The sequence below is a fragment of the Palaemon carinicauda genome, unplaced genomic scaffold (genome assembly GCF_036898095.1).
Source record: "Palaemon carinicauda isolate YSFRI2023 unplaced genomic scaffold, ASM3689809v2 scaffold148, whole genome shotgun sequence".
Classification (NCBI taxonomy): Eukaryota; Metazoa; Arthropoda; class Malacostraca; order Decapoda; family Palaemonidae; genus Palaemon; species Palaemon carinicauda.
This window is the reverse complement of record NW_027169014.1, coordinates 107,501-242,500: the sequence shown is the minus strand read 5'-3', so window position 1 is coordinate 242,500 and position 135,000 is coordinate 107,501. Positions and strand designations below refer to the sequence as shown.

Sequence of the window (135,000 nt, the reverse complement as noted above, 5' to 3'; positions counted from 1 at the left end):
TACAAGGGAAATGTTTGATATAAAAATACGATTCCCTTTTTGTATAAACATTTGTCTTAAATTGTATTTTTACTTATTTTCAAAATGATTTCATAAATTCAAATATTAATGGCTGTTCAGAACCATGTATTACATATTACTTGCCTTTTGACTTTAATCTACCCACACCTTTTGAAACTGTATTCATACATTTCTCAGTAATAGATCAAACTTTTATCATTTACTTTATTTTGGTCTCTATTTGCACATCAATGCTAAAGCACCTTAGTTGTCATTCGAATTCACTTGATACTCACTGTTGTCAGTTTTCATCAATTATAGCTTCTCTCAATTCCTTTCATTTTCAAGCAAATTCATTTGATCTTAAATATCCGCATTCATTGTACCTAAATTGAGAATCACTACTCTTTCTAAATTCTTGTACCCAATCTGAGAACCACTACTCTTTTCAAATCCTCCCTACAACAACCTGACTGGTGACCAACAGAGAGAGTGAGAACTGTGCATATTGATGCCACTCCGACGACTGCGTTCACCAATGACCTACCGACTGGACTGTTGAGTTCAACTGTTGGGACCTTCATCAACGATGGAACAACTTCAGAATACGTGACTCTGGTGCATGGCACAACTCAGTCTGGACAGTATAAACAAGTTACATTGACATCATCCCGCGTTTTCTATGCGGTTCCTTCTCGACTGATAGGTGCCCAGCCTCTAGGATTTATATCTTCTGAGGTTCAGACACAATTTAACAATGCAGCCAAGACGCTCTTCACCAACAACTACGTACGGACACACATTGATGGGACTTACGTAGAACTTGTTAACACGGTGACAGATATTCATTCGCCTGTATCCTCCTCTCCAACAGCTGCCTTCAGCTTCCCAGTCCATGGAACCTTTAGTGAAACAACTGGAAATCAAAATGCGAAGTTGGAAGTAAGCTTAATAGATGGTGCCTTGAGTCCTCAACCTGTTGAGAACAAAGTCGTAACACTCATGGGTACGAAAGGACTTTTTATCAAGGACGGAAACTTCCAACCGACGACCTACAACGTCTTCACCGGATCGTACGTCAACGATCACCGAACATACCTATTCTTCTTTGGGAACACAGCGCTGCCTGAAATTTCCGAGACCCATGGTGAGATTCATGCTACCCAGGCATTACCTAAAGAAGTTGTCTTGAAGAAGGGTGGTGACCAAACGAAAATCTTAGTGGATATGGAAAAAGACTTAGAAGTTATAATGCCTTCCAAGCGCCAAACTATTGAATCGACTGTAGCACCAGATATGTTAATGGGTGAAGGTCTTATCAATGGCCACCATATGGAAGGTGTTTTCATCGAGAGCTCTGAGGGTTTTGAGATGCAAGGAGCAAAGAGTGAAAGCTTAGAGACAAGCATGGTTACTATAACTATTGGTCGACCAAACTCTCACACTCGAGCAGTGAAAGCTACCGCTGTATCTGAGCCAGAAGAGGTTACAGTTTTGAGTATGGAAGAGAAGATTAACCTAATGAATGAAAAGGATAACGAAATAGATGGGTCTATCCAGCTTGCAAGAAGAGCACGTTTGACCGGAGATGAGATCATCGCAGATTTGAAACCGTCGCATCCTCATAATATGAACTTGCCAACGTTTACTATTAAAGGGGAAGGTGAAACCCTTGAAAAAGTTATTGGAATAAACAAAAATGTTGTGAAAACTGTAGAAACTACTGTTAATGAGAGAACATCCGAACATAGTGAACGAGATGGGAAATCACTGGATGATATCCGTGCTAGATTCAACCTTGAGAATGGAGAGTCGGATTCTGATCTCCCTACCGTCACTTATGTTGGTTTTGCAGACTTTACAACTATCATAGCTGATACTGTTGTGGTGTTTACACCTCGCTCACACTCTGCTAACAAAATCCTGAAATCTGAAGTAACCAAAACAAAGAGCTCACACCAGAAGACTGATATCGTTTCTTCATCGACCATATCCCCAACCTTAAGTACTCTTGCACCTAGACTGGTTCCCTCAACAAATAGCAACGAAGACTTTGTTTTTGACACCCACACGCTTCACAAAGACACCCACACGCTTCACAAACAAGATCATGAATCTTCTGTCAATACAGATGAAATTACTCCAGAGAAGACAAGTGATACTTATTCCACAATTGTTACTCACCGATACAATTCTATTGACCCTTACCCAACAGGACTTGTATCATCAATTGGTGGTACAATTGTAAACGATGATATGACTACTCTACTCACAACATATGTGTATGGAACTTACATCAATGGCCAATATGCACAAGTTGTTGAGAGTACGTCAAGCATATTCTATCTCGTTTCTCGCTCGGCAACGACAGACATTCATGCTTCAAAACCAGTAGATTTTATTTTCAGTACAAGTCAAGAGTTCTTTGAGCCCACAACTGAATTTTATGACTACTACGATTATGAAAATGGTGTAACCGAGGATTTAGTTCCTGTTGTGGAAGATATCATTGACAATAATATTGGTCGGAGTGTTGCTTCTAGCCCAGGTCAACAAATGATCGTTGATACAAACGATAAGAAAATCGAGCCCGATGAGCCTGTTACCACACAACCATTAGAAGACCACTCAATTTCTGTATACACATCTTACATCACGTATTTCAAGGATGGTAAGACAACAGTATCAACTGCTTATGAATCTTCAACAGTGTATTTCCCATTCTTTGAAACTCACACCCCAACAGTACCATTAAGTACCACAGAGGAAATCACATCTTCTGACCCTGTTCATTCAACTTATTTGACTACTTTCACTTATTATACCACTCTTTTTGTCGACGGGGTAACAAAAGTATCCAGCCGTTTACAGGTCTACACAAAGACAGCAGGATTTGCAGAAATAACGCCAACAACGTCGTTGGTGTCCCTTACCACTTCATCATTGGCAGAAGATCTTTCTGTTATTGAGAGCATCCCATATGATGATTATGAATTCACTACAGAATCATTAACTGAGTCCTTCACTGAATCTATTTCGGAATCCATGTCTGAATCATCAACTGATTCTTCAGCTCAGGATGTAACTGAACCTCCGGGTGTGCCTCTTGACTCCTCACTTGTTCCTGATGAAGAAGTCAATGCTGTATTTTACCCACGTACTTATTATACAACATTTACTTACTTCACAACTTATTACCGATCGGAAACATCTACAATCGTGAGCAGTCTTGAGACTTTGACCAACATAGTAACTGATGTCAGTGATCATGAAGAGCACAAATCTTTAACTCCAATTGTGCCCACTTATCCAGTTACTTACTATACAACTTACACTTACTGGACAACTTTCTATAAAGAAAATGAAACAGTGTCTACAAGCACTGAAAAGACTTTGTCAAGTGTTGCTACTCCATCTGTGAGTAGTGGTCTAAACACTGCAGAAGACTTTATACTTCCAGTGTTCCCTACCACCTCACCAGTAAGCATAATACAGACAACTCCAGCTATAACAACATTCTATACAACCTTTACATACTATACTTCAACGTATTTGCAAAACTCCACTATTGTCAATAGTCGACTGAAAACTAGTACAAATGTTGTAACAGCAACTCCGTCCATTGTACCAGAGGTAGCAGTTACTGAAGATAGAGTAGCTCCTGATGATAAGCCTTTCATTCTAATGGGGCCTAAATCTACAGGACTTTTATCTACCATAAGAGGTAGCACTGTCATTGATGGTACAACAACAGTATTTTCTACAAACATTATTGGCACAATTGTTGATGGGTTATATGCTCAAATCCAATCAACAACAAGTCACATTATTTCTCCAACAACAACTACTCCATTCTTCATATTCCCAGTGACGACTACTGAAAGTACGTCAAGTGATTCACCATTTATATTGCCTTCTTTGTCAGAAGAACCTAGTCTCACACCCACATCAAAGAAAGAAACCCCATTCTTTATATTCCCTACTGCATCTGAAGAAGCCTCTACATCTGCTTCTGAAATAGATTCTCCATTCTTTATATTCCCTACTGCATCTGAAGAAGCTTCTACATCTGCTTCTGAAGCAGATTCTCCATTCTTTATATTCCCTATTGCATCAAAAGAAAGCTCTACATCTGCTTCTGAAACTGACTCCCCATTCTTTATATTCCCTACTGTATCAGAAGAAAGTTCTACATCTGCCTCTGAAACTGACTCCCCATTCTTTATATTCCCTACTCTATCAGAAGAAAGTTCCACATCTGCCTCTGAAGCAGATTCCCCGTTCTTTATATTCCCATCTGTCACAGAAAAAAGTACTCCTGCATCTGAAACTACAACAACCCCTGCTTTCATATTCCCTGTGTTACCAGAGGAAGAAACTCCTGCATCTGCAGTAGAGACAGAAGATCTTTTAATCCCAATAACATTAGAAGATGCTGTCATTGAAACTCGTCCATCATTATTTATTACACCTACACTTGATTCATCAATAAGTGAGACAGCTACAGAACTCTCAGAATCAGAAATTCCAACAGCAACAGAAGCTCTCCCTGAGTTTGAGATCACTACTGATCAGCCAGATGAGGAGGATGGTTTGCTTCCTTCAAGTACGCCAGCCAAACCTCCCGTGCAACCAACTTTCCCTAGTGGAAGCCGATTCCGTCCTCTGAAATCCAGTCGACCTGATATAATAGGTTTTGTTAGACGTTCATCAACGAGGAGTAACCCATCAACAATTACAAGAGATGGAATTACACCCACAATCACTGCAACACCTGCTAGTGGATCTGAAGAAATACTTGTATCATCACCTGCAAAACCATTTAGATTTGGTTTCATAAGCTCCTCTGGATCACGCCCCGGGCCATCTTCTTCATTCCGCTTCCGATTCCAATCATCAAAAGGTGACTTACCAGATTCTTCTGGACCAACTAGTTCCTCAGGGTTTAGAAGGCAAAGTTCCTCAGTATTTAGATTTGCTACAAGCTCTACTAAGCCTTTTGCATTAACAAACACTCTTGAAAGTAACGGGTTTTCAAGTGAATCTGTATTCCCTGGATCTAAGCCAAGCATTTTCCCGTCCAGCATCATACCAAAATCTATAGCCACTTCAGTGCTTGAGTCAGAAGTAGAAGATGAAGAAGATTTCAATAACCCTGCAAGCACATTAAGACCTTTCAGTTTTAGAAGGCCAAATAACCCAAGTGCTGCTGGAACTAGATCCTCCGTTCCATTTGCACTCATTGGTCGTCGTCAACCAAAACCAGCTACTTCTAAAGCAGTACCCGCTGGCAGTCGGTTCCAGGAGGTACTAAATAATCAACCAGAGAAACCTTTTACTCCAGTTATTGAAAGTGAACCTGAAAGCCCAGTAACAGAGGAACCAAAAATTGCTACCCGACCAGCTCGTTTGAGTTTAGAAGAGCGCAGGCAGAATCGTTTCCGACAAAGCAGACCCAACCTATCAAAATTATTCCAAAGAAGAAATCCTCTGAAGAAAGACCTGGAAAATGAAGCAACTGAAGCTGAACCATTATTTGTTGAGATTGATGGCAGGCGATTGACTCAAGATGAGCTAGATGCCATACTTGCTGAAGAGGTTGTGAGTAGAAAGAAACGACAAGCAAGAGAGTTTGGTGCTAGAACTACATCTAGAGGTACTGTAAGAGGTGCAATGCCAAGGGCAAATCCTGATCCCGCCCCAGACCAAGGCAAAAGTCAAACTTCAACTTCAAATGCCAGGAGAAACTCAAGACAAACTTCACGTAGCGTCTCACCGTCATCTCCACGAAACAACGCTAATTCACAGTTCACTTTATCTAATAATCGAGCAAGAGCACCACCACCACCAACACCTAGTGAAGAACCTAACAGGGGAAATTCGCAGCGCAGGTCTACTAGCCGTACCTCTCTCCCTCAACGTCCCGCTGTATCTCGCACACGAAATGCTGTTCCTTTGGGTAATATTCAAGGGCGTGGTTTTCGAAGACCATCAACAGACAATAATTTCCGTGCCAGTAGCAAGTTTGCTCCAACACGACCTACAAGTGGTCCAGTAAGACGTCCTCGACCTTCAAGTAATAGTAATAATAAGAATAATAACAGGGGTCCCACTCGCCGCCCTGCTGCAAATGCAAACCGTAATCGAGGGGCGAATCCAATAGAAACTTTTAGAAACAAACCAACTCCAGAGATTCCAACAGAACCTCCTAAAATCTTCCCGAGTGATGACGGCGGTTTCTTGATCCAAGATGAGCTAACTGTGACGAGGGAAGTTCCAGTAAAAGCTACCATTCCACTAGTAGAAGATGGCCAGACTGTTCAAAAAGGAAGTAATTACTGCCTCTTTCCAAACAGAAATAGTTCAACCCAATCAAATAACCCAAACAGAAATAGACGGCACTGTCAAACTCTTACTAAGTTCCATTGAGGGGCCGAATGATGTCACTCATTATATCATTGAACCAACAGAAACTACCACAGTAACATTCACTAAAACATTTGTTGGTGGGCGCCGAACTTCAGTGGAGAACATTCTGCCTACTACTGCATACAACGTAGTAACTGTTACTAAAAGCAAAGGTGGGAGTGACCTTCAGCAGCTATTGCAACTACTTTTGGGTCAGCAGCAACAACAAAATCCTTTATTAGCTTTATTAGGACAGCAAGCTACAAGTGAGGTGGTCCATACACGGTCTTATGTAACCACAGTTACCAATATGTTATCGACTGTCATTCCCGTCATTTTCCGTGGCAAAACTATTGAGACTACTGTTGTTGATCAGGAAGTTAATGTAATAACTGCAACTGAGCTGAGCACAGAGACAATCTTTGCCCCTGCGAGTGTCTCTCCTTTCCAAAATCCTGGTAATTTAAACCAGTTGTTACCCCTTTTCCTTCAGGGACAACTGCAGCAGCAGACTCCTCAGATTAGACCCACACGAGAGCCATCTATAGATACAAAAACAGTCAGTCCACAGTTACTAGAGCAATTGATAAAACAGCAGCAGCTACAACAACAACAACAACAACAACAGCAACAAACCAATGAAGAACCTCAAAAAATACCCAATAGAGGAAATCCAGAATCAAGGCCTAAACCGGCACCCACACCAGCACCAGTCGACACATCGATTGTAACGCTTTATGTATCTGGCAGAAGGCCCGGAGAGTTTTCAACAATTCTCTCAACGGTTACATTAGGTGACGAAGCTACTCGTATAAAGCGAGGCTCGGTTAACACAAAGAGTGTTCAGGCAACAGTTCTCCCTTATTACATAGAGACAGATAAAGGTCTTTTTCAATTACCTGAAACTTACGATGTAAATGACATGGATTGGTATATCATGTCAGCTATGAATGAGATAGATACTAGTGATATTAATAAAGTCACACCAAGCCTAGAATCCTTCCTTGGAGCTCTAACTTTACAACAAAATAACACACACACTTTCAATACTCATCCTTTTTTATGGGAGGGCACCGCTGAGTTAGCCCCACTCAGGCGGAATGTACGAAGTGCACAAAGGGGCAATGAAGGAGAAAATGCCCAAGATTCAGTTTCTTCTTCTCGAGCACGTAAGATTCACGACGGATCCCCTCAACAGATTATCGATGATGAAAATGTCCGTCCAGTTCTTGGCCAGTTTAATGTCCCTGGACGCAGATTTCAGAGCAGACTGATATCTGATCAAATACAAAACCTTCAGCCTCCAACAACTTACTATACAACATTCACTTATTATACTACTTTAGTAGATGAAATTGGCCAGGAATTTGTTCAAAGTTCAGAAGAAACCATAACTCAGATAGCCACGAATGGAAATGTTCGATTTGATGACTTCACAAAAACTGCTGGAGGTTCTCCAATTAATTCTGAGTTACCACTTCAAACAAAGTTTACTCTTGATGATGCAATCATTCCAGGCAAGCCTCGGCCTGTCCCAGATCCTGTTTTCCCTGAACCCCCTCCACCTTTTGGTCCAATAATAAAGCATTTTGATGAGGTTCAGCCTTTCCAGCCAGTTCCTCAAGCATTTGTACCGGAGGGATTTAGAATTCAGCCTGATGTGGGGATAACCAGAACTGCCCCAGGTAGGAGGGTGCCACAAGATGGCATACCTCATTCACCTCAGTTAATTATCCAACCTGCTAGAGATAGAGAACAGGAGCCAATAGCATCATCGCAAAAACCTCGCCGTATTGTGCTAACTCGAAAACGCCCCGTGCAGACATCGGAAGATGGTCCATCCAGGGTAGTGAAACATAGAAGACCCGTTAACCAGTTTTCTGAAAATACCAAAGAGGATGAAGAGACACTGTTTAATGAAGAGGTAGAAATCAACCGACAAGAAGCACAGGGTCAAGTTTTGGATTTACAAAAGGAAAGTGTGTTAGAGCAGAACATAGAAAATCCAGCCTTAGAAGGAAGAGAAGATCCTCAGGGTGACATTCAAGAAAATGGAACCGGATCCCGGCAGAGGGTACGCATGACTGTTACAAATCGACGTCCCATTTCTCCAGCACCTACTACAGAGTCTGAAGAAACATTACCCGCTTCAACAACATCTGGCGGAAGAAGGAAAGTAGTTGTAACAAGAAGACTTCCTCAGCCTACAGTGACTGCAAGCCGTCTGCACCCGCTAGTAGCTACAGTTAACACTTATTATACAGTTTATTCATATCTATATACTCTTTATGAAGATTCAACTCCATTCTCAGTCTCAACAAGGGAAGTTACAGTTTCCAATGAGATTGAGCCCACAGTTGTATCTGTGCTGCCCAAGTTTCAGACAGGAACTGCTGTAGGTGGATTTTATACCCTTGAGATGGGAGGTGCCACAGCAACTCTTGGAGAGCGTGTTATAGATTCTCTTACAACACAGATTTTCCTTGCATCTGCAACACTAGTTGAACTCTCTCCAGAAGTTATAAGACAAAATACTGAAAATAATAAACAGTTAATGGAAGAGACACTGGATTCAGTTACAGAAAGTTCTACACAACACTCAGGTAGAACATCTTCTCCTCTTCAATCTTCTTTATTTGAAACTGAACTTGATGCTAATACGGATACACCATTTTTAACAACCAGTATTTATAGAGCAACCAAAGCTAGAGGTCAAGTATCTCAGAGACAAAATGCAGGCTTACCTTCAGCAGTTGAAACAACTGCAGTAGACGAAACTTCAGCAGAAGATGTAAGGCCAACTGCATCACGAGCAGGTGTAAGAAGCAGAAGCCGGGGCACAGTTAGGTTTGATGATTCTCGTCATAAGAGTAGGTTTACCATTACTAAACGGCGGCCTATTTCCCCAACAACGCTTGAACCAGCATTCATCTCAACATTGAAATCAGTTGATCCTGTGACACCAAGAGCTCCTGTGACACCAAGAGCTCCTGTGACACCAAGAGCTCCTGTTCGCTCTAGGGGGCGGATTCCACCACAGCACAGCGTAAGGGATCCCTCGGGTCTGGAAAATGCTGAAGTAGAAGAAACACCAGACCTTCAAAGGGGATTTGGTTTCCATGAGGAAGAAGAGATAACACATTCAGAAATACTTCCCCGGATGTTCCAGTAGATGAGCTCACTCAGCATGAGAAGACAACACTACCTGATTCTTCTGTACCACAAACTGATGATTCTCAAACAGCTTCCTTGCCAGTTGATGAAGCCTCTCCTTTAGATTCTCTAGACACCAAGGAAGCCGTCTTTGATGACACCACAACTGACAGCCTTCCAGAAGAGCTTCATGAGCCTTCTCCAACACCAACTCGTCCCACTAGACCTCCTCGAACATCATTGCGTCGAGATGATATACCTATCATTCGGCGACCAGGAGCAGATAGACCTCAACGGCCACGAACGTTTGTCACGCAAGCAGTTCTGACTGCTTCATTCTCTGATGTAAAACAACCTCCTATTACATCTTCAAAAGAAGAGCTTGTAACTACGGAGACTTTGCCTGTAGAAGATTTAACAGAATCTACCACTCCTACTGATGATTATTATGACGACTATTATTATTACGATGAGGATTATTATGGAGATGAACCTGAAGATACTACAACACCTAATGATGAAATATTGTCAGAGACCCTGAGTGAAAATATTGATGAATCATCATCCATTCCCTCAAAAACTGGTCTTAAGTTCGTACGACCAACACAGCTAACAATAACTTCAAGTTCGTTTGACATCATAGAAGCTTTAAAACGGGAGCGCACTTATACTCAGATTGTGGCGCCAACTCGAACAGATGAGGCCAGCTCTCGAAGACACACACGAACACAAGCGGAAACTGCAACAGATGTTCCATTGCCATCAAACGCTGTCTACAGTACTTATGCAACCACAACACTTCTCCCAATACTTGGCGGCGAACACTCGATAACTCTCACCATATTGACATCTACCTTAGTCACCCTTGCCGACGAGCAAGTTCATCTTATAACCGATTCACCAGAGTTGTTCAACCCAGCTCTGGTCACTGGCACCGTGGGCTCACCCTCTCTGTCTGTCCCTTCAATACTTGCACCTTCCATCACTTCTGAGTTGGGTGATACACAGGCAGCAATTATAACACCTACCATCCCAATACCTGATGGAGAAGAGCTTTCTCCTACAGTAGAATCTCAGTCTTCCAGAGGTAAGTTGCACGTAAAGGTTATACGTCTTACACTTAATAGAAACCTAACCTCAGCTTCATCACCAAATGTCTCAGTATTACTAACATATATACAGTTTACTTCCTGTTGCTTTGTACTTCTGTGTAACTGTGTAATGCTCTCAACATTCGTTTTGACTGAGAAATAACTGATACTTAACATGTAACAGCCTCGTGTTCTCTGCCTTGTTATGTGTCCAAATAAAGCAAAAAGATTCTAAACTTTCTAATAACATTACAGAAATTATCTCTAATTCCACTTTATTGTAATGTTTATTTAAAACTTAAAATTTTAAAAACGTTAACTTATATCCGTTTTGCTTTATTTAAAACATTGGAGTTTTTCGTTTAATGCAAATGAATCCTTACTAACTTCATTCCTAGATTGCTAGCCATTCCATCACCTATACAATACAGGGTATTAAATGCAGATTATTTATTCTACCCACAATCAATGATTAGATAGATGAGTGATAGCTATGTGAATTCATGAATGTATTATTGAATAAAAATCTTTGCTTATAATTTCAACCCAAACTTTTTTTAAAAGATATAATCAACTTCAATTTATTGCATTTACATGAAATGGAAGGGCTTACAACTTTAAGGAATAACTTTTCTCGTTCTTGCATGATTCAATGTTATTTATAAACAAACATAACCCAGTATTGTTCTTCTTCTTTCCTGTGTCCTTGTCTAACCTGTCTTGTGCAACGAATGGTTCTCAGCGAACCGCTTTATACCTCGCTTTATTTGTCGATTTTAACCTCTAATGCGATTGTTATTTTGTTTTGCGAGGAACGTCTCTTTTTAGCTTCTTACCATCAAAGTTTCTACCAATCAGCTAATGGGGGGAAAAGTTGAAGTTTCTCTTGCTTTTGATGTCATTTGTACATGCCCCAGTACATAAAAATGTTACCAAATCTGATGGGAAGAAGCTGCAGGTCGTTTTTAAATAGTAGGGTGTACACTTTAAGTGTTCTAATCAAGTGAATGTGCATGTTTACCATATTTTTATAACAATAACCAGTACATTAAAAGTAATGTATATATACATATAGATTAATTAATGCATTAAGACTAACCTCCTAACTAATTATGATCAATATATATTTCCTAAAAATACATTTAGCTTGTAAACTCAAAGAGTCTTCCATGGAAATTAAAAATGATATAAACAGTCGAATATCAAAACTAGGTGAAGTTTTCAAACTTATGCTGAAATCTTGTCAGTCTTTTTTCTTCAATGTTGAATTCTATAGATGAAGTATGATGAATAATCCTTGTTAATAAAATATATTGCATATATTTTCGCAGCTTTTGGATTCCTCCCAGACTCATCCATTGATCAAGGTAAGATATCATTGCCCTCCTAACCTCCATAATTTAGGGAAAATTATCTTTATGTATACTAAAACCAATTTAGATATTTGTAGACAGCTTCATTGTGGGAAGTTACTGAAAAAAAAACCCGTTGAAAGGAATCAATTTGTTCAATTAATTTGCAAATATTAGGAAATATTTTAAATTTTCCAGTAATCTATTATTTGCGTTTGAATTTGTTTAGAACTGACATGGCTAACGTGCCACGACCCTTCATTCTCTGTGCGTGGTCTCCTGATTCCCTGAAGTGGCACTCAGGCCTCAGTGTAGCCCATCATTGCTTGCAGGAGACCAAGAGATCTTCTGGAAGTTTCAGAAGCATTTGTTAATTTTCTATATGGTATGAGCATTCCTCACTTCAAGCAGTATCAGTAAATTATTTACACCTTTTCTACCGTCGGTTTGTTCCTCAAAATGAGAATCTATGTAACTTTAAATATAATCAGTAACTATCTATCGCTTAGATAACGTAAACATAATTTTCAGTGATATATAAAAAACAAAGTTAATTGAAGTCACTATTAAAAGAGGTACAGGTCTTAAAACATGGCATCCTAGGTCAGTTTAAGTAAGCGAGGGGAGCAGCCCAATGAGTAAGGACGGGCCAAAAAACAAAGTTAATTGAAGTAACTATTAAAAGAGGTACAGGTCTTAAAACATGGCATCCTAGGTCAGTTTAAGTAAGCGAGGGGAGCAGCCCAATGAGTAAGGACGCGGCGTCCTAGGTTAGGTTAGGCTGCAAGCGAGATGTTTCGCCGTTTATTATAGATAGCGAACAGATGGAGATTTACCCGTAGAATCACCCTATCAGTCCATGTACCTCACTTCATTAGATGATATTGTAACCATAATGAAGTCAAAACGAAATGTAAATTTTATCTTAATATCTGAAGAATATTTTGACCGTACTGTAACACGGAGTTAGGGTTATTCATATGTAAGTATTGTGTTAAATATTAGAAATTTGCTGAGACCATATTACATTATCACATGTCATTCTCATTACATCAGTTTGCCCAAAACTAACATTAAGTTTCATTTTATGAATTAATGATTTTTCAGTGCATGAAAGCAGAATAATTTAAAAGTTTTATCTGCTTATTCATTAACAGAAACAGTGGCCATTAACTGAAATTTAATAGTACTATAATTTGATAAGATTACTGTAGAATATAATCTGTTGATTGTTTAATATAACTCCTGATCACAGTCATTTCTAGACCAAAGTTCTGAAGAGTAACCCCACCACCACCAGCATGCCAAGCTAGAGTGAACTTTGTGGCCACAAAATCCACTAATGCCCCCCCCCCCCTTCCCCATCCTCCTCCCCCAACCAAATGTTTCAAAATATCAACTGAAGTTTCTAACCCTGTATTTTGCATATTGCATAATCCATTGCATCGTCTCATATACTAGAGAGTGGGTTATGGAAGATAATGCAACCCTGTAATGAGCTTATTTTAGTTAATATCTTAAGAATTGCTATTTATGTGATGGCGTTTTGTGAACATGAGGAAGCAGCTCTCTTCAGCATAGTCAGATTAAGCTTCCATTCTCAGAAAGGTCTGTTGGACTTCCCAATCCCCAAACCACACCATTTCACTTGTCGTTGTTGTTGAATCTGTCCTTCTTTCCGTGGAACACAAAACGTCATCATTAGAAAGCTGGAATGATCACTGTTGAGATGTTCTGGCCAGACTTCGCCTCTATATCTCGTTGACAGAGAATTTATACACATCGTTTACCGTCTTCGTTTACGTGATGCTCCTTGACTACTAAAGCTACATTGTATAAGAACAAAATTATAAGATCCGTAGACTATAGTCCACTGTTGATTGCACCGTATTCGTATTGACTCGAGGAAAATAAAAATGGTTTATTCTTTTCTCTAAACCAAAATCTGTTATTCCAAAATTTTATTTTAGTTATTATAGATTTCATATTTATTCAGATAAGAATATTTTTAATTCCTCTGTTCTAAGTAATAGAAAGTTCTGGAAATTGGGAAAAGATACCACTGATAATTTCCTTGTCAGAAAAAAAAATAATGAAATGTGTTTTGTTTTAAATCAACAAGAAAGAGGCGAATTCTATCTAAGGCTAAAATGTCTCCTTATCAAACGAGGTCAGACTGCACTTTTTACAACTGAAGTGGGGTCACTGAAGAAATATAGAGACTTCTTTGGGGTTCCAAATATTAAGGAAAATAGAACTCCTTGTGTATAAATGTCATGAAGATACTACGGTACAAAACAAATGAACAAGAATAAGTGAAAAGGTCAGTCTGCTCCTCACGCGATAACTCTAGCTTCATTTGGTTTGGGCGTTGGAATGCAAAAAGCAAAGAGAGTCTCCTTGGTCATGCAGGCTCCTCTGGTCTTGGATCGGGTCGGGCAGTGGTAGGACAACCCGGGTCAAACCAGGTCAGCTCTTTGCAGTCCAGCCAGGCAGAGCCTGGTGACCAGCACCGCCTAGGAGCCCGCTTCAGTGTCGGCGCCAGGCATAATTTAGCCACTAAAGTCATGAGTAACGGAGTCGAGGTTATTGTCGCCGGTAAGTTCTGGAGGACAGGGCTTGTTGGGTTGGCCGTTGCAAAGACCTAACCCTTCCCTTGCTGCCACATTTCTTTTCACGTTCCGATTAGTTGTAAGATGAAGACGATATTACGCACGTTTGTTTTCTAGTATCCTTCGCTATCACTATCTCCGAATAATCTCTGGACCAATAAGCCATCTTTTTTCTTAAATTCCTAAAAACTGAAGTTACCTATGTCAGTATGATGGCAGTATATCAAACAAACTAGAACATTCCATATATCCACTCAAGCACCAATATTGGCTACTAGAGAACTGACTTGTGTGACACTGTCTGAGAGAATGGATATGAAAGACTGTATGTTTACTTTCAAATTAGATTCACCCAACTCTTACCATTTTTGAAAAAGTAGGCACATGAAAGCCAGGTAAAAATTGATACCACCAAAGGTAGTTTAGAAAATTGAGAATATACAGTAGACTTGAAATAGGGCTTTATATATCACATGAGAGTTATCAATATTCCTGAGCACTTATATTGGACTAGGTTTTCACAGCACACTAGCTGAAAGCAATCAATTACAAAAGCACCAGAAGCACCGTATCTACTAGAAAGCACTATTTATGGTTTTATGTGAATATAAGGGGAAAAAAGTAGGATTATTTGAATAAGACCCCCTCACAATTTTTCAAAAATCGAATATCAGAATACCCTGCTTGTTGAGTAGACAAATGTTACTATATATAGAAATATATATACATATACTGTATATATCTGTGAATATTGATAGATAGATACCCTGACAGATGTATAGACTAATGAATAGATAGTATAGAATTGTTGAGAACTGTAAAGTTCTACCCTTCAATTGGACAATAGGCCTAGGACAAAATATAGGTATAAGATATGTATGTATGTGTATATATGTATAAAAAATAGAATTATTCAATATGCAATATCTAAATACTATGAAGTAAGTAATATTTTATTGCAATGTGTAGTACATGTAAAGTCTATGAAAGATCTTCATAGTGATTATTGAGTAGAAAGTAAGTAATTGTAGAGACAGAGATTACTATTCTGGATGTGCAAAAATATAAGTGTTGTTATTGTTCTCAAGAACAATCAAAAGTAGTTATTTTTTGCTTCATCATTTGCACCAGTTTATTCACTTTTTCATTGCACTAACAGTAGCTCAAATATTTGTATTGATTTAACACGTAATCATTGCTTTTACTAACAATGCATATGTTGCTTGACACACTGTAGAATTTTGTAATGCTACATTCACTCAATTTTGTTTTATATATATAAATATATATATGTAAACACCTGCACAAATTGCACATTAGTTTTGGTGCCTCACAGTAATGACTGACTGCCCAATTTTACAGTCTCGTGTGAGCTGTTTTCGTCCCCATTTCCAACGCGCGTATTTCACTCCAAAGTACCGCACTAACGACACTCCTCTTCTTGTCTTTTCCTCTGGGAATTTTAGGAGATAAGAGGGCATCCACACTCCCACCCGAGCAAGTGATCACGAACAATCTGGATAAGTTCCGCCGGCCAATCACTCTCCCGCCGTCAACCCTCTCCGATCAAATGCTGCTCTTCTCGTCGTCTGAACCAGATCATCCTCAAGTAAGGGATTACTGTATATATATATATATATATATATATATATATATATATATATATATATATATATATATATATATGTGTGTGTGTAGATAAATAGATAGATAGATAGATAGAAAGATAGATAGATACATGTATATAATGTATGTATATATATATATATATATATATATATATATATATATATATATAAATTATTTTCCACCATTTACTTTACTATTTTTACACTTTATTTCCTTTTCCAATTGCACTTTTTGGATGATAACAATGATAATTAAATTATGATAATTATTTTGATAATACATTGACAATAAAAGTTTCTACTGAGATGTAAAGAACCTGAATAGTGTTAAATTAGTTGCTTTCAGAATTGAAGTTATCTAGCTTGCTACTAATCCACATGACAGTACTAACAATCTTATGGCTGGATGTTAGTCAAAATATCTTCTATATATTAATTCTGACATAAGATATTACCTCTTTCACCTCATATCTATCACGTACACAAAGATACTTATAATTGCTTAATTGCTCAAGTACATACAAGATAATTTATTTATTTCAACTTACTTTAAATGGAAAACATTGGCTTTATGAGAAATTATAATGAAGTATGAGGAAATAAGCCATTATTTCATATTGAACCCTTGATTGGAATCATTCTTGACTTATTCTACATTAGATTGGCTTAGTTTTTCAGCCATACTTCCAATCAAAACGGATTTCGTTAGAATACAAACACACAAGAGGATTGAAAACTTTTCTGAGTATTTTCTTATATCTTAATTAGCTCCAAACTGAACTGCTATCTTTGAAATACACTTTTCAGCCTTAATTAACCTCAAATTTAGGTATATATAAGTGCACATGCAGACAATTGTAATATTCCCTTCGTATCGATACTTAATTACTAAACCTTACTAACTAACCCTTACTGACAGGTGGAAGTAGATCCCAGATTCTTCGATACCAAGAAGGCTTATCAAAATTCAATTAAAGAACTGCATAGTCTACCTAATCCTAGATCCCAGATCCACAGAGGACATCCAGATGACAGAAATAAGAACGGTACAATAAAAGATCCTTTAGAGCAAAAAGTTGTCCGGAGTGGTGAGTTGAGTAAGCTTCCAGGCGAAGGTCACTCGGAAAGGCTCCGCTCTGGAAAGCGAGCTTCTAGAGATTCTGAAATGGTTCCGACCTCTGTTGGTCCCAAAGTTTACTTTGTCCTAAAAGAAAATCGTTTGAAAGACATCGAGGAGCCGAGTCGCAAGGCTAGGAGGCAGTGGCCAGAGAATTTACACCAAATAAACAATACCAAAGTCTTATCGTATTTAATCAGAAATTACCAGACTACGACAACTTACCTAATCCGACTGGTGGGGTCAGGAGACAAGACCCATCTTGTGACAAAGGCTAATTATGTGACTTATGATCTAGGTCGCCTCGTTCATCCATTTACGCCCAGTGTCACTGCAGAGGTAAAAAGATAAGAGGTCATACTTGTATTCGTTCAGTAGCCTGCACTTTTGTCACCATAAATGATGCCAACATACTGTGTTAAAGAATACCTTTTAAACATCTGGAGTGAATATCTACAGAAACTCTTATTTTGACCCATCGCGCATCTTGATTGGGTTGCAGTAATTTCTTATGGATGTGGCCTATCACATCTAGTAGCTATGCACTCAGGACATCTAGAAAGTCCATAAATAATTAAATAAATAAATAATTCAATAAACATCTCAACCTAAACAAATGGAAACCTTAAACTCCTAAACAACCTTAGATTTTTTACTCCACGGGTAGAAATATCAAGAAACGGTTGTTTTTATGGTTATTTGTTGAACCAATGCAACCGAAAGTTTCACAGTTATTACATTCACCATCTTATAATGATTCCTTCTTTAACTTTTTAGTAAGCTCTAAATAAAAAAAAAGAATCACTAAGTAGGCAATGCACTTAAAAATCACTGACTGATTGTTGTCCTCTAAGTAGCTTCCATGCACACTCAGAAAGCACAAAGGCACTTAGACAGCAGCTGTCTCCACACTTTACCTTTTAGATATGAAACAACGATGTATAAATGTTGATAAATTCTTTAAACATTCCCAACAAAACTAGCAAAACTTCAAGTACAGTTGACATATAAGACACAGGAGAGGATAAGAAAACTTTATGTAATCAAGTTAAACAGAGCCTGTGCTTGAATTTCCAAATGATAGAGCACATCAGAATGAACTTTCAATCAATTTTCCAAAACAGACTCTAGGGGTCATCTAAATTTACCGCTTTATAATTAATTTCCTTCTTGCTTTTCACCAGGTAACACAAGTTACGGGAGGCGATGATGGACTCCACCAGACCAATACGTACTTCACTACTTATACCTACTATAATACGTTGCTCGCCGCCAACAAGCCCTTCGTAATTACAAGCAAGCAGACGGTCGAGAATATAGTGACAGTGCCCATTCCCGATAACGGAAACTTTATCGAACGCACTGAGGTGAGGGATATTGCTGTGCATATACATTCATAATTTTCTGTGTTTAGCTGGTTAATTTGAATGTATCTGATTGTATACATGTGTTTTTTCTTTTAATCGTTGTGGTACTGAAGATTGAACATATAATTTAGCAGGTGAATTATGAAATTTATAAGCTGAACTACTAAAAACAGAGACAATTAGCAAAATATAATAAATAGAAGGACAATGAGAAAATATCATCTGAGCTGTTAAAGTAGTTTAATCAACCGAACAATGCATTACTATTAAATGATGTGCAAGCATGTGTAATAAGTGTCACAGGTTAATTAATATTCTTTTCCTCAACTTGCAGGTTATCTTTGATACGCAGACATACTATACAACTCAAACGTTCACGCAGACTGTTGATGATAGGATAATCACTTCTGAAGAAGTTCTTACTCAAGTTGTCATCACCGAGGCCCCGTCTGTGCAGAGGGCCACTATTCAGCCCACATATTCATCCATTCTTACCAAGACTTACTTCACAACGCTGACCTATTTCAACACAGCTCTTGAGGGAGACTCAACTGTAGTTAAAACAGACACAGTTGTTTCAACTGAAGTCATAACTGAAACTTCTTATATAACTGGTACTAAAACTCTTGGTTTAGGAAGTTTCGCGTTTACCACTGGCCCGTCAATCCAACCAGCATCAGTAAATGGGGAAGAGGAGGATCTCATCTTATATGCAACAAAAACCATGTACACAACTCTCACTTATCTGACAACTATTCTTGAAGGTAGCCAGACAATTACTGCTTCAAGAATTGAAGTCTCTTCTAATGTGCTCACTGAGCCCTTGACGTCTGCCCTAAGCTCTGAGGAACTTATGTCCCTGAAAAACTCATACCTCAGTGGACAGGTGACATCAACTAGTGGATTTGTTCCAGAGCCACAAACTATTTCATACATGAAGATAAGTGACAATTTATATAAGCAGTTCAGAACATTCTTTGCCACCTTCACTCACTACACCACACTGGCAGGTGGTGTGGTAAATTCAAGAGTTGAAACTCAAACGAAAGTGCTTACATCCGTCATAACAACAACAACAGTCCCGGCTTCCCTTCTTATTAACCCAAGTCTGTCCAGTACAGCATTCATCGGAGTAACAACAACCGGCTTGTCTCCCGGACTAGGATCATCTATTCAGTTGGATCCTTCATACTTATCTTCCTTGAAAAGTTCTTTCTTGGCTTCTCAGTCTGCAACAGTTGCTAGACCAGAGGACAATGAAGGTCTGCAAGCAACAGTTTTGATAGAAGAAGGTAGTAAAGCATCGGGAACTTTAGTTGTATCTGACTCCACAACATCAGCTACTTTGCTTGTCAGACCAACTGATGAAGTTCCAACATCTATCTTAAGTGGTCAGACTGTGGTTATCTTTGACTCTGCACACCTGTCATCTCTCAAATCTTCTTTCTTGGCCTCACCATCTGTATCACTTGCCGTGAATCCTTCACCTATCGTAACATCAGAGGTTATTGATTCTACAAGCATTCTGACAGAGACTGGAGAAGTTACAACCCTTGGACCAGAAGATGAAAACACTGATACGGCAATATCTGAAATTCCACTCACAGTCCGGCCTGCATTTGTTCCAGTACCTGCTGCTGGTGTTATTCCTGCTGCTGGTGTATCTGGTGACAGTGGTGCTATTTCATCAGATGCTGCTCCAGAGTCTTCTTCTGCAGAGGTTTCTGGTAGCTCAGCTGGTCTAGATGGTGTTAGCATTACTGGTTCCAGTGATAATGGATTAAATATTGATATTGGTCCGGTACTAAATGCAATTGGTGGAATTTTGCAGAACATAAACAATCCGATTGTAGATGGAAAATCAGACGATATTCGAAGGAAGGTTAACACTCCTCTTCGACCAACAAACACTATTATTGCAGGCCAGAGAGAACCATTACTAATTCCCGTAGGTGGAGTAGGAGCTTCTCTGAGCAGTTCACTAGACCAAACTGCAGGTGCAGAACAAGTATACATCCCTCTAAGGAGGCCATCGGCTGTCAATGCTCAGCCTAGGTTCCCCTCTCGACCTACCTCTGTTCAAGAAACAGCTGCCTTTGCCTTCACTGACCTACCTCGTCCAATTGTGATTTTGCCTAGCATATCTGTTCCCACTGATGTTAAAGATATGCAAGGTTTTGGTCCTACATTCCTACCACCAAGTACACAATTAGGCTTCACGGCAATGACAGAAGAATCCCTTGGGCCAACTCGGGTCTCTGTGATTTCTGGTACCCAAACCATCTTCTTTGGTGGTGTTGATATCCAGGATCTCCCACCACCGGGTCAGCCAGCAACTGTAACAGAAGGAGACCGTACCACTGTTGTTTTACAGCCCAGTCAACCAGTTTTGACTGGAGTAACAAGACCTGTTCCTATACCTACTCGTGTTCCATTGCACAATAACAATGGAGTTGTTACTTCTGAGGTAACAACAGCACACCATGAAGACCAACTAGGGTCTTTCAACGCTCACCCAGAGGTCGTATTTACTAGACCCTCACCAAAAATGCCTCAGCCATCAAGGATTGGGCCTCAGACTATTGTTAGTATTGAAGGAGATAACAGGATTGTGCGGACACAGGTCATAAATGCTCAGTCAGTTGATGAATATCGTCCAAACCCACCAGTGATTGTTTCTCCAGTCAGAGGAGAGTTTGTTCTGCAGTCTACAGTTGGTGTTGGCATAATTTCTGGAGGACTCAATGACGACACAAGACCACGCCCTCCACCAGGACTAGAGGGGACTGGTTCAACAGGCTCTGAGTTGGTCTTGATCGATCAAAGTGCTAACAATGGACGGACGACTGTTGTCAGGGGATCTTCAACCGTATTATCAGGAGCCACAACAATATTTGGATCATTATTCACAAGACCAGCACAGAACAATGAACCCCTGGGGGATCTGACATCTGTTGTCAGTGGTCCCAGTGGAATTCCCACACGCGTCATCACTCGCGTAGAAACTTCAGCCAGAATCATTACTGCTACTCACACTGATGTTATATTCACAAGAGGCCTCACTTCTACTATGACACAGGTAGTCCTTAGCACTCTGCCACTACGAACTATTATCACAACCATTGTTGGTACATCTACAAAAGTCAATTATGTCTCCGCAACAGTTCAAGGAAATGTGCCAAAAATTGGCCCCAATTTCCAAGAGGATGATCCAACAACATACCCCCCTGGATCACCATTTGATCCTGCCAATTACCCATCATTCCCACTTGATCCACGCCCTGTCGAGGAGGATCTTCACTTACCAGGAGATGCTGAGGTTCTAAATGAAGCCAGCCTAGGCATCGCCGAGGATAACGAAATCAGTCGTGTCGTCGAGAGCCAGAGTCCTGATCAGGAGATAAATGTGGGAGGACCATTACGTGCTCCTATTTCAAAATGCAATCCCCAGTGCTCTGCAACCAGGCAAGAAGTTTGCAAACTCATCAGGGGAGTTTACTCTTGCATCTGCCGAGCCGGATACTCCAGAAGAAACGGGCATGAATCTTGCAAGCGTAAGTCATTTATAGTATTAATCTCCTTTTCTTACTGAAATCGGTATCAATATATCTTAATCAAATTCTTTATAAATTAATGCTGGCTATAAAACTTTAATTTATTGTTTTCTCACAGCATCTGTTGCTTACAATGTCCAACTGCTTCTGGATGGAATGACCGACGGTCAGCTAGTGTTCGATCCCGTCCTTCGTAACATCTCGCACCCGATTACTCAAGATCTTGCCAACATCACCATTCACGGGCTGGATGGAGCACTGTCGTCATCACAGATAGGACCTCATTACCGCTCCGCCACTGTTACCAAATTCACTGATACTAGAGAAATGGCCATACCTGCATCTGGCCACCCAACAGTACGTAGTGTGTTGTGTAGTTTATGGTATATTCAAAAGTCATGAAACTTTTTTCTATAAATCATTGCAGTTGCATATTTGAATAAGAATTATTTACATTCCATAGTGAATACTTGACATAGTTAGCCTTCCAAATACTCAGATGGGAGTCTGTAGTATAGTCTTAATACGATGATAAAACTTACAGAGGATATGCCTTATTATAGTGCTAATAATGCCTGAAAATTTCATTAGCGTGTCTTGATTAGTGTATTTTTGGGAAATATTTTTTACGATTGGCACCCCTTGAAAGTGGAGCCTACCCTTAACTTCACTGGTATATGCCTAAAAATAACAAAAAAGGGACTGTGGAATTAGGAACAGGACTAAATTTGAAAAAAACATGTAAGATATCTTTATTAGTATTCACACATGTACATATAATAGAGTAAATCCTACTTTTCCCCAGGAACGAGGAGTCGTTGCAGAGATCAAAGTAGAGTTGATAAAATCAGATAATGATGAAGAAATGATTAGTGAATTTATGGTAAAAAGTGCCCTGGAATCTTCTCTAAGAGGAAGCAACTACGCCCTTGGAGACAGCGAGATCTTCGCCAACCGGGAAGTGGCCGTCTTGGCCTCTCAAGACTTCGATGAATGTTCCCACGAGGACCACAACGACTGCTCTGATAACGCCCACTGTTTCAACACAGCTGGTTCCTTCTTATGTACATGCAGAGATGGTTTCAAGGACATGGGTGACCTGCCAGGCAGAGAATGTGCTGGTAAGTAGTACAAAGCATAGTGCAATTGCTTTCGGGAGTTTGAATCCTTTCGTATTATGCTCCAGTCTGGTTACAAGGAAAAGTATCTTGATTGCTCTTAACTGCTGCAGTCAACATCCATGCTAACTCTAAGGGCTACTGCAGACTTTTTTATAATTTTTATAATTCATATAAGAGATATTTACTTCAGTGTTGTTACTTTACTTGAAATATTTTATTTTTCCTTGTTTCCTTGCTTCACTGGGCTATTTTCCTTGTTTGAGCCCCTGGCCTTATGGCAATTTGCTTTTCCAACTAGGGTTATAGCTTAGCAAGTAATAATAATAATAGTCATAATCTTTGAAACCCATGCAGGGTACTTCCAATGTAAAATATTATTGCCCAATTGACAATGATCAAACAGGGCAGTGATATTTCTGTAACAACAACATATCAATAACATCCTTGCTTACCCATTAATGCCCAGACAGACCAGCAGGAATCATTCAACTACTATCATATTATCATAAAATACACAAGATTGATAACTTGTGTAGCCATTTGCATTACTTTCCTTATATCCCCCACATGTTGATCATACCCTTCTCTACTCTCTACAGTTCAGACAGAGCAATGTTCCTTCTGCAACTACCAAGGTGAATGTATCACCAACGAAGATGGAACCAAAGGTTGCAGATGTTCGCAGTGGTTCAGCGGAGAAAGGTGTCAGATGAATCTTCGAGGTAAAGGTTTTTCTTTAGTTAGTTCCTTTGAAATATCATTTCCTTTTCTTGATGAGAAGTAGCAGTCCTTGAGAAGTACAATAATGGAAAGGATTTAGCTATTTGAACTACCATAAGGTCTTCAAGAGAAACAAGCTAGGGAGTTGAATTTGTCGTACATGATCACTATATATTTACTTGACAATTAAACAATTCAAATGCAACCTATTAGTTCCTTAATCTACATAATCAAAACAGTTGTGATTTTGATGAATTTACATAATTTTCTTATTTTCTTTATTTTGTTTGATTATCTTAAGGCTCAGAGTGTCTAAAGTTATTTATATTTTTCCTTATTTCCACAGTGATGCTGATTGCACTGGTAACCATTGGTTCGTTGCTGGTTCTGCTTCTATTCCTGTGTCTTGTTCTCTGTTGTCTCAGGTCAAGGAGAAATAATAAATCACTTGAACAGGTTAGTGAACTCATACGTATTTTTATGACTCTTGGACGAGAGTGTTTCTATATATTTTGATATAAACATACTCATCTGTATTCAGAGCATTTCTTTAAAGGATGAATCTTAATCTGTGTGTCAAATGAACTGTACTTACGTTGACCAAAATATCCTATGTACCATGGCACAATTTTGGGAGGTAGCAGGGCATAACAACAATTAGAATAGCGCCAACGTATCCCAGTGTGTCGTAAAAGGCGACTAAAAGAGACGGGACGAGGGGACTGGAAATTCCCTCTCCTTTATAGTTACCTCCTGTGAGATATCATATTGACCAAAATAACTTGGTAAAATTTCTTGCAAAACCATCAAGGTAACACTTGTATATATCTTACAGATGGTCAGTGCACCTACATTCTTGAGAGCAAGAGGAGCGGGGATGGCAAGCACTTTGGACCGACGGGCCATGATACACGAGACATCTTCGGAGAGTTCTATGGACCATCCTCGGATTCACGGCACATCTTTCTTGGTTAGCTTTCCGTGACTTTTGTTTTCAATAGATGATGTCTCCCGTACAAGTTCTCTAGTTTATTTTCGTGCGTTGATAGCATGCATTGCATCAGGACTAATGATTGTGCATATCCTTAATATGAATTCCAAGATGGGCAGTAATACCTGCTGCTTCAGTAACTACTTATGATCTTAGATTTTTGGCAAGTTAGATTACGTACTTTGAGATATGCTGTGCTATCACAGCTCAAATCCTTGTCCCATATCATTACAATGCATCAATAATTTCAGACTTTATTTTTCCTATTTGAAACAAGATTATCTTTGGACTTATTTAGAAAGTTTCACTCACTAATTGATGATCCATATTGTATTCATTTCTGCTAACGCTAAGGAGGTCTATTCCTTCAGTAGTCAGACCAAGTATTGCCTCAAAAATTACAGTTCTTTATGTCTTGATGAATCAAATCTTGAATTTCTCTGTGTCTATATTCTTTGTTTTCTTTGACTTTCCTTGCTTTTAAAGGTTCTCTCTTCGTCAGGTTTCAATAAGATAATGGTTTTAAGCTGACCATACTGTTTGCTTCCACAATAAGCAAATTGATCAATCTTTGAAATAATTTATGAATTGATTAATAGATAATCCAATCTACTTTTACAGGGCCCCAGACATCCTGAAAAGCCAGACCGCCCCATGCGACCGACTCGCTCAGAAATGAACGAGAGCCGGCAGTCCAACAGCTCTTACGCAGAGGACAGATCGGTTGGGGTGCACACTACCCTACCCCCCGTGGTGAGTGTATGTATCCTTGTTTACGTGTATTCATGTGCTTGGAAAAAAAGCTCGAGTACTCGGTAAACTAACACAGGATGGTCTTTGGATATGTATCTTCGAAACACTTGCGGCCTATGGAACTATGGGGGTTTGTAGACTAACCTAGTCTTCTATCGAGGACCTAGGGACTGAGTGCATATGCATACAGAAATTGTTTTCCTGAGGTCTTTTTGGTGTGGACTAACATACTCAGTTGATTGACTTAACCCCATACTATAAGATTTTATTTGTCTTGAGGGTTTGTAGACTAACCTAGTCTTCTATCGAGGACCTAGGGACTGAGTGCATATGCTTACAGAAATTGTTTTCCTGAGGACTTTTTGATGTGGACTAAACTTCTCAGTTGATTAACTTAACCCCATACTATAAGATTTTATTTGTCTTGAAAGTTTGTAGACTAACCTAGTCTTCTATCGAGGACCTACGGACTGAGTGCATATGCTTACAGAAATTGTTTTCCTGAGGACTTTTTGATGTGGACTAAACTTCTCAGTTGATTAACTTAACCCCATACTATAAGATTTTATTTGTCTTGAAGGTTTGTAGACTAACCTAGTCTTCTATCGAGGACCTAGGGACTGAGTGCATATGCTTACAGAAATTGTTTTCCCGAGGACTTCATTCTCAGTTGATTAACTTAACCCCATACTATAAGATTTTATTTGTCTTGAGGGTTTGTAGACTAACCTAGTCTTCGATTGAGGACCTAGGGACTGAGAGCATATGATTACAGAAATTGTTTTCCTGAGGACTTTTTGATGTGGACTAACATTCTCAGTTGATTAATTTAACCCCATACTATAAGATTTTATTTGTCTTGAGAATTTCATCAGCTTCTTGAAGTAGTTGAGTGTGTTTCACATTTGGTATACTAACATGGTACAGTACTGTACTGTGAGTTTATGCATTTAGGGAAAAGTACGTGTATGTGTGTACTTAGTTACCTTTGAATGGCTATCAGTTCTATTCTTTTGATTGATATTTTAGGAATGCATGCATATATTTATGCTCTGTATGTGAGATATAATGCTATGTAGACTAACAGTCTAATACTTGAGAAGTATATTTGCATCATCCATGTGTCATAGCGCTTTACCTTTACATTCATATATTTCAAAGTCTTGAAGATTACGTGGACTTGTATGATCCACTGCTTATATATATGAAAAATTGAACCATGAATTTTCATGAGATTTCATTACTTTTTGTATTTTTTAATATGTTTATATGTAAGTGTTGTAGAGAGAGAGAGAGAGAGAGAGAGAGAGAGAGAGAGAGAGAGAGAGAGAGAGAGAGAGAAGGATGCCAAATCTATATTCTTTATGCTTACCTGATAACAGAATGGGATTTGATCATCTTTGTTTACCGTAATATTGTAGTTATTATGACTTTTAACTGTAACTTTTTGGAGTTTTTTTGTCCCCCTTTTGAATTGTTTTTTTTTTTTAATACAATGAAACTAAAACATGAACATCTCCTTCATAGTTAATACCGCGCGTCAAGGGCCCGGCACCTCGCCGTCCCTCCGTAGTGAGCCGAGGCGAGAACGGCGAGCCGAGAGTCATGATCGGAGCAGACGCCAGATCTGACTTGGCCAACTCCCAGCAGGCATTTGTTGATCTTCTGGAGCAGACTTCAGCCACTCTCCCACCAAAACACCATCACCAACAAGGGCGCCAAAGCAGGAGAGAGAGCCTAAAGACCGCCTCAATCCATGGCAGCACCAACCGGATCAATCGCTCCAGGTCCCATTCCAGGGAACACCTCAACGACAGCTTCCTCCACCACCAGCTGCCTCCGGGCTCCATGAGGTCGCGATCGTCCGACAGGCTGCATCACGGCAGTAACCACGACTTGAATTCTGAATTTGGTGTCAGTTTCTCCTTCAGAGATGGAGAGAGGTAAGTTGTGGAGAGATCCATCTTTTATTTCAGGCAATTAGTCATAAGTTTTCAAGGAAATTGATGTTTTACCCTCCAAAGCTAGGGTGAATTGAGTAGTCAAACCTGTGTTAGCCTACCAGCCCACTTAAATAAGTATACAAAACTCTTGTTAGGGCTTATGAAGAGGTGAGTTTTGGAGAAAGTAATCTCTTGTTTCTGTCATTTAGTCATCCAAGGATATGAATGTTTTAATCTCCAAAGCTAGGGTGAACTGAGTATTCAAACCTGTGTCAGCCTGCTAACCCACTGGTATAAGTTTACAAAGTATGTAAAAGGGATGAGAACTAATAGATACCTTTTGCCAGGGGCATAAATTTCTGTAAATTAAAGTAAACGACCATGAATTCAGATCTCTTTCAGGCCAAATCATAGCCAAATTCTTACTTTTTTTTCTCAATTCATACAGAACTCATATCAAAAAAAATTCAGGTACCAATTATGAATTTTTAATTTGAATTTGCGTCCACATGAAGGTATTTATTAGCAATTGTATAATCTGTGGTACACAGGAAGGCTATTAAACTTTATTTTTATACTCTCTAATAAATTGTCCTTTTCCTTGTTAACAATCAGTAAACCTACCAGTGAAAATTCATCATTATTATTGTTATTATTATTATTATTATTATTATTATTATTATCATTATAAATATTATTATTATTATTATTATTATTATTATTATTATTATCATTTCAGAACGATGAGTGTGGCACGCTCCTACGACGAAACCACGGTCAGACCACCCGTTCGGACGTTGGGAGCTGAGAGTTTCTATTCATCAAAAGCACTCTCTTCGCAGCATATATCAGATGTAAGTAGAGAGAGAGAGAGAGAGAGAAAAGAAAATAAAAAAGAGAGAGAGAGAGAGAGAGAAAAGAGAAAAAGAAAATAAAAAAGAGAGAAAGGAGAAAAAAAAGAGAGACAAAAAAGAGAAAAAAAGAAAAGAGATAGTGAGAGAAAAGAGAAAAAGATAAAATAAAAAAAGAGAGACGCATTTTTCGTTCTCAATTTTTACATGGTACTGACTTTAATTATATCAGATGTAAGGAGAGAGAGAGAGAGAGAGAGAGAGAGAGAGAGAGAGAGAGAGAGAGAGAGAGAGAGAGAGAGAGAGAGAGCAGTTTTATGAATATATTAAGTATATAAAACTATGACTCTTCTCTTAAATGAAAACATTACAACTTCTTACTCATTTAATAAAAAAAAAATACCTAGTGCATACATTGACTTAATTTTGTACCAACACTTAAGAAAAATATGAGTTAGAAAAATAGGTTTTCATTTGACTGAAAAACAATAAAGGTTCTCGTATGACTTCTCTTAAATAAACAAAATTATGACAACTTCTTACCTTTATAATAAACTTATTTCATGCAGATTTCCTTTCAAAGGACAATAGATATATTAGATTTATGCAAGCAAAAAAGAATGCACCAGGAATGCTTTCCTTATTTTAGATTTGTGCAAGCAAAAAGAATGCACCAAGAATGCTTTCCTTCATATATTAAATTCTTGAATGCATGTATGCATGGCATAAAATGATTATTGCAGTTTTCCTTTCCCAAAATTTTCAATTGAAATTCTCTCTCCTGTTTTATTTCAATGAGATAATTATTCTAAGATTCCAGTGGTGGAAATACGGTTCGGATTTGATAGTATTAAAATTAGTTATATTGACTTTGCAAATCTTTGATTTCAGTTGATTAAAAGTGATTTATTGTGGTTACAATAAGACAAAATTGCCTCAGTTAGAGAAGAAATTAGATTCATATTTAATTTCTCATTTAAAGTGCATCTTGAAAATAAATTATATTCATATTAAATTTAATTTAAAATACATGAAAAACTTAGATTCATATCAAATTTTTCATTTAAAATACATCTTAAAAACAAAAAAGCCTTCCAAATATATGTAAGTTTAATGAAAAATGCCTGTCAAAAAATGTATTATAAAAAGTAAAGGTGCTTATTCATTATATACTGTATAAAGATCATTTGATTTAAATATTATCTTGAGAAACATAAAGAGATTTTTGGTTTTTGCTAAAGACTTTGGTGTTATGGACGGTATTTCCTTAAACTCTCAAGTCCAGACAATGTTTAAAGACCAACTTGTTCTTGATAAAGGTCCAGTTCCCAATGCTCTCATCTCTCAAAGTAAAAGAAGGGTATAGTCACTTTTCTCTGAGTGAAAGAAGTGTATGATCACTTCTCTCAAAGTGAAAGAAGGGTATAGTCACTTTTCTCTGAGTGAAAGAAGTGTATGATCACTTCTCTCAAAGTGAAAGAAGGGTATAGTCACTTTTCTCTGAGTGAAAGAAGGGTATAGTCACTTTTCTCTGAGTGAAAGAAGTGTATAATCATTTATCTCACTGTGAAAAAGTGTTACAATCACTTCTCTCACTGTGAAATGTGTTACAAGCACTTCTCTTACTGTGAAATAAGTGTTACAATCACTTCTGTCACTGTAAAAGAAATGTACACTCCCTTCTTTCAATGTGAGAGAAGTGTAATGATCCCTTCTCTCACAGTGAAAGAAGTGTATAATCACTTTTCTCAATGAAAAAAATTGTAATATCACTTCTCACAGGGAAAGAAGTGCACACTCCCTTCCTTCACTTGCTAGAAACGTTAGTTTTTTTTCCCCTTCACTCGTCTCTCCAGTTACTAGAGAAGCCTTAAGTCACTTCTCTTGTATAAAAAAAATCCCTTTCTCTCACCCACGCTTTATCGTTACGTAGGAGCACCAGACCATGGCCGAACGAGACGGCGGTTCGACTGTCGTGTACCCACAGACAGAACTCTACCGTCCGGTTCGTGTAAGTGACCCCTAGATGACCTATAGATGGATAGACGGTCTTCCTTTGGCACGGCACTCATACCTATCCAGATCTTGTGTTTCGCTTTCCTCTTCTTACAAAACTTCATTTCCATTGATTTTTCGGTCTTCGCTTCCTTCCAAAAGAACTTCTCCTGTCTCCTAAGAGATCAGATCTTGTGTCTCTTTCCTTTTCCTGATCTAAAGCCTTTCCTTTTCAGGATTTTTCAGTCCTTCTCATGTGCCTCTGAATCACCTATCTTACCCCTGGGTCCTCTGAAGCTATCCTGATCTAAAATCTTTCCTTTTCTGGATTTTTCAGTCCTTCTCATGTCCCTCTGAATCACCTATCTTTCCCCTGGGTCCTCTAAAACTAGATATGTTTCTTTCCTTTTCCTGATCTAAAGTCTTCCCTTTTCTGGATTTTTCAGTCCTTCTCATGTCCCTCTGAAAGAAGCTATCTTTCCCTGGGTCCTCTAAAACTAGATATGTTTCTTTCCTTTTCCTCATCTAAAGTCTTCCCTTTTCTGTATTTTTCAGTCCTTCTCATGTCCCTCTGAAAGAAGCTATCTTTCCCTGGGTCCTCTAAAACTAGATATGTTTCTTTCCTTTTCCTCATCTAAAGTCTTCCCTTTTCTGTATTTTTCAGTCCTTCTCATGTCCCTCTGAAAGAAGCTATCCTTCCCTTGGTTCTCTTAAGTTGGATCTTGTGCTTCTTAACTTTTCCTTATCTTATATATTTCCTTTTTATAATTTCTCAGTCCTTGCTACGTTCCAAAATAAACTTTATCTTTCCCTTGGTACTGCACATATCTCCTAACTCCTATAAAATTAAATCTCTTGTGTCTTTCCTTTTCTTGATCTTATAGATACCTTTCGATCTCTCCAGTCTCACAAAGATTTACATATCCAACCAACTTTCTTATATTTTCATTGTGAGATTCTTCAATTTCCCTCACCACGAAAATGAATCTTTAATTTTTTCCCACTATGACTCACCTGATTTCTTCATTTTGCCGGGAGCACACTAGCGACTCTGTGGTGCCACAAAGCCACAGCATCGTGTGGCGGGGATGTGGTCTCCCATAGGTTTCCATTGTTTTCAAAGCCACGCCACGTGTGTGGCGGGGAAAGGCGACACAGAGCCACAGTCGCTAGTTTGCGCGGCAAAACTTGAAAACAATGGAAACCTATGGGAGACCACATCCCCGCCACACGATGCTGTGGCTTTGTGGCGCCACAGAGTCGCTAGTGTGCTCCTGGCCTTTATCTTGTAACTTTTCTTCTCCCTGGTCTTTCAATGCTTCATTTCAACTATTATTTTTCCCTTGCCATATCTTGCAGTTCTGTCCTTTCTATTATCCCCAATTCCTCTCCCTTTCTTGCCACATTATCCAATGTTAGCGTCTATTACAGATGACTCTTATGTGTATGGAAGTTTATCTTCCTTCTCTTGATTTCTCTATAAAATCTAGATATTTCTTCCCTCACTGACACCTTTAATTGTTCTATATTTCCCTGTTCCTTTCTTGTGCATGTTTCTCTTCCTCTGTATACCTTCACCATCTTGCATTAATAAACAGAATAATATGACTCCCTTTTTCGACTATTGGTCTCATTCATAAATATCTATTAATATAATTTCACAGCCAAGTTTAATCAACGGAATGCTGCATGACTTATAAAACTGTAAAATTTTATTATTTTAAGTACTTAGTATATATTACAACCTTCTTGAAGTACTTTAATGTTTGTGGTTTCAATTAATAGATCGGTAAAATGTTATGACTAGTGACTTTTGAAATCATCACAAGGAACTTATTATGTAAGAAATTCTTGATATGACAAAATGTTCTCTGTGACTGACAAATAAAGTATCAACTTCTTCGGTAGACTGTCTTATTTAAAGAAATAACTATACAAATGTATACAGTAATTGCATTCACAATCTATATATATATATATATATATATATATATATATATATATATATATATATATATATATATATATATATATATATATTATATATGTGTGTGTGTATATGTGTGTGTATATATATATATATATATATATATATATATATATATGTGTGTGTGTGTGTGTATATATATATATATGTAATATATATATATATATATATATATATATATATATATATATATATATATATATATATATATATATATATATATATACAGTCATCTCTTTTACGTTGAACCTAATCTCCAAATTTCCTTTACTTACCCGTAAGGTACGCAGAGTAGCTTTGCGTAAGCAGCGAAATGATCTACATCCCCTAACCACATTTTACTAACAATTCTTTATGGATTCCAACAGGACACAGACTCCATCAGCGACATGAGCGACCACAACTCGAAGGCGGCATCCAGCAGGGCCGCCTCCCGCAGCTTCTTCTCGTGAGCTTCTTCCCTAGCTTTCCATCCTCTTCCGGCCTCCTCAGATGGCTCCCGAAGGAATTCCCCAACCCGTGGAGTGGCCTTGGATTGTCAGCCGACGGTTAGGCCATTGCCGAAACTAAGAACAGAATTCTACTCTGAAGGAATATAGGATTAAATCTCGGGCGGTGCTCCTAATAGGGTGTTATGTTAACTATTGTTATGAGTATTTCATAGTTGAAAAATTATCATAAGTCATTAATGGTGCTAATTCTAGGTGAATTTTATTGTTAATGCAATTAGCTTCTTGTTAAGTAAATTTTAGGTAGTTATAAAAGTGGCACAATTGTGTTGGCTATATTCGTGATGGGAATATGTGCAATTATCTTTTAGGGTTTGCTTTACCAAATTTAACGGGTTTTGAACGTTAGTCGTGCAATGATTTTATGTAATTTCTAGAAAAAAAAATAAAATAATGTTACTAGATAAAAAAAACAGAAACATGTTTAAGTGACAGGGAAGTAGAAAACATAACACCAACATGAAGATTTCGGGACAAAACATTGGGTTTGGTCCTGTAGCATCCTCAAGTTCTTGCCATCCACGAAAGAAGAACCCAACAATAACAAACCGCCCTCATCTCAGGGGAGCTTTTCGTTCACCGAGAGATGGCAACCCAAGATTGCACCAAGTTCTGTTCTTAGTATTCCCCCGGTGGAATGGGTCGCAAAATTTCTTCTTTATAAGAGAGAAAAACGACTATATTTTTTGCTCAAGTCAGCTTTTTTTCTAAATATTTATTTATTTGCATCCTTTCATCGTTACGAACATCCGTCGCAGTCCAAGACATAGTCAACTATGTTTGGCATTGCGACCTTAAACGCTAGGATGCCAGCCAGAGTAGGTCGACTGTTTGTGACCTATTTCACCTATATATTATTTCCTCCATAGATACATGTATTGTAATGAGATAACTGAACCTTTCTACTACTCTCACTCACTACTCCATTATACATATATATAGATATACAGGCTGGAGCGAAGCGGTACGTTGTTATTAGTAAACTGTAATTACGAAGTTGTCATCTGTTCGCAGGATATTACATATATATGTCTTTGATGTGACGTCGCTGGGAACCACAAATGTGCTCTCTCTCTCTCTCTCTCTCTCTCTCTCTCTCTCTCTCTCTCTCTCTCTCTCTCTCTCTCTCTCTCTCTCTTGTTTACATGTAAGTGTATGTATGTATATAACATGCTCATTAAGTCTCTCAAGTTTAGATTGTGTATATTATACACATACATACATAATCATATGTTGATTTTGAAGTGTGATTCAATGAGCTGGAAAAAATATGCAAATTATTATACTGTACTAAAATTTATATATGTATCAGAAATTTTCCTTAGAATAATTCTATTATTGACATTTCAGAAAAATCATAAATGAGGAAAATTTCAAACCACAATATATGCCATACAAATCCATATTCAAATTCCATTTCACTTAGAAATATTTTCCAGTCTCTGTAGATGACATATCCGCCATATTTTCTTGAAAACTTTCCAATTTGTACATTCAATGTCACACGACATTATACTTTCTGTATATATACGTAGCTAAATACTAGATCCCGTGTCCTATGAGCAGGTATCCAGCATTTGTGCATCTCTCGCGGCGATCACTTCGCGTCCCGGATGTGGAGATATTGTAAATACATATTTGTATATAATTCTTAACCAATATTTAGTTGTCTTGCTGGTCCAAGCGATATATCTAACACTCTAACCAGCGAGTAGTTGGATCGCCTGACGATTCTTGGTACTTTAAGATGGCGTTTGAGGAGGATCTTTGCAAAATTTTATTTTGGAGGTAAAGCTTATACCCTGAGTAATGTTTCTGAGAAATATGATCAGGTTTAAGCTTGTCTTGCTGATAGAAATATAGTTTAAGATTGGGAACGTCTTCGAGAAGACAGTTTCAATTTTAATCTTTGGTTCGAGATCAAAATTAACCATTTCAAAACATAGGTATGTTTTGTTTTTAAAAGTATAATTAGATTAAATTAAATTTAAATGATTTTGTATACTTCTTTAAGAAGATAAAGATATAAAGTTAGACAAAACCCTTTAAGAAGTTAAAAAATATCTAAGGCAAATCTTTCGGAAGATCGTTTAGACGAATGTCAGCTACTGTGGCCAATTTTTATGCCTCTGCAGATCTTTCAGGAAGAAAACTGCTGACTCAGAAATTTCGTCTGATCTATAAAAGGACAGAATATTACAGAAATATCACTAGATTGTTAATATGGAACTTCTCAGCAGATCATTCAGGAAGAAAACTGCTGACTCAGAGATTTCGTCTGATCTATAAAATGGCAGAATATTGCACTGAAATTAGCAAATCCTCAACTTCAACCTATATATTTCTGGTCTCAGACTAGACTTGTATATTGAACTGGTATAATCTTAGACAGGTTGCTGCACAAATACAGGAACACCTGTGGAACTTAACCTGAACAGGTGTATCTGAGCATGTGTATGAAAGAAAAACTTGTTAACTACAGCTACACCTGTTCAGGTGAACCTGTCATTTAAGAAGCATGTTCCCTTTGATATGCAATTAATGAAAAAAGGTAATATTTGTAATTATTAAGAAAAGGTATTATACATATGTATGTTTATGGATGCATACATGTACATATATGCTGTCTGTATGGATATATATGTAATCACCTCCATTATGAATATGATATACATTGTAAATGAAAATATTATACATTATTATACACTCTGAAGGAAGCATTGTAAAACATGATATTTTTCAAAAAGTAGTTTTGCAATTTCCAAGACAGATGATGTGCCAAATGGCCCAAATCTTTATAAAAATTAGTATTTTTTAGTAGTTTTAGCAAATCACACTTGTATAGGCCTATACACCGTTTGTCTAGGCTCGGAGATATTATATAGGCCTACACTCTTCAGTCAGTTTTCCATGTGGAATAGATTGATATTTTTTTTTTATTGTGAATACGTTCTTAGGTCTAAGTTTATTCATCATATACATAAATGTATAACATGATAACTAAAAAATGTAATGAATTATTATCAAAAGTCTACTATACTTGCTCCATTTTATTAACAAATACATATGAATATTTTCTATGTCAGTGACTTTTATTCATCCTATACATAACAACAACAATAACAACAACAAAAATGTTGCTGTTTCTAGTCAACTGCAGGACAAAAGCCTCAGACATCTCAATTAATTTCTGGGGTTTGGCCAGTTTTCATCATCACGCTGGCTACTGCGGATTGGTGATGGTGGGAGAACTTCGTCTGATCGCTCGAAGCAAACCAATCTAGTATGGGTAGCCTTGACTAGTAAAGGTTTACTGATCGTGGCGGTACTCGAACCCTTTCACCACGTTAATGTATCCTCACTCAGAAAAGTATATATATATATATATATATATATATATATATATATATATATATATATATATATATATATATAATTATTTAAATATATTACTAATAGCTAAGCTACAACCCTAACCAGGTAAAGTATCCCATTACAGAAAGAAAACAGTGAAACAACAAATAAACTGAGAAATAGTTTCAAAGAAATTACAAAATATACTAAGATCAGTAACAACGTTGAAATAGATCATTCATCTATGAATTATGAAATGAACTTAATTTCAGCTTGGAGTAAAAGCTTCTAGAACACTGTTTAGTAGTGATTCTCATCATGGAGACAGCAAGACTATTCAAACTATTAACTGCAGGAAAGGTAGACTCTATAAAAGAATTGGTTATACCATCAAGATGTTAAGTTAACCACTCGAAGTTGAAATTATCTATGATTCAGTGTTCGTAGGTAAGTACGTAAAGGTAAACAAGACTACAAGAGCCGGGTTGCATCAACTCAAATCGCACAATTCGAGACTCCTTGTAAAAGGTATGCCCTTGACTTAGTTTGAATTGTGCGGGTTGTCATTAGTAGTGTTTATTTGTGTTTATACCTTCAAAGGTTTGATAAATTGCTCCATGCTGTGGTTGCTACCATACAACATTCTTCCATAATTTATGAAAATGTTGATTATTGAGTTAGATGCCACCAATGTTATGCTGTGAAGCCAGGCTAACTTTGCAGTGTAGCCGTTAGGTTAGGTGGGAGTACGGTGTAGCCGTTAGGTTAGGTGGGAGTACGGTGTAGCCGTTAGGTTAGGTGGGAGTACGGTGTAGCCGTTAGGTTAGGTGGGAGTATAGTGTAGCCATTAGGTTAGGTGGGAGTACGGTGTAACCGTTAGGTTAGGTGGGAGTATAGTGTAGCCATTAGGTTAGGTGGGAGTACGGTGTAACCGTTAGGTTAGGTGGGAGTACAGTGCGGCCGTTAGGTTAGGTGGGATTACAGTGCAGCCGTTAGGTTAGGTAGGAGTACGGTGTAGCCTAGGCTAAGAATTACATGTTTTGATGTATGATTGCTGTTCTAAATGGAGCTTTTGTATTAAAGGGTACCAGTCTGGGTTTAAAAGTACCAGTCTGGGTATATGAGTACCAACCATGTTGTATAGGTGCCTGTCTTTGAGTAAAAGTACCCGTCTGTGTATATAAGTACCAGCCAGGGCGTACAGGTATCAGTCTGAGAATAAAAGTACCAGTCTTGGTGTACAAGTACCACCGAGGGTGTATAGGTACCAGTCTTAGAGTAAAAGTACCAGTCTGTGTATATAAGTACCAGCCAGGTATATAGGTACCAGTCTGGGAGTAAAAATACAGTCTGGGTTAAAATTACCAGTCAGGGTGTATAGGTAGGCCCTAACAGTCTGAGAGTACAAGTACCAGTCTGTGTATATTAAGTACCATCCAGGGTGTATAGGTATCACTCTGGATGTATAAGTACCAGTCTGTCTAGGTGTATAGGTACCAGTCTGGGAGTAAAAGTACCAGTCTGGGAGTAAAGTACTAGTTTAGGAGTACCTGTGTATGTACCAGTCTAGGAGTGTACATGCCGGTTAGGAATGTATACATGCCAGGTTATGATGTATACGTACCATTGGTAGTCAAGTAATAATTCTAAACTAGGACTAGAAAATTAGCATAGGCCTATGAGATACACTAGTATTAGCCTATGCCAAAGTTAGAATTGTTATGTATAGGCTAGTCTTGAGCTAGTGAGTTGTCATAAATTGTATCATATTCTCCGAATGTAAGCCAGGGCAATTAATATGTACTAAGGAGTATAATAATAAAAGGATGATCGGAGTTATGAAAAAATTTGCAACATGCACGAAGAATTAACTGAACGACTGTGCCATAGATTAATATCCAGATGAAGGATAAGAAATGTAATGCATGGCAAGTTTTTTATTTCCAACAAATTAAGATGAGAGTCAGCAGCTGAAGACCAGATAGGAGAGAAATACTCAAAAAACATGATAGATTGAGAGAATCAGATTATTCCCTCAGAATAAATTGATCACAGAAAATCTTAAAAGGCTTTCTCAATATGCCATTTTTGTGGAATTGAAGAAGAAATCGAATGCATGTATATTTGCAATAGAGGATAACGCCTAAAATTTTAAATGAGTTATATATAATTATAGAAATATTCTCAAAACAAAAAAAACTGGATGTTGAGGTGCGACTGTCTTCGACCTACTTACAATCATACTTTGAGTTTTGTTAGGATTCAACTTCATACCCCATACTTTGCACCAAGAACTAATTTTAGCTAGATTTCTATTAAGGGATTCAGCAACCATATATCTACATTCAGGATATGGAATTTATGCAAAGGAAGTAGCATCATCTGCATATGCAACAAGCTTGTTTTCTACACTAAAGCACATCTTGTGTGTATGCAAAGGAAGTAGCATCATCTGCATATGCAACAAGCTTGTTTTCTAGACCAAAGCACATCGTGTGCATATGATAGGAAAAGAAAATGGGCTGCGAACAATACCCTGAGGAACACCGGATATTTCATTCCTATAGTTAGTATGGTGCCCATCAACAACTTTTTTTTGCAATCTATTATTTAAAAACCCAATAATAACCAATTACTCCCCTCAGTTAAACTTTGAAAACAAGAACTTCATGATTAATTCGGTCAAAAGCAGCAATAAAACCAAGTCCAGTCTAACTTCGTGACCGTAATTAGGAGATCTCTATATAGGATCTGTCACATCTTTTTGTATACCTGTATTTACAGAATCTAGCCGAATATGACATATACATTATTTTGTCACATTAAGCTTTGTGACACTGTGTTACGGGGAGAAGATTAAGAGGGAGGCAGCAAATTAGTAACGAGATAAGGTGAAGGATGATATGGAGAGAAGAGGATGATGCCTTTGATAGAAGGCATTGGTGAGGGTGCATCAGGCACCCGACCCTTAATGTAAGGGTAACGGTGGGGAAGAAGATAAGGTGAAGGATGATATGGAGAGAAGAGGCTTGGTGGAAGAGGATGATGCCTTCGATAGAAGGCATTGGAGAGGGTGCATCGGGCACCCAACCCTCAATGTACGGGTAACGGTAGGAAAGAAGAAGACCCTATGTTATGGACCTTTTAGGCCCTTCAGTGCTGAAATGTAAGCTGTGAAAAATCCCAGTTATCCTGCTCTAAACTTGGAAGCAGCAAGGGAATAAAACACTGCAAAGACCCCTTAGAAATGCTTACAGTTCACTGTGTGGAGTGCACTGGCTGGCATGTCAAACTAACGAGTTCAGTAGGTGAAATTTATATTTGTTGTGATTATACGGATGAAATTGAAACCTGACAAAACTCAAAGTATGATTGTCAGTAGGTCAAGGACATTAGAACCTTTTCATTCATATCTTTTCATTGAAATATTCCTCTAGGTTATATCTCATTCAAAACTCTAAGGCCGGGAGCACACTAGCGACTCTGTGGCGCCACAAAGCCACAGCATCGTGTGGCGGGGATGTGGTCTCCCATAGGTTTCCATTGTTTTCAAGTTTTGCCGCGCAAACTAGCGACTGTGGCAAGCGACTGTGGCTCTCTGTCGCTCATCCCCGCCACAGGCGTGGCGTGGCTTTGAAAACAATAGAAACCTATGGGAAATCACATCCCTGCCACACGATGCTGTGGCTTTGTGGCGCCACAGATCGCTAGTGTGCTCCCGGCCTAAGTGTAATTCATGATAGAAAATTCCACTTTGATATGTATGTTCGATATGCGTATTCCTTAATTCTTATTATTAATTGCTAAGCTACAACCCTCGTTAGAAAAGGCAGATGCTATAAGCCCTAGGGCTCCAACAGGGAAAATTATCCCTATGGGGAAAGGAAGTAAGGAAGCAAATAGAATAGTGTGCTTGAGTGTACCCTTAAGCAAGAGAACTCCATCCCAAGACAGTGGAAGGCCGTGGTATAGAGGCTATGGCACTACCCAGGACTAGAAACAATGGTTTGATTTTGGAGTGTCCTTCTCCTAGAAGAGCTGCCTACCATAGCTAAAGGGTCTCTTTTCATTATTATTATTATTATTACTTGCTAATCTAAAAACCCGAGTTGGATGCTATAAGCTTTGGGCTCCAACAGGAAAAATAGCCCAGTGAGGAAAGGAAATAAGAAAAAACTAAATATGTTAAGAACAACAACAATATTGAAATAAATATTTCCTATATAAACTATAAAAACCTTAACAAAAAAAGAAGAGAAATAAGATTAAGTGTACCAACAAGCAAGAGAACTCTACCTCAAGACAGTAGAAGACAATGGTACAGAGGCTATGGCACTACCAAAGACTAGAGGAACAATGGTTTGATTTTGGAGTGTCCCTCTCCTAGAAGAGCTGCTTCCCATAGCTAAAGAGTCTCTTCTACCCTTTCAAGAGGAGAGTAGTCACTGAACAATGACAGTGGAGTAGTTAACGAAGAATTCATAAGGATGATATTATAATAATTGCTGTGGTATGTCTACCGTCTGGAAATGTTTTAGCTATTATTCAGAATGTTTTGAATGTTGTTTTTGTTTTGTCTTCACCTTATCTTGTTGGGAAAATACATTGAATTTATTAATTCCTTATCTAGGGTTTAATCTCTCCCCTTAATATTCATTATCTGGGTTATAATTTCTGATAGTGTCGTTCATCTAATCCATGATGCATTGTATAAAAGACATCCTCTGCATTTAGATCATTTCAGACTATACTTTTCCAAAATGTGGAATTCTATTTTGGCTTTTTCCAAAATGTGGAATGATCTTCAGAAATTCAAAACAGATACAAACTTCTTATTGAATAGCTTGGCATAGGTCTTAGTAAATATTCTATGTTACTAATTACTTAGCATTTCATATATCATAGTTTTCTTTGGCTTTTTTGTTATTCTTTTATAGTTTATTTCACATTTCCGTTTCTTTTCTCAATGCGGCTGCTCTCGTTGGAACCTGTAGGCCTATGTTTTAACCATTTTTATGTCTACTAAATTTCTAGCTTGTTTAGTAATAATAGTAATACCATTTTGAGCAATTAGTCGTTAAACCATAAACCGTCTAATTACAAGAAATGTGAAATAAAAAGAGAAGACAGACGAGGAACATCTATAATTGCGTAATTTCTTAAACATATAACTAAGTCTCCGCGTTAAACTATCAATAGAAAACGAATATACAATAAAAGAAAACGTATATTTTATGGAAAACTCGTATAAACTTATAGACGCATTAATTTCATTTATTATTATTATTATGATTATTATTAGTATTAAATGCTAAGCTGTATACAACCTTAGTTGGGAAAGCAGGATGCTATAAGCCCAGGGGCCCCAACAGTAAAAATAGCCCAGTGAGGAAAGGAAATAAAGAAAAATAGAATATTTTTAGTAACATTAAGATAAATATTTCCTATAAAACCTATAGAAAAATTTAACAAAACAAGAGGAAGAGAAACTAGATAGAAGCGTGCCCGAGTGTACACTCAAGCAAGAGAACCCTACCCCAAGACAGTAGAAGACCATGGTAAAGAGGCTATGGCACTACCCAAGACTAGAGAACAATGGTTTGATTTTGGAGTGTCCTCCTAGAAGAGCTGCTTACCATAGCTAAAGAGTCTCTTCTACCCTTACCAAGAGGAAAGTGGCACTGAACAATTACAGTGCAGTAGTTAACCCCTTGAGTGAAGAAGAATTGTTTGGTAATCTGTGTTGTCAGGTGTATGAGGGCAGAGGAGAATATGTAAAGAATAGCCCAGACTATTTGGTGTATGTGTAGGCAAAGGGAAAGTGAACCGTAACTAAAGAGAAAGATCCAATGCAGTACTGTCTGGCCAGTCAAAGGACCACATAACTCTCTAGCGGTAGTATCACAACGGTTGACTGGTGCCCTGGCCAACCTACTACCTACCTTTTGTCTGTATTACATTGAATTCCAATATGGTAGTTCATAATGTTTGGCTTGTCTAATGTGTGTGTTTGTTTGTGAGAGAGAGAGAGAGAGAGAGAGAGAGAGAGAGAGAGAGAGAGAGAGAGAGAGAGAGAGAGAGAGAGAGAGAGAGAGAGATATTGTTAAGGAATATGGCTATATAGGCCTATACTCAATGCCCTTCCGTATGTTAAAACATCCTTTCGCCTTCAACGAAATCTCAGTTATTTGGAAACGTTTTCTAAAGCAAATTATTTCATGTTATTAATATATCCATGTTATTACTCAATGTATATAACTATTTATATCTAATATAGGTTTTAATTTATAACATTTATCATACGGTTTGGAAAATACATTTGAATTTCTCAATAAATTATCGAGATTAAATAAAATCCGCTCAATATTACAAATCATCACTTAAACAAATTATTTTATAATAAATTAAAAGTATGTTTTATTTCATATAAAATTATTTGTGTATATATTTCTCTATAATCACCTGAAAATATAAAATTAAAAGATAATATATAATAATAATAACATTATGGAACTAGCGTTGCCACGCGTACGATAACTACAATAAATTCACTAAACAAAGTCGGAGAAAAATGGCAAAATAATAAAAATAAATAAATTATTTTGCAAGAATTAATTATTTAGTATAATTCAATATCACAAGAATGTGACTGATTTATTAGTAATTTAATATCAATGAAATTAATTAATAAAAACAATTTAATCTGCTATTATACATGTGCGTTCGTGTGTGTGTAACACTCTCTCTCTCTCTCTCTCTCTCTCTCTCTCTCTCTCTCTCTCTCTCTCTCTCTCTCTCTCTCTCTCTCTCTCTCTATAGAGATCATGGTTGATTTTGTGTTGATAGATTAAAACAACAATTATAGGCCTATTGATGCTTCCATATGCGTTAAAAAAAATATTTTGATATGTTAGACCTATGTTCTTTATGTAAAAAAAATAAACCTCGCTTATTTTGACCTACATAAATTATATTTATTAGTGTATTTTCCATTGAATCTTACATTAAAGTACAAAATCGTAATCGTTCTTTATTTATTTTCAAATCTATGTATGTAGGAATTGCGTAGGCCTATTCCTTCCTTTTTACAGTAAAAGTTTTATTTTGGCATCTTTTCAAGATATATTTTCTGGCTTCAACATAGGCCTATCAATTTTCAAAGGGATAATTTCAACTCATAGATGTAGTTTGTAAAAAGAATGATAGGAAATAAGTAACAACTGCGTTTAGAAATGGGCCTATGCTGAAAACAAAGACGATGGGGGCATAGGCCTATATACGATAAATCTTATTGCTACGTGTCCTAATGATTATATAATATTCATAGCTATTTTCACACATTTCAATAAAAATTACTTTGCTTTTAAGATATTTAATCGTTATTAAATTTCTATTACTCAGAACTACGTAAAAATTTATGTATGTAAAATAGGCCTAATGCTCTTTAAGTACAAATTCCTATAATGTTATCCTATCTGAGCCTGTCTCGTATATATAAAAAAAGATACAATAATTTTGATATTCATTTGTACGATTAAATAATTCGTTTTTTTTTGACAAATACTCTTATTAATTATTAAAATAAAAGACTTAAAACCTTAATTTCCGATGTCTATAATTACGAAATACCAGTCTATTAGGTAAAGTATATGACAATATTGAACTAAAAATCATCTTAATACTAGATATTTTACCAATACAATAGGAATATATTATAATTAATATTTTTTATAAATTATTATAAGGGCCATAGTAAAGTAACTATATGTAACATACCACCCATAAGCTTTAAAATTAACCAAATTTCATCATATATAAAGCTATTTTGAACGTATTTTATTGATAAAAGTGGATTTTATTATCATAAATAGCTCCATAAATTATTTCAAAGGTCATAGTAAGGTAATTATATACTGTATAATATATCCCCTATAAGCTAAAAATTCCTCAAATTTCATCATATTTAAAGCAATTATTTTACCATAGACTCAAGATTTCCCAAATTAATATAATAAATTAAGCAATTTTCGTACGTAAATAGATCTGTAAATTATAATAAGGGCAGAGTAAAGTAATTATAAATATAATTTATCACACGTGAACTTAATATTCCCCAAAATCCCATCCTAAACCTGGAAGTATCGTCCCGAATTTCATCATATATAAAGCAATTATCATACCTAAATAGCTCTATAAATTATAATAAATGCCACAGGAAAGTAATTATATATAATATATCCCCCATGAACTCAAAAACATCCAAAATTCCCCAAAATTTCATCATATATAAAGGCAATTTTCGACCGTATTTCATCATACATAAAGAAATTATCAATTATAAATTATAATAAATGCCACAGGAAAGTAATTATATATAATATATCCCCCATGAACTCAAAAATATCCAAAATTCCCTAAAATTTCATCATATATAAAGGCAATTTTCGACCGTATTTCATCATACATAAAGAAATTATCAATTATAAATTATAATAAATGCCACAGGAAAGTAATTCTATATAATATATCACCCATGAAGTAAAAAATCTCCTAAATTCCCCAAAATTTCATCATATATAAAGGCAATTTTTGAAATTCTCGTACGTAAAATGTACGACAATTCTAGCCCCAGAAGATTTCCCAAATTAATATAATAAATTAAGCAATTCTCGTACGTAAATAGATCAGTAAATTATAATAAGGGTAGAGTAAAGTAATTGTATATAATTTATCACACATGAACTCAAAAATTCCCCCAAATCCCATCCTAAACCTCGAAGTATCGTCCCGAATTTCATCATATATAAAGCAATTATCATACCTAAATAGCTCTAAAAAATATAATAAATGCCAAAGGAAAGTAATTATATATAATATATCACCCATGAAGTAAAAAACATCCAAAATTCCCTAAAATTTCATCATATATAAGACAATTTTCGAAATTCTCGTACGTAAAATGTACGACAATTTAGACCCACATTCCCAAAGAAATGTAATTATATATGATATATCCCCCATGAACTCAAAAACATCCAAAATTCCCCAAAATTTCATCATAAATAAAGGCAATTTTCGAAATTCTCGGCTCTATAAATTATAATAAATGCCACAGGAAAGTAATTATATATAATATATCCCCCATGAACTCAAAATTCTCCTAAATTCCCCAAAATTTCATCATATATAAAGCAATTATCATACCTAAATAGCTCTATAAATTATAATAAGTCCCATAGAAATGTAATTATATATGATATATCACCCATGAACTCAAAAATCTCCTAAATTCCCTAAAATTTCATCATATATAGAAGCAATTTTCGATTTTAAACCTCAAATTATCGTCCCGAATTTCATCATATATAAAGCAATTATCATACCTAAATAACTCTATAAATTATAATAAGTCCCATAAAAATGTAATTATATATAATATATCCCCCATGAACTCAAAAATATCCAAAATTCCCCCAAATTTCATCATAAATAAAGGCAATTTTCGAAATTCTCGGCTCTATAAATTATAATAAATGCCACAGGAAAGTAATTATATATAATATATCCCCCATGAACTCAAAATTCTCCTAAATTCCCCAAAATTTCATCATATATAAAGCAATTATCATACCTAAATAGCTCTATAAATTATAATAAGTCCCATAGAAATGTAATTATATATGATATATCACCCATGAACTCAAAAATCTCCTAAATTCCCTAAAATTTCATCATATATAGAAGCAATTTTCGATTTTAAACCTCAAATTATCGTCCCGAATTTCATCATATATAAAGCAATTATCATACCTAAATAGCTCTATAAATTATAACAAGTCCCATAGAAATGTAATTATATATAATATATCCCCCATGAACTCAAAAATCTCCTAAATTCCCCAAAAGTTCATCATATATAAAGCAATTATCATACCTAAATAGCTCTATAAATTATAATAAGTCCCATAAAAATGTAATTATATATAATATATCCCCCATGAACTCAAAAATATCCAAAATTCCCCCAAATTTCATCATATATAAAGGCAATTTTCGAAATTCTCGGCTCTATAAATTATAATAAATGCCACAGGAAAGTAATTATATATAATATATCCCCAATTAACTCAAAAACATCCAAAATTCCCCAAAATTTCATCATATATAAAGGCAATTTTCGAAATTCTCGGCTCTATAAATTATAATAAATGCCACAGGAAAGTAATTATATATAATATATCCCCCATGAACTAAAAAATCTCCTAAATTCCCCAAAATTTCACCATATATAAAGGCAATTATCATACCTAAATAGCTCTATAAATTATAATAAATGCCACAGGAAAGTAATTATATATAATATATCCCCCATGAACTCAAAAATCTCCTAAATTCCCCCAAATTTCATCATATATAAAGCAATTATCATACCTAAATAGCTCTATAAATTATAATAAATGCCACAGGAAAGTAAATATATATAATATATCCCCCCATGAACTCAAAAACATCCAAAATTCCCTAAAATTTCATTATATATAAAGGCAATTTTCGAAATTCTCGTACGTAAAATGTACGACAATTCTAGACCCAGATGCTTTATAAATTATAATAAATGCCACAGGAAAGTAATTATATATAATATATCCCCCATGAACTCAAAAACATCCAAAATTCCCCAAAATTACATCATATATAAAGGCAATTTTCGAAATTCTAAACTTCGAAGTATCGTCCCGAATTTCATCATATATAAAGCAATTATCATACCTAAATAGCTCTATAAATTATAACAAGTCCCATAAAAATGTAATTATATATAATATATCCCCCATGAACTCAAAAATCTCCTAAATTCCCCAAAATTTCCTCATATATAAAGGCAATTTTCGAAATTCTAAACTTCGAAGTATCGTCCCGAATTTCATCATATATAAACCAATTATCATACCTAAATAGCTCTATAAATTATAATAAGTCCCATAAAAATGTAATTACATATAATATATCCCCCATGAACTCAAAAACATCCTAAATTCCCCAAAATTCCCCCAATTTTCGAAATTCTCGTACGTAAAATGTACGACAATTCCAGCCCCAGATGCTTTATAAATTATAATAAATGCCACAGGAAAGTAAATATATATAATATATCCCCCATGAACTCAAAAACATCCTAAATTCCCCAAAATTCCCCCAATATTCGAAATTCTCGTACGTAAAATGTACGACAATTCCAGCCCCAGATGCTTTATAAATTATAATAAATGCCACAGGAAAGTAATTAGTCCCATAGAAATGTAATTATATATAATATATCCCCCATGAACTCAAAAATATCCAAAATTCCCCAAAATTTCATCATATATAAAGCAATGATCATACCTAAATAGCTCTATAAATTATAATAAATGCCACAGGAAAGTAAATATATATAATATATCCCCCATGAACTCAAAAATCTCCTAAATTCCCCAAAATTTCACCATATATAAAGGCAATTATCATACCTAAATAGCTCTATAAATTATAATAAATGCCACAGGAAAGTAATTATATATAATATATCCCCCATGAACTCAAAAATCTCCTAAATTCCCCCAAATTTCATCATATATAAAGCAATTATCATACCTAAATAGCTCTATAAATTATAATAAATGCCACAGGAAAGTAATTATATATAATATATCCCCCATGAACTCAAAAACATCCAAAATTCCCCAAAATTACATCATATATAAAGGCAATTTTCGAAATTCTAAACTTCGAAGTATCGTCCCGAATTTCATCATATATAAACCAATTATCATACCTAAATAGCTCTATAAATTATAATAAGTCCCATAAAAATGTAATTACATATAATATATCCCCCATGAACTCAAAAACATCCTAAATTCCCCAAAATTCCCCCAATTTTCGAAATTCTCGTACGTAAAATGTACGACAATTCCAGCCCCAGATGCTTTATAAATTATAATAAATGCCACAGGAAAGTAAATATATATAATATATCCCCCATGAACTCAAAAACATCCTAAATTCCCCAAAATTCCCCCAATTTTCGAAATTCTCGTACGTAAAATGTACGACAATTCCAGCCCCAGATGCTTTATAAATTATAATAAATGCCACAGGAAAGTAATTAGTCCCATAGAAATGTAATTATATATAATATATCCCCCATGAACTCAAAAATATCCAAAATTCCCCAAAATTTCATCATATATAAAGCAATGATCATACCTAAATAGCTCTATAAATTATAATAAATGCCACAGGAAAGTAAATATATATAATATATCCCCCATGAACTCAAAAACATCCTAAATTCCCCAAAATTCCCCCAATTTTCGAAATTCTCGTACGTAAAATGTACGACAATTCTAGACCCAGATGCTTTATAAATTATAATAAATGCCACAGGAAAGTAAATATATATAATATATCCCCCATGAACTCAAAAACATCCTAAATTCCCCAAAATTCCCCCAATTTTCGAAATTCTCGTACGTAAAATGTACGACAATTCTAGACCCAGATGCTTTATAAATTATAATAAATGCCACAGGAAAGTAAATATATATAATATATCCCCCATGAACTCAAAAACATCCAAAATTCCCCAAAATTCCCCCAATTTTCGAAATTCTCGTACGTAAAAAGTACGACAATTCCAGCCCCAAAAGGTACGATACTCCAGAAATCATCTGGCGAGGAAGTTCAGAACAACATGGCCGATTCTGGTGCTTTGTCAATCCACCGTTTCTGATCAAAACATGTTTCCTTAGTGTCGTTATAACCCCATTTTCGGTTATTTGTTGAATCGAGGATGAATTCGCTGCACTGCGTCATCCATCCCCTGCCGGGGACCGAAGACCAGCTGAATGAGAGGTAAATATGAGACCGAAAAAAGAGAGACCAAAACAAAAGGTCCAAGAAATGCTTCTCGCTTTTTCGTTATGGCCATTTTTATTCCGATTTCTTTTCCTATTTTATAGAATTCGTGGGATTAGTTGGGTGCGAAATACTCTAAGGATATTATAATGTATATCTAATACATCATCTTCCTCCTCGTGTATTAATTAATATGCATAATTTCGGTTTTAATAATGTAGGCCTATGCGTAGGCCGAGGTAGTTACTTTAGTTTTTAATTTATCAATTAATAATTGCGCTAATTAGATAAAATCCTATTTTATATATTTACTAGTCCTTTTATATAATTTTAGTCTATATATTACAATAATATATCAATAAATATGTATATTTTGGGTTTTAATGTAGGCCGAGGTATGCTACGGTAGCATTAAATTTATCTATTAAGAGATACGCTTATTAGATAAAACCTATTACGTACATTTAATAGGCCTTTTATCTCATTACAGTCTATATTTTATTACAATAAGACCTTTAATTTACTTTGTCAGGCCTACCGGTATGCATCGTAGACCTAGGCAAGATGGGAGGATATTTCAAGTTACAATTAAACGTTTATATCAATGAAGAAATCAGTATTTTCAGATATACAATTCTCCTTTAAGATTGATTATACCTATACAGTCGTATTACATCGAAAAAGCTTCAATAAACCACCTTTTAAATGTAAATTTTAAGTGTTTACTGAGACTAGGCCTATTACCTTGACTCGTGTTAGGCCTATGATACTTATTCTGGATGAGAATTTTCAGATGGAGGATTCTAGAAGTTTTTTTACACTGGATTCGAAGGCACATGTTGGTTTAGGAACAGGAAAATGGAAATTTAATCTAATTTTACCAAAATAAGTAAGATGTCCCAAACCTTCCCTACGTTGGTCTCTTACCTTTACTCGTGATAGGCCTATGGCCCTTATTTTGAATAAGAACTTTCAGATGGAGGATTCTAGAAGGTTTTTATACTGGATTCGAAGGCACATGTTGGTTTAGGAACAGGAAAATGGAAATTTTAATCTAATTTTACCAAAATAAGTAAGATGTCCCAAACCTTACTTACGTTGGTCTCTTACCTTTACTTGTGTTAGGCCTATGGCCGTTATTTTGAATAAGAACTTTCAGATGGAGGATTCTAGAAGGTTTTTATACTGGATTCGAAGACATGTTGGATTAGGAATGGGAATTTAATCATATTTTATAAGGTAGAAAATAAATGTATGGGGTGTATGTATGACGACTAACCTATAATACGGCAGTGTAAGGGGGGTCGCAGGGGCCATTAACCCCCCCCCCCCCTCTCCCCCATTTGGTAAGTAAGGACACGGCTTGTAGGTTAGGTTACAGGGGGAAAGTTGAGGTTAGTTGATGTCCATTTTTAATCAATGCGCGAGGAACTGGCCGCTAATATACGAAGGCTCCTAAATGTCCCGAATCTTCCTATGTTGGTCCCTACTAAGACTAGTCGTATTAGGTGCTATCTCCATTCTAGAAATTTCCGTTCATGTTGGTTGCATCTAAATATTAACCCTTTTACCCCCAAAGGACGTACTGGTACGTTTCACAAAACTCATCCCTTTACCCCCATGGACGTACCGGTACGTCCTTGCAAAAAACTGGCATTTAAATTTTTCTTTTTTTTTTTGCATATTTTTGATAATTTTTTGAGAAACTTCAGGCATTTTCTAAGAGAAAGAGACCAACCTGACCTCTCTATGACGAAAATTAAGGCTGTTAGAGCAATTTGAAAAAATATACTGCAAAATGTGCTTAAAAGAAAAAACGCTGAGGGGTTAAGGGTTGGAAAGTTCCAAATAGCCTGGGGGTAAAAGGGTTAACAACTATCTACAGAATTAAAAGCATAGCCTGTATTGGACAGTAAGATGAATCGGGAAATCACAAAAGATATTTTGTATGCCGTTGCATACAATAAGAATTAGCCATGAATTCACTGGTTCGGTTAATGATTGTTCCAACTTTCGCCGTACGACCGCTCGTGGTGTGAACTAAACGCGCACATCCGCACGAATTATCTGATGCTGCATCTAACGTGGAGATTACCGACGTTCTAAACACCGTGAACACATAAAAGTAACATACACTTAACGTCATATGTGGACAGTGTCCTAAAAAACATGCATCTGACTGAAAATTCCTTTAATGAGTTGGGCGTTGTGACCAAACCCCTATTAACTTATTCTCATTCCCAACCCCTAGTATAGGTATTAGCATATAACCCACCATTTGAGCTTTCTGTCTCCCAGTTAGCTTTAGACTACGAGTTCGGCTATTATTGTCCTGAAAATATGGACGTGACATAAAAACATTCTCCCTCCCAAATCCCCATATCGTAAAAAAAAAAGGTCCAGAAGCCTTTGTATATCAGCGGCCGGTTCCTCCAGCGCCAACTAACCTAAACTTCCCCACCTGACCTAACTTACTAGCCGTGTTCTTGCCTACTTGCCTAGTGGGGGGCTGACTCCCCTCTTTGACCCCCCTGACACTGCCGTATCCTTAGTCAGCCATCGCCATACATACAGGTCGGCGTTATATATACAACCCAATGTGCATGTGACCTGAATTATTCTTTAACAAGAGACCCTGCCCTCAAACCCTAGTATCCTTATTTCAGTTTTTTACCCATTATTATTATTATTACTTGCCAAGCTACAACCCTTGTTGGAAAAGCAAGATGCTATAAGCCCAAGAGCTCCAATAGGGAAAAATAGCCCAGTGAGGAAAGGAAATAAATAAATGATGAGAAGTTGTTAATAAATCATTCTAAAACAGTAACAACGTCAAAACGGATATGTCCTATATAAACTGTTAACAACGTCAAAAACATATGTCCTATGTAAACTATAAAAAGACTCATGTCAGCCTGGTCAGCATAAAAACATTTGCTCCAACTTTGAACTTATGGAGTTCTACAGTACTGATTCAACTACCCTATTAGGAAGATCATTCCACAACTTGGTAACAGCTGGAATAAAACTTCTAGAATACTGTGTAGTATTGAGCCTCATGATGGAGAAGGCCTGGCTATTAGAATCAACTGCCTACCTAGTATTACGAAAATACCAACTAAATAAAAATTCCATACAAATAACAATTTGTATCAACAACTCGTACCTTATTCCAAGTTACTGTATCCGAATTCCTCAGGGCTCACAAAGTTAACACACTAATTGGCGGTATAATCCTTAAAACCGCAATCTTTCTTTCTAGAATATGCCACAAACTTTACACCATCTTTCAATGTAAAGTTGTATACGAGTAGTCGTGCCATGCCCACGGTCAGTGAACAAGAGATTGATTTCGGACTGGGGTCGTAGTTTAACGATTTTGAAATTACACTCGAGAAAAACAGGCCTACAAGGGCATGGTCCCTAATATGAGGTGTGAAATGTTAAATGCTTTCGAATGGACGTGATGAAATGACTGTGAAGGTCCTGTAGAGAGTAGGGTGCCCCTGCTGTATAGCACCAGAAAAGCAGCCTTTAAAGAAAGTTAAAATAATATTGATTGAATGTGGAAGTTGGCCATGCCTTTATTATTATTATTATTATTACTTGCTAAGCTACAGCCCTAGTTGGAAAAGCAGAATGCTATAAGCCTGAGGGCTCCAACAGGGAAAATAGCCTAGTGAGGAAAAGAAAAAATGGTAATTACAAGAGAAATTATTAACAATTAAAATATTTAAAGAATAGTAATAACATCCCAAATCTTTCACATATAAACTATAAAAACTTTAACAAAACAAGAGGAAGAGAAATAAGATAGAATAGTGTTCCCGAGTGTACCCTCAAGCAAGAGAACCCTACCCCCAGACAGTGAAAGACCATGGTACAGAGGCTATGGCACTATCCAAAACCAAGGAACAATGGTTGATTTTAAAGTGTCCTTCTCCTAGAAGAGCTGCTTACCATAGCTAAAGAGTCACTTCTACCCTTACCAAGAGGAAAGTAGCCACTGAACAATCATATCGCATTAGTTAACCCCTTGAGCAAAGGAGAATTGTTAGGTAATCTCAGTGTTGTCAGGTGTATGAGGACAGAAGAGAAAATGTAAAGAATAGGCCAGACTATTCGGTGTATGTGTAGGCAAAAAGAAAAAGAGCCGTAACTAGAGAGAAAGATCCAATGTCGTACTGTCTGGCCAGTCAAAGGACCCAATAACTCTAGCAGTAGTATTTCAACGGGTGGTTGGTGCTCTGGCCAACCTACAACTATAGCAATGTAATGGTAGTAATGTCTCATTCTCTATCAAATTTAAGATGTAAGTAACAATATAAACATCAGTTAAGCATAGTAATCCCAATGTTCTATAATCCAAACCTGTGGGTATGATTTTGTATAGCTGGGATGTTATCTACATTTTGTGAATTCGAGCAGGTGACAGTAAACCACATGTGATCCACACTGGATGTGACTAGAATTATTACGCTTATAACTATTTATAACAAGTGAACCGAGAATTCAAGAATGTTGACTATCGTCAAAATTGCCTACCTTCGCAGTAAGAAGCTTGCCCGCTTCTATGTTACGACTATCTCTTGTAGCTGATTGGTTGGCAATGGTTTCACAACTTTAGTTAATGCGTATCTTTTTTCTGTGTCACAAAGTTCAGTAGCGGTTGTTTTAAAAAGAGGAAGTAAACGTTTTAATGATTGCCTCCAAAATATATCTCAGGACATAAAATTATACATAATGTAGGCTATAATTATTGTAAAAACAAAAGAAAACAAATATTATATAAGGAGAAAAGTATGGTGCAGATTGGTTTTAGAAAATCAGATGCCGTTAATCGCGTGCATGCTACTACGGTATAGGTATGGGTACACCTACGAGAGCACCACTGTGGGAGTATCATCTCGCCTATCCACTCGAGTTTGCCGACATCTCGGACTATTGGAGTAGTTTGTCGACATCTCGAAAGCATGATAGGACTGTAATTACATTCTATCTCCTAGGAATCCACTATATCCAGCTGACAAGAGTTTTTGTCCTCGTTCTCTAAATGGTAGCCACTGATGATGCACTCACACTGCTCGTGCTCACCAATTAAGGAATAATTCACCAATCCCGGGGCCTTCATTGATTGCTATCAAACACGCTCCCCTACGCACGTTCCGTGCACTTCCAGAAAGCTTTACTCTAGAAAGCATTGATCTGCTTGTTTACAAGCTAGTGTTCCAGTTCTCACGCAACCTCTGACTCGTGCATGCACGCTCTAATCTTTGGAATAAGTTCTTCTGTAAAAGTACTCTCTACTGCTCAAGTTCAGGACTGCTCACTAGTGGAAATATGTTCTTAGATGAAAGAAAAGTCTAGGATTAACTTGCAAACTCTGGATAGCGCATCTTTAGTTCACTCCACCAGTGGTATGTACTAAACTATTGAATCACCAGTTTGGGCATGATTGTCCAAACATGCTGTAGCAGACAACAAGGAAAACTATTATGGGTCATTCTCCTGTAGGGAGAGAGATAGAGAGCCTTTCAACATCAAGTTCATACTACAATAGGACTCCCTTGTCCAGATCCTTGTCATTAGGTGTCTGACATCCCAAGAACACTTAAAGTATGTTGGCCTTCCTGACGTGAGTGTGTAACCTCCGTATTGTACAGTGTCTAAAATAAAATATGCTAACCTTACAATTTATCCTCTCCCTTGTCAGGTGAATGATGAAAAAGCACTTCTATCTGGTGGGGGTGTTCCTGCGAGGTTGGGAAGGAAACACAAAGTTAACATAAGTTCTATTGAGAAGGTGCAATACAAGAGTTAAATACAACAGGCAGGAAATACGTCTGCCTTGGGTGACGAACGATAATACTGTGTGATGCCCCAAGGCTGGGAAGTACATTGTTGCCATGTCTTCGGGGCATTGCCAAACTTAATAATGTAATGAATAACTATGCATAAAAACATTGTAATATGATGCACATACACATTCGAGTACATGGGTGTATTTATTTACAAGCGACACATATAATAAATGGGAATCCTAATACATTGCTTTAGGTATGAATATATGTTAACGTCAGTTAATGTAACGGTCTCACATTTTATATATCTACACTATCTTAATCTAAGATAGACTTGTAACTCAGTATGGTTAGCTTACCTGCATTGAGGTCTGATCCGACTACAGTTCGACTATGTATTCCCAGGAAAGGAGAAGGAAAAATGGACAGACATCCGCTATCCTAGACGAAACGCTTTCTGCCATGTGAGGGAGCTGGGTATGCAAACACAACACACTGAACTTTTACTACAGGTCCTAAAGAAACCATATCGAGTAACTAAGCAGGTTCAAGTCCCGCTCAGACTTGTTAGTTTCTTTGGCCACTGCAACCTCACCATCCTTGTGAGCTTTGGGGCAGGGTTTGTGGGAGCCTATAGGTCTATCTGCTGAGTCATCAGCAGCGGTTGCTTGGCTCTCCTTGGTACTAGCTTGTATGGAGAGGGGACTTGGCCACTGATCATATGTACAGTATATATGATCAGTCTCTAGGGCATTGCCCTACTCGATAGGGCAATGTCACTGTCCCTTGCCCCAGCCATTCATGAGCGGCCTTTAAACTTGCAGATGCACTCTTGCAAATAGTTGCCTGCGACAGATGTCTGGGGTTTCCAGACTTCAGCCTTCAAGATTTGGCCCACTGACAAGTTCTTTAGGGCTAGCATGGCACCTACAACTCTGATCTTGTGAGCATGTGCTGGTAGCTGCCTGGGTTTTTGCTCTGTTAATTGTTTCCCAAAGCCAGGTGATGGTGTTTTTGGATATTTTTTTTTCCCTTCTAGAGCTAATGGAAAGGTTCTGTAGTCATGGTCTGAGGGGTTGAGTCCCCTTCAGGTGTGGTCTAAATGCCCTCACAGGGTAAAAAAGTAAATGGCATTGATTGCCAGTTGCTTCTCTAAGTGAGATGGAGAAAGCTTCGAACCTCATGTTGTTTACAACCGGATCAGGATTTTTTTTGTCAGATTCTGGTGTAAGGAGAGCGAAACCTTTCTTCACTACCCAGAATAACCAAATAGATACGGTAAGACTTTAAACTATCCCACTTTCTCTGTAGAGGCAAGGCTCAATTAGAAGGCCTTCTTGAGAGTAAAGCCCTTGTCGGACACTTGCCCTAGAGGTTCGTAACAAGCCCTTTTGAGGGACCTCAGAACTCTGGTCACGTTCCACGCAAGGGGAGTTTTAGCTCTCTTCGCGGGGCAGAACTTTTCAAAGCTCTTCATGTAAATTGCCAATGCTTCTCTGTCTGAAGACTTGTCCCAAGGGTGAGACTGAAGAGCTTCTCTCTACGCAGAAAGGAAAAGGAGTGTGCAACCAGTTGAATAGAGGTTCCAAAAGGAGAAGTACCCCTTCTATGGCACTGATCCCAGACAGTGGCTTATTTTGCTTGATATACTGTTGTGGAAAACATTCATTTCCAGTGTGCCTCGTGGAAAGCCTTTCAATTGAAAATGCTGCTTGATAGCCTCCAGCCGTGAAGTGCCAGGGATGTCACTAGTTGTGATACCTTTTTTAAGTCAATTGGGTACTGTAATTCTCTCAAAACCTGGGTCAGTATTATTAGAAAGTTTGGGTGCCTTTTTGTTTGGGGGTTCTTGGGGTCTACCAATGTTAACTCGAAGCTGGGGATAGACAGCATCCTGTTTACCACTCTTCAAATTGAGCAAAACAGCGGAAAATCTCACGCCTAGGCTGCCCCACAGGTGTTGCAATGCCTCTTTTAATGCTGATGCTTGATCCGGAACTGGTATCTGGTATACAGTAAATAATTTTTATTTGACCATTTTAAGTAATAGTTCATTATTACCAGACACTTCACAATATAATCTGTTAAATCCTATACAATGTCAGCATAGTTTTCTGTACTAATTTATGGAATAATGAACTTGAAATTAACTAACCTTTTACTATTTATCCAATACAGTAGATATCTGTATTGTATACTGTACATGTGTAAAATAATGCATCAGTAGTAATGATGATCCTTTCTTTGTTATACAGCTAGAAAGTATTTACTCAAATCTCTGAAGCTATAGCACAGACACATATTTAAAGTTACATGGTCTTCTTAGAAGGTTGGTAAATTTTGTAGATTTACTCTTATAAGAACACTATTGTCAATGTGCTTTGCACAATGCAATACTGATAATGATACTGTATAGATTCGTGTCCATTATCTTCCTTCATCCACTGGGTTTCATGTCATACCTTACATTTAGTCTTTATCTCTGCCAATGAAGTTGGAAGCAGGTTATGTTTTCGCCCCTGTTTTTTTTTTGTGTCTGTGAACAGCTTCCTGGCCACAATTTTAAATGTAGAGTAATAAAATTTTGCAGGGATTAATTTTACGTGAAAAGCTGGAAATTATGAAATTTTAGTAGTTCAAGGTCACGGTCAAGCAGAATGTCCAATTCACATAATCAGCCATAAGTTTAGACATCGTTGTCACAGAGACTTCAAACTTGGTTCATATTTGAGTGCATGAAAACCCACGCCAATTAATACATGTGAAGGTCAAGGTCGAGAAATAAGCTGCTGTGGCGGAGATCCGCACTCTAGTTTTTTGTGTTTCCAATTGGTTTTTTAAACTTTGTTCAACTGTTCTTCGCTATAATTAAAAAACAGGGTCCCAAGAAAAAATTACTTTGTGTTTCAGGCAAAATGCAGATGTTATAAATCACAGCGTATGGAGCATACTGAATCCTCTTTATAGTTTCCTCTAATACACCATTGTACAGTATATAGAAAGATTTAATTGTACCAGGTAACTTGGAATTTCCCACATCTTGATAAATTAAAAGACAAAGGGAGAAATTGAATCAAAGTGAATAGTTTTTATTCATTTATTAAAAGTGGCACAAGTATTAAGAAAAAGAACAGCTAGGTAGCGACTAGCAGGATAGAAATACATTTTATTCATGTCATCGTCTCTTCCTACGCCTATTGACGCAAAGGGGATTGGTTAGATTTCGCCAGTCATCCCTATCTTGAGCTTTTAAGTCGATACTTCTCCATCCATCATCTACTTCACGTCTCAGAGTCCTCAGCCATGTAGGCCTTGGACTTTCAACTCTTCTAGTGCCTTCTAGAGCCCAATTAAGAGTGTGGTGAACAAATCTTTTAATTATTTTTATGTATAACACTGACGGTACTTTTTTTTCAGGCTGAAAGAACTTGGTCTTCGGTTGAACTGGTCGGGGGGCGTTGGTGTGAGTGCGGTTGCGGGACTGCGAGAAAACATCAGACAGGTGGCCATTGGTCCGTCGCATATTGCCGTGTTGACAGAAGATGGCCGAGTGGCACGCTTGGTCTTTTCGATTAACACAGATGCCTTGGACCTTAACAAGGCAGACAATAAGCAGGGGTAAGTTTATGTTGTATTGACAGTCGTGTTCCAGACCACAACTGTAATGTATTTAATTATTAAAATGGTTCATATTAATTTTTTAAGAATATTTAGATATTTCAAATTGCTGATATGTTGAATAGGATATTTTTCTTGCTTTTATTTTCCCTAAATTCATATTAACCTTTCTTGTATGGAATGTGTATACAGTAGTTTATAATTAGACGACGTATATTCCTTGCCATTTTGTCTCTACGTTCAATATATTAGTCGTAGTTACGGAAATTTAAAGAAATACAGTGTGTTTTCAAATACAGTAGAATACATATATCATTCAAGAATGTTTTTTTATGAGTTCCTTATAGGAAAAAATAGTTAAAACTCTTTCCAATGACGTTTAATGATCAACGTGTTTGCAGGAGCTGCAACAAGAGTAGCAATCAGAACAGCACGAAGCTCACTGCTCGCATGTCCACGGGTGGCCGACGGATTGTACGCACCACATCTGGCTCAGGTGGAGTACGAGGGAGGGGCTCTGGTGTCATTATGGGATCGTCTCGTCCCATGTTGCCGGCCCAGTACGTCCCAGAAGAGCTTATATCTCAGGCGCAAGTGGTGTTGCAGGGTAGAAGTCGTAACCTCATTATACGGGAACTCCAGGTGAGGCCTTCACGGGCAGACGCTATATGTGCTTTCATAATTGTCAGGTTACGTAGAATAAAATGAGAAAGTGTTGGTAATTTCCTATTCAAATAGTTGAAAAACTATAGAAATTAAAGTCAGGAGTTGCTTTTTGGCGTGATTTAGAAAATAACAAAGAATTAAAGTTAGGAGTTGTTGTGATTGACTTGATTTAAAAAATAACGATAGAAATTAAAGCCAGTACTGGTTAAGGATGATTTAATAAATAACTATAAATTAAAGTCATTGCTGGAATTGGCATGATTTAAAAAGGTAACTAGAAATTAAAGTCAGGAGTTTCTGTGATTGTCATGAATTTTTAAAAGGGTCTGTATATATTAAAGTTTGGAGAAAGAATACTGTATTGCTATCAAGAAAATATACAGTTGTTCCGTAACTGAAATACAAACCACGCTCTTTAATATGGGTCTCTCTTGAGGGACCCATATTAAATAGCTAAGGTTTGTATAGTTAGGAAAAATACAAATGACCTACGAATTTGTCATGTTACTAACTTTGAGTGTTTTTCCCCCAGCGTACCAACCTTGATGTGAACCTGGCCGTGAACAATCTTCTCTCTCGAGATGACGAAGATGTGGAGGAGCCGGAAGAGAGCGGCGATTCCTATGTGCCAGAAGACTTGATTTCGCTGTTGGATGCTGGGATATCCGTTGCAGCAGATCATCCGTCGGTCATCATAGATGCTGATGCCATGTTTTCGGATGATATGTTCGGTTACTCTTCTGTTAGGAGGTATGTACTTGAACATAATTTTTACGTAAGGCTGTCCTTTATGGATGGTTAGACATATAAGGAATTGCGTTCATTCCCATCTCATTCTAGTATATTTCTTAACTATGCCCCATTCCATAATCTTCTGGGCAGAGATCATTTTGGCCGACCGCCTGGTTCTTACCCTCATATTTCTGGGCTATGAATTTTGTATTTAGAGCCCCCGTCAGGGGCGAAAGCTCTGGGCAATCTCAAACGAACAAACTTACCTTGCTACTCTCATGTTTTCTACTGCTCTCATATCTGCTTTTATTTCAGTACATAGTTCATTATACATGTAATTTTTATATAGTTGAAATAAATACCCTTTGAGAATCGTAGTTCCCCATGGAAGTTTTAGAACAATTATTCCTTCCTGTAATATGTAGACCTTTGAATAGAATATATCCATTTTGAGCCTTATTTAAATTTTAATGTTCGATATGCTAATTTTTTTTCCCTTTTTTTTTTATCTAACAGTCGGTCCGGGGGTTGCCGTGGACGAGCCGGCGAGAGGGACAGGGAAGGATCAGCAGGGTCCGGAGGTTCTGAGCACCGCGCAGACAGAGAACTGAGGTGGCGGGACCGTCATTACTCGGGACCCCGTAAGTGGCTCTCGAACGCGCTGCTGTCGGTTAGAGTCACGCAACCCCACACAGGTTTGTTTATGCTCGTGTGAATGAGGCTAGTTTTAAATTTCATCACTTTGACAAGATGCTCTATATATGTTTTGGTCAGAAGCTGATGGATGAAGTACATTGAAATTTAAAAAAGAATTCTATTATGGCTAGACTGTTGACTTGGTGAAAACCATGAAGACTTCTAGTTTTCATTTTCTCCTCTCCTCTTCACTTGTGGACATTTTGGGGTGCTTTCAGGTATGGTGTCCCTCTTACTGACTCGGGTATACTTGGTAATTTTCACCAGAACAAGTTGGCATGCTAGTCATAATTAAAAAGATGGAAAAATATAAGGAAACTGCCTCAGTCACAATGAGTTGATTCTCTCTTCAACATCAGAAACTTCCCGATTTGGCAGCTTAGGGAATCTCGCTATTGACACTCGCTTTTTGGCCTAATGTATCTCTCTCTCTCTCTCTCTCTCTCTCTCTCTCTCTCTCTCTCTCTCTCTCTCTCTCTCTCTCTCTCTCTCTCTCTCAGATTATTTTCTAGCAGGCTCTTTCCCTCTTTCTCTTCCCAACCTTTAGTTAATTGTGTATTTATTATTTATTAATATATTATCTCTCTCTCTCTCTCTCTCTCTCTCTCTCTCTCTCTCTCTCTCTCTCTCTCTCTCTCATATTTTATTCTTTACATCCATCAAAGTTTATTGTTTATCATGCAGTTTTGTCAGAAATGAATACCAGACATTAGAATTACACTGCATTAATTCATGCTTTTCTCTACAACATTAATTCACTATGTATTGTTGGCAGGAACTTTGTATTTCCCTCAATCAGAACAGGAAGGAATTTGATATACAGTACTGTACAATACTGTGTAGTTTGTGTTCTAAGTTACCGTATTTCCCGTGTCATTTACGCTTTTAAATTAGCATAGATATTTTGGGAAAAATGAGGATGTTACAAGGTACCTTGGCAGCAATTTGTAATCAGCAACTCAGGCATAGCGAATTTTCATATTTTTAAATATTATTATTACTTGCTAAGCTACAACCCTACTTGGAAAAGCAAGATGCTATAAGCCCAAGGGCTCCAACAGGGAAAACAGCCCAGTGAGGAAAGGAAATAAGGAAACTATAAGAGAAGTAGTTACCAATTTAAATGAAATATTTTAAGAACAGTAACAATATTGAAATAAATTTTTCATATATAAACTATAAAAACTTAAAAACAAGAGGAAGAGAAATGAGATAAAGCATTGTGCCTGAGTGTGCCCTCAAACAAGAGAACTCTACCCCAAGACAGTGAAAGACCATGATACAGAGGCTATAGCAATATCTGAGACATGAAATGTTTCAAATTAATAATTAGTTGCACGCCTGTCATCTCAATTTTGTGACATTCATATAAGAAACCATTAAACCAACCATAGTTGCTTCTGCAACTACCTGTTTGTTTGGTGTTTCAAGTGTTGTTTACATGAAAGCAGTGTTGCCAAATATTCTTGATCAAATTTTGGTAGAGAAGTAAAATTTTAAGAATATTTCCCAAATTCCTCATATAACCTATAAATGGTCACCCAATATTAACCCTTTTACCCCCAGGCTATTTGGAACTTTCCAACCCTTAATCCCCAGGGGTTATTTTTTTTTCAAGCACATTTTGCAGTATATTTTTTTTAAATTGCTCTAACAGCCTTAATTTTTGTCATAGAGAGGTCAGGTTGGTCTCATTCTCTTGGAAAATGCCTGAAGTTTCTCAAAAAATTATCACATATGCAAAAAAAAAAAAAAAATGTAAATAGCAGTTTTTTGCAAGGACGTACCGGTACGTCCATGGGGGTAAAGGGATGAGTTTTGTGAAACGTACCAGTACGTCCTTTGGTGGTAAAAGGGTTAATTATTGATGAAAAAAAAATGTATAGTAATTCCTCTTGGTGGAATACTTTTGCTACTGTATGAGTGACTCTTGATCTAGTTACTTTTCTGCTAAGTTGGTAACACTGCATTCAACAAAGAGTGAGCTGTTTTTTATCCATGGTCGTTTTCATCAATTGTCTGTTTGTAATATTTCGGAACTCAGGCAACAAAGTCATAATCAAAATATTGCTTTATCGCAAAATATGAGAAAACAGATAAATACTGCATAACTAATATGTCATAGTGTGGTCTGCATGTTTGCTTGTAGAAGGGAATTGATGAGTCATCTGCTGATTACCAAAACAAACAAATGCTATGTGCATCATTAAACGAAGTGCAGCATGAAAGTAAATGAATTTGACGTATGAATGATAATTGCAGGTTTTATATTTTATGTCTGGTGAGTGCGAGTGCTTGTATGTAATTAGTTGAGTGTCTTGAGAGTTGTGAAACTCCCCTATACAACTTTTTCTTGGTGTTAGGACGCAGGGTGATTATAGGGGGCATTTTTCAGGAAAAATGTGTCTTACGACAAAGGAAATAGAGTATGTTACACCATATTTTTTTTTGGATTACTTTTTGATTTACATGGGTTGTGCTGTACTGTATATACTTTATTAGATAATTTTATATTTATATTACGTTTATACTATAGTCTCCTCAGGAGTTTTACATCCTTTTAGAATTACAGCATGACTTCCGCTCTAATTACAGTAGTTTTGAAAAATTCCCTTTTTGGCTGCCATCTCAAAAAGACACGTGACTCCTTCAAATCTGAAGCAGCCTTGTTAAGCATGGAAGTGATTATTAATATCAAGAAGCAAAGATAGAAGAATAGGATAAGGGAAATCTAGATCTTTGGGAGAGGAATAATTGTTTGTAATGTCTGATTATGACGCTTACCATTTCTTGTGGACGGAAAAGCAAGGACTGGATGAAGTGGCAAAGTTGACAATATTGTGAAGCATTTAGAACTAGGACTTTAAGACCTTTCAGGGGCTTATGGTCTTCATTGAGCATACTATCACAACTCGTCGTTGTTACATTGTTTTTGTCCAATACGTAGAGTAGCATAAGTAGGGACAATGACATAACGTACAGGCAAGAGACTTCATTTAGTTATCCTTCCACTGTCATGCCCTCTTTTATAGGTTAGCCTCTGTACCGACGAATTATCGCTATTAAATATAGATAATGCTATAAAAAACCTGTAGGCATTAATGATATGAATATGAAGGAGAGATTGCTTGAATTTCAAATTAAGATCTCGCTGGTGGGGAAAGAACTTCTTGGAAAGTCAAAAGCCCATATGCATGTAGATATTTTCCCTGTTGGAGCCATTGGGCTTATAACATCCTGCTTTTGCAACTATCTTTCTAGCTTAGCAAGTAGTAATAATAAGACCGTAAGTGCGAGAGGGTCATGAGTAAGCTTTTATGGTAAGAAGAAGGGCACTTGAATTCTTTTACAAAGAGAAGCTTGAATCGTTCAAATAATGTTTTGGAGACGGAAAGAGAGAGTGGTATGTGTTAACCCTTTTACCCCCAGGATATTTGGAACTTTCCAACCCTTAACCCCCAGGTTTTTTTTTTTTTTTCAAGCACATTTTGCTATACTGTATATATTTTTCAAATTGCTTTAACAGCCTTAATTTTTGTCATAGAGAGGTCAGGTTGGTCTCATTCTTTTGGAAAACGCCTGAAGTTTCTCATAAAGTTATCAAAAATATGATAAAAAAAATGTAAATAGCAGTTTTTTGCTAGGACGTACCAGTACGTCCATGGGGGTAAAGGGATGAGTTTTGTGAAATTACCAGTATGTCCTTTGGGGGTAAAAGGGTCAACTATATGATTTTTAAAAATATCTTTAGCTTTTTGAAGATCGTAATACCATCAGGTATTCAATTAATGTATATATGACCAGGCATGGTATCTTTGGGTATTCAATTAACCCTTTTACCCCCAAAGGACGTACTGGTACGTTTCACAAAACTCATCCCTTTACCCCCATGGACGTACTGGTACGTCCTTGCAAAAAACCTGCTATTTAAATTTTTTTTTTTGCATATTTTTGATAATATTTTGAGAAACTTCAGGCATTTTCCAAGAGATTGAGACCAACCTGACCTCTCTATGACGAAAATTAAGGCTGTTAGAGCAATTTAAAAAAATATACGGCAAAATGTGCTTGAAAAAAAAATAACCCCTGGTGGTTAAGGGTTGGAAAGTTCCAAATAGCCTGGGGGTAAAAAGGTTAAGGTATAGGTTATATGGAAAGGCAGAACTCTTGTGCTGAACATGCTCTTGATGCCACAATGCAGACCAGTTCCTGGAGCGTGTGAACAAAATGCATGAATGCATCCATCATCCTTTTAAATAATCCTCTGAATATTGATATATTTTGATCACTAATGTTCAAATTTTTTTAATTAATAAGTGGTACAGTATTGTATTAACTCAAGTCACAACTTCATGATTCCCTTATTCAGCTCAGAAGCATCAACGGATGTTGGTTGCCTTTAGTGTGTTTTGCGCCACTGTCTCAGTTTATTAAAGAACCTTATTCTTGGATAGTAAGGGACTACAGTATTTAGCCTTTTTATTCACATCATCTTCCATTCTTCTTATTCAACCAAACCACCTGGGAATAGAACCTATACTAAAAATTTCCATTGTATATAACTCCTTATAACATCTATTTTAATATTACTGATTGTAGAATATTTTACATTTGTAATTCATTATTTCTCATAGAGTATAGTTCATTTCCTTATGTAATATCCTCATTGTTCTACTTAACCTATTGGAGCATTAGGGGTTGTAGAATCCTGGTTTTTTCTAATGGTTGTAGCTTAGCTAGTGATGATAATGTTCTGTTTGACCTTGAAGTTATGCATTGTATGTTGAAATACAGATTGAATATCAGTAAAGGACGAAGCAAAGTGTGGGGAGTAAAGTATTGAATTGTAAGTACCTTTTGTGTATATTCTATAAAGCAAAGGCAAAATGGAAAACTTGAAAGGTAGAGATCCCTCTATGTCTATTATAGCGTCTTTAATCTCAGTGCTATCTTTCTCATTTCCAGAAACTGCAAAGAAGAAGGATTCTTTGCTCCCAGATGCCATCGATGTAGCCGACAGCTTACAATACTGGCCAGAAAGACAGGGGTCGCATCCGGCTCCGAGGTTCTTACACATCGCAGCTCTGCATTCAGAACTTGTAGCTGTGTCCACCACGGGTCAAGTGTACCAGTGGAGGTGGGCAGACAAGGACCCTTATGTTCACCCAGAAGTGAGTTCAGGCTTACTTGATTTAGTTTGCAATTTATTTGGTTTTGTTATACCTTATGTTAGTTTATGGTAAATTCATGCTAATACTTTTAACATTTTGTTTAATTCATGCTAAAAATGGGCTGTAAATATCGACTAGTTTTCTAGGTCATACATTCGAATTGGAAGAATCCGATTTTTTTTTAATAAGCTTCCCCATGACATAGGTAAAATTATGAATTATATATATGAATTAATTGGAATCTGGATAATATACAAGTATTTATGTATGTTATCTTGATAAATAAAAATACATGTGAATTAAAGTAAGGTTATTGTGAAACTAAGATGTGGAAGGGCGTGTCCCTTCAGAGACCTAACAAAACCTCTCTTAACCCTTTTACCCCCAAGCTATTTGGAAATTTCCAACCCTTAACCCCCAAGGGGTTATTTTTTTCCCAGCACATTTTGAAGTATATATTTTTTTTTAAATTGCTCTAACAGCCTTAATTTTTGTCATAGAGAGGTCAGGTTGGTCTCATTCTCTTGGAAAATGCCTGAATTTTCTCAAAAAATTATCAAAAATATGCAAAAAATAATTTGTATAGCCTCGTTTTGCAAGGACGTACTGGTACGTCCATGGGGGTAAAGGGATGGCTTTTGTGAAACGTACCAGTACGTCCTTTGGGGGTAAAAGGGTTAAGATGAAGTTACATGATCATTTTCACGCTTTATCCTGCTCTCATTTCCAAACATCAACATTGATATATGATGTTGCAATGCCAGTTGAATAAACCAATAAATGATGAGGCTTCTTTCAACCTCTTTATAGTTTTGATTCAATGGATCCTTTCTTTTCCAGATACCTAACGTGCATCATCCAAAGGCCGTTTCTCTCGGGTTAGTCGGAGAGAAGGTAGTTTCAATCAGTGCAGCTGGCGTTAGGTGTAGCGTGGCCACCGAGTCGGGCAAAGTCGCGACTTGGCTGGACGAGACTTTAGCCGATGTGGCTGCGAAACTTGAACAGCCAGCACAAAATTTCCCTGAAGTAAGTATGGCTGTTGTGATGTTCTCAATGTAATTTTCTATGTAGCGATTTTAGTAGTAGTCACTGGTAGATTTTGGCTAATCCTTTTTTCTAAGCAGTTATTAAAGGTGGGTTTATGCCCAAAACCCTAGATGTGATAATGTACACCCACATTATTTAGGGCCCAGATAAAGTTAATGTTTAGTGCACATGTCAGTCAACTCCAGTTTGAGAAATGTATTCCTTCAAGATTACTCTATTTATATGTATTTTGAAGACCGAGTTTGGAGTTTCTTTTGCTTCTATGTTCCTTGATAGTTCTACCCCTATCGTGAGGCGGGTCAGTTGTCTAACTCTATGTGAGGCTCATTTCCTCTCTTATTGGCATTATTATCATTGATATTAATTTTATCATTGATAATTCATTTTTGTAAAATACCAATGTGTAAACCTAGAAAAATACTCGCATAATAAAAGTAAGTCAGCAAACATACGTATACTTGCAAGAGGAACAAGGTACATCAAGATAAGGGATAGGATCGGAGCATTGGGCTTTGCTAAAGTAATACAGTATTGCAAAATTGAATAATAAATCTCATTGTATTTTTACATTTGCAATCAGTATTAAATTTCATGTAATGTTATTCTTTTACAGCTTCAGAATGACAGGATACTATCGCTACACACTTGCCAGTTGTATACGTGTGCGTGGTGTGAATCCGGGTCCCTGTTTTGGTGGGGCGTCCTGCCTTTCAATCAGAGGAAAAAACTATGGGAGAAGTTCAGGAGCAAAAGTCGTAAACAGCGTTCAGAAATCACGGAAGGAGTACAGGCAAGTGATTTGAGTTTCTATATTCTAATTTCCTTACTGTGAGAAGTTATTGAGCTTAGTTACCGGAAGAAAGTTGACATTTATGTTTGTGTGTCAAGTATTTCCGCAACTGTTGGTTGTCTGGTGTCGTGTAATGTGTAAGTGAAAGTTTATGAACCGTGGTTGGTATATTATTTGAGAGTGTTTATAAATAATGATTCATTTTTCAAGACCACAAAGAGGTCAATATTATTAACAGTTTGCAGTCCTTAGTTAGAGAATATAGATAAAGCTAGCACAACCTCACTTTTTTTTTTTCTTACTGATTTAGCCTTGATTCAAGTTTTAATCAATGATAAATCTGAGGGATTGATAAATGGACATTGCTTAAATTTGTTGAGTTGTAGTGTGCCTGGTAAGTTACACCTGATTATTTTCAAAAGGTCATTGTAGTATCTGGCCTTCTTTCTTCCCCTGACTATTGTGTGCATCCACTTGGCTGTAAGTCGTCGTCTACCATTTCTTGCTCCGGAATTCATTCTTATGATCAAATCTTTGAGGCAGCTGTATGAAGGGTCATTTATATCTCCTCCCCTCTCTTTTTCCCTCCTCCACTCGTAGCCCTCCCCTTCCCATTCAGTTCTCCTAATTGTCAGGGTTTTGGGGGCCATCAATTGCCGTCATCTGTCACAATTGATTGCTTTTTATTTAAATTGATGTGTTCAGTGACACCTTCAGTAACGATGAGTTTATTTTTTAATTTAAATTGGCTAGTGCTCAGTAACATGCATGATTGAACTACTTGTATAATCATACTATATGAAATGGAATATGTATCCGTATATTTTATTCGGTCGTGTAGTATGATGTCTATGGTTATATGGACTCCTTGTCTAAACAAGAAAATACAAGGCCAGAGTGTATTTGGTATGATTAATAGAATGGCAAATATTTGAAAGTTTTAATGGTGTAGTTACATAAGGATTACGAAGATGTTAACTCTGTACAATACATGTACGACAACCAGCTGTTAGTAATACTTTTATATTAACAGAATATTTTCTTCCATCCAGGTTGGAATGAGGTCGTCTCCAATGTATCATCCTGGTGCCTTGGCGTTTTCGACTTCGGGAGGTGTACCCAAGATCGGCCAGTTGATCAACGCAGCTTGGAATCTCAGCGATACTTGCAGGTCTGTGTTTGACTTTTACCTTCGTCGTAAATGCTAGAATATTATCTCCCTAGATTAAGTTAATGCCCTTCCCTTCTGTCTAGTGCTTCTCTTCATTATAGAGCAAGCTCTTTGGGGTTTATGCTCATGTGCTCTTCTGATAAGAGTCCTTCTTTTGAAGCTCCCTCCACCCAGTAAGGAACACACTATGCCCCAGGGCCTGGCTTTCCTCCTGCAAGAGCACGCTCTTCTATACGAACCTCAGATAGCTCTATTATGTCCCCACCCACTTAAAAATGTTTGGTCTCACAAGCGGGGTCTTGTGCTGTTATGGGCATATTCTGTGAGGCACTTTCTTTTTCTATTAAGCGCACTCGTCTCGTTAGGAGATCTTGCTTGCCCTTTCCCCAAGGGGATTACAATCGAAAGCGATTGCATGATTGCTCTCAAACACATAGGTGAAATAGGAGGAAAATCAACAGATAGATTATAGAAAGCTAAATCAGTTAATATCTAAATGCAAGAATTATTGTTACATGTATATTCTAGTTAGCTAGCAGTAGCATGATCAATGAAGTTTGTATGTTGCTTTGTAATTATATAGATAAATAAACTTCAATATTCATTACATCTCTGGATTTGTCTAATCCTAGCTGATAAAATACTCTCATGTTTTATTAGTCCAATCCTAGGAGAGCTAGGAATAGCTGATAATATGCTCATGTTGTGTGTGTAAGGCAGATTGGCCTTGTAGGTGAAGAAAATTATATCAAACTCAGGAAGCAAATATATTTATTATTGGGAGACTTTCATCTTGTCTTGTAATACTTAAAGGTAGTTTGTAACATATTTACCTCTTTAAATTTTTGTGTACTAATTATAGAATTAACCATAGTCAAAGCCTTCACAAACAAAAACGTAAACCTTGGTAAGAGTCATCAAACTTTTGATGTTTGAGAAACTTCCGAATGTAGGAACGTTAAGGATCAATCTAATACACATTCCAACATTTCAGGTTCAAAATCCTACCCCCTGGAGGGGTCAATAGTGGTTGTAGCACTGGCCTGTCTGGCAGCATGGGAAGTGGGACCAGTAGTAGTGGCAACAGCAGCGGAAGTAGTAATTCCTTCCAGACCGGCAGCAGTGCATCTGCCACGCAGAGGTATGAGTTCTCACCCTCGTTTGTAAGCTCGTAAGCCGCTGTAATTTGTTCCATAACCGAAATACAAACCACGCTATTTAATTAGGGTATTACTTTCGGCGTAGCACCCTAATTAAATAGCTAAGGTTTGTATGGTTACGAAAAATACAAATTATCTACGAATTTGTCATATCTGATTATTATTCTTGTCCAGAAATATAATGAGTTATATTATTGTAAGCGGAGCTACAACCCTAGTTGGAAAAACGGGATGCTAGAAGCCAAAGGGCTCCAACAGGGATAGATAGTCAAGTGAAAAAAGGAAACAATCAAATAAACTACAAGAGAAGTAATGAACAATCAAAATAAAATATATAACAGAACAACATTGAATTAGATCTTTCATGTATAAACTATTTTTAAAGATACGTTTAATATTATATTTGTATATACTTAATACATTTTTGTTTTAATTTTCAAGTGGTTCAAATAGTAACTGTGGTAGTGGAAGTAGCGGCAGTAGCGGATTAGGAGAGAAGAAGACCGCTGCCCCGGAAGTCTTAGGATCAGTCGCCAAGATACTAAAGTGTGGAGATAGCAAGGAGTCGTCAGATAAGCTGGATATGCCTCCACCTCCATCACCAGCATCGAGCACTTGCTCAGATACGGGTAAATATTACGGGCTGTTGCTTGTCATCGCTAGTTCTGGTAGATTTAACCCTTTTACCCCCAAAGGACGTACTGGTACGTTTCACAAAACCCGTCCCTTTACCCCCATGGACGTACCGGTACGTCCTTGCAAAAAACTGCTATTTACATTTTTTTTTGCATATTTTTTATAATTTTATGAGAAACTTCAGGCATTTTCCAAGGGAATGAGACCAACCTGACCTCTCTATGATGAAACTTAAGGCTGTTAGAGCAATTTGAAAAAAATATACTGCAAAATGTGCTTGAAAAAAAATAACCCAGGGTTGGAAAGTTCCAAATAGCCTGGGGGTAAAAGGGTTAAGAGGGAGGTTCAAAAGATTGAAATATCAAGTGTCAAAGTTGGTATTTATAACATCAGTCTGAAAAGTGCTCTTTCAAGTGTTTTTTATGATCAAAATTGCTTAATAAACTTATAAGTTATTAACGTTTGAAGTTCCTCCTAAAATATGTTTCAATGGGGTTCTTTCACTGCTGAAGATCCCTTTTAGTAATTTTAAATCTCTATATATGTATACTGTATTTCATGAGTAACCCAAGATGGATATTTAAGTCCAGTATGAGGCAAGTGCTAAAAAAATAATACCCCTTGACATAGTAAAATTCTCTTATATGAACTTAAGCAGATCTATTAACTACTTTATTGGTAAAAAAAAGGTTTTATCTTTCAAGTATTGTTACCTATATTTGTTTCCTTTTAAAAATTAATTGTCTGAAGTTTGGTAAATTTAGATGGTTTGATTTTATTGAAAGTCTTATGAAGCTCCCAAATATAATAATGTTTTGACTTTCATATTCCCTCTTGCTCACACTGCCCATTTCTGAGAGTATCCAATATGATGCTTCTAAGATGTACAGTATAGCATTTAAGATAGAATAGTACCACCTACAGTATGCCTTTCAGAGGACACTGTTGTCATAGTTAAAGATTTTTGCAGCCCCCCCCCATTCCCTGATTGCTACCAAGATAGAATAGCACCACCCACAGTATGCCTTTTAGAGGGCACTGTTGTCATTGTCAAGTTTTTTGGCAGTTCCCCATTTCCTTACACCTGCATTATATATTTGTCCTCGTATTGATATACTTCTTATTTTTCTCAATTAACCCATTTACAACCAATGGACGTACCGGTACATTTCACAAAACTCATCCTTTTACCCCCATGGACGTACTGGTACGTCCTTGCAAAAAACTGCTATTTAAATTTGTTTTTGCATATTTTTGATAACTTTTTAAGAAACTTCAGGCATTTTCCAAAAGAATGAGACCAACCTGACCTCTCTATGACAAAAATTAAGGCTGTTAGAGCAATTTAAAAAATATATATTGCAAAATGTGCTTAAAAAAAAATGCCTGCGGGTTAAGGATTGGAAAGTTCCAAATAGCCTGGGGGTAAAAGGGTTAAGTACTTTAAAAATTATATAATGCTAAATTATCGTTGGGGCTTGATATCACCTGTTTCATCCCAGGTTCCATAACATCACCAGCATCCTACAAAGGGCGCAAGAGACCCACACCCAGAGATGACATAGAACGATTTGATGAGGAGGAGTGGCCTCTGCGGGACGTAATATTTGTGGAGGACACCAGACCTGTCCCCATAGGGGAGGTTCTTGCTGTCGATGGCATCCAGGTAAATTTCCTTTGCTTGTGGTCTATTTGAAATGGTTAATTACTAGAATTTTTCTTATTCAGTTCGTGCTCCTAGGGAATATGTTATTTCATTTCGTCTAATAGTTAATGAAGTTTTGAACAGACTTCAAGAAATTTTTGTTAAAATCTTTCAACTTTTTCTATTGATCATATATTTTTTAGAAGCTATGATTTATGCATGTATAATTACTGCAAAATGAGAAAAAATATTTCTGGCCAGGTGTATTTATTAAATTTTTCAGATTCAGGTCAACACTCTCCTTGATATAATTAAAATAATTAACGTTGAATTCAAGAATATTTGTTTTATAGTTCATACAGTAGACTAGAGTTGATGGGAATGAATTTCCTAAGAGAGAATAGGTGGCATCACTTTTTTCCTTTTGTGTGAAAAATTTATCGTTAGTTATTTCAGGCGAAGAATTATTTGTAGATATAAAATATTGAGTATGCATAATTTCATAACCAGTAGATTAGCGTAGCCCATAGGAAATAGACCCCTGATTGTTATCCCACACAATTGGAGTAATCATACAGCTTAGCTTTAGTAATTTTTCAACAGTATTGACATCTTTCAGCAGTCTACTGACACTAAAATAGCCCTCAAACTTCTTGTTCCAATTTTCTCAAGATGGTAGCTAGCACATCTTTGAAGTAAGCCCTATGCAAGTCAAGAAATATGACTCTTTGATGATGGTATACTATAATCTTTTCCCTTGCAGGTTGTCGTCGTACCACAAACAAAAGAAGGCAAAGGAAATCTACGAGTTATTCACCGAGACCAGCTGCAAGTCATAAGAGCAGGAGGAAATCCCCGGGTACCCGATTGTTATCAGAAGACGCCCAAGAGGATTCCAGTCATCGAACAAGGACAAATTCTTACGGTTGCTGTGGATGCCAGAGGTAAAGGTTAGATTGTTTTGCATTTAAAGGTTTTAAATTAAAGTTAGAAAGTCACTCATGAATGACAGAGGCACCGGACAGTGATATGCCCCAAGTCCCTTCTCCTTCAAGCTAGGACCAGGGAAAGCCTGGCAATGCCTGCGGGTGACTTTGGTAGACCTGTAGTCTCCAGAGACCCCTCCCCCAGCAGGTAGACCTGTAGTCTCCAGAGACTCCCCTCCCCCAGCAGGTAGACCTGTAGTCTCCAGAGACTCCCCTCCCCCACCAGATAGACCTGTATTGTCCAGAGACTCCCCTCCCCCAGCAGGTAGACCTGTAGTCTCCAGAGACTCCCCTCCCCCAGCAGGTAGACCTGTAGTCTCCAGAGACTCCCCTCCCCCAGCAGGTAGACCTGTAGTCTCCAGAGACTCCCCTCCCCCACCAGATAGACCTGTAGTGTCCAAAGACTCCCCTCCCCAAGCAGGTAGAGCTATAGTCTCCAGACACTCCCCTCCCCCAGCAGGTAGACCTGTAGTCCCCAGAGACTCCCCTCCCCCAGCAGGTAGACCTGTTGTCTCCAAAGACACCCCTCTCCCAGCAGGTAGACCTGTAGTTTCCAGAGACTCCCCCTCCCTTCCTAGCTCAAAAGGATGGTGATGTTGCAGACACTCTATTGAACTTGAGCTAATCTTGAACCTCCATGCAACATATCGCTAGGCAGAAATGTCACCAATTTAGGTGGCGATTACATTTCAGAGTATCTTGTACTATCCTATCTTAATTCCAATGTGGTCAAGACAATCGGTTTTGAGGTTATGTGGGTCTTCTGGTCACTTTTTTATTTGATTGGTCCATTTTTTGTCCAATCGTATGCCCAGTCCTTGTCATTTTTTGTCTTAAAGCTATGAATTATGAGATAGACTTCTATTTAATCATATAGTATTTGATTTTAAGTTAATGTACCCCTTGTTGATGTTGCTTTTATAGTTAATGGATAGATTTTGTGTAGGTCATCCCATGAGAGTGACTTTCATTACAGAAAATAAAAAAATGATATAGCCACAGTATTAATTCTGCTGTAATATGTTGTGTTGCCTTGTTCAGGAGAAACTTTAATGCAGATGAATATTTTTGTACAAGCTTTATAGATATACTATCATAAAAGAGGCCCTTTTTTTGATAGAAAAAGATTTTTATTTTGGCTATTTACCATAAGGTTCATTGACACTATGGTGGTCTGCTTGTTTGATATACAATTGTTCATTTCCCAGATTTAATAATTGTCTTCTTTTTTTTTTAGGTGTTCATGCAATTGTCAAGAACGGCAGTCGTCTTTCATACGTCATATACAACCTCAGCTCTGGAAAAGCTGAGCAGGAATGCGTGTTCCCCACCGACAGCACAGCTTTTATGGGCACGGAGCCGTCAGCCATATCTTTGACCATCACGGGAGAGGTGAGCATTATCTGTTTGTCCTGCAGCTCATGTTATGTAGTTGTAACCCTTTCACCCCCAGGCTATTTGGAAATTTCCAACCCTTAACCCCCAGGGGTTATTTTTTTTTCAAGCACATTTTGCAGTATATATTATTTTTTTAAATTGCTTTAACAGCCTTAATTTTTGTCATAGAGAGGTCAGGTTGGTCTCATTCTCTTGGAAAATGCCTGAAGTTTCTCAAAAAATTATCAAAAATATGCAAAAAAAAATGTAAATAGCAGATTTTTGCAAGGATGTACCGGTACGTCCATGGGGGTAAGGGGATGAGTTTTGTGAAACGTACCAGTACGTCCTTTGGGGGTGAAACGGTTAAGAGATAGGGTTTTTAGTTATGAATTTGAATTAGTTACTTTAATTTTAGTGGGTCTTGAATTATTTTTTTTATGCATATTTTCTTACTCGCTTTAGTATCTAAGTTTTCTAAGCCACTACTGTATACATAATTGTGCCTTCATGTCTATGTCCTGACTTGTAGAAAAGGTTATTTGCTTCACGTCCCATTGTTTCCAAATACTTCAATGCTATTAGTAGTTTCTTTACATTTGATGTGTTGCTCAGAGAGAGACGTATAGTAGTTAAATATGAATTCAGTCTCTTATTGTTCCTTTTGTAATTCAATCACATTAACAGGAATGAAGAATTCTTTTTTATAATTCAATTACATTAACAGGAATGAAGAATATGAAAGTGATCGCTGATGATACTAGAGAAGTATCGTCAGGTGATTGTAGCTTGGAAGAGTGAATGAAAATAGAATTTTGTTTCACCCATTCATCTTTATAAGTAACAGTAGTCTTCAACAGGGTTGTGAAGTTGATTGTGACAATTTATAGTGTTTTGAAAAGTGTCGTGATGATGGCATGGATTTGGTAGTTTAGGAGAAGTAGGTGTGATTTTCACTCTAAAGGGAATGAGTTGAATGTTTGCTTTCACTCTATAAAGGGAGTTAAAATTCAAAAGGGACTTGAATGTTCGCTATAAATGTACTGAAGTTAAAATACAACCCGCCTTCGTTTTATGAAAGTCAGGTACTTACATTTATAAGCTTCTAAGTGAAGTATAGTGCGTCATCGTTATTACACGACGTAAAGACTAACAAGGTCGCACAAGACAGTGTAAAGTTGAATGTATTTTTCTAGTTAATATATGCTGGAAGGATCACCTACGTAATGATGGTTATTACTGTTATAATATTGCTATGTACTGCTATATCTTCTCCAATTTTGACCTTATATAAATATAACTTCAGGGTCAACCATTATTATTATTATTATTTACTTGCTAAGCCACAACCCTAGTTGGAAAAGCATTATGCTATAATCCCAAGGGCTCCAACAGGGAAAACAGCTCAGTTAGGAAAGGAAATAGATAAACTATAAGAGAAGTACAGTAATGAACAATTGAAATGAAATATTTTATCAACCATAACAATGCCAAAACATCTTTCATTTATAAACTATAAAAACTTTAAGAAAAAAAAAGGAAGAAAAATAAGATAGTGTGCCTGAGTGTACCCTCAAGCAAGAGAACTCTACCCCAAGACAGTGAGAGACCATGGTACAGAGGCTATGGCACTACCCATGGCCAGAGAACAATGGTTTGATTTTGGAGTGTCCTAGAAGAGCTGCTTACTGTAGCTTAAAAGTCTCTTCTACTCTTACCAAGAGGAAAGTGGCCATTGAACAATTACAATACAATTGTTAACCCCTTGAGCGGAGAAGAATTGTTAGTAATCTCAGTGTTGTCAGGTGTACGAGGACAGGAGAATATGTAAAGAATAGTCCAGACTATGTATATGAAACTGTGGTACAACCTAATGAATCTTTTTTATTTTTTTTTTTTTTTTACAGAGTGAGAATGTAGCCATCCTCCGAGATGGGAACAGCACCATCTATCCTTTGAGCAAGGACTGCGTGGAATCCATAAAAGATCCGCATTGGCCGGACTTGCCTCCCGTCTCCTGCTTGGGGGTGGCCACCCACTTCCTTCACGGGGCTGGGGCTCATCAAAAGAACCACGTTGCCTTGCTTGTCTTAGCTCTTAACACTCAGACTTTGATGCCAAAGATTCTTCGGTGTGATCCGGAAGGCGTGAGACAGGTCTTAGCACATTTTGAAAATGAACCTGCAGGTAAGATATTTTATACTTAGCATTGACCTCAATAGCACTGCTTTATTTAGGTGTGCCTTTATCTTCTTGTATGCCTTTCAATATCTTTCACTTCTACCTCCAATTTAGAGCAAAAGTTTGAGAGGTGTATGAGTTTAAAAATGCAAATCAATTATTTCTTTATAGTAATGTATGATAATTATAATCTTTGCATTTCAGGTGGTGTGGCCAATTTAACTACAGAATCAATAGTAGAAGAAAAATGTGATGGCAACAGGAACATTCTTCATGCTTGCATATCAGCATGTTGCCCCGTTACAAGTAAAGAAACAGAAGGTGAAAGTGTTTTGGAGAAGGATCCCATCTTGGGCAGCTTTGCTTGGCCTCCAAATTCTTCGGAGTCGCTTAACGATGCTGCGAATGCACCGGGACCGGAGGACGACCTTATGACACCTTCGTCGTCCAAGACCACCCCAGGGCCTAGCATGCCAACGCTGGGAGTGTCGGATCCCAACGAGCGAAAGTCATATTCCTTGACCATATTGAGAAACATTTGCGACAGCCCAGCGCTCGCTCCCCATCTGCGGAACCTCTTGATTGCAAAAGACTCCAACGGGTTCACTCCTTTCATGCTGGCAGTCTCAGGGAGGGCTTACCAGGCAGCCTTGATCCTCTTCGATGTTATCCATCGCGTCGCTCATGACAGTGCAATGGACTCAGAGAGCGAGAGGCGAGCTGTCTCGCAGATGATCTTCCCTCGTGGCAGCAACCCCGACGACTCTCCACTCCACGTGCTTTGCTACAACGACACGTGTTCCTTCACATGGACCGGTGCTGAACACATCAATCAAGATATTTTTGAATGCAGAACATGTGGGCTTGTTGGGTCGTTATGTTGCTGTACGGAGTGCGCTAGAGTATGCCACAAGGGTCATGACTGTAAGCTCAAGAAGACCTCCCCCACTGCGTATTGTGATTGTTGGGAGAAGTGCAAGTGTAAAGCTTTACGATCGGGGCATCAGGCAGCTCGGTTTGACCTCCTGTCACGCCTCATCACGGAAACGGATCTCGTCAACTTACCAAACGGAAGAGGAGAGAATCTGCTTCTGTTCCTCGTTCAAACCGTCGGACGTCAGGTCACGGAACAAAAGCAGTGGCAGAGGTGAGTTTGAAGTTCCATCAATTTTTGGAGATGTATTGATAGATTTTATCTTGCTTGTTTTTTAATGTGTATTTTATACTGAGAATATTGTCAAATACATATAAAATACATATATGCGTTGGTTATTTTGAGACATAATTTATTTAGCAATTACTAATTTTGAACCCTTTTACAGGTGTCGATCGTCGTCTTCAACCCGCAAAAATACTCTGTCCGACGTTGTCAACTTGGAAGTCCCGGACCACGACCTAGAGCCTCCGAAGTTTAGCCGTCGTGCGCTAGAACGTCTGCTTAGTGATTGGGCCGCGGTCAGAGCAATGATCATGACCGGCCACAAGGAGGAGACTCCTCCGACTGCTGCGTCAACGGACGAAATCCACTTCATGCAGTTCCAGGGCCATACAACACACCTGGATAAATTCACCTACTGCTTGCTAGTCAAATTAGCAACCCAGGTAGGCAAGGTAGACCACTCTTTACTTTTATTTATTTATTTTTTTTTTTAAATCTGCACTCCCTGTAAAGGCGTAACTGCGTGTGCCACATCAGTGCTAAAAATTCTTTGCAATGTTACTTTGGTATCCTTTGCTGTCTTTTTCCTTCCCTTTGTCACTAAGGTATACTATTTCCTGTCCTAATTTTCACTCCTCAATTAAGAATAAAATCCTTCAGTTAGACCTTATGTAAATCTGTGAATTGGACTATATTCTGGGTGTACAACTTAGGGATGGTATTGCCATACTATTGTTGTGTTGTCTCATTATGCGAGTTCTTTAGGCGGGACCACTCGGTTTGTGTGCATTTACCCACGAGGCAAAGGCTTGCAAGGATCACTTTCTTATATCTCATAGAATTACTTATATTTGCACTTTCAAAATATGTAGTCAAACTTTATAGGATATTCATCTTTTAATGAATATATGATGAAATTGTTTTACATTTCTAATAGTCTTTGGTGAAGGATCTTGGGTCATTGAAATAGGTACTTTATCCTTGATAGTATTTTGCAGGTTCTTCCTTTAAATTTTGGAGAGACTATTTATTATTGTGAATCTATCTATAAATTGTAAACATTTTGAGTTACAATTTTCTTTAAGTTATACAATTTAAAGCGTAGGTATGGCAAGCTATTGAACTTTGGAATTCATCGTTTCTTGCCATTTATAGACCGAGCATCGCAACTTGAAACTGAAGCAGCTGATCAACAGCGATGACGAAGAGAGGAAAATGATCGCCGACACCATGGTTACTGCCTTGATCAACACATTGATAAGGGAACTCCACAATGATAGTGTTCCAGGGAGAAAACAAGAGGCAGAAAAGGTAAGAGACAGGGTTTTCTTTTGTATAGTGAAGTATGTAAATATTGATTAATATGTAAGCACTTTAGCCTTAACATTAGGATGACAGGAGTGGGATATTGTCTTGGTTAGCACATTTTTTTTTAATAGTCCTTTTGCTTAAGTTTATTCTCTCATAAGTATGTAAATCGTTCATGTGTTCAACTTACTTTGAATACTTGAATGTCATTCAAAAGTATTTCAAAGGTTTAAAGGTCATTTTATCAGATGCTTAGTCAAGAAGCCGTTCATCTTATTACCTCCGCCAATGAAGTTGGAAGGAGGCTATGTTTTACCCCCCTTTTTGTGTGAACAGCTTTTTGGCCACAGTTTTAATCGTAGAGTAATGAAACTTGTAGGGATTAACTCTTATGTAAAAAGCTGGAAACGATTAAATTTTGGAAGGTCAAGGTCACGGTCAAGCAAAATTTCCAATTGATTTAATCAGCCATAAGTTTGGACATGGTTGTCAAAGAGACTTCAAACTTGATTCATATTTGAGTGTATGAAAATTCACTCCAAGTATACTCCGGATAGCGTCGCGGGCTTCTGTTTCAGAGGTCCCGAGTTCGCGTTCCCGCGAGGACGCGGATACTGTGAGACCTTCTACCCGGGGGGGTACTCCCCAGTTTGGTGCCTGGGGGGAAGGTTAGAGGGGGCTAGTGATAGTCCCTGCTGGCTTATGGTCGCCCGAGCAGAATGATGTGGATCGTCTGAGGGGAGACCTAAAACCCGCAACTTTAACTTTTTAATACATGTTAACGTTGAGAAATAAGCTGCGCTCTGTTAAGTGCCCCTCTAGTTACACAATCTTTTAGGAGATTGAACATATATAAACAACTTGTTGGGACAGTAAGATCATGATATGACCCATGAAACCAAGCTGAGAGTTGAGTTTGAACTTCAGACCTATAAGAACTACGCAAAATTCTTGGTCGGTAAATGAGGAGATCCCAGATCCTCCTAAGAAAGTAGTTCGAGGTAAGTACTGTTAGGAAAAGTACAAATTACTTAAAATTTGTGATTTGTTGACAATTTCTCTAAAGCACCACAACCTCAGTAGCAGTTTAATTACCCAGCGTGGACCAAGTTTTGTAATACAGTATAACTTACGTTTAAAAAAATTTTCTGGCGATAATTACTTTAAAAGGTGAGCTTAGGTTTTGATTTTGGGATAGTTGCCGTGGAATTTTTGTGCAAGTGCATAGTTTTTTAGGATTTTGTCTATATGTTATAAATAATTGAACTTCTTAAATAGAAGTCTTCACGTTGTATTATTATTATTATTACTAGCCAAGCTACAACCCTAGTTGGAAAAGCAAGATGCTATAAGCCCAAGGGCTCCAACAGGGAAAAATAGCCCAGTGAGGAAAGGAAATAAGGAAATAAATAAATGATGAGAATAAATTAACAATATATCATTCTAAAAACAGTAACAGCATCAAAACAGATATGTCCTATGTAAACTATTAACAACATCAAAAACAGAGATGTCATATATAAACAATAAAAACTCATGTCAGCCTGGTCAACATAAAAACATTTGCTCCAACTTTGAACTTTTGAAGTTCTACTGATTCAACTACCCTATGATTAGGAAGATCATTCCACAACTTGGTAACAAGGAAGATTAAATGGGAGCCCTGAAGTGCTCATATTGTAGGCCTTGACTTGTATTTGGGGCTAGCTACGTATTTTTGTTTTCTCTAACTTGTATAAACTTTTACGATTTGTAATTTTCAAAAATTTCCTCCTGGGTGTGATAAAAAATAAACTAGAATTTGAATTGTACAAGTTGACATACTGAGAAAGGAATTCTATATTTCTTTTCTATTAAAATTTTACCTAGAGATATTTTTCCTTTACCAGTTGCCATTAGAGTTTCTCTCACAACAGGGGTGGGTGGACCTTAGTTTGTCTACTTCTACTCCATCATTGGCATTTTAATTAAATTGTTTCCAATGCTTTGACGTTCACCGAGTTTTCTCCGTTCTTGTCTTTATTTAATACATACATACATACATATACCAAGGCACTTCCCCTAATTTTGGGGTAGCCGACATCAACAAATGAAACAAAAACAAAAAAGGGGACCTCTACTCTCTACGTTCCTTTATTTTATATCATGCTGAAATTCCACTCTGTTCCCATGTCACATTTGTACATTTTTTTTATATGCTCACCCTACGTATCAGGGCTTGGCCTTGTCCATATCTTCCCTGTTGTTAAATCGTCTGATTCTCATGCCTTTTTGGAAAGCCATATAAAAAGAGAACCTCTTTTTGCCTAATTGTCTTTTTTCCTTTCTCACAAGTTAGCTAAACCACAATAACTTCGTTCTTCTTTGGCACTCACTTCTCTTGCCGAAGGCTCATTTACTTGTCCAAACCATTTCACCCTTTGAGATTTCCAACTATTTATTAGCCTTTAAATGTCATGCATCTCATCATATTTATCCAAATCTTCCCAGTTATTCTATAAACTCTCTTCCCAGCTTTTATTTTTTCTTTCTTCTAACCAACAGGTGGCCAGGAGGTTCATCGCATCGGTGGTGCGAATATTTGTCATCCTAGCCATTGAGATGATGCCAAACGTTGGAAAGAAGAAACCTGGTAGTTCATACACCCAGCCACTAGCAAAATGTATCAAGGTATGTATGGAAAAGTATTATTTACCAGTTTTCCAAAGTAATTATTAAACCCTGAAGAGGAGTTTTTATAATTGTGTAAACGTAATACCCAACTTTAAATTGGGTGAGGTTTTTATGTAGTGTGTATTTACTATTGGTGTATGTTCATCCTTATGTTCCCCACAGGTATTTGAAAGTGTCATTCCTGTGGCCGTCACGGAACTTTGTGACGCTGCCGATGCTCTCATGTTGCCGGTGCGACTCAACTATGTGAAACCAACGGCTCCGTTTCCCCTGACGTCTACTCACGTCGATGCTAACCACGGTTGCAAGGTGTGTGTTTAGATGTTTAAAGTTATGATTTTTCCCCTTTTTGAATTAATTTGATTATGGCCTTGTTACATTCTCTTAAGGATTCATGATACAAATTTACTGAGTGAACAATTTGATTGACTTTAATGACAAAAATCTGTGTTGAAAATTGTTTCCAAAATAATTCCAATCTATCTAAGAAGATCATTTGTTGAACTAGATTACATTTTAAAGCAAAATTTACTTTTTAAACAATTTTTTATTGGTTTAATACATATGTACTTTATTAGTTTGGGTTGGTACCAAAATTATGTGTTGTTTTTGTAAATTTTTTCCTTTTCTGTTAATGCTTTCCTAGAATATCTTTACCACCGTTATATATACATTAAAGGACCCACCCTCTCCAATACCTTCTATCAAAGGCATCCTCTTCCACCAAAACTCTTCTCTCCATATCATACTTCACATTATCATTCCATATAATTCTCTGCCTCCCTCTCAATCTCTCTCAACAGGTTCCTTCTAGAACATTTTTATAATTGTAACTTATCTAGAATTAATTGCTCTCTAATAGTTTAAAAACAACCAGAACCTATTTTTATAATTGTAACTTATCTAGAATTAATTGCTCTCTAATAGTTTTAAAACAACCAGAACATATTTTTATAATTGGAATTTATCTAGAATTAATTGCTCTCTAATAGTTTAAAAACAACCAGAACATATTTTTATAATTGGAATTTATCTAGAATTAATTGCTCTCTAATAGTTTAAAAACAACCAGAACCTATTTTTATAATTGGAATTTATCTAGAATTAATTGCTCTCTTAATAGTTTAAAAACAAACGATATTACTTTTTCAGGAAATGTTTGAGGTCGAACCCTTACAAAGACAACATCAGAGATCGGGCGGCAGCGGCCTGGACTTGCCGTCGTCCTCGAGCGTGGTCGACGGCGATAACGCAAACATTGGCGGCGTCGGCATGGTTGGTGGAAGTGGCGGTGGAGGGGGTCCCGATGGTGGCAACGGTGCGGTGGGCGAAGAGGAGGAAACTATCGAGGATGAAGTGGCCTCCAGCATGTCCAGGCCTGGTCCCACATCCAGTCGTTCGAGGAGAGTTCGGCCCGATCACATCCTTCCCCCACAGGGAGATGAACAAGAAGGTGAAGGGAATGTTGGGATGCCTCTCTTGATTATGACATAGGAAATGAGTTTAGAAACTTACATATAAAAGTTGTCTATTATTTACAATGTTTATAAGGTCCTTTAACCCTTTGAATGTAATTTATGTCCTACAGTATTACTACTCCATTCAATGCCCTGTGACGTAATTTACATTGTGGTTATCAGGTTTTTCTCTTAAATGAAAATCATACAAAATGTGTAACATATTGGAAAGGGAATTTAGTCAGCTATATGATGATAAATCTAAAGTTTCATCTTGTATAGTTTCATGCTAATATGTTTTTAAGATGTAGAATAATCATTTGCTGAGGGGTTGGACCTCAAAGGCCTAATATAAGGGAACTTTTTGATAATTGATATAATTATAACAACCATAATTTTATCTTCATGCAGGAGGTAGCGAAAGAGACGATGTCAATGACCGTTCAGAACAGGAAGGCGACGGTGGCGGTGAAGTGGAGGGCGGGGAAAGCGACATGGAACTAGACCTCTTGGCAGAATCTGACAGTGACAGCGACGACAATCAGTCGGCAGTAGATAACGCCTCCAACCAGAGGTCGGTTCAAACAGGCGCCACTGCAGGCAGCGACGGCGATGACGACTCTGGAGAGTCCTCTCCCGGGGAGGATGAGGACGACGAGAGCGAGGCAGCCGAGACGGACGAGTTCGATTCGGGAGAACTGTTCTCGGACGAGCAGCTGGAACGGAGGGTAAACACCACCTCGAACTCGCGCAACATCGCCCCTCACAACTTGCAGTGGGCTGTGAGGAATCCGAGAGACAGCACCTCGCGATCCGGAGGGTCGGCCGGAGGACCTGTCACTTCAGGATCTTCTAGCACAACTTCCAGTGGCTTAATCTACATTGACCCAACCTCCCTCAGGCACGGACCATCGTCCAGTTCGACCGTGACTCCGTCGTCGCACGAACCCGTTAGCCTGGCAACTACCAACAATACACTCGCCAGGGCATTTACCATCATCGTGCGGCAAATGAGTTCTCTCCTCAGCCTAGCTTGCGATGTTGTGAGAGACGGGGGTTTAACCTCGAGAGCGACTGGAGGCAGCGGGGGTGTCCCGGGAAGTAGTGGCAGTATTAACACAACCAGTCAGATGTACCTGACGCCAACCATAATCGCTGCCTTGCTCAAGCAGGTAGATGCACGACTTCAGCCGACGTGGGATTGGCTCCTGAGTCTCATGGACTCGACCGAGTCACAGCTAAGGTAAAGATTGTTGCTACGTGACATCAGTAGATCTATGCATGAATGACCTTATTAGTTTTAGGGTTTGTGTTAATAAATGCTTTAGACTATAAATATTGAGGTATGTTATTGAGATTTGATTTTCCAAAGAAGTATTTGTTTTTAAGAGATGTAATTGTCAGTATCTTAGTTTTTGAATTTCAGGTAAAACTTCATATTCATATTCAGTGTCATGGAACAGATTATCTAATATATGTTGCATGTGCAATTTTGCACCAATACAGTTTAAATTATTTAAAAGGGATTCACGCGGCTTGGTACAAATAAGCTGGTGGAACTTCAAAAGAATATTGTTTTTTTGTATGTACGCTATCTGGGGAAGTCAATTTTAATTCTAATTCTAGGTTAATTGCATTTTACTTTAGTATAATATGTCTTTTTATATGGAATTTTGAAATAGTAATTTCCTTTGATTTTGTTTAGGATTATGTATAGATCAAAAGTCTAAATATTTTGTGAAGCTAAGCAGTATGCAGTGTTTGAAAGGATGTTTATGGTAACCACATAATGTTTCTTCTTTAAACCAGGTTTGGTAGAGAACTGAACCAACTTATCGAAGGCAGCGGGGGTATTGGTGCGACGTCATCTACATCGCCAGCATCTGGAAGCATACCTCGCCCCAGGGACCGAAGCGCCGGTCGTACTGGCTTGCCATTCACTCGCGAGATACTTGCGGGGCCGTTGTCGAGGTACCAGAGTGCTCGCAGAGGTGCAAGAGCGGCTACGTCCACGGCTGATCCCCAGAATGCCCGAAGGGACACGCTCTCGTACGTGGTGTCGCTCCTGCGGGCGCATAAAAACGAACACTGTGATACATTGCCGGATATTGATGTGGGGTCTTTGAAGCACATAGGTAAGTGCAAAGAAAGTTTTTCTTTTATTTTGGCTCAAATTTCATAAATTCGTATTAAGTTACTAAGTTGCTAAATCGAAGCTCTTTGGTTCTTGTGCTTCTCATTCCTTCTTGTGCTCCTCATTCCGTCTTGTGCTCGCAGTCTACTACTTTTTATAATATCTCATACTTATGTCTTTCAGTTTTCATTTCTTTTTTTGGGGCGCCCCGGCCTTTCCCCACCTTATTATATTTTACCCAAACTTTTCCTACTCATTTATCTTTGCCCTCATCTTTTTTCATTTCTATGATTATGGGGCCACTGTTTCTAGTCAGCCTTCTCCATCTTCCTCTGTCCTGCACTCTTGTTCTCTTAGACCCTTTTCCTTCATGTCATGCAATACCCCATCTTTCCATCTGAACTGATAGGAGAGGTTAGATGGTTAAATCATTGTTCTGATTAAATAACTCTGAATGGTTAATTTATCAGTTTCATTCAAATTCTTGCTTCATCATTATTAGGTAGCCTATTATGGCTTGAAATCAGTTAAGGGCCTGTGATTAAAAAGGTCGTTCATTTTGTTTAAATTTCTGAAGTTCCAACAATAATGCTGCACAAGTAGAAAATAATTCCCTAATTTGGCCCTAGCTTAAATAAAATTTATAAAAACTGGGCATTTATTTATACAGGGGAGATTTTTCTTTTACTAAAGTTGTGATATAATGAATAATTTTCACGTTCTTTTTCAGCATATGTATTTGATGCCCTTATCAGTTACATCCGGTGCTGCGAGAGCGACAGCAATGCTCACGTGGACTCGGGCGGAGCGGAGTGCACAGGGTTCTCGTGGGAACGGGACGAGAACGAGAACGAAGATGACATTGATGACTTGCCTTCCATCACGCCATCGGCGGGCGACAGCGAATCCGCAGACGAAGATTCTAACCTGTCAAATTCCCGTGGAAGAAAACACATTTTCTTCCAGGTAGGGTCGTCTAACTGTGGAGTGTTTTCTCGGCCTAACCCTGTGAAAATTAAGGTCAATTGCATGTATTTTTTATACTTTGTCAGTTATTAGCCTTTGTAGGAAATTTAACTCATGCCAGTTTAGAGATACGACCCCAAGGGCCCCAATAGGGAAAGCTAACAACTAGAGAAAAAGAAGTTCAGAATAATTATAAGTTGAATAAACTCGCAAACTTTGACACTAAATCAAAATTCATTATTTGGGAAACAAGAGGAAGAGATGTTTTTAGTGAAACTTTTTAGAGGGAGAGATGAATGGTACTCTTCTAATTGCGTAAGAAAACTGACAATAATTAAGGGGAATATCGAGTGATATTGCTTTAGACAATGTAGTGTTTGTTGACGTTGGATAGTATACCAGAATAGAAGGTTTTAGGAAAGAAGGCTAATGACTAAGTACTGTTAATCTTTATTTTCATTATATACTGTTTGGAAGTTATATGAAATATCCTGTTAGAATATCTCATCCAAATCATTAGTGTGTTTCAAGTTTTAGGAATTTATCATGAAGTATAATAACTAGAGTACAGTACGTGTTTTTCCTAAATTTTGGTCATTTTTGTGCCCTCAGAGATCGCAATCGACTCTCTGTTTAGGATCCCAGAGTTCCGACGTCTTCAGTACACCGTTACAGGAAGCTTTGCCTTTGGCAGATAAGCCACATCTCTTGCAGCCCAATGCCCGAAGGGAGGAACTCTTCGGCATTCCCCGCACACATACCCACAATGCCAGTGAGTTTAACCGCAACACCAGTGAGTTTAAACTCCTTTTTCAGAGCTTTACTAACTGTTATTATTGGTTTATTTTGTGGTTTCATAGCAAAAATGTTTGAACTATATCGTAGAAGGTCTAATTTTATATCATAGTAACCATGTCCTTTTTTTTGTTTTTCAGACCATGGTACAAGAACGCCCTTAGACACCCCACTCTCTCGTCTTGGAGTGTTAGACAACTTGCACATGGTCGGCCCATATCCACCAATTCCACAACAGTCCTATGCACACATGCTGGGTTCCACCCGATCCATGGATACCCAGCCAACGGACTTATCCGTATATACCTCTGGACCAGTTAGAGATTTAAAGGTATTTCATAACTACTTTCAGTTCTGAATTCTTAGTGTTTTTCAGCTTCACCTCCAAGTTGTGTTTTAAAGAGCTCGCTTTGGCAATCACACTTTATTTCACTATGGTAATCACACTTAATTTAACCGTGGCAGAAAAGTAATTCTGGAAATATTGTACACGAATGAATTTAACGTACTTTTAGACTATTTAGTACCTTAAGAATTTTCCTAAAACTTCCCCCCATGTTAGTATAAGCTATAAATGATTGTAATTAGTGGAGGAAGTTGGGCATCAGACATAATCTACATTATTAGTCACTTTAATAGGTTAAGAAATTCCCTTTAGAATACATTTCGCATCCTGACGACTAGTGACTCGGTCTCTGGTTTTCTTTCCGACGTTAGGATGAAGATAGTGAGGATAGTGGCGAGACTTCTCAGGAAAGAGCTCCGATCATTGTTTCCCCAAGACGCACAGGGAGTAGTTTGAGCGGGGGCATTGGCGAGCCTAGCAACAGTGCCTTGTCCTCCTTCTCGACCGACTCGACCCCAACTCGTTCCATCAAAAGTGTCATAGTTCGAGTTGGGTCTTCTCCTGTAAGCAGCCCGTTCAAGTCAGAGGTGAAGCTTTGTAGATAATTCATTGCATGAGTAATTTCTTCACAACTCTAGTTTTAAGATTTATTATGCTTTAAATTTGTGTTATTTAAAGATTGATTAGTTTTCTGAAATTGATTACAGCTTAGAATAGTTCAGGAAGAATGCAGGAATTGCAAAGAGAAACCACAGCTCACAAGTAAATTTCCAGACATGATCTGTGGTTTTTCTTTTTAACTAAAAGGCAACGTTCTAGAATGGGTTATCTATTTCAGGTGGTGACGACATCATCATTATCATCTAGTTTGGCATCGATATCCCCAACACCATCGTCAGGTTTGGTGGGGCGTGGTGGAGCAGATCTGCTGGTCGTACCTCTTGATGGCAGAGCGAGTAGAAGCGACATGGGGCTGCACGCTCCTCACGACGTATCGGCAAATGTCACCATAGACACTACACATGACCAGATGAGGTAAGGAAAGGAAGGTGGAGCCAAATGTTGGTTTGTTTATATGTAGCCGACATCAAACAAATGAAACAAAAAAGGGGACATCTCTCTATGTTCCTCCCAGCCTGACAAGGGACTCAACCGAGTTCGGCTGGTACTGCTAGGGTGGCACACCCCACCCTCCCACATTATCCACCACAGATGAAGCTTCATAATGCTGAATCCCCCTACTGCTGCTACCCCTGTGGCCGCAGGGGGCATAAAAAATAATTAGAATAGCACCAACTTTATCCCTGCGTGTCGTAAGAGGCGACTAAAAGGGACGGGACGAGGGGGCTGGGAACCCCTTCTCCTTTATTATAATCCTGCGAGACATCAAAGGTTTGTTTATAATAGAGGGAATTGAATCTTCACTGAAACGGTTTCTGTGAAAAGTTTCGTTTGCATAATGTCAAGTTTGTTCTTCATATTTAGTAATGTTTTTGACTTTGTTATTGATGCTGATGCATTTTTAATAGCTCCGAAGGTGTTTTAGATTCTTTTTTTATATAATGTATTCATATTTTTTGAGGCTGCTGTTTTTCTTTAGAATATCATCATTATATCTACTTTTCCGTCTGCATATTCTCTTAATTGATATTTAAACGTAATTGTATTCTTATATTCTGAATAATCAGTTTTGAAAAGTCATTAAGCAATTGTAGTTAAGTGTTATTTATATGAATTGAAACTCGTGGAGTTTTATAGTACAGTATTTATTCATGTATCTAAGTAGGGATCACACACAGTTGCCAAATTTACATGAATTGTTTATTATTTCTTTTGGAGAACATTAAAACACCAAATACAGTTCTACTCTTCCGTGGAGTCTTTTGCTTTCTCTTTCTTAAAATACGTTTGGTTTATTTACAGAATTCTTTATTAATGTTGAAGTTATGGTGATTATTTAGAAAATTACCAATTCTTACCAGAACTTCTGCCAATAGGGTATATCTATTTAATTTAACCCTTTCGCCCCCCAAAGGACGTATCGGTACGTTCTTGCAAAACACTGTTATTTACATGTTTTTGCATAATTTTTTTTATAACTTTGAGAAACTTCAGGCATTTTCCAAAAGAATGAGACCAACCTGACCTCTCTATGACAAAAATTAAGGCTGTTAGAGCAATTTAAAGAAAATATATAGCAAAATGTGCTTGAAATTTAACCTTACCTTGGGGGTAAAAGGGTTAATGAGGGAGCACCATATTACCAACAGATGTAGCGCAGATTATGAAATATTTGTTGTGCTCGGCACTGTAAAGCCAAAGTTTTGTAAATTATCAATATATTAGGATTGTTCATGATGAATTTCATCGTATTTTTAGTTTACATTCACGTACATAAATTTCGGTGGTTGTTGAAGTCGTTAGGCAAGAAAATCCTTTTTGATTTATATAAATATATGAATCCTTCCCTTTCAGGCCAGCATTATTGAGGAGCGGTGTCTCACAGGACTTGCTTTTGGGCCGGTGGAGATTAACCCTGGAGCTCTTTGGGAGAGTATTTATCGACGACGTCGGGGCCGAGCCGGGCTCCATCATCGCCCAGTTAGGAGGCTTTCCTGTCAAAGAAGCCAAATTCAGAAGAGAAATGGAAAAGCTTAGGAATTGTCAGCAGCGGGATTTAAATCTTACCAAGGTATGGAAATTTGCCGCAGTTTCTTCTTATAGATTCCCAGATATCTATCATCCTCCTATTGACTTTTGCACCTTGCATAATATCTAGCATTCATTCAGTGTCCTTTCTTAGGCCGCAGTTTTAGTGTTTTCTGCTTAGTAGTGCCTGTTCAACCCATGTCTATTTAATGAATACCCCATATGTCCTAATCTCTGAATGCAGACACTGTAATAAAATAGAGATTATCCAATTTTCAACCTTCAATATAAATCAAGTATTGGATATAAATCTTGAAAATACATTCTTTCACAATCCCATCATTAGATTTTTAAGGGGTTGCTATATACAGAGTAAGATGTGATGAATTAGTTGAAATTAAAGTCTTCGGGTTGTTCCTTTTTGGAGAGTGAAGAATGTGAACTCACTAGTTTGGCTAAACTATTTTTTTATAATTATAATGCCAGAAATTCAGTCTAGGTAATTTTAAGTATTCTGTAGACTATCTTTTTCTTGTAATTAATTAATAAAGAGAGATAGAATCTCATATCCTGTGCGATTAAACTACTCTACATATCTCTCATTTTCCAGATTGACCGCGAACGAGGGCAGCTCATAACGCAGACGTTCAAAGAGCTAAACACTCAGTACAACAACTACCACAGACGCGGAACACAGTCGTCACCGCCTCTGGCCGTGAATCGCGTCAAAGTGACTTTCAGGGACGAACCCGGCGAAGGGTCTGGAGTCGCGAGATCTTTCTACACGGCAATAGCGGAGGCCCTCCTGTCGGGAGAAAAATTACCTAGTCTGGAATCGTGTCAGGTAATGGGTCGTCATTATTTGTGCAGCACAGTAAGTCCCCTATGTAAGAATGAGTTAGTAAGTCCCCTACGTAAGAATGAGTTAAGTCCCATACGTAAGAATGAGTAAGTCCCCTACTTACATGAACGAGTTAGTAACTCCCCCCCTATATAAGAGTGGTTTAATAGGAATAAGTCCACTGCATAAGAATAAGATAGCAAGTCCCCTGCATAAGCATGAGCTAGTATGTCCCATACGTAAGAATGAATTATTAAGTCCCTTACGTAAGAATGTATTATTATGTCCCCTACATAAGAATGAGTTGAGTCCCATGAATGGGTCGTCTTTTGTAGAGTTCCCAAGTCCAACATAATTCTAGCTTATAGTTCATAACTTCCAAATCCTCTGCTCTATCCATTACTTTCAGTCAGGTGGTCTTGATGACACTAGTGATTTATCCTAAGAGTTCACCTTATAAAAGAAGTTAGATTATAATTATTTATACAAACAGGTGTTTTTTTTAGCTCTCGACTTACTAACGGACTGTATTTTGTTATGTTTTTTATTGGCAGGTGATCAGATTTTCTGTTGTGTGCAATATCTCATGAATTTACGCATAGAATTTTCTTTTATCATCATCATTTACACACAACAATCTTAAGCCTTCTGCTAGGCATGATCTTACTTTTCTGCCCTTTTCATGGTATTCAACTTTGTAGTGATTTATAAATTCTGAAAAACTAAAATTTTTTTGTTGAAAACAATCTGCAAATCAACTGTATGATATTAAGAAAGTTGGTTATTATGGTTTAGCTATAATGTCATCATTGAAAAGGGAAATTAGTATTGAATGATAACAAGGCTTTATCCCCAACAAGTTTTGCACCACTGTTGGTAGTACTTCATATTCATATGGTATCTCTTACTCAGAGCTTCACTTCAATCTGCTTTTTAGTTTTTAACCCTTTTACCCCCAGGCTATTTGGAAATTTCCAACCCTTAACCCCCAGGGTTTTTTTTTTTTTCCCAGCACCTTTAGTAGTATATGTTTTTAAAATTGCTCTAACAGCCTTAATTTTTGTCATAGAGAGGTCAGGTTGGTCTCATTCTCTTGGAAAATGCCTGAATTTTCTCAAAAAAATATCAAAAATATGAAATAAAATGTAAATAGCAGTTTTTTGCAAGGACGTACCGGTACGTCCATGGGGGTAAAGGGATGGCTTTTGTGAAACGTACCAGTATGTCCTTTGGGGGTAAAAGGGTTATCTTTTTACTATGGTCTGTCCAACTTAGTTTCACTTAAAACCTTTTTCCTTCCAGGTTGGATTGTCGGTGGTGCGGTACAGCCTGTACGGCCAATACAAGGGGAAAGACAGGGATCGTCGGCCTGGTGCATCATCGTCCCGCTCTCTGCAGAGGAGAGAGACTCGCAAGACCCTCTCTGTGGATGCCAGACCGTTTTACATGACAGGCGAGGGAAGCAGCAACGAGCACCTCCCGTCAAATATGCTGCAGATCGGCGAGGCATTATTCCCAAAAGTTCAAAGCTTGAGGCCGGTAAGATTTTATATTTTCAAGGTATAATTTAAGAGAGTCGGGTAGTGTGACAGATCTAAATCTTTTAGGGCATTAAACTGTTTTGAGTTTATGCCAGGCAATTTGAGGTCAGAACACCATGCAAAGGAAGGTAACATGCGTTTGCCATACAGTTTATAGTAGGTGTTAATATCTGTTATGATAATCTGATCCTTGAACTTAACCCTTTTACCCCCAGGCTATTTGGAAATTTCCAACCCTTAACCCCCAAGGATTATTTTTCTTTCAAGCACATTTTGCAGTATATTTTTTTAAAATTGCTCTAACAGCCTTAATTTTTGTCATAGAGAGGTCAGGTTGGTCTCATTCTCTTGGAAAATGCCTGAAGTTTCTCAAAAAAATTATCAAAAATATGCAAAAAAAAAAAAAAAATGAAAAAAGCAGTTTTTTGCAAGGACATACCAGTACGTCCATGGGGGTAAAGGGATGAGTTTTGTGAAACGTACCAGTACTTTCTTTTGGGGTAAAAGGGTTAAAAGAACATTTCAGTGGTACAAATCCAAAGGTTATTTGTTTCCCACTGCATTCAAATCTATGAAATATTGTAGTCGTCCAAATCTGACTGATCAATTACCATGATACAATCGTGTAAGAAATGTAGTGAAATTATTGCTTTCAATTCGTCCAGTACTTGAATGTTAACCTTCTATTTCATTAGGCGAGTACAGTATCAAAGCATACTCCTTAAGCTACCAGTTTTATTATTTGTTCAGTAATCTATGTAAAGTTATTGATATACTGTAATTATGATCAAATTTTTCTCACAATAGAATGCTCTATAAAAATGTTTCCTTTGCAGTCTCTGGCAAGTAAAATTACTGGAATGCTTCTTGAATTGACTCACGCACAGTTGCTGTTGCTCTCTGCGAGCGAAGACGCTCTGAGGCAAAAGGTAGACGAAGCTGTCGACCTCATCCTTGCGCAGGGGCGAGAACACACGCCCGAGTATTCCCCATCACATCAAGGTATGTATTGCTTTTCATTTTGTATGTACATTTGGAAACAAATTCCTGGCACGCCTCGCTCCTTGGAAGTGCACAGACTCGTTCTTTCTGCTTTGCGAGTTCACGTGTTTAGCCCATGGCACCATCTCTAGTTACACTAGCTGTTTGGTTACTCGCTACGTAGTTGAGTGTGATAGGGTGTGCCAAGAATTCCTGCATTCAACTGTACCTCTTGTCAGGATTACACTGCCTTCTGTGTGCATTTTGTAGATAGTAGAACTGCCACTTCCTTAGTAATTTGTTAAAATTTTCTTTATTTCTCTTGGAGGGTTAAGTGTATACACACTAGTCCAGTTTTCCATTTGATTTTGTTTGCATTAAACGTCACGTTTGTTACAAGTCATACTGAAGAGAAACAAATCATGGGGAGATACATAATTGCAGTCATTAGAACGACATTTCATTGACCTTAGATTTGACAATCACGGAAGATTAATGTGAATAGTATTGTATGGAATAATTAATATGCAAGTCCACCTGGGTAAATTTTCTTTGGAAAGCTGAGTACTATAGCATGAATGACTGTTTTGGTTTTTCAAACAGATACAGACGAAGGAGGAGAGGAACCTGAAGATGTCAGTGCACCGCTGTTCTACCAACCAGGCAAGAGGGGCTTCTACAGCCCTCGCCAAGGACGGCCATCTCCCGAGAGGCTCGATGCTTTCCGCAATGTTGGCAGGTAAGGGACAAAGTCAACGAGACTTAGTAGTTTTTACATGAATTTTAATAGTACTGTATTGAATTTCTGTATTATTATTGCACATGACGCAGTTAATACAATACTGTATTACTTACGGCCAATACTGTAATGTGCTAAAGTCTCTAAATTGAATATAGAATGGCTAATATTATGGAATAATGAGTCTAACAATAACAAGAAACACATTCATAACCTTCAAATAATGGTTTTTTTTTCATTACAAAAAGGAAAACCACATTAAAGTAATATTATCCCCCATTTGGATTGGTCATACTCGTTTTACCCATGCACTTTGATGAACAACTCCCATTACTCAATACTGGATGGAAGAGTATATTGTATGTGAATACACTTGCTGTAAATTTTTTATTTTGTCCAGTTTTCAACTAACTGTGTACATCCACTCTGGTTCAAATTTGAAATAAATTGTCAATCTACAAAATTTTTATTGAATGAAAAATTTTATTTCTATCAATGTCCTATGATATATTACTGTACTTTTCTCTTGAATCTTGGCTTATATAGACGTTGACCCCCAAACTACAGATTTCCAACTATCTTACGTTTAGTACGGTATTGAGAAAATAATGGTTAATGGCACTAAGCTCAGCTTGGGTACGCCATAACTGCTTTGTTTTCCATTTCTTCTCGTAGATGTGTGCTTGATTAGTTTTGACGTTTTGTTTACCACCTCCAAATTGTGTGTTATAAGTTTTATTTAGGTTATGGTGATCATGAGGGATGTCTTCTAAAGTTATTAGTAATCAATGCATGGATTATTTAAGGGTGTTATTTCTAATGTTGAATAGTATCTAATATATTAATTAAAAACATAATGTTTGGACCAGCTGGATGGATGTTTAGAATATCAACTCTAATCGGTGCATACTAAATTTATTTATGATGATGATGAACTTAGTGTATTTAAATCTGTAAAAAGTAAAATTAAAATACAGAAGATACAAACAAATCCAACTGAAATTAACAAAGATAGGATAAAGAAATATTATAATAAAACAATATCATATCATTTAATACAGTAAGAAAATTGACATTTGCAATAACCATGTTTCTGGGCTCGACCTGTGTCGCTCCGTGAAATGCTCCTCTAGCACCATTTCTAAGGCATAGTTGTTGCTGAATATACCAGAGAAAAAAAAAAAAAAAAAGAGATGCATGGAATGCCAGGAATAAACCTGGCTCGCTCACTCTTTGAGTGTCGGTATAGAAAACTGGGGCATGATTGAACCACGACCATAGATCCCTCACCAATTAGACCTCTCCTTCATCTCTTACCCCTACATCTCCTCAGCCCCCCCATCCTCATTCCTCCTCAGCACTTGCGCTGGTCAGACGTGTTTTGTTTTGCTCTGTTTGCCTTAGAAATGGTGCTAGAGGAGCATTTCACTGGGCGACACAGGTCCCTCACCCAGAAATAGATTTTTCCTTCGTCAAAATCCCTTATTTATTTCATATGAAACACAACTATTTATTGACTTGAAGGAAATCATAGGAATCGGATTCAGATTGGGCTTATCTTAGGCCAAAACTTAACAAAATTTAACTTACAAACAGGCTCTTTGAACCAATCAAGTCTGTAAGTTGAAGACCTGTTGCAGAAAATAATCATGAGCTGTAATTGAAAATATTTTTAAGAACTAAAGAACTGTTTATTAACCCCAGGCTATTTGGAACTTTTCAACCCTTAGTATTTTTTTTCAAGCACATTTTGCAGTATATTTTTTTTAAATTGCTCTAACAGCCTTAATTTTCGTCATAGAGAGGTCAGGTTTGTCTCATTCTCTTGGAAAATGCCTGAAGTTTCTCAAAAAATTATGAAAAATATGCAAAAAAAAATGTAAATAGCAGTTTTTTTGCAAAGACGTACCGGTACGTCCATGGGGGTAAAGGGATGAGTTATGTGAAACGTACCAGTACGTCCTTTGGGGGTAAAAGGGTTAAATAACATCAATAAAGGTATGTAGATAAACAAAGTAAATGTTAATAAATTGTAATTATAATTTCTGCATTACAGGTTATTGGGATTGTGCTTACTACAGAACGAGTTGTGTCCGATATATTTAAATCGCCATATCTTGAAGTACATCCTCGGCCGTCCCATTAGATTCCACGACCTCGCATTCTTCGATCCAATCATGTACGAGAGTCTGCGGAAATTGGTGCTAGATGCTGAAAACAAAGACACCGGAAGTGATGTGTTCAAGGCATTAGACTTGACGTTTAGGTAATTTATTTTATGTTTACTGTACAAAGCTTAGAGTATTAAAATTTCCTGTGTACGAGTGTGTGTATTTCAGAGTACATGAAAAGTTAGAAATCCTGTTTTATCTAAGGAAAACTGTTACGTTCTGTTTCATTCTATGTACAGCACTATGTAAGGTCATAAACAGAATGTACTGCCAGTCCCTTTCATCCTATAAATTATTAGGGAACATATGTTAATGTAATCTAACTGACCCTATGCTCTCTCTTACAGCATTGACGTAATCCCAGAAGAAGGGGGGACTAACGTGGAGCTTATCAACGGCGGACGTAACGTAGAAGTGACAACAGCAAACGTATACGATTATGTCCGTAAATATGCCGAGTATCGCATGGTCAAATCTCAGGAGAAAGCTCTGCAGGTATGTACATTTTAGCCATTGTAATTAAATTGAGATATTTTGACTTATCCAGCCTTTCAAGTTATGATTTTGCAAAAATGTGGTAGACTAAAATACAAGGAAATGTGTTTATTTTTCTTCATATATAGAATAAATAATTGTTCTTGCTGCTAATAAGTATAGTAGTTATGTAAATAATTAAATTTGTAGTGTACTAAACCAGCATTTATAAATACCTAATTAGTGCAGACACTGAAATTAGGTTGTTTTAAATGAGTTTGTAGAGCAAACAAAGTACAATTTTAACATTTCAATGATTTTACCTCAGAAACTACGTGACGGAGTGTTCGACGTGATTCCCGGGGGGTCCCTAGACTCCCTGACAGCCGAGGACCTCCGTCTGCTGCTCAATGGCGTCGGGGACATCAACGTAGCCACCCTCATCTCCTACACGTCTTTCAACGACGAGAGCGCAGTGAGTGCCGAGTCCCCGGATCGTCTCCACAAGTTCAAGCGCTGGCTCTGGTCCATCGTCGAAAAGATGACCAATCAGGAGAAACAAGATTTGGTAGGTGGAGCATTGTCATTTTGTAAGCACAAATAGGAAAAAAATTAGTGTAATTTAATTTTAGTTACGAGTAGCAATCTACAAACCCATACCATATTCTAAGGTTCTCATTAGTTTGTGAAAAAACTATTCTTTATTCATCGTTTGTGACTAAAGTTAATAGATAAAACAAGTACAGTCATACCTCCTGTTACGTCCTTTCGTGTTCAGTTGTTTACGGAGTTTTTGGCCGAGAAATATAAAATTAGAGTTTGGAAAAAATTCTCTACATGCAAAGATACGTGAGTTAGCAAAAGATACAAAAGTTTATATAAGATGATATAAAGCAAATGGTAAAATGTACAAAACTAGAATTGATGGATAAAATCATTAAAAATCCTAAGAATTTAAGAAATATTAAAAATGACGTTTGACCGTTTACCTTCCCACACAGTCGATCCGGCAACGTCGATCAGCAACAAATGTTTAAAAGCCAATGAAATACAGATATCGCAGCCAGTAAAAAACTGTAATGTTACATAAACCCAATTGTTATATTTAGAATATATTTAAAACAATGTATGATTCAATTTAAGGCTCAAAAATATTAAAAAAACATCGTTATTTATTGACGTCGAGTCATTACCTTCCGATAGTTCAAGCCTTAGGCAGTGCTATGTTATCAAATGTTGTTTGTGACTAATATTCTTCAATATGGCTCTGAAGAAGTTCTTAGTGCGTGTGATAGTAACCACCGTCCTGTATTACTGGAAGATGAGGAACAGATTTTAAGCTAATATGGTCTATGGATGAACAACGCTTGGCAGGATCTCCGAAGAAGTGAAATTACTTTCTCTTTGGATTGAAAAGTAGACTCGGCATCGTATTCCTTTTTGGTAAAGAATTTGGTTAATGGGAAAGCATTGGCCTTTTTTATTTTTTGTTTCTTACATTCTTTGCATTCATTACAATTCTTATAAGGGATAATTTGTGTTAAGTAATTTGTTATTTTAGGTTGCAGGTCATAAAACCAATTAAATATGTAAGGTGAGCTATGACTGTACTTGTGGGGTCTTTGAGGAGAGTAGGAATTTACCTGGTGGCAAGGAAAACTACCAATTTAATAGTACTGCTGAAAGTACTTTATGTTCAGGATTAAATTACTTCATAAATAAGCTATTCTTGGGCTGATGGTTCTGAATCAAAGTGAAAGATTTTCATTACTAAATGAAAGTCTAATAATAGTTCATAATGATTATGCTTCTAGATTTGATCAAGCAAAGTGAAATGCATGGATGTCTGCACAACCAGCAAGTGTCTTAATTATGCTTTCCAAGAAAAGTAGAGGTTATCTGTGAACAGACCTAATCCATAAACTTTTGTAGCAATACTACAGATTCTGTGAAATAAGTTTGTTCCGTAACCGAAATACAAACCACGCTATTTACATAGGGTATTACTTTCGGCGTAGCTGAAATGACGAGCCATAATACATTTTAAGTCTTGGCACAAATATCTCCTGATTCAGTTTGCTTTTAAATGGCTTTACTTCACAAACTATCAATTTATTGATACTTTGTCTATAGTTGGTGCTGTATTCTTCCCACCCATGGACACGAGATTGTTATGTGCAAGTAAAATGACTGACTCCCCCATTCTCACTTTTGCCTCCAATGTCTGTAGGATATTTCATTCGCTGTACCTTGTTACATTCTGTAACCTTAATTGCAATCTGTATTTTGTAGTTAGTTGATTTGATCCCTTTAAAATTTCTGTAGTGTTTGTACTCCAGGCATTACTGTGGTACATGGCAATCGTTGGAATATGGAAAGGATGAATTTATGACATTTTTCGTGATAACCCAGTGTGTTCTGCTGTTTGCCTGGTTGAATACTGCTCATGGGAGGACACCTTTTAGTGTGAGAATGAAAGTGCTGTGACTACCAATTATAAAGAATGGTCGGAGAGCACTTATCTCAGATGTTGAAAGTTGAGCACAAAATTTTGAGGTCACCTGACATGATTTTTTTTTGAGTGACAGGAAAAAGCCATCTGTGCACCAACTTTACTGATATACATAAATGAGTAATTTTATCAGACATTGCATCACGCAGTCAAGATCTTTTACTGTTGTCTTATTAAATTACCAAATATAGAAATATATGAAGGACCTTCTACAGTAATGTTCTCACTTTTGTGGCCAGTATGTATTACCCGTTTCTTGGTAAGCCTGGCACATGTTCTCAATTTGCTTGAGTTGCTCAAAGTTCTAAGACAATGTTTGAGGTATTGGCATTCTAAGATGTTGCGAGAGCAGAGTCCTAATATTACAATACCCCGAAACTTGGGTTTGGTGTACAAGATTCAAGATTAAATTCTGGGCAAGACCACACCATTCTTCGTTGTGAAGTTTACATTCATGGGACCTTTATGATTTTAAAGGTTGTAAGCAACAGGGCGATATTTCTTTTAACAGCTGATGGTAGTAGTTGTAAGCTCTCATCGATTTAGGTCATTGTAATCTCATATAGTAAGCATCTCGACTCGAATTGACACCCGATTCATTTTATATATTCAAGCATAGTAAGGTATTCCCAGCAACCCAGACCTCATGGGAATAAACCTATTGAAAGAATGGAAGCTCAAAAAAGGGATTTTGACGAAGGAAAAATCTATTTCTGGGCGAGGAACCTGTGTCGCTCCATGAAATGCTCCTTAAAGCACCATTTCAAAGGTATAAATACTGCTAAATATACCAGAGAAAAAAAAGTTGCATGGAATGCTAGGAATATATCCAGCAAGCTCACCCCTAAAGGGTGTCTATTAAAACTGGGGCGAGTGATACCACTACCAGAGATCCCTTTCCAATTAGACTTCTCCCTCCTCAAAATCCCCCGTTACTACGAGGTGTCGTTCACTACAGCTACTGCCCCCCACCACCACCACCAAACTTTCTCCCATCATTCCTTGTTAGCACCCATGAACGTTCGAACGTGTTTTTCGTAGCTGTGTTATTGTCAATTTCAAGATGCTGGAGACATAAATAGCATCTAAGGAAATCCTTGACTATTAAGAATCTTCAAGGGCTCATTGCTATAAATACTATTTTACTGAGACTTCTAAACTTGCAGCTACAATGAGGCCAAAGACAGATATTATTAGAAGCTAAGCTATAACCCTAGTTGGAAAAGCAAAGCTAGAATGAGGCCAAAGACAGATATTATTAGAAGCTAAGCTATAACCCTAGTTGGAAAAGCAAAATGACATAAGCCCAAAGGATTTAGCAGGGAGAAATAGCCTAGTGAGGAAAGGAAACAATTAAATAAAAGATAATTACAGACAATCCTAAAAATGAAAAAATCACTCAGGTACATCAGGATCCTGTTTGAAGATGTTACAATTAAGTTTTAGATTTGAAAACCTCAGAATACCTCTAAACTCCTTTAGTAAAACTAATGATTTGATGTACATGGGGATCATTGGTTTCATCTTTTTGCTGTAAGGACTTTTGGAAGCTAGTGATCAGATGTACCCTTATATATAGTATTTCCGAATCCAGCATCCTTATGCCTAAAGGGACTTCAGTAGTAAGTGCAAACTTTGAATAAAAATTTTGTAGGATTCAGCGCTTTTGACTGCGCATCTATCCAGCATTTTGATAGTAGGATTTCCTTACACCAAGACAGCTAGGATTTCATTGTGACCGTGGTCATATTCTGCATCTAGATGAAATTAAATGGTTTCCTCTATGCATAAGCTATGCATGAACTAGTCGGTAGTGAGTAGAAAGTAATTGTAAGTTTCACGTGTGCGGAGTAAATAATAATCTTAGAACGGAATAATGTTGCTTGCATAATAACCAAGTTCAGGGCCCTGTAAAGTTTTGTTTCATGGTAGAGTGTTTTAATTGCTGATAAGAATTTTCTGATAATTACTTGATGAACCCAGGCAGTGTGTGTTCAATATGCAAAACAAAAAATGTTCTGTGCAGTAACATTTTACAATTCATCTCATATCTTTCACGACTTGAAACCAGAAGTAGAACAGAATTGGAAAAATCTGGAGAAATATTTTGTGCAGTGATATTACAGAATCATGGCAGCAATAATTAACTTTGACAGCTTATTGTCCCGCATAGCTCCCCTCGAATTTCATTTTCTTATATACCTGTTCTCATAAACATTTCTGTAATAGTGCACTATAGGACTGGAGGGAGGAAACTATTGTATTACAAGTGGTTAAAGTGTGTGGGTGTATTTCCCTATATTTGAAATACTTTGTTTTTTAGTTCATGTAGTTATCCAAGGGAACTTTGAAACATAAGAGAACATTATTGGTACAATAAGATATATTTGTGCATAAATGTGATGGCTATTGATTGTTCCACTCTATTTGAGATCCTTATCACCCAGAGGAATGTTTTTATATCGAGTCAAAAGTCTTCCAAGTATTTATCAGAATGGCTGGAGGCTATCAAATATTTTTCCAGAAAAATTATATATTTTAATCATTAGTAAAAGCTGGTTTTGCCTTTTAAAATGTGTGGAGATTGTTCAATAATAATGAAGAAGTATTTAAGGATGTTTCATGTACACTAGGATTTATTCAACAAGGGTTTGCAATGTATCTGTGGCCCCTTTAAGCACCTGCTTTATATCCTTCTACTTTAACCTCTGTTTTTAGCTTCGTTATTCTTGCTGTCCAACCTCTAAATTTTATTACATAGTATAACTGCTGGGTCTTGCATCAGAAAACCCTATTTGGATTTTTTTTTATCATACAGAATTTTAATTACTGATAAAAATGTTTGCAACTCGGCTTCTTTCTAATGAGCAAAGTTCCTAGTGTTAACCCAGGCTATTTGGAACTTTCCAACCCTTAACTCCCAGGGGTTATTTTTTTTTCAAGCACATTTTGCAGTATATATTTTTTTTAATTGCTCTAACAGCCTTAATTTTCATTATAGAGAGGTTAGGTTGGTCTCATTCTCTTGGAAAATGTCTGAGGTTTCTCAAAAAATTATCAAAAATATGCAAAAAAAAATGTAAATAGCAGGTTTTTTTGCAAGGACGTACCGGTATGTCCATGGGGGTAAAGGGATGAGTTTTGTGAAACGTACCAGTACGTCCTTTTGGGGTAAAAGGGTTAACTGTGGAAATAAACCCTTATTTCAATATAAATAATTTACTGTGTTTTCACAGTAGTTTTTAAAATATGTACAATTAAAGAATGTTATTGATTTATGGAAATTTTAAATTTTAAGTGATATTTTTTACAGGTATATTTTTGGACTGGATCCCCGGCCTTGCCAGCCTCGGAGGAAGGGTTCCAACCCATGCCGTCAGTCACGATTCGGCCAGCAGACGACTCGCACCTCCCGACGGCAAATACCTGCATCAGTAGATTGTACATACCTCTTTACTCAACTCGTGCTATTTTACGGTCTAAGTTGTTACTAGCGATTAAGACAAAGAACTTTGGATTTGTGTGAAGGTTTGCAAAAAAAAAAAAAAAAGACCGTAGTGTGTAATGACGGGTTAGTGAGTGACAGTGATTGACATTGTTTGAGGATACTTGGACATGTTAAGAAGTTGAGAATGCATATTATGTAGCCTGGACATATCTTCTATTTTATTGGGGGGGCGTCTGTACGGTAATTATTGCCGAGAGCCGGAATGCAAAATGGAGAGGCCCGATGTGAATAGGTCTTACGGAAACGTTTTGTTCTAATAGGTGGTGCAGGATTTCTACCCATATGCTGTAGCTCCATGTCTTTCAGTATCCCCTAAATAACTAAAGAGTTCTAAGGCTGATATTTTCAGTGGTTCTTTGATCGAACTGATCCTTATTATTGACGGAAATTCCTCTGGAATTTTTTTTTCTAGCATTATTTTTGTATTGTTCAAAGCAGTCTTGCAAATTTTCAGTTTCCTCATCCTGAGTTTTAGAAGCAGGTTTTGGCATTATTTATAAAATTCATTACAGTATAGAGCAACTAGTAAGTCTTAATTTATGTATACGTGAGTGTTGTTTATGCTCTATATGCACTTTTGTAAGTGAGCTATTGAGGTTGAAAAAAAAATGAAAGTAGGTATATGTTTATGCAATTTGTTTATGAACTTCCAAGGATATTGAGTTTTATAGGGACTAAAAAGGAAGTAGATGTGATTATGCAATTCAAGGTGTTAATAAACTCATACGTATTTCGACTTTATATAGTTTCCCGAGCAACCATCTTTATCCCTCTAGTATCCGCAAATTGTGTACCGTTTTGCAGTGCAAGAATATTGGCATCAGCCTGATTGCAGAGAGAAGTGATTCTGTAAAAAGTTACTGGTGATTCCACGTTGTATTTCAGAGCTCTATTCTTACAACTGGGCAGATTATGAGCTCATAATCAAAATGCTTACTTTGAGGACAACAACAGATGGATTATGGAAATCTTTATTCCACTGGATTAGTTCAAAAGAGACTTGACTGCTCTGGCTTAAAGAGGGTCAGGGGCGACTTGAAAGATTTAGCCAAACTTCTTGGAATTTAAAGTACCTGGGTTCAACTGGTACGGAGATAAAGTGATGTCGTTACGTAATAAGATTCATGTTAAGATATCAGAAACTGTGGTACACTGTACACCACACATTAGGAGTGTTGATCTATCATTAACATTGTGTACACCATTCATTTGTGGGGTCTTGTACTGAAATTAACAGTGTACACTATACATTATTTGGTCATTGCATATCCCTCAACGCTTGCAGTTAATCTGTCAATCACCAGGATCTTTCATGACATTCCTTCTTTGCAAATATTATACCAATGTTGGATGTTTTATTTTTATTTATTAGATATTGTTGATACATGAAGTTTCAAGTATGATTATCTGAACTGGCACTATAAGGAAGCGGCTCTTTTATTTCCTAGTTATTTTTATACATCTATGCAAGGTTGTGGATGGGGTAATTTAATTCATTCAAGTTGTGGTCGCCTATTGGAAACATCCCTGCTTAGCAATCAGCTGGACAGGCGTTCGAGACCCGCTGAAGCTCGATAGTTTCCGGTAGCGTCTGCAACCTCACCATCCTTGTGAGCTAGGGATGGCGGTTTTTTTGGGAGAGCCTATAGGTTTACCTGCCGAGTTAACAGCAGCCATTGCCTGGCCCTTCTTGGTCCTACCTTGATGGAAAGGGGCTTGGGTATCTAGAGCATTGTTGTCCCTTGCCTCTGCCATTCATGAGCGACCTTTTGACCCGTTGGGAAAATCTGCTAAAGACTCGCAAAAGTCCACTAAAATAAGACGTAATCTTATTGCATTTATTTTTAAAATACTGTAGCTAGCATGTCGTGTGAGGCCATACAAAAGCAATTCCCATTGTGGAACGGTCCTTTATTGTTAGAAATTTCAAATTGGGATTCTGAAATGGGTAATTTGAGTAAGCCCCTTTTGAATTGGCTCATATTAGACTTGCATTTGTATATATATGGATGCCCTTTTTAAATAGCGTTGAAAGTTACAGTGATTGGGAATTTTTGCACAAAAAAGTTTATTGATGGTGGTTATATATAGCCTCAAGGTTAATTTGGAGCAGCTATTTGCTGGCAGTAATTTTTTTAATGCTTCGTCAATTTGCATCAGAAGCTGGTTAAGACTGTATCATTTGTACAAACAAACTTCACATTTATACATCCTGTTACTCTGTTGCTCATGTTTCTTTTATACTATGTAAGTAGAAAAGTGACCAACTTGCTATTTAGGTACTTAAAAAAAAAAGTACAGATTGACAGGGGAAATGTTACAGGACATTACTCCAGGACGTTACTCAACATCCTGTTGATACAGGCGAAGACCATGACTAGCAAAGTTTTTTTTTTTTCTGTGAAGGCAGAAATCATAGCAATTTTTGGATCCTCTATGCAGCAACGTAGGAGTTTGCCTTTCGATCAATAGAATTTAGTTCTTTTCAAGAGTTATTTTGCCATTCCACTGCTCTGTTGTTTTTCTGATATAAAGGGACATATTTTTTTTTTTTAGTGTTTTAGTTTAAGGTACTAAAATGTTGCAGTAAATTTGTTATGCTTTGTACTCCCGATATCCTGTAGTATAAGGTATTTGACTGAGAAGGTTGGGAGACCCTTTGAAATGGCCTAGGTTAGAGTTTATCGCAGGAAATTAAGTTATGGAAATCACCACAAATTCAGTGGTGTGTATCATTTATATTTTAGTCAATAACAGGATGACTGGAAACTTTGTTAATTTTTCTTATAATTTTGGCCATTATTGTTACTTTACAATATGTGATGCAAGTTCATACTTAGTTAAGATTCAGATTATCAAGAACGTAAAGGTTCACCCATCACGCGGCAAATGCAAAAGATCACACGTGTGTGAAAGTGACATCTGTAATTAAATAATTTTTCATCATGAAGAAAAGCTATTTGCTTATAAATTCAGCTTTAGATTGATGCAGATAAGACTCAAATGTTTAATACATCAATTAGGTTGTCATCAACAAGATAAACTTTTGTAGGGCAAACAAGTCATGCGATGCTATGTTTTCGTACTTGTGATAAATGTTGGTGTGTACTAACTTTTTCTTATATCACACTGGGTGCATTGTACATTGGTTAATTTCCCCTCGTAAATCAGCAACAGTTTTCTATGAGAGATAATAATGTAAGGGGGTGTTGACCGGCACTTTTGAGTAGATTGTATCATCTGTTTATGAATATGTAAGATACCATAGATTGTATTGGGAGTTTTCCAAGCGGTATGTGATCACTTGTGAAGAATTTGTAAATCTACATTATGCCTTTTCTTTCTTTTGCCTTTTTTTTTCGTAGTCTAATGATACTGTAAAAAAAAAAAAAGGTACGGCATTCTCGAAAAAAGGCTGAACTTTCCTTATTTTGGCCATGGAAGTCAGTAATGTCATATATAATACTGTAATAAGATGTGTAAACTTAATATGGAATAAATACTGAAAGTAAATGTTCTTCCCTTATCGAACCCTATTGAAGTTGAATGTCCTATAGTCAATTTCTTTTAGCGATGCATATTTGCACCGACTCGCAGCGGTGCCCCTTTTAGCTCGGAAAAGTTTCCTGATCGCTGATTGGTTAGAATTATCTTGTCCAACCAATCAGCGATCAGGAAACTTTTCCAAGCTAAAAGGGCACCGCTGCGAGTCAGTGCAAATATGCCTCACTAAAAGAAATGGACTATAGTGTATGTGTGTATAATGGGTTAAAAATACCTTAATGTGAGAGTCTGTAAATGAGGTTGATACCTCTACTGTAGGAAGTAATGCAATTACTGTACATCGTAGAATCAATTTGACTCTCAAGGTACACTGTATGTATATATATATGCCTGCTATCATTTTGTTACCAATGGATTTTTTTTTCTATCTAAGATGCCAATGGATTTTCCAGCTCAACGCTTTGATTTTCAATAGCGAGTCATTTTCAAAATACCTAAGCTACAACCCTCGTTAGAAAAGCAGGATGCTTTATGCCCAAGGGCTCCAACGGGGAAAAATAGCCCAGTGTGGAAAGGAATTAAGGAACAAAACTATACTGTATAAGAAAAGTGACATTTAGAATGGATTTGTCACATACACTGTGAAGAGAGATTTATGTCGGCCTGTTCAACATAACATTTGCTGTAAGTTTGAACTTTTGAAGTTCAACTGCCTGATTAGGTTGGTAGGATCATTCCACAATTTGATCACAGCTGGAATAAAACTTCCCAAATACTGAGTAGTGTTGAGCCTTTACTGTGGAGGCAGGACTTAGAATTACTATGTACAGTCTGGAAGGATCTTATATGCAAAGGATGGTCAGAATTATTAAAAATCTTTTGCAATGTGCATAAAGAACTAACTGAATGACAGTGCCACAAATTGATACCTACAGTAGCTCAGGAATACTATATTCCAAAAAATATTTGTATTGTATACACAGTCGAGTTATTTATAGGTATGTTTTATCTGATAATCAGAAATTAGAGGTTAAGGGATTCTGGCAACACTGTATGGTTGCCAGCTAACTCACCCACACTGGGTGGAAGCGGCTCTTGCCTCACTTTGCTCGTGATTAGAACTTGTGGGGTGGATGACGTGGGGAATATAACATAAATAACTTGAGTTTGCATTGCTAGGAAAATAAAAATTAATTCCAACACAAATACAAACTCCTGTCACTTATACAGGTGTTCTTTAGGTGGGTGAGGGAGTCCCAGTGCTAGGTAGTGTCTGTCTGACCCTGGCCTCAAGATGAAAAGACTATCATGACTGGCTTGAATGGAAGGCAAGGTCATGAAGTCAGCCTCATTATATAATTAAGAGATTTGACCACCAACCAACGATTGAATATCTGGTATGAACAATTTATATAAATAATTCTCATATGGTCATGGTTATTCTCACCTGCATATGTGGTCTTCCATGCTTATACTCCCAAGAGAGGGCAGGTCAGAAGAGAGGAAGGAAGGTCCACTTACTCTACTCTCGCTCAACATTTATGCCGAGAATAACTGAAGTTTAGTCGGTCTGCAAAGCTGTAAGTTCTAAACCATTTGTTACGCAGCCACACCACGAATGTATCTAGTGATATGTGGGTGCAATCGTTTAGGTAGCATGTGATGAAAGTAATCTGCCTTTTCTAAAAACCATCACTAGGGACCTATGATTCGGAGTGATTTTCGTGGTACACTAGGGCTGCGGCAAGACCACGAACATCAGGATCTTTGGAAGGACCCCAGTCAAAGCTTCTTCTAAAGAAAAAAAACACTAGAAATCACTTCTTGTAACCAGCAAAGAGACAGTGTTCTTAAACATTCCCCTTGCAAGGATTAAATGAACTGCCCTCAGAGGACAAAGTGACAAACTATCCGGGTCATCAGTCACCCCATTCAGCACTGATATTGCGAAGTCAAAACTGGTATCATTAATAGTAGGATTTTTGTGTCTTATCCGCAATTTCTTGTACAAAAGTAAAAGAGATCTTTTCACCCACTGGGGTGTAAAACTAGATAACCCATGCAGCTCCCTCACTCTTTGATGAGGTTAGAGCTAAAAGGAAGACCGTCCTTAGTGTTAGGTCTCAGTCTGAATCCATCCTGAAAGGTTCCAAACAGTGTCATCTATAGTGACTTCAAAACCTTGATCACACTCCAAAGTGGGGATTCCAATTACCAAGGTGGGTAAGGCCGCTCAAAAGTTTTGATCAAAGCTGTGAGTTCCAACGAGAAGGGGAGATCAGTTCTCTTAGACCTGGTAATAAACATTTTACCAGGGACTGAGAAAAGTTTTTCCTTTCACAGAAAAAACTAAAAAAAGTCCCCAAACGACAGTATACAGTAGAGGCCTTGATGTTCCTTCTACGACACCAATTGCAGAAAGCAACGATGTACCCTGCGCAAGACTTGTGAAGATATCCTAAAAGCTGCTTCGTAGCTGGTATCAAAAGGCCTTTCTTTCAGAGGAAGTGCTGGATAACCATGTAGAGAGAGTCAATAAGCTGCTTTGCGAAAGCTTTTTCACGCAACTTCATGGAACTTCTATGAGAAGCTCTACCCCAACCCACGATCACTTCATCCCAACTAGCGTTACTATTAGGTTCTATGATAAGCTGATTTTGTTCAGTACTTATTGTATCAGGTATAATGGGGGAAATGCGAACATAACACGTCTGCCATTAGGAAACTTCATAAAGTCAGGAGACTCTTATTTAAGATTCAAAGACTACCTTGAATTAACTATCGTCTGTAGTTGGCTCAGATTGTCTGCTATCATGTTCCTCTTTCCTGGCATGGAGCAAGCAGATTGGTGTACAACATTGACTTTTCCCCATAATTGCATTCCTACTGCACTTGGCATAAGAGATGAGACAATGAGTCTCCCTGTTTTGTTATATATGTCACGACAGTTGTGTTGTTACTCATTGACCCAACCGAGAGACCTTTCATCGTCTTTGTAAAGTGGAGTAACGCTTCATACAAAGCCTTTAGTTCTAGACACCTTTATGTGGAAGGATTTGTCTTCCTGTGACCAAGTTCCTAAGATCTGTTCCTTTCTCAGGTGGGTTATCCATCCTTGGCAGGAAGCATCTGTGAAAAATGTAGGAAATCTGGAGTATGAACTGGTAGAGGAGAACCGGCAAACAGATTCTTCTTTGTCCTCTGAATGAAGTCTACTCCCACTTCTTGAGGAATTCCGAGACGTGCCAGGTTCTGAGGTTTGTCTCCATAGGTTATTTAATGACCACTGGAAAAAGCAGAGATGCATCCTCTTGAAGGGTACTAGCTTCTCCAGGAATGCAAGGTGACCTAAAATCTTCCGCTAACGGTGGACAGAAGGAACTCTTTTTCGAGAAAGAGCTGCAATCTGTTTGAATCATTGGAATCTGTCTGAAAAATGGAAAACACTCTGGCTTGAACCGAGTCTATATTCATGCCATAGAATGACTATATGACTGGGTACTGGACATCTCATCGTTCAGGAATATGCTCAGGTCTCTGCAAAACTCGAGAAGTAGATCCTGTGGCGGATGAGTTTTGCCCTTGAATCCGCTAATAGTAACCAGCTGTCTAGGTAACATAAACAGCCCTATCCCACGGCATGTGCTCATGAGTATATCAGAGAGAACAGAGGAGTGAATACTTGAGGGGCTGTTGATAGACCAAAGCATAGCACTTTGAATTGGAATATTTTCTCTGAAAAAGAAAAACAACTGGTACTTCTTTGATCTCATTTAGGTCTGGATCTGGAAGTAAAGATCTATGGTTGAATGACCATACTGGGTCTCATCTTGAACTCCGTTAGGAGCACAAATTGCTACGAGTGGGAAAGGTCTATAACAGGTTTCTCCAACCTCTTGCCAGTTTCTCCACTAAAAGGAGGTTCCTTATGAAAAACTGGGAACCTGTCCAGGACTTCTTGGATCGCGTCCTTCTCTATCCTTCATAACACTTCCTGTTCTAGATTTTCCCTGGACCTCTACGGACATAATGGAATTATTGGATCCCTCATCAGAAGAGGGTGACAGTTCGTGTAAAGGGACTCGATACCCTGAGCACAGTATATCCATGGTCCAGAGATTTGCCACAAAAACTGTCACCTTTATGACTTTTGAGGCATCCCCTTACTGGTGGTAAACAGGGGGACTTGCCTCCTTAACAGGAACCTCAGCGCCATCGGTTCTTTCTACCTGAGGCGTGGCCTCTACGGCCAAAGGGAGCTAGATGGTCTCGTCTCATGCAAGTCTGGGTTCTGTACGACTCAGATAGCAGACGACACTGAGGGTTCCGTTTCATTAGAGAGGGCCTTGGTACATGTTGAGATGGGGCTGGAAAACGTGTCGTTACAATCCTTAGGAAGGAGATTTGGTTGGCTTTTGCTCCCTTCTATTACCGTCTCTATTTCTGCAGGAGGAAACAGAGTGGGATAATCAGTAATATTTGAATTTTTTAAGATATAACTCATCCCTATGAGTTATATGCTTATTATCATTACAAACTCCAACCCTAGCCAAAAACGCAGGATGCTATAAGCCAAAGGGCTTCAACAGAGAGAAATAGCCAAGTGAGGAAAGGAAATAAACTACAAGAGATTACTGAATAAATAAAATATTCTAAAAACTTAAAAAAAGAGGGAAGAAAAATAAAATAGAATACGGGCATCCAAGTGTACCCTCAACCAAGAGAACTCTAACCCAAAACAGTGGAAGACCATGGTACAGAGGCTATGGCACTACCAAAGACTAGAGAAAAATACTTTGACTTTGGAGTGTCCTGCTTACCATAGCTAAAGTCTCTCATCTACCTTTACCAAGAGGAAAGTAGCCACTGAACAATTACAGTGCAGTAATTAACCCTTGAACGAAGAAGAATTGTTTGGAAATCTTGGTGTTGTCAGATGTATGATGACATAGGAGAATGTAGAAAGAATAGGACGGACTATTCGGTATATGTGTAGACAAAGGAAAAATGAGCCATAACCAGAGAGAGGAATCCAATGTAGTACTGTCTGACTAGCCAAAGGACCCAATAACTCTCTAGTGGACAAGCTACTATCTACCAAGTCTAACGTGTCCCTGGCCTGGTTCGACAGAGGGACATCAAACTTGCGTCTTGTATTCTGCGGTTCTGGGAATAATCCATCAATAGAATATTGCCTGTCTGTAATCTGCACTTGGGTCGATTCATATAACCCATCTAAGCCCTTCATCACGCTTGTTATTTTGAGGAAGTGGAAAGTTTTCCCTAGAACTGCCGTTGGTACCTCCAGTAGTAGGTTCCACATAGGCCTCTGTTGCCATTCCTTTTGCCTGCTTTGGAGAGTCTTCGATTATAATCAAGACTGGTAAAGCAGGATCTGTGGTATTTACCTGATTTACCGGGCTCTCAATTTGGGAAATATTTTGAACCCTTTATCCTCTCCGGAATATCCTTCCTCTCTCTTCTCGCCCATGGGGTCTATGATGATGAAACAGAGCACTGATATTGATGCAGGATACGGGAGAGAATCCGACCTCTTTGTATAGTATAGGGTTGTTTTCTGCAATGTTGTTGGGAAGAAATACGAGAAAATGGTGTATGTGGTTTCCAGAACTTGTTTCACCTCATTAGTTTGTAAAGTATTTCCTCGGCTTTGCGAGGTACTTTTAGCTGTACTTGGCAGATAAATTACTGACGTTTATGTGGTATTAGCCTCCCTAGAGATGCTTGGGAAGTCATATAATGTATAATGGTCCAGATGAGGACGGTAAATTATCAATTGACACGTATACTTGTGTCACAAAAGGGATTTTGACGAAGGAAAAATCTATTTCTGGGGAGAGACCTGTGACGCCCGGTGAAAAGTCCTTCTATCTACCTTTTCTGATATAAATCTTCCAAATATACCAGAGAAAAATAAAAACATGGAATGCAGAGGTTACTACCATCTCGCGAGCACCTCGTGAGTGTCGTGTCTACATCGGGGGCGTGTGAAAAACACTATTCACAGGCTGTCTTCCAATTAGATAATTCCTTCATCAAAGGGAAGGGCCGTAACAAAGACCCCAGAAACCACACTTGCACCACGCCACCGCCACCTACACGAACACCCTCCAGGTCATCCTTCTGTTTTGGACTTGCCCGCAAAGTTAAAAAATTTTTTGCCCAGTATTTCTCGAAGTGTTTGTCGTTAATTCAACATGACTGACGTTGCTACTTCACCTTTACCAATGTTAAGTACCATAGTTTGTTTTGACAGTTTATTGCAGTACCGGGCATTTGTTCTGTTTCCAGTATTGTGGATTTTATTTTTGGAAGCGATTGGCCTGCCTCGGTATCGGCAGCCATTTTGGGTTGTGTTCGTTTCAGTAAATTTTCAAGTTATTATTGCCCTTCTGGTACTCTGTCATCTAGGTTATATCACTTACGTATGGCAGCTCCATAAACTAGTTTCTGATGCATCTGATTGGTGAGGTATGTATAAGGCAGCATCTTTAAGTGGGGTGAGCTTGATTATTTGTCTAATTTTGCTCGGTGTTGCATTGTGAAAACATTTTTCTGTACCTGTAAGAGAAAAAAACGAGCGTTTTTTTTTTTTCTTATGGATCTGTGGACACAGCAACAGATTAGCACTTGTACTAAGCCTATACAACAATTCTTGGTGATTCGTTTAGGATCTCGTCTCTCCTGGGAAATGATCCCTGAAAAATCTGCTGCCTTTCTAGGGAAGAAATTGGCTGCTTTCCTTCTAAGAGAGGACTTACTTTTTGGGCTTTTTGGTGTCAAAAGAAAGCTTAAGACACTTTGAGGTCGTACTGAGAATTGAAATCCTTCCGCCAGTTTGGCAGACTCTGTCCATGGAGAGATAACTGAACGTTTCCCATTCTATGTAGTGTTCATGATGTAACATTAGCCGACCCTTTTACGGTTTTTATCGGGGATATATCCTTCACTACAGAGGAGAAATCTCCTTGATCTTCAAAATCTGAAATAAAGAGGTGTTCTCCCTATCTTGGTACCCTCTATGGAAGTACGGTAACCTGTTGGGAATAGCATAATTTGCGAATAATTGTACCTCCAACTGATTCTGTCTTGGCTGGATCATCGTCAAGGCCAACTGATCCATATCCCTCGGGTTATGACTCATTTTGCTTAGCCCCACAGTCGAGAACACGTCCACACTATCAACATTCTGAAAATATGGCTACCATCCTCTGTTACCAGAGTTTCTAAAAATGACAAATTCGGAGATAATTTGTATTTTTCATAACCATACAAACCTTAGCTATTTACATTGGGTTTACTTTCGGCGTAGCTGAAATGACGAGCCAATAGTTTTTAACGAGGGTTAACTACCCCCACGCTAGTTAGCGGGGGTAGGGGAAGGGGTAGCTTGCTACCCTTCCCCCCCCCCCACACACCGGTGATTTGCTTCACTTCACTTAGAGGTAGGACTTGCTTTGGGGGACAGGGCTGGCGGGCAAATATGTGTAAATAGCTAAGGTTTGTATGGTTAGGAAAAATACAAATTATCTCCGAATTTGTCATTTGTTCCGTAACCAAAATACAAACCACGCTATTTACATTGGGTGACTTACCCCTTAGGAAGGGTGGAAAGTCCCCAGCCTTACCGACTTTGGCTTTACCCGGGGGCTCCGCTTCTCAGTGAGTAGCACTTGAGAAAAAGAGCCCCTGCACCTCACAAGTTCCTCGCTTCGCAAGGAACGTGTGGGCTACATAAGTTGTGTGTGGAGGAACGAGTGTGACTCGTCCTATGAAGTTGACCTTGAGACCTTTAGATAGGAATCCAGGATAGGACGTTCCCAATACCACCACGTCAGGGTATGGGGGACGCGACAGTATTAAGCTTAATACTAGGAGCACAAGGAAGCATGGGTTACCTGCAGAGGTTGAGGTCAGCTGTGCGGAGACCAGGATGCTGCTTCCCCAAGAGAGGGGAGGATGAAGAAAGAAGTAAGGGTCAGACATACTCTTTCATTCACGCAGACTAAAACCGGGTAACAACGCCCTCAACCTACTGTACTTGTCCATAAAGGAGCCTGAGGTTAGACCAGCTGTTGTGCAGCCACCACAGGGCTGATAGAAAAGGTATCGAGGCTCCTGTGGGTCACGTCCTGCAGGTAGTGGGCTGTGAAGGTCGTCTGACGCTTCCAGACCCCAGCTTGAAGCACCTGCATCACAGAGAAGTTTCTCTTGAAGGCCAGGGACGTAGCAATGCCCCTGACGTCGTGTGCCCTAGGGCGACGTGACGGAGGAGGGTCTGGATTCAAGGTGTGATGGATAACCCTTCGAATCCTAGCCGAGATGGTGTTCTTGGTGACCCTCCTCTTCGTCCTGCCTGTGCTAACAAACAATGCTTGCACTTGAGGACGAACTGCAGCTGTTCTCTTCAAGTAACACCTCAGACTCCTCACTGGACATAGTAGCAGCTGGTCTGGGTCGCTTGTTACAGAACGGAGACTCGCGATCACGAAAGAGTCGAACCATGGGTCCGACACTCCAGGGTTCTGAGTCTTGGCAACAAACTCAGGGACGAACCTGAACGTTACCTTCCCCCATCCCCTTGAATGGGCGACGTCGTACGAGAGACCATGAAGTTCACTAACTCGTTTGGCAGAGGCCAAAGCGAGCAGGAAAGCCGTCTTCCAAGACAGGTGGCGATCAGAGGCCTGGCGTAATGGTTCAAAGGGAGGTCTCATAAGAGCCCTGAGAACCCGAACCACGTTCCAAGGAGGAGGTCTCACTTCCGACTGAGGGCAGGTAAGCTCATAGCTACGTACGAGTAGAGAGAGTTCCAGCGAGGAAGAAATGTCCACTCCTTTCAGCCTAAAAGCCAAGCATAAGGCTGAGCGATAGCCTTTCACCGCTGAGACCGAAAGGCGCATTTCCTCCCGCAAATAAACGAGGAACTCCGCTATTGCTGGAATACGTAGTGGCATCGAGTGGAGAGATACCCCTCCCACGACACCAACCACAGAAGACTCTCCACTTTGCCTGGTAGACTCCCTCAGAGGACTTTCGCAGGTGCCGAGACATCCTCTTCGCAACCTGTTGCGAAAAGCCTTTCTCCGTGAGGAGACGCTGGACAGTCTCCAGGCGTGAAGCCGAAGCGAGGCTACAGCCTTGTGGAAGATGTTGCAGTGTGGTTGTCTGAGTAGCTCGTGTCGTGGGGGAAGTTCTCTCAGTTGACCGATAGTCTGGTCCTGTTGAGCACCCTTCTCATCAGACAGAACGGTGGGAAGGCGTACACGTCGATGTTGTCCCACCGTTGTTGGAAAGCATCTTGCCAGAGTGCCTTGGGGTCCGGGACTGGGGAGCAGTACAGGGGCAGCTTGAAATTCAAAGCTGTCGCAAAAAGTCAGGACTTTGTTGGCTATCTGAGGATCCAAAGACCACTTGGTACTCACTATTTGCGAAGCCCTGCTCAGACTGTCGTCGAGCACATTCCTCTTGCCGGGAATGAAGCGAGCTGATAGTGTTATCGAGTGGACTTCGGTCCACCTCAGAATCTCTACTGCAAGATGGGATAGCTGCTGTGAAAAAGTACCTCCCTGCTTGTTGATATAAGCCACTACCGTGGTGTTGTCGCTCATCACCACCACGGAGTGACCTGCCAGGGTCCGTTGGAACTGTTGAAGAGCCAGAAAAATGGCCTTCATCTCTAGCAGGTTGATGTGCAGGTACTTTTCTGATTCTGACCAAAGGCCTGAGGTCCTCTGGTCCAGAATATGCGGCCACCACCCTTCTTTTGACGCGTCCGAAAACAGTGTCAACTCCGGGGGGAGGACGAGAAGATCCACTCCCTTTCGCAGGTTCTCGTCGACCAGCCACCACCGCAGGTCCTTCTGTTCCGAAGGTCCTATCGGGACCTGTAAGTCCGGAGAATCGGATCCTTGATTCCACCGGGACTTGAGCCGCCACTGCAGGGATCTCATCCTGAGACGGCCATTTGGAATCAGACGAGCCAGGGAGGACAGGTGACCTAAGAGACGCAACCACGATTGGGCGGGAAGCTCTTCTCGCCTGAGGAAGGGTTCCGCCACCCTCCTCAGCCTTGCTATCCTGTCGTCTGATGGAAAGGCTTTGTGGAGATTGGTGTCTAACAACATGCCTAGATAAACCAGTCGTTGGGACGGCTGCAGAGAGGACTTCTCGAGATTTACCACGATCCCCAGATCCTGGCAAAGTCCCAGAAGCCTGTCTCGGTGTCGAAGAAGGGTCGACTCCGAATCTGCTAGGATCAGCCAGTCGTCCAAATAACGAAGGAGACGGATGCCGTTCCTGTGCGCCCAAGATGAAATCAGGGTAATCACTCTGGTGAACACCTGAGGTGCTGTGGAGAGACCGAAGCACAGCACCTAAAACTGGTAGGTCTTGCTGTCTAGGCTGAATCTCAAGTACTTCCTGGAAGACGGATGGATTGGGATCTGGAAGTACGCGTCCTTTAGATCCAGTGTGCACATGAAGTCTTGTGGTCTCACCGCAAGTCTGACCGTGTCCGCTGTCTCCATGCTGAACGGAGTTTGCTTGACAAACTTGTTCAGAGCTGAGAGGTCGATGACAGGTCTCCAGCCTCCAGACGCCTTCTTTACAAGAAAGAGTCGACTGAAGAAGCCTTGGGAGCCGTCGTCGACCTCCTGGAGAGCATCCTTCTTGAGCGTGGTCTCGACTTCTGCCCGAAGGGCTAGCCCCTTTACCGATCCCATGGCATAGGAGCTCAACGACACTGGATTCGCTGTCAGGGGAGGTAGAGATGTCGTGAATGGGACGCGATAGCCTTGGCCGATCACGGAGACCGTCCAAGCATCGGCCCCATGTTGCTGCCACCTGTGCACGCAACTTTGAAGGCATCCCCCCACAGGTGGACACGCGGGGGGACTGCTACTCCTAGCGTTTGCGTCCGCGGCCGCTCCCTCTAGGAGTCTTGCCTCCCCTGGAGGACTTACCGCCCCTCTCGTCCTTGGCTGGAAAGGGCTGGGGCTTAGACACCACTTTCTTAGCTGCCGGCGCCTGCTTTGGTGTCTTGCGAGGCTGCTGCTGTGGAGCTGGAGGCTTGTAGGGCCGAGATGCAAGGGCCCTTTGGAGGAGGGAGTCTTGGCTAGACTTCCTCCACCTCTCAGCTGTATGTTCCATGTCCTGCGGCTCGAACAGATTCCCCCCAAGGAGGGAAGCGTGCCTGAGCCCGCAGACATCCACGGCGGGGACCTTCGGATGGAACTTCTCGGTCACCGCATCACGACGCTTCAACACCGAGTTGGCCCAAAGGTTGGTAACCTGATGTGCCAGGAACTCGATGGAGCAAGTGCCCGAGAGGAGGAAGGTCTCCAGGGCCTTCCTATTGGTCTCCTTAGACAGATCCTCGGAGCGCAATAGGATGCCCCGAGAACCTAGCCAGATATCCAGCCACGAAGTGGCCTGCATGGCGCAGTTCGCGACCTTCTCATGGCTCAGGATCTCCGATGCCGTGAACGTCACCTGCCGGGCAGAGAGCTTCTCAAGGGGAACTCCCCTAGCGAGCTCTTCTACTGAATGATGGAGGGGAAGAGTGAGGCTAGACTCCCCCATGATCTCAAAATACCTCCTCTGCTGGAGACGAGGAGGTGGGAGGAGTTTGTTCCCGGCAGAGGAACGACTGGAGGAAGCGAGAACTGCGAGTTCAGCATTGGCCCTGGCTCTGGCACTCTTCAGCCCCTGGGACCAGGGCAAAGCCACGCTGGCCTTGGGGGGCTTCTGAGTACCGTACACCTGATCCAGGACCGTGTCCTTGCCTTCACGAACGATCACGGGGTCCATGAACCCGTTGAGCTGTCTCATCAGGCTCAGAACCTGCCAGAAGGCATGCTCAGAATCTTGCTGGTCTCCTCCCTGTGGACTGGCAGCTAAGTCTCCTGTCCCCGGAAGCTCTTCCTGGGGAGATGCGTGGACGTTCTCCCGGGGTGCAGCTGGATCCTGACGAATTCGAGAAGAAGACTTTGGAATCATCTTGGAGTCCTTAGGTTCCCTCCTGGGCGGGATACACGACCCTAACAAAGAGGTCTGGAAGGCGCCTTCCACGCGAGACGATTCCCCTTCACGAGGAGACGACTCCCCCTTGGTGCCGAGGGGGAGACCGCTACCTCACTGGATTCTCCTGAGGACGAAAAAGCTTCGTCCTTGGGAGAAGGAGAAAGCGCCTGTGAAGGGGACGGAGCCTTTCTGACGGACCTCTTAGGAACCAGCTTCTCCCTGGGAGAAGTCACCACGAAGTCCACTCCTCTCCTTCTCCTCAGCGGGGGCGAGGTAGCCGTTGGCTTGTGTCCTTGGTCGGCGAGTGCCGGGTTCATAGCCTTAACTAACGCCCGCATCAAAGGACCAAATCAAGACTGCCGAGACACGGACACAGAGTCCGAAATTCCCGCTGGAGGGAAGGGGATTGGGCGATCCTTCGGAGTGGACACCACTGGACCTGCCTGTAAGGAAAAAGGGGAAGAAAGATGCTCTGACCTCTCCGATGGGTCTTCCCTATCCTGAAAAAGAGACCTGCGCTTAGGCGAGGGCGATCCTGATTGCGGTCTAGCGACACGTGTCCCTGCTGCTGTCGCGAGCTGTGGAACCCGACACGAACGGGGGTCGTGCTGACGCTCGTGCGTAGGCGAAACTAAGGAGTCGCGCGCGAGAGGTTGTTGAAGCGCGGGCATGCAATCGCGCGAAGACAATCGAGCGCGGGAGCGATCGCGCATGGGCGAGCGAGGGCGAGCTGGCGAGTGAACGCGTTGGCGTGTTGGCGAGGGAACGCGTTGGCGCGTCGGCGAGGGAACGCGTTGGCGCGTGGGCGAACGAGATCGGTCCGACGATCGCTGTCGATGGTGTCCAGGAGACCTGTAACGCGTGGGAGAGCGATGGCGAGCAGGCGACCGATGGCGCGTTGGTGAACGATGGCGCGTAGGCGAGCGATGGCGCGTCGGCGAGCGATGGCGCGGAGAACGCGCAGGCGAGCGACCGCGCGTGGGCGAGCTGGTAGAAGGAGACCCATGTCTCTCCAGATCCTCTGGGCGCCGACGCGTAGGAGAACACTTGCGCGCAGGCGAAAAATCACGCGGGCGGTCAGGAGATCGCCGATGTTCAGGGGATTGCTGACGCGCTGGGGACCGTTGACGCGCAGGAGATCGCTGACGAGCAGGCGAACGTTGACGCGTCTGTGATCGCTGGCGAGCAGGAGGGCGACGCGTGGAATCCTGTGTGGGAGCTGCCGGCGCGTTGCGCAAAGGCGAACGTTCACGAATGGGATCAGGAACAGGAGGTGCGTGGGCGCGAGGGCGTACAGGAACCTTGGAAGTACGCGTAGGAGACCGCGAGCGTTGCTGCGCTGGAACAGGCTGATGAGCAGGATCGCGAGGGTGAGGAGAAGAAGAGTCCTTGTCCAAGACCTGAACCGGAGTTCTAGGTCGCGCGGGCGAACGTGGGCGCACAGGGCGCGTGTCAGGAACTGGGAGCGCAGGTGCGCCCTGACGGGCAGGAGATCTAGAGTGCTCAGGAGACAGATGGCGCGCTGGGCGCACAACAGGAACTGCAGGATGTTCGGTGTCCTCAGGAGATCGCTGGCGAGCAGTGGGGCGACGACCATCAGGAGAGCGCTGACGAACAGGAGAGCGCTGGCGAGCAGGAGAGCGCCTGTGCGCTAACACTGCAGAAGGGCACGCAGGAGAACCCTGACGCGCAAGGGAAGTACCCACACCGTGAGAGGCAACCCTTTGCCCCGAAGGGACCGTTGCCCGTCGGATGACGAGGTCAGACTGCTGTCCATCTGCACCAGAGGTGGAAGGTCTGGAAGGCGTTGGAGAACGAGGTCGATCCCCGGAGGGGTCTAAGGAGACAGGAGCTGCAGGCTGCTTACGGCTAGGAGAGTCACCATCGGAGGAAGGAGGCGAAGATTCAAAAAGGCGCCTCTTAGCACCCTTATAGGAAGACGGGAGGCCCTTAAGACGTAGCGGACGGTGAGCCTTGCGGCGAAGGCGGCCACGAGGAGGGTCGTCAGGATCATCAGTCCTCCGAAGGGGAGTCTCAGTCAAAGCACTCCCCCGAGAGGGAGGCTTGGCAGCAGAAGAGCCCGTGGGACTCCCTTCCCCCTTCGAAGTATGTGCAGAAGGGGGAGGAGAGCCTTCAGCAACGTCATCCTCATCAGGAACCGCAGAGGTTTGCCCAGACCCGTCGAAAGCCTGTGTCACCACAACGTCGACGATAGACAGAGGATCTACCTCTGCTATCACCGGCGACTGCTTAACAGCGGCCCCCAACTGGACAAGGTCAAACAGGGCTTCCTTGGAGGGCAGGCCCTTCAGCCCCAAGGAAGCCCAAAGCTGAAAAAGATCATCATGAGACACAGGATCATTATCAAAAATCTCCCCGGGAGGAGGAGGGGGGAGCCGCCCCGCTATGGGAGGCGACGCCCTCTCCGCCCACCGAAGGTCGGGAAACAGAACTAGGGCCTGCGCTCCCACTCGGCAGTCTCTCCTTAGGACCCGGACGAGGGGGAGCTTCGGAGGAGGTTTGGGCGGCAGAAGAAGAGTCCCGAGGGCCTTCCTCCTTCAAGGCAACCCCAAAAGGAGAACGGTCTCTCTTGGACTTCTTCTTACGCCGGCGGCCAAACCTCTCCCACTGGGAGGCAGACCACTCCCTACACTCACTACAAGTATTTTCTCTCTGTCACACCGTCGGCCTCGACACTGCGGGCAAAGGGTGTGAGGATCCGTATCCACTGCAGACATGAAAGTACCGCAAGGGCGACCGGCAATACCAGGGCACTTGCGCATGGTGGACATCCAAGGGCGAGGCCAACTTCAAACACACACAAGCAGAGGAAAAGCAAAAAAGATTAAGGCTGTCAAACGAGGACGATGGACAGACACGTCTGTTCATCGCCGGAGCCAAAAGTGAAGTGAAGCAAATCACCGGTGTGTGTGTGTGGGGGGGAGAGGGGTAGCAAGCTACCCCTTCCCCTACCCCTGCTAACTAGCGCGGGGGTAGTTAACCCTCGTTAAAAACTATTGGCTCGTCATTTCAGCTACGCCGAAAGTAAACCCAATGTAAATAGCGTGGTTTGTATTTCGGTTACGGAACAAACTCCAGTAATGAAGGGTCAGGCAGGGAAAGGCCTGGACTCGAAAGAGAAGGTTCCTGCTTCTTTCAGCTGAGGAAGAAGCAGGAGAATTATTCCACTTAGCCTTCTCCCTTCAACTATTATACCTGTCCTATTGGGAGGACGACCACTCCCTGCAAGTCACAAGTAGACGTAAAGAGTATCTCTTACCCCAACAGCTAGGACATAAGGGATTCATGTCAACCTCCGTCAGACTCACGAAGGCTCTGCAAGGACGACCTTCAAGGCCGGGGCAGAGTCTCAAAAATACTTGCGAGGCACTCATTTTCACAATAGCTAAGAGAAAATACAAGCACAGCGAGGCACTCATTTTCACAATAGCTAAGAGAAAATACAAGCACAAGCATAAGGGTGGAACAGCAGTCTGAGCAGACATGTGGGGCTAACACGACGACCAGGACTAAAGTGAGGCAAGAGCTGTTGAGTGAAATAGCTGGTAACCTTAATATGTCACCAGAATCTCACTAGTCCCTCAAAATTCAGGTCATGGAAAATCAGCAGCGTAATAAATCACTATAAATGACGAGGGTTTGTATTTGCGCAGGAACAAAAAATATTTAATAGACTGCTAGTTTTTGTCCATCAAATTATGAAAGTCAATAGCTGAGGATCAGACAGGAAAACGTTAATTACATAATGACATAAAAGTTCTTTCAATTTGTTTGGCTCATGTTTTAACCTCACCAGTGAGCATTATATTGCTATTTTGTCTTTTATAGTTCTACCTATTTTTCAATATCAGGAAAAGGGTATAGGTGGTGCAAATATCTGAGTTTAAAAGGAAAGAGAAGTATGAGTATTGCCAATTGAAACTTGCAAATAATTGGAAATGGGACATTGTAATAGAAGCATATAATAATAATAATAATAATAATAATAATAATAATAATAATAATAATAATAATAACATTTGAATTAGTACTGCACGTATTCATGCTCCTACTGTGAAATTAAGAGTTCACCATAATTGATATTCGTCTAATAATTCAAAATTTATATCATCATCAAAACAAACTAGGCACAATAGACATACAGTACCTGGGTTGGAGGGGGAGAGGGGGGAGGGGACTTTGCAGAACACCCTTCAGATCTACCTTACCTTTGTTTCATCTTTCTGTCAAACGTCTCATAATTTACACTTCATACTGCAAAGAAAATGTACCTCCTACTAACTCTGCAGCTTTCTCCAATTGCTCAAGGACCTTGAATCATCTCTCTGCCACAAGAATGCTGCAAAAGAGGAGACACATCTTATGAATACAGTAATCTAAAGGTGGAGGAATATTACAGTCGAAATGATGGGAGGTTTTCTACCAATGTTAATCGGGGAACTGAATCAGTAAATTCTAACATTGGTCCTGTTCATTCTGATAGTACTTCTAGAACATGGAATAAGTTTATGAAATTTGTATAAACACGCTTGTGCTACAACCACGAAGGCTGATGATTGATGTATTCAACTTTGGTCTTTAATAATTTAAATCCTCCCCTAAGTACAGTATATAGATCTTCAAATCTAATTTAAATATTTTTTTTTTTCAAGCACATTTTGCAGTATATATTTTAAATTGCTCTAACAGCCTTAATTTTCGTCATAGATAGGTCAGGTTGGTCTCATTCTCTTGGAAAATGCCTGAAGTTTCTCAAAAAATTATCAAAAATATGAAAAAAAATGTAAATAGCAGTTTTTTGCAAGGGCGTACCGATACGTCCATGGGGGTAAAGGGAAGAGTTTTGTGAAACGTACCAGTACGTCCTTTGGGGGTAAAAGGGTTATAAAACTATACAACAACCTTTGCTCTTCCTCCCAACCCTGGCACCACAATTTTGCAGCTCAGTCAATTTAAACTTCACCTACTAAGTACACCTTTGGTATTTTCTTCCAGTCCCCAGTGCTGGGCTCAAACTCAAATATTGTCCAGTCCACCTGATACTAAGTCTTCCTGAACATCTGCCATAGCTTTATAGAGGGAGAGTGCAACATACACTGTAAATATAACTTGGATTGTAGTAGCCTATTGAAGATGTCTCTGCCTAACAATTTGTTAACGGCCGGTCACACCGCCCGAACGTTGCTGGAGCGTTCCTTGAACGGTAGGGAGGTGGACCAAACCCTCGAAAATTTAATTTAACGATTTTACGTTCGGTCTGTATTAGGCTGCTGAACGTAGCAAAACCTCGCATATTTCCTGAGTTTTCTTACACCTTTATAATGGAAGTTGCTATTTATGCAATAAGGGTATTGGTATAGAGGATGTCAAAAAGTTTGTCGCTTTTTTTTTTCTTTTTTAATAAACTGTTAAAAAAAAAACGTAATTTTAATTAAGATACAGCGACCGTAATATTTACCCTACTTTGTTATTATCTTTTACAGGTTGGTGACTGTAATATCACTCCGCTACGCTTTTCGACATCCTGTATACCAATACCCTTATTGCATAAATTAGCAACTTCCATAATAGAGGTGTAAGAAAACTCAGGAAATATGCGAGGATTTGCTACGTTCAGCAGCCTAATAAAGACCGAACGTAACAACGTTAAATTAAATTTTCGAGGGTTTGTTCCATCTCCCTACCGTTCAAGGAACGCTCCAGCAACGTTAGGGCGGTGTGACCGGGCCTTTAGATGGGGGTTCAAGGTCCCCTCAAGCTAGAAAGTTCCTTGTAGCGTCTAAAACCTTACCATCCTTGCGAGCTAAGGATGGGAGGTTTGGGGGAGCTTAAAGGTCTACCTGACAAGTCATCCGTAGCCATTTCTTGGTACTCCCTGGTCCTGGCTTGATGAAAACGGCGTTTGGGTGCTGATCATATGTATATATGGTCAGTTACCAAGACACTGTCATGTCCCTTGCCTCTGCCAATCAAGGGGAAGCTTTAATCTTTTTTTCTAATTGCTTTGATAATGTGGATTTGACAATTAACACAATACATTGTGTGAAACTTTAAATATCTAAGAACCTATACGACAAACGGATCTTGAAGGTCCTGTAGTGCGTAGGGTTTCCCTGTGTGATAGAACCAGGGAAACAACCTAGCCATTAGCCTAAAAGAAGTTGGCTTTACACTGAAAAGGAATTTTGGCACATTATTGCTTCAACTGCTGAATCGTAGGGTCTTTCCATCATTCCTTGGGGCCTTAGCTGCACTATGCTTTATGTCCTTCTATACTTCTTTCCCTACTTCCTTTACAGGTTTAAAAGCCACTCATGAATGGCAGAGGCAAGGGACAGTGACATTGCCCTATCAAGCAGGACAATGCCTTAGAGACTGATCATATATACATATGATCAGCGCCCAAGCCCCTCTCCATCCAAGCTAGAACCAAGGAGGGCTAAGCAATGGCTTCTTATGACTCAGCAGATAGACCTATAGGCTACCCCATACCCGCATCCTTAGCTCACAAGGATGGTGAGTTTGCAGCGACCAAATGAACTAACGAGTTTGAGCAGGACTTGAACCGCAGTTTGGTGATTACCAGTCAGGGACGTTACCACATCGGCCACCACAACCTTTCATCTTGTTTTCAACCTCTTCTATCTTTTACCTCAGTGTAACTATGGAGTTTCCCACACATACACTTAAGACACAGAATGGCCTAACAGGCCCCCAGAGATAGTAAATGGCCCAAAATCCATACATCTCCCTCTCCATTGTTTCCCGGACCTTCCTATACCCATCTATCTTGGAGAAACCCTGCAATTGTAATGGAGTAAGCATTAAAGAGGTTGGACAGCAAGATGGAAGAAAGAGATGGTAATAAGTATTGCTGAAGGCTAAAAAGGAAGGTCAGATAAGGGCTGTTTAGATACAGTAAGACCCTTGAGTAATACCTGAAAGGAATCATAGATAAAATAATTCTCCTAACTGATTCGCACACTATGTGCTCTAGAAGAAGATCAGTGCTAAGAGCGATGCTTCAGTAATGCGGCTATGTCTACTGCATTGTAATTTTTGTGAAAAAAAGGTTTGTTCCGACACAAATACTCACCGAGAACTACTTTTCTGTGGAGTCACTTGGTGACCTCTCAATCTCGACCATGGTTTTCCCGCCGTTACCCCCCTACCCCGCTCTATATAGGTTTCACCCCCGCCGCCAGAGGATGCGCCCTGAGGGCAGGATTAGGGCAGGTCACTGCCTCTCTGGGTCAGCATCGCCATTAAGTTCTTGGTCGTGAGATGTGAAACATCTCACTCTCTCGCTCTCTCGATCCTTTGGCGCGTTTGTGATTCCACGTGTTTCCAGTGTGGGGACTTGTGTTTTTCTTGCGTAGTGCGTTATTCGCAAGTGTTTCAGTGCGTTCCCCCTGCGTATATCCCAGTGTACTTATAACTCGCTAGTGTTGGCCCTTCGTGTGCGAACGATGGAGCATGTGCGTCGTTGCCCTGGTCCTAGAGCCGGAAAGTCGTGTGGGGCTTTCCTCTCTAAGCCAGAAGTGGACCCTCATTCCCTTTGTTCCACGTGCAGGGGGAAAGTTTGCTCCACCGCGGACAAGTGTCCGGAGTGCGTAAGCTGGGACGATATACAGTGGGTACGGTACAGTACCAAAAAGAAGTCTTCTAAGCGTTCCCCCAGAAAAGTGAGTGGCGTTTCTTCTTTACCGTCGGTCAGTGATCGGTCCGACGAAGCCTCGGCTTCTCCGTCTCCTTCGCAGGGGAGAGGGCAGCAAGCCCCCAGTGTTGTGATTAGCCATAGCGTTCTTCCCGGTGAACCCAGTGTGAGGGAAGAACCAAGGGCAGGCCCCTCTAGAGATAACGGAGGGTCCAGTAGTGCTTCGGGTGAATCAGGCCGCGTGGCAGGGGACCACGCGTCCTCAGAAGACCCCGTATGGGGCAGTGTCGTTATTTCAGAGTCTCCACCGCCCTCGTGGGCCGGTGCGTCGGGCTCTCCCCCGCCAGAGGACAGCCACGCTAGAGTTCGCCGCCCGAGTAGCGATGCTTTCGGGTGGAAGCTGCCGAAAACACCGGGGAGGTCACCGCTAAGAATGGACGTGACCCTGGACCCCTGGCCCCCTGGCATGGATAGAGTAGACTCAGTGCCGACAGTCTCCACAGCGGTCCCCGAAGACTTCCTCCAACATCCAGTCTCGGACGTCCGACGGCGAAGAGCTTCCCCAACGCATCACGCGGGCAGCCGTTACGCGAGGAACGTGGCACCCTCGGACTCGTCAGAGGTAGATTCATCCTCCGGGGGAGAAGTCAGGGAGAAACGGCGCCGGAAGAGAGAGCGGTCCGAAAGCGATCGTTCCCGTTCCAGGTCAAGGTCGCGACACAGCAGGAAGCGTCCCCGCTCTCACTCCCGTAAGTATAGGAGAGATGCCTCTCCCGGCGCCGAATGGGTCTACGTCCCTTCAGGAGAGTCCAAGAGGCTCCACTCTCCAGACTCTCGGTCCAATGAACGAGCCTCTAGGCTGCCGCTCCCTACGCACAGCCTAGAACCGCTCAACCTGCCACGCAGGAAAGACCTCGCTCATAAGCATAAGTTCTCGAGGCCTCCGGTTCACCCCGCCCAGCGGGGGGAAACGCGCTTCTTTGAAGGCAGCCTGACCGAACCAGCCCTGCTGGTGCGGTCATCGAGCAAGAAGGACCGGTTCCCGTTGTCGGGTCAGCCCACCGGGACCGTGTCCTCGGCTTCCAGAGCCTTGGGGCAGCCGAGGGCCCTCCCTGAGTCGGTGGCACCCGCCTTACGGTGAGATCCACCCTCTTACGGAGCGCCCTACGGTTACGGGTCGACCTCCCTGGACCCAAGAGGAGGACGCCCGGTCTACCGTCCAAGCAACCCGGCACCCCCACGCCAGGCCGAGGCCTCGGCCAACGGAGGCGAGGCTCCCCCGTCGGAGGACTCCGCATACAGAAGGGTGGTGGGTCTCATCAGGAGGCTCCATGGGATCGCAGAACCCTTGACTCCTAAGGTGAATTCCTGGAGGTCAAGCCTCCTGAGATTCACGCACCACGACGCCCTTCCGAAGTCCTCCCTGGCCCTTCCTCTTGCCCCAGACCTAGTACTGGGACAAGAGTGCATAGATAACTTGGTGGCCAGCAATGCGGAGGCCCCCAAGTCCCAGAGTGCCTCAAAACTACTCCAGGGTCTCAAGACGCAAGGGAAGGTGTATATTCCTGAAGGGCAGCGCCCAGGCCCCTGTAAAGTGGACCCGGCCTTAGACATCCTGGGACAAGGCGGCTCGGACGAAAGGGCCTCTTCAGCCCCTGTTTCCTTCTCGCCTACGGAAGCCGCCATGATGGAGGAGATGTCAAGGGACCTGGTGAACGTCTCCTCATGGCTGGACTGGTGGGCCTCCACGTTGGTGAATGTGCAAGCCTCCATAGACCCCGAAGATCCAGAGCAACAGAGTCTCCTGACGGACCTTCTCACCTCCGGGGGGAAAACCCTCAAGTTTCTGGCGTACCAAGCGCTCGCCTTGACGGCCAACTGGGTACTTAGGAAACGTGACACAGTTCTCTCTAAGTTGTCAAGGAGGATCCCGGACAGGGAAGCCCGAGCTGTGCGTAGCCTACCCTTAGGGGGTGAGTCTCTGTTCCCTTTGAAGGAACTGGAAGTTCTAATGGAGAAGGTGTCCAAGAGGAGAGAGACCAACGTCCCTAGACAAGCGTCTTCCAGAAGGCCGCCATACAGGAGATCAGTCTCGGATAGCGCCGTGACTCCTCAGGCCGCCCCCAGCTCTTCGAGGAGGGATGCCCCTTCCTCCTCCTGGACAACAACTCCGCAGCCCTCCCGCAGGGGAGCACCAGCTTCTGCCAGCTCCTTCAGGTCGGGTTACTCCGCCTCGAAGAGAGGCAGATCAGGCCACCCATCTAGGAGAAGGTAGAGGGAGAGGCCCCCTACTCCCGCCCAAGCCTCGGGTTAGGGGATGCCTCGGACCTCATTGGCAAGCATGGAAAACACAAGGGGCGGATACTTGGACGGTGTCCGTCCTGAAAGAAGGCTACAGGCTCCCCTTCATAGCGGACCCACCCCCTCTTATTCCAGCCACCCAGACAGAATGGTTGGCTCCCAGGGACCCGTTGAAAAGGGCCACCCTTCAAGGAGAGGTTTCCTCCATGTTAGAGAAGGGAGCCATGGAAGAAGTCCTTCTCCCAGGCCCGGGCTTCTACACCCGCCTGTTCCTGGTAGAGAAAGCAACGGGGGGGGGGGGGGGGTGGAGACCCGTGATAGACCTGTCGGCCCTCAACAAGTTCGTCAAGAAGACGGACTTCAAGATGGACACCCCGAAATCCGTCCTGATGTCCTTGAGGGAGAAAGATTACATGATGACGGTCGACCTCAAGGACGCATACTTCCAGATCCCTGTCCACCCGTCGAGTCGGAAGTTCCTCCGGGTAAAATGGGGTTCCCAGATCCTGCAGTTCAAGACCCTTTGCTTCGGCCTGTCGACGGCCCCTCAAGTGTTCACGAGGGTCTTCGCGACGGTCTCAGTGTGGGCTCACGAACGAGGTATCCGTCTCATCAGATACCTAGACGACTGGTTGCTCCTTTCCAACTCAAATGCCCTCTTGGAAGAGCAAGGGAGGAACCTCCTCCAGTTCTGCAGGAATCTGGGAATCATTATCAATCTGGAAAAATCGAACTTAACGCCATCCAACAGAATGGGGTACTTGGGTATGACGTTGGACACCGTGCAGGGGAAGGTCTTCCCCTCGGAAGACAGGATACGGAACCTCAATCATATCATTCAACCGTTCCTGTCAGAACATTCCAGGAGGGCGAAAGACTGCCAGAGACTGATAGGTCACCTGGTCTCATTAGAGAAACTGGTTCCCCAAAGGAAGATGCGGCTCAGACCCGTGCAATGGAACCTCAAGGGCCTCTGGTCCCAGACAGGCGCTCAGAAGGCGTTGATTCCTGTTCTTCCAGACACGAGAACAGCCCTAGAATGGTGGCACTGCCAGTCGAACTCCCTCAAGGGGATGCCCCTCGGGTCCTGTCCCCCCGAGTACCTCCTGTTCACAGACGCCTCCAGCCTAGGGTGGGGAGCCCACCTTCGGGAGGAGACAGCAAGCGGTACCTGGTCGGAGAACGAAAGACATCTCCACATCAACGTCCTAGAGCTAAAAGCAGTCCAGAAGGCATGTCTGCACTTTGCAAGTCGGTTGGGGGGAAACACCGTGGCCTTAATGTGCGACAATGCCACGGTGGTAGCCTACATAAAGAAGCAAGGGGGCATGAGATCGAAGGAACTGTGCGACCTCACCATAAACATCCTGCATTGAGCGGACGAGCAGCAGGTGGTACTGCTAGCAAGGTTCATCCCCGGGAAGAAAAACGTGCTAGCCGACGGCCTCAGCAGAATGGGTCAGATAGTGGGGACAGAGTAGTCCCTACACCCGGAAGTAGCCAGACTCATCATTCGACGCTGGGGCTCCCCTGTGATGGACCTCTTTGCAACAAAGCTCAACGCCAAGCTACCGGTCTATTGCTCCCCGGTAACAGACCAAAGAGCAGCCCTAGAAGACGCCTTCCAGCACAAGTGGGACAACCTGGACGTATATGCCTTTCCCCCCTTCACGCTGTTAAGGCAGGTACTCAACAGAGTAAGAGCCTCCCAAAACCTAAGGATGACTTTGGTAGCGCCCTGGTGGCCGGAGAGGGAGTGGTTCGCGGATCTAAAAGACCTGGCAAGCCAACCGCCTTGGCCTCTGCCCACTAGGTCAGATCTGCTGCGTCAACCTCACTTCCTCAAGTTCCACGACAACCCTCTCTCTCTTCGCCTTCACGCCTGGAGACTATCGAGCGGCTCTTGAAGAAGGAGGGGTACTCCTCCTCCACAGCTAAGAGGATGTCCCTATACCTAAGAAAATCCTCTACCGTGGTATACCAGGCGAAGTGGGCCGCCTTTACGAAGTGGTGCTCGGAGAAACACATAAGACCTCTTAAAGCTTCGGTCCCGGACATAGCTGAGTTTCTCGTGTACCTTAGGGATGAAATAGGGATGTCAATCCCAGCCATTAAAGGAGTACGGGCAGCCTTAGGCCAAGTCTTCCTCCTGAAAGGCATCGACCTGGGGACCTCGAGACACATAGCGATGCTGATTAGGAGTTTCGAGCAGTCCTGCCCTCCTCAAGCTAGGAGAGTGCCCAGATGGGACCTGGCCAAGGTCCTGAAAATGCTAAGTCGTCCTCCCTTTGAACCCCTCAAAGATATCGGGGACAAAGACCTCACCCTCAAGACCGTCTTCTTGCTAGCCTTGGCTTCAGCTAAGAGAGTGGGTGAGATCCATGGTCTGTCTTACGACGTTGCGCACTCCAAAGGGTGGAAGGAAGTGTCCTTCAGGTTCGTACCCTCCTTTGTGGCGAAGACTCAGAACCCAGCAGTCTGGGACCCGAAGTTTGAAGGTTTCTCAATTCCGGCCATTCCCAAGACAGGCAATACGGAAGACTTGAAGTTATGCCCAGTAAGGACGCTCAGGAAGTACCTGGAAAGGACGGCTCATCTCTGACCAGGTGCCAAGAACCTCTTCGTCTCCACAGGTGTTAATAAGAAGCAAGTCTCCAAGAACACCATTTCCTTCTGGCTGAGACAAGTCATCGCTAGAACTTATGAAGAGGATAAGATGGCAATGCCAGGCACTCCCCGCCCCCATGACATCAGGGGCCTGAGCACTTCCTTGGCCTTTGAGAGAAACATGGCGGTGGGACAGATCCTACAAGCTGGCACTTGGTCGCACCAGTCGACCTTTACTGCCCACTATCTCAAGGATTATTCAAGGAAATCCTTGGATGGATTCTCCATTGGGACAGTCATCGCCGCCCTCCAATCTGTGTAGCGGTAGGCTAGAAGATGTCCCCAACGGAGAATAAATTCTTCGCTACTTCATCAGGAGAAAATCAACAGAAGAAATTTTAAGAGGTGAGTCTTAGATAATAGCGTAAGGTTCCGCAGTTACCCTCTCTCCGCTCTCTGATAGGCCCCGCATTCCTTAGCCCTCTAGGCACTATGTCCCGAACCAAGTGGCAGAATGGCACTCCCGCCTCCTAAAGTATAAGTCTCCACAGAAAAGTAGTTCTCGGTGAGTATTTGTGTCGGAACAAATCAAAAATTTTAAACAATTTTTATTTTTCCTAACATACTCACCGAGAACTACTTTTCGGGTAATGGCCCTCCCTTCCGTCCCCGAGTGCCATCCTTCCATTGCCAAGTTGGGCTAAACGACGAACTTAATGGCGATGCTGACCCAGAGAGGCAGTGACCTGCCCTAATCCTGCCCACAGGGCGCATCCTCTGGCGGCGGGGGTGAAACCTATATAGAGCGGGGTAGGGGGTAACGGCGGGAAAACCTTGGTCGAGATTGAGAGGTCACCAAGTGACTCCACAGAAAAGTAGTTCTCGGTGAGTATGTTAGGAAAAATAAAAATTGTTTAAAATTTTTGATTTTTGAAAATTGTAACCAGAGTCTTGTATGGCTTTGAGTACGGTATCAAGGAAGAAAATCAATCATACTGGAACTATAATAAGGTTAAATATCTTGTGAACCTGGACTTCAGAAGAAACCTGACAATCTGTACGTAGAATGGAACGGAAAAATAAACTGTGCGGACAATCTTCTGTTTTAACCTTGTGGCTCCATTATTCTTCTTACTGCACTGTAAGGCCGGGAGCATACTAGCGACTCTGTGGCACCACAAAGCCACGCCACGCCTGTGGCGGGGATGAGCGACAGGGAACCACAGTCGCTAGTTTGCGCGGCAAAACTTGAAAACAATGGAAACCTATGGGAGACCACATCCCCGCCACATGATGCTGTGGCTTTGTGGTGCCACAGAGTCGCTAGTGTGCTCCCGGCCTAATTGTTCAGTGGCCACTTTTCTCTTCGTAAGGGTAGAAGATTAGATTTTTCTCTAATCTTAGGTAGTGCCATAACCTCTGTACCATGGTCTTCCACTGTCTTGGGTTAGAGTTCTCATGCTTGAGGGTACACTCAGGCACACTGTTCTATCTTATATCTTTTTCTCTTCCTCTTGTTTTCTCAAAGTTTTTATAGTTTATAAAGTGATATTCATTCTAATATTGTTGCTCTTCTTAAAATATTTTATTTTTCCTTTTTTCCTTTCCGCACTGAGCTATTTTCCCTGTTGGAGCCCCTGGGCTTATAGCATCTTGCTTTTCCAAATAGGGTTGTAGCTTAGCAAATAATAATAATAATAATAATAATAATAATATCCAAACAGGTTGTTAGAAGCTTATAAATATATCAGGATATTAGAGGCCACCAAAGACTCAATTGATATACAGTTACGTGTCTTTTATATACTTCCAGCGTGCTGGGGGTTTTCGAATACCATATCAAGAGGCACTATATTGATGCCACGAGCTGTCGTTGTTTCCAGGTCTAATTTAAAGAGGGTTGTATGATAATCTATCTCTATCTTTGCCAATGAAGTTGGAAGGAGGTTATGTTTTACCCCTGTTTGTGTGTGTGCGTGTGTGTGTTTGTGAACAGCTTCCTGGCCATAATTTAAATCGTAGAATAATAAAACTTGCAGGGATTAACCGTTATGTAAAAAGCTGGAAATGATTAAATTTTGGAAGGTCAAGGTCAAAGGTTAAGGTCACGGTCAAGAAAAATGTCCAATTTACGTAATCAGCCATAAGTTTGGACATCGTTGTCACAGAGACTTCAAACTTGATTCATATTTGATAGTATGAAAATCAACGCCAATTAATACATGTTAAGGACAAAGGTCAAGGTCAAAGAAAAGGTCAAGAAATAAGCTGCCGCGGCGGAGGTCTGCGCTCTACTGAGTGTCCCTCTTGTTCTTGAGGGTAAAAAGGTCTCTTTTAGTGAGAAGCAATTGTCCAGAAGGATTTTACATATTATGGACATTCTCTTTGAGCAAATACTATTCAACCCTTTTACCCCCAGGCTCTTTGGAAATTTCCAACCCTTAACCCCAAGGGGTTATTTTTTCCCCAGCACATTTTGCAGTATATATTTTTTAAATTGCTCTAACAGCCTTAATTTTTGTCATAGAGAGGTCATGTTGATCTCATTCTCTTGGAAAATGCCTGAATTTTCTCAAAAAATTATCGAAAATATGGAAAAAAAAAATTTTATTGCATTTTTTTTGCAAGGACGTACCGGTATGTCCATGGGGGTAAAGGGATGAGTTTTGTGAAACGTACCAGTACGTCCTTTAGGGGTAAAAGGGTTAATGAATATACTAGATTACCGAGAAATCTAGTTCCAAACTCCTTTGGTCACGTCAACGACGAGACGGATTTCAACAGGAAGGACGATTGGCAATGGTGAATTTTTACCAACTATAAATTGATTTTCAACATTTAATCAAAATAAAAAAGAGGAGTTTTGAGATCCAGATGACTCGTGCTTCGTGCGTGAACGATCTAGACGCGAGTAGACTACCCTGCATTCTTAAGCTGGGCAAATATTCCAAAAGCTATCTCCCAGCAACAATGTCTTGGGAAACACCAGATGGGAGAAAAGCTATTTTCACAAGTCTCAAGACAAAATATCGACAGGCTGTTTGAAGTTCACAGATAAGAGTTATCTATCTTCAATTACGCAATATTCTTATCGTCTTCACGTAAATGAATGTTTTGCTTAATGCTTTAGGAGATGAAGAGACTCTTTAGCTTTGGTAAGCAGCTCTTCTAGGAGAAGGACACTCCAAAATCACACCATTGTTCTCTAGTCTTGGGTAGTGTTATAGTCTCTGTACCATGGTCTTCCACTCTCTTGGGTTAGAGTTCTCTTGCTTCTTGCTTGAGGGTACATTCGGGCACGCTATTCTATCTAATTTCTCTTCCTCTTGTTTTGTTAAAATTTTTATAGTTTACATAAGAAATATTTATTTTAATATTTCTTTCATCAAATTATTCTATTTTTCCTTGTTTCCTTTCTTAACTGGGCTATTTTCCCTGTTGGTGCCCCTAGGCTTATAGCATCCTGCTTTTCCAATTAGGTTTGTAGCTTAGCAAGTAATAATAATAATAATAATAATAATGTTAGGT

At 39.7% G+C, this 135,000-nt stretch overlaps 2 protein-coding genes across 15 annotated transcripts in view; both read left to right on the top strand.

Annotated features, from left to right (window-relative positions):
* Window positions 1-35,226, top strand: part of LOC137635607 (uncharacterized) — a 38,778-nt gene extending 3,552 nt beyond the window's left edge. The window contains 18 exon segments of the mRNA XM_068368064.1: window positions 488-6,324; window positions 6,326-9,563; window positions 9,566-10,648; window positions 11,984-12,019; window positions 14,417-14,602; window positions 16,083-16,225; window positions 18,546-18,728; window positions 19,063-22,282; window positions 22,401-22,639; window positions 23,088-23,403; window positions 24,003-24,125; window positions 24,470-24,579; window positions 24,959-25,093; window positions 25,736-25,867; window positions 27,395-27,810; window positions 28,550-28,664; window positions 30,595-30,672; window positions 33,012-35,226. Coding sequence (XP_068224165.1) covers window positions 488-6,324; window positions 6,326-9,563; window positions 9,566-10,648; window positions 11,984-12,019; window positions 14,417-14,602; window positions 16,083-16,225; window positions 18,546-18,728; window positions 19,063-22,282; window positions 22,401-22,639; window positions 23,088-23,403; window positions 24,003-24,125; window positions 24,470-24,579; window positions 24,959-25,093; window positions 25,736-25,867; window positions 27,395-27,810; window positions 28,550-28,664; window positions 30,595-30,672; window positions 33,012-33,095 — 15,674 coding nt within the window. The 3' untranslated portion in view covers window positions 33,096-35,226.
* Window positions 35,227-49,218: 13,992 nt separating this feature from the next.
* Window positions 49,219-106,850, top strand: hyd (E3 ubiquitin-protein ligase hyd). Of its 14 annotated transcripts, none has more exons than XM_068368077.1 (37): window positions 49,219-49,403; window positions 58,625-58,825; window positions 59,227-59,467; window positions 60,024-60,241; window positions 60,740-60,918; window positions 65,885-66,090; window positions 66,931-67,116; window positions 67,751-67,927; window positions 68,980-69,098; window positions 70,093-70,239; window positions 70,700-70,887; window positions 72,397-72,560; window positions 73,303-73,483; window positions 74,763-74,917; window positions 76,810-77,089; window positions 77,288-78,230; window positions 78,406-78,685; window positions 79,398-79,553; window positions 82,095-82,220; window positions 82,386-82,532; window positions 83,376-83,676; window positions 84,092-84,923; window positions 85,490-85,815; window positions 86,545-86,780; window positions 87,393-87,552; window positions 87,716-87,906; window positions 88,293-88,508; window positions 88,760-88,956; window positions 90,397-90,613; window positions 91,181-91,414; window positions 92,714-92,950; window positions 93,789-93,954; window positions 94,537-94,672; window positions 96,729-96,938; window positions 97,191-97,338; window positions 97,646-97,885; window positions 103,143-106,850. In XM_068368077.1, the coding sequence occupies exons 1-37, from the start codon at window positions 49,342-49,344 to the stop codon at window positions 103,353-103,355; spliced, it is 8,616 nt and encodes a 2,871-aa protein (XP_068224178.1). In that variant the 5' UTR covers window positions 49,219-49,341; the 3' UTR covers window positions 103,356-106,850. The 14 variants fall into 14 exon arrangements, with proteins under 14 accessions (XP_068224178.1, XP_068224176.1, XP_068224170.1 ...); XM_068368075.1 differs by having other exon boundaries at window positions 91,181-91,444; XM_068368069.1 differs by having other exon boundaries at window positions 86,545-86,834; window positions 87,393-87,573; window positions 91,181-91,444.
* The last annotated feature ends 28,150 nt before the right edge of the window (window positions 106,851-135,000 follow it).

Coding starts and splice junctions, on each gene's coding strand:
- hyd (XM_068368065.1), top strand. CDS start 49,342: ATGAATTCGCTGCACTGCGTCATCCATCCCCTGCCGGGGACCGAAGAC. Junction 70,240..70,699: donor AGTGCATCTGCCACGCAGAG/GTATGAGTTCTC, acceptor TTAATTTTCAAG/TGGTTCAAATAGTAACTGTG. Junction 94,673..96,728: donor GCTTTCCGCAATGTTGGCAG/GTAAGGGACAAA, acceptor TCTGCATTACAG/GTTATTGGGATTGTGCTTAC.